Here is a 144,179-nt window from a genome sequence, read left to right as displayed (position 1 = left end):
GTGAAAATTAAAATAACGCTAGATGGCAGCAAGCGCTCCGCGAATAAAATTTAGGAGGTGAAAATTGCCTCTGTATGAACAAAACCCACGTGGATATACGCGATGAAGTGAACGATCAGGGGCGAAAGGGATTTCCCCTCTTCAGAGAGAGCCGAGAGTCGAGGACAAATGATTTGTCACATTACGGCTGAAGGAATTCCCGCCATTTTTACTAGGAGTCAGAGGAGGAATTTTTGGGGTAAAAATAACCGTCTCTTGATGGGGGAAATGAGCTCAATCGGGTTCAGATTAGAAGCTTTCAACCTCTTCGAGAACTTTCAATTACAGTAACATTATGCACCAAAAATTAACTCTTTAATATGAACTTTTCTATTTAAAATTAACTCTTTAATATGAACTTTTCTATTTAAAATTAACTCTTTAATATGAACTTTTCTATTTAAAATTAACTCTTTAATATGAACTTTTCTATTTAAAATTAACTCTTTAATATGAACTTTTCTATTTAAAATTAACTCTTTAATATGAACTTTTCTATTTAAAATTAAACTTTTAAATTTGAGCTTTTCTATTTAAAATTAACTCTTTAATATGAACTTTTCTATTTAAAATTAACTCTTTAATATGAACTTTTCTATTTAAAATTAACTCTTTAATATGAACTTTTCTATTTAAAATTAACTCTTTAATATGAACTTTTCTATTTAAAATTAACTCTTTAATATGAACTTTTCTATTTAAAATTAACTCTTTAATATGAACTTTTCTATTTAAAATTAAACTTTTAAATTTGAGCTTTTCTATTTAAAATTAACTCTTTAATATGAACTTTTCTATTTAAAATTAACTCTTTAATATGAACTTTTCTATTTAAAATTAACTCTTTAATATGAACTTTTCTATTTAAAATTAACTCTTTAATATGAACTTTTCTATTTAAAATTAACTCTTTAATATGAACTTTTCTATTTAAAATTAACTCTTTAATATGAACTTTTCTATTTAAAATTAACTCTTTAATATGAACTTTTCTATTTAAAATTAACTCTTTAATATGAACTTTTCTATTTAAAATTAAACTTTTAAATTTGAGCTTTTCTATTTAAAATTAAACTTTTAAATTTGAGCTTTTCTATTTAAAATTAAACTTTTAAATTTGAGCTTTTCTATTTAAAATTAAACTTTTAAATTTGAGCTTTTCTATTTAAAATTAAACTTTTAAATTTGAGCTTTTCTATTTAAAATTAAACTTTTAAATTTTAACTTTTCTATTTAAAATAAAACTTTTAAATTTGAACTTTTCTATTTAAAATAAAACTTTTAAATTTGAACTTTTCTATTTAAAATAAAACTTTTAAATTTGAACTTTTCTATTTAAAATAAAACTTTTAAATTTGAACTTTTCTATTTAAAATAAAACTTTTAAATTTGAACTTTTCTATTTAAAATAAAACTTTTAAATTTGAACTTTTCTATTTAAAATTAAACTTTTAAATTTGAACTTTTCTATTTAAAATTAAACTTTTAAATTTGAACTTTTCTATTTAAAATTAAACTTTTAAATTTGAACTTTTCTATTTAAAATAAAACTTTTAAATTTGAACTTTTCTATTTAAAATAAAACTTTTAAATTTGAACTTTTCTATTTAAAATAAAACTTTTAAATTTGAACTTTTCTATTTAAAATAAAACTTTTAAATTTGAACTTTTCTATTTAAAATAAAACTTTTAAATTTGAACTTTTCTATTTAAAATAAAACTTTTAAATTTGAACTTTTCTATTTAAAATTAAACTTTTAAATTTGAACTTTTCTATTTAAAATTAAACTTTTAAATTTGAACTTTTCTATTTAAAATTAAACTTTTAAATTTAAACTTTTCTATTTAAAATTAAACTTTTAAATTTGAACTTTTCTATTTAAATTTAAACCTTTTTCTATAATTTGAATATTTAAATTTAAACTTTTTTATATAATGTGAATATTTAAATTTAAACTTTTTATATAATGTGAATATTTAAATTTAAACTTTTTTATATAATGTGAATATTTAAATTTAAACTTTTTCTATAATGTGAATATTTAAATTTAAACTTTTTTCTATAATTTGAATATTTAAATTTAAACTTTTTTCTATAATTTGCATATTTAAATTTAAACTTTTTTCTATAATTTGAATATTTAAATTTAAACTTTTTTCTATAATTTGAATATTTAAATTTAAACTTTTTTCTGTAATTTGAATATTTAAATTTAATCTTTTTTCTATAATTTGCATATTTAAATTTAAAAATTTTTCTATAATTTGAATATTTAAATTTAAAATTTTTTCTATAATTTGAATATTTAAATTTAAACTTATACCAGTAAATATGAGCAGGGTTATGTATCTTTAGCCATTTATACCTTGTCGTTATTCCAAAACAATAGAGTACTATAAATGCATTCCCCCGTGACATTGGCGGTGACCCTAAATCGTGAATATTGCGCCGGATTGGCAACATTTTCTTTTGACGTCAGAACCAGACTTCTTACTGATGCTATCGAGCTTAATTAAAATAGTCGCAATATCCTTATGAACTCGGAAATAATACAGCCTGACATAGTACTAAAATAAGCTAGGTAATTGGAATGATTTTATCGAGCTTAATTAAAATAGACTAGGATATATTTTTTATTGTAAATAATGTTTTTAGAGGTTCCACGTTAAGTTCCTTGGAATAATTGTACGAATTTACAAAAAGAAACGTGAAAGCCAGAAAGTTTAAAATTTTTGCACAACTATGTGACATAAAATCGGTATTTAAAATATTTAAGGTATTTCTAAGGTGTACATGCCAAACCTTTTGTGACGGGGGAAAAACCGTAAATTTGGCTACGAATTTCGCCTTAGTAAATTTTCCAATTTGGTTGAAATTTTCTGGGTTGGTTGCACGAAAGCAGACTGTAGGTGAGACCTCTAGTTATTGGTTAAAATCTGACGAAATCTATAACATTATTTTGTTAGATGAGTTTAATGGTAATTTCTGGGTTGGTTGGTCACTAGAGCTCGGCTAAACTGATAAATTAACCGCCAAAATTTCAATTAATCATAAAAAATTCGATTAACTGTTTATTTATTAATATTATTCACGACTATTATACGATTTAATATGCAACAAATAAGTTTTTATTCGGATAATTTTCGGATATGGATACAAAAGAAATGAACGGACGCCGAGCACTATGTACACTCTATTATTTGTGGTTCAAATCAGACGCCATCTTGAAAAATGGCGTATAACTATTTTATCCGAGGTTGAAATGAGTATTTCTGATGTCCCGTCAATAAAATTTATAATTATTTATATTTTATAGTCATTTGTTATAGTGTAGTCGACAATTATATATCGTTAGTCGCGAGTCCTACGTTAGCTAAAGTTTATTTTTTAAATAATCAGACTGACACTATAGCTGACGTAATTGTTATCCGATTTAATTTAAATGTTTTGGGTTGGTTTATTTGGACGACCTCAACCACTAAATTATATCTACTGTTTTTCTAAAAAATCGGACTCCATCTTGTAAAATGGCGTACACTGAAAGCGATAACTACACCAATTTTGGCTGAGGTTAAAACGGGTATATTTATGTATCATACACTTATGTTTCGTCAATAACACGTAAAACTATTTCTCTTTTATAGTCATTTAGTATAGTGTAGTCTACATTTATATTTCGTTAGTCGTGAGTCCTACTTTAGCTAAAGTTTTGTTTTTAAATAATTAGCCTCATTTAATTATTATCCGATTTAACTGAAATGTATTGGTTTGGTTCATTTTGTTAGTCTCAACGAGTAACTAATATCTACGGTTTTTCTAAAAAATCGGAGGTCATCTTGTAAAATGGCGTACACTGAAAGCGATTACTACACCAATTTTGGCTGAGGTTAAAATGGGTATATTTATGTATCATGCACTTATGGTATGTCTGATGTTTCGTCAATAAAATGTAAAATATTTCTCATTTAAAGTTATTTAGTATAGTGTAGTCTAAAATTTATTTCGTTAGTCGCGAGTCCTACTGTAGCAAAAGTATTTTTTTAAATACTTAGCCGGATTTAATTATTATCCTATTTCTCTGAAATGTATTAGTTTATAAATGTTTAAAACCACGATTAGTTCATATTCTGTATCGAAATTAATTTCTCTTCGGTACACGCTGGTCGAAATTCGTGTACCTTAAAATTTCTTAAACATGGAATTATTTAATTAATCAATATTTTGTGGAATAATTTACCAAAATTCGTAACCTTAATTCCTTCTAAAAATCCGGTATCTCAAATAAATTAAATTACTAAAAAATATAAATATCTTTTCAAACCGGTAATTTGACGTTAATCTAAATCGAGAGTGTTGTAAAAATTCGTTACACCTGTGACGTTTGTGCTGACCCAAAACGTGCTCGTGGATATTGCGCCGGATTGCCGACATTTTATTTGGACGTCATAAGCAGACTTAATTAAAATAGTCGCAATATCCTTAAAGAGTCGGAAATCATTGTTGTCAATGTTTTTTAATTAATTTAACTATCTTTTCAATTAAGAATTTTTTTGCTTTAGAACAAATAATAACCATTTTTAGAACAAATTTAATTTTTAAATTTTAAGTTTAACTAGCTTTTGTTTTTTATTAATCCTGTGAAAATTTACGATTTCGAGCGTCTCATTTGATAAAATTCCCTTAATGACATATTTCACGCGTTATAAATTATTGTGGGCGAAATTGCTCAATTCCAAAACCAAGTAACTCAAATTTTAAATTATGTAAATCACTTATTCAAATGTTTTAAAATAGATTTTCGCAAAACATTTTAAATCTGAGAATAGACTTTAAATATATCTTGTTATGCCTCATTATACAGGTTGTTTTTTTTTTTGCTCGAAAAAGTGATTTTTTTCAAGAACTGTGTTTTCTAGAAAGTTGAAATTTGTACTGTACATTATACGTGCCGGGGGACACTTTCTATTAAAATTGCATATAAATCTATTTTTTTTTCGCGCCAACGCTATTTGTACGTTTTCGGTGACTCTCTACAATTTTCTCATTGACAATTTTCTTATAGCACCTAGCGGTTAAAATTTAAATTTTCAAAAAACGTGAAAATATTTTTCGATTTAGATGCAATTTTGGTAGAAAGTGTCCACCGGCACGTATAATCTACAGTACAAATTTCAATATTCTAGAAAACATAGTTCTTAAAAAAAAATCACTTTTTCGAGAAAATAAAAACACCCTGTATAACCTAAAGTCGATTTAAGTGGTTTTAGAACTAAGCTATATTGAGATTAGTGTTGATTCTCCTCACTATGACAAAGCTTTATAAATTCCCCAATTATAAGATTAACGGTTATTTTTTTGTTTTAGCCAAAACATCATGCCAAATATTCCCGGAAGCATTTTGCATATTCACACGCGCCAAGATAAATCATAAATTTCCGGTTTCAAAGTCATTCGGAACAACTGGATGATTTTTGACTTAATCGTTTAATACATTTAAAAAAATTATCAATCTAAGTATTGCCCGACCTTGAATTTTTTTTGTGTGTTCTTGATACGATAGCTGACGTAATTGTTATCCTGTCTGTCTGTAATGTTTTGGGATGGTTACGTTAGGATTTTTAAGAGGTTAAAGGATAATTTTGTTTATCGACAAAGTACAGCACGCGTAAGCCTACCGCTGGCGCCGCCACTGGTTGGTTGTTTTGACGCCATCTTGGAAAATGGCGGAAACCATAACCTATATTAGTTCCATAATTTTTAACCGATTTGGCCCAAATTTTCAAGGTTTGTTCTAGTAGATGAAATCTATTTTTTTTATCTGACGCCATCTTGGAAAATGGGGGATACCATAACCTATATAAGTTCCGTAATTTTTAACCAATTTGACCCAAATTTTCAAGGTGGGTTCTATAGTAGATCAAATCTATTTTTTTATCTGACGCCATCTTGGAAAATGGGGGATACCATAACCTATATAAGTTCCGTAATTTTTAACCAATTTGACACAAATTTTCAAGGTGGGTTCTAATAGATGAAATCTATTTTTTTTATCCAACGCCATCTTGGAAAATGGCGGATACCATAACCTATATAAGTTCCTTAATTGTTTACCGATTTGGTCCAACTTTCTCGGTAGGTCATAGAAGATTAAATATAATTTATTTTTGTTGATACCAGACGCCAATAATTTGCTTTTTTCGAACTTGGAAGAATGTATAAAGTTGAAAAAAATAGTAAATTTTACAAAGGTATGTTACATACCTTGATTGGGTGCGTCAAAGAGGGATTTGAACCACCAAACACCACTGCTATTGCACTACCAAGGCCATGTTTCAATAAACGATTGAATAAAACATATCTTCGAGGAAATCACCAAAGTTACCATTATTACAACTTAAACAGTAACTTGAAGGTCCTGGCTCTCGGGTATATTACATCTTGGCGATTTTATTGAAAATGTTTTATTGAATCGCCTATTTCGATAGACATCGATTGCAATAAACGAAATCTTAATTTTCAGATCTTATATCACGGATAAAAACCGGATTAAAAATTGGCTTATATAAAAACGGATCTGATTATTTTAATCTGATTTCGATTCAGATGAAAAAAATCTAGATGTTAACAGACAAAATAACAGGTACACGAGCTGCTCCAAGGTCGTTTGAAAAAGTGCCAGTTTCCATACATTTTCCTCCAAATAAGATATTACTTCCTTCAGAATGAACGGGCCTACAAATGTACTAAACATTTCCAAATGTCTTATACCATACATAACATATGTATGACAATTAGCAAAAAATATAAACGAACTGTCGACTTATTGCGCGATCATGGTTAGTTCAACGCAGATTAAAATTAAAAGCTATTTTATTTACGCAGTAAAATATTTTCCCCTCGGAATAAAACACGAAACTAGTCGTCATGTATCAGAAATACAATTTTTAAATTTCATTTTAAAATAAAAACATTATAATCAGTGTTCCTAAAAGGCCACCTTTTTGGAGAAAAGCCCATGGCCAAAAGTGTCAAATTGGCAAATAGTGGCTAATACAGGAAAATTGCATTTCAAAGTTTAAAAAAGTAATTGGAATTAAATTTTCAAGAAGATTATGGTAAAGACAGTTTACACTGAACTTACAATTTTGGAATAAATTATTCCAAAAATATTAACAGACCATTTTAATGTTAATCAGAATCTGACCATTCCTATTCATATATATTTGCCTTAAGTAGCCCAAATCTGAAATTTCTGTGTTAAAATATTTATTTATTATTATTTTATAATTTTCTGTGGTTTAAATATTTATTGGCCACTTTTGTCCAGATTGGACATTGAATTCACTTGTGTACAGGCCAGAATTTTCCACCACTTTCCACACTATTGTCCACCTGTAATTATCCACCTCGGAACACTGATTTTAATGAGTAAATAAATAAATTTTTATGTTACTAATTATACAGAGGAGTCTGTAAGTTTTTTTACTTATAGCAAAAGTGGATACGACCAAGGAACATGTAATTTCTATGTCTGCCCCCTTCATCGGCGGATGAATACTATTTTCACGCCAGAGTTGAAGCCGACTTTCGCAGGTACATACGACCTTATAGGGATTCTGCCGTGATTAAAAATTTGCTTTCTAAAATGAATTGTTATTTCAATAATTCAGATTTATTTATTATGTAAATAATTATTAGTTCAATTTGTATTTAAGAATAAAATTTTGATCTCGTAATGTAATATTGTACCAAGGCTTGACTGAACTGTTTTTTTCAGTTGCGAGTTTTACACTGTGTCGATTGTGGTTTTAATGCAACTGCTAACTAGGCTGCACTACCGTGCAAAGCACAAAAGCATTAACGACCAAATCTTCGATTTACAGATTTTGGTTTTATTTCTCCTTATTTTATACGTTAAATTCAATTTTGAACTAATTTTCGAATTTAAATTTTTTGTTCTTAGAGAAATGACTTGTTGCAAAACGCATTATTTTATGTTTTTGCATTATTTTCAAACCAAAAACGCATTAATGTGTTTATTTTCTTTAAAAGTCAAATCAAAACGCATTTTTTTCGCGTTTTAAGACATGGTTTTAATGATATTTCTGAAATATCGTTTGGCCAGTAAATTGTTTAGTACCAGAATATAATTTGAGTTAAAAAATCCAAGTCTACTATATAAACTTGAAAGAAGTAAGTTGGGGTATCTTAAGGCAAAGAAAATTTGAATTTCGCGGGTTTTCTCCATATTTTGGTTTTGGTCGTTAATGCTTTTTGCTTTGCACGGCAGTGCAGTTTTCTTTCGCGGCATTTTAAATTATCAAATTGGTATCTAAATTAACTAAAACTTAATTAAACTCATGGCAAACAGTTACAACCTAGCAATTTTCGCTGTATTAATTAATAACACCCGGACCGGTTTGAACTACTTTTTTTTAAGAATCACGTGGTTTAGCGATTCGAGTGCTTATTGTATAATAACAATTACGCATTGTCTGCTCACAAGTCACATTGTTGACTTAGCCCAAAATGTCTAACAAAAAAATGTTGATTATACTAACAGCAATAAACATTTTATTTGATTTGAATGTATGCTTAAAGGCTTGGTATTTCTTCCGCCTGTTTTCCTTTAAGTTTTCTTCCCGCCGCTCAAATATCCTGGTGGTAGGGCAACCGCGGAACACGTTGGCCTACCACCTGGCAGAAGAAATACTAGGCCTTTAAAGGCCTAGGTTTTTTTCGGCCTGTACCCCTTTAAATTAACTTACAAGGAGACGACCCGAGGTGGTTCTCACAGATTTTGTTCAAAGTTGGGGGATTATTAGACCTAGATGTAACATGAAACCCGGTAAAGGGAAAAGTTACGCTGGGCTTCCGTTTTGCCATGGCAACCAAAAATGTTTTTGACAACATAAAATGAGAAAAAGTTTATGTAAAATAACATGCGAAAATTACAAATTCTAAGGGTCCCCCCTGTGCAAAACTCCAATAATTCAAAAAGAATTATTTTTAAAAAAATTGTAAATTTTACATTTTTGGATTACTTTGGACAAATAGGGGGGAATAAAAACCATTTTGGGTGAACTCGAGCTAATTTGAATAAAAAGGTCGAGATTTTAGGTATAATACAAAAAATTTGTAAAACTTATGCCGTGATAACTGCCATATATTTTCGCCGATAAATCTTAAAATTTCTACATTACATTATCTGAACGATGTTAACAGATTTTTAGATTTCGATAGAAAAATGACGCCATTTTATAAAATGGCGGATACAAATATAAATCATGGTGCAATAAGTTAGGTAATTTGTATCCGATTAACCTGAGATTTTCTACATTACATTATCTGCCGAATGAATTCGTACTATAGATTTTTAAAGAAATCCGACACCATTTTGGAAAATGGCGGATATCAATAATAATCATCGTGCGATAAGTTCCGTAAATATTCGTCGATTAATCAGAAATTTTCTACGTTTCATTATCTGCCCGAGTTAATTAGACCTATGGGTTTTCCAATAATAATCCGACGCCATTTTGAAAAATGGTGGATATAAATGTAACTTATGATGCGATAACTGCCGAAATTATTTGCCAATTTACGTGACATTTTCTACATTACATTGTCTGATCGAATAAATAAGCCCCTTACACTGTGATAGAAATATGACGCCATTTTAGAAAATGGCAGATATCATAATGCGATAACTGCCGAAATTATTTGTCCAATTACTTGAAATTTTCTACTTTACATTACCTATTAAAGATAATTAATCCTATTAATTTTAATAAAATTCGAGGCCATTTTGAAAAATGGCGGATGTCAAAATGTCTCACGGTTATATAAGTTCCGTAATTATTCGACGATAAATCTGAATTTTTCTGTTTCATTAAATGATCGAATAAATAAGTCCTTTCTATTTTGAAAGAATTCCGGAGCCATTTTGCAAAATGGCGCATGTCTGAGAAGTTTCGTAATTATTCGCCAACTATTCTGAAATTTTCTATTTCTGAGCGAGTAAATTAGTCCTATTTCTTTTGAGATAAATACGCCGTTTTTCAAAATATCAATGTATCTTTTGGTGCGATAAATTCCGTACACTGTAAAAAATAAAGGTATTGTTAAGGTACCTAAAAAGACCCCATGGTATTTAATAGTACCTTGAAAGGTACTCCTTCGTTTTATTATCCGCGCAGGTATTAAGTGATACCGGAAAGGTATTTACAACTATATCGTGGTATTGAATAGTACCTTGAAAGGTACTCTTGCGTTGTTTAATCGGCACAGGTATTAAGAGATACGGGAAAGGTATTTCTTACCATTAAAGGTATTTACGGAAAACGTTTTGGGTTTGAACTCTTGATGTTGTACATTTATGGCATTTAACGAATCCTTTTTGAGTTTTATCGCCTGAGGTGGTACGAAACCCTCAATTTTATAAATATATAAATTGTTTTGGTAACCAAAAGTTTCTTTCACAATAATTAGTCGTAACTCAGTGTTGCACATAATTTTTCTTATCTATCAATTTTGTATATTTACTAAGAGATGGCGACAGTGATACTATCTTATCATTTTTTTGACATCTGTATTTCAGATGGCAGCACCATTTCGCTTTGTTTTCTAGGTGAAAATATTTCGCCTTTTTTTAAATTAAATGCAACAATAGGCGAAACTATAAAGTCTAGGGGGGCTGAAAAGATGGTAGTCACGTGACTTTTGGGGAGAACTGAAGCGCCATCTATCCTAAGAAATACGAACCACTATTCATATTATTTTGCTAATGGCGGTTTAAATTTTGAGTAAGAAAATCTAAATTATCTAATTTAAAGTATTATTATTATTATTTAAACCATCTTAATAGAAAGGTTAAAATTAATTTGCTGTCTGCAGTATCTGAAAGGAATATTTTTTTATTTTCCGTCGCACGGCCAACTATGAACAGGAGTTACCGAATGCATGTTGGCTGTGATATGGTTGTCACGTGATTTCGTTTTCCCATTTTAACAAGTTGGTTATGACCAAATTTACTTTATAGTTTCGCCTATTCGGGGGTCTGAAATAAATATATAATTTTTAATTATTTACTTCATATCATACTGTTTGAAATATATCTCTAGTTATATTTCAAAGCTAATTAATATAATTCATGTTGAAAATATTTTCGTATTCAAAATTCTTTGTTACCACAATGAATTCTTGGTATAATCTAACACCCATTAAGGTACTTTTAAGTACCTTCATAAAATTATAAGTACAAATGGGAACCATTCTTGGTATAAAATAACACCCGTTTAGGTACTATTAAGAACCTTCATAAAATTATAAGTACAAATGGGAACCATTCTTGATATAATATAACACCCGTTTAGGTACTATTAAGAACCTTCACAAAATTATAAGTAGCAATGGGAACCATTCTTGGTATAATCAAATACCCATTTAAGTATGGTACAGTACCTTTAGGAATAAGGAGGTTTTAATAAATACCTTCATCAAGACGTACCTTATAGCACCTCCTTAAAGAGGCATTATTTGATACCTTTAAAGGTTCGTCTGGGGATGCAACATAAAATACCTTAGTCGGTACCAAAATGCACCTCATTTTTTAACAGTGTATTGTTATTTTTTTTTTAAAAAAATATAGGAAACTTCATATATAATGTGTAAATTTTAATACATTTCCACAAAATCAAATAATATTGGGTAAGTTCTTATATATTCTTGACATATTGGCATATAATCTCCGGAGTTATCAATAATTTCTCGAGTTATCAATAATTTCTCGAGTTATCAATAATTTCTCGAGTTATCAATAATTTCTCGAGTTTACAATAATTTCTCGAGTTTCCAATAATTTCTCGAGTTACGAATAATTTCTCGAGTTTCCAATAATTTCCAGAATGACCAATAGTTTTCAGAATTACTAATAATTTCCAGAATTACCAATAATTTCCAGAATAACAAATTATTTCCCAAATTACCAATAATTTCCCAAATTACCAAAAATTTTCTGAATTACAACCATTTTCTGATGTACCAATAATTCTACAATGCCAATTGAACTAATTTAATAATATTTTAATTTATCCAAATTATACCTAAATGATTAATTTAACCATAATTATTTTCGATTAATCCAATGATATAAGAACTTACCCAATATTATTTTATTTTACGGATTTCTTTAAAAATCTATAGTACGAATTCATTCGGGCAGATAATGTAACGTAGAAAATCTCAGGTTAATCGGATACAAATTACCTAACTTATTGCACCATGATTTATATTTGTATCCGCCATTTTATAAAATGGCGTCATTTTTCTATCGAAATCTAAAAATCTGTTAACATCGTTCAGATAATGTAATGTAGAAATTTTAAGATTTATCGGCGAAAATATATGGCAGTTATCACGGCATAAGTTTTACAAATTTTTTGTATTATACCTAAAATCTCGACCTTTTTATTCAAATTAGCTCGAGTTCACCCAAATTTTTTTTTAAATAATTATTTTTGAATTATTGGAGTTTTGCACAGGGGGGACCCTTAGAATTTGTAATTTTCGCATGTTATTTTACATAGACTTTTTCTCATTTTATGTTGTCAAAAACATTTTTGGTTGCCATGGCAAAACGGAAGCCCAGCGTAACTTTTCCCTTTACCGGGTTTCATGTTACATCTAGGTCTAATAATCCCCCAACTTTTAACAAAATCGGTGAGAACCACCTCGGGTCGTCTCCTCGTTAGTGGAGCACAAATACCCTGGTGGTAGGCCAAACGCTGAACATGTTGGCCTAATTTAAAGGGGGACAGGCAGAAGAAAACCTAGGCCTTTAAGAAATATCATGAGAAGCGTAACCCAAGGTACGGAATCAATTCATATCCACTTTTGCTTATAGGCGAATGGCACGTGTAGTTATTTATCTGTTTCGCGAAGACTTGTTTGGAAGTTTGAAAATATCAGTCTGCTATTGAGCAACCTCGGATGTTTAGCAAAGGGAAGGGGTTTTACGCACGCGGAGAAACGGAAATACGTTATAAGCGATCCGGAAACTCTCTAATTCTATTGTAATCGGAAAGTTTGCGAGGTTAACATCAAAGCGGAAGGGAATAAACTTGACTGAATTAATCAGAGGTTTTTTCAGAAATGATACGATGTAGATCAACATTCGACAAACGGGATTTTTGGGTTACTAATAGTCAGTGCCCCACTTTCTATAAAATGTAATCCATTTTATTCATCATCTTAAGGCATTTTCCCTGATGATATAATATCTGATGATATAATATCCGATAATGCCTATAAACTAAATTAAATATTTTAACCAATATCTTATCAATAATGTATTTATTTCTTAGGAAAAATAGCTATGTTGAGACAAATTTTAGCGTCGCTACTAATTCCCGCGGGTATTTTATCGGGCCTGAATACAGTCAAAGGCTTATAGCGGGTATTATTGCGTAAATTAAACTATGCTCTAAACTAACCCGAAAAGACCATTGAGGTCATGCCCTTTGCCATATGCCTTGGCCAAATTTATAATCTGAGAAATTAAGAAATAATGAAAAGGATGTGCCTCTTGCAATGGTGCCGCACTTTCGTTATTAATACTTTTAATACCTTTTAATCCTGTAATTTTTACATTTTTTTTATTTATATTTAAAAAATTAGAGGTTGAACTTGGGTGAGATCACAAAACAAACTTTGATCCCGCCCATCGTCAAAAATGTTTCATTAAAAAATGTCCCAAATTTTAGCCCTTTTTACAGCAATATTTTAACGAAATAGAGTAGAACGTTTTACATAACAACATTAAAACCCGAACAAGTATTTTCCAACATGATTATATTTTTTACAAATTATTAAACATCGTTATTCATGTTTGTGTCTTCTGGCCTAAAAATCCACCTCCCGCCCCAGAATTGTTTTCCCCGCAAAGCAACTTCCCGTTATTTTATACCTGAAAGGTGACTAATACCTTGTGGAATGCGCTTTGGTCAACAAGGTCAAGTGGCGTTTTCCCGCTTGCTGCAATGGTACATATTAATACACACCAGAGGCGTAGCCAGAAATAATTTTTCTAATTTTGTGTGCCCTTCGAACCGAGGGGCTGATCACTCCGCGTAATCGGTGTACAGAGCCGTACCTTTGACTGTACTAATGGGATTACGTGTAATCTTTGAAGTCCCTGCCTTTGGCAAAGGTAATCTAAGCGTAATCCGGCGTACAGACTTTCTAAGAGTGGTTAGCCCCTCGCTTCGAACTATGAAATTTAATTTTAAATTAAATTAACTTTTTATAATAATAAAATGAAGTTGATGAATAGCACATTTGAAATGAATAATTCGCAGTTTTTAAAGTTAAAAATTTTAACCGTTACATTAGAAATCCAGTAATGTTAAGCATTTAAATAGTTTTGGAAATTTTAAATTCATGAATCTAAGCTTATTTTAGTTCGATTCCACAGATTACGCCCATAATTAAGAAATAATTTGTTAACTATTAAAATTTACCATAATGTTTCATTGGCAAGGAGATATAATTACCAAGATTAATTTAAATTAATTAAAATATATCTTCCTTGTGGAGGGGTACAAGATTAATTTAAATTTATTAAAATTTATCTTCCTTATAAAGGGGTCCAGGATTAGTTGAAATTCATTAAAATTTATCTTCCTTATAGAGGAGTCCAATATTAATTTAAATTCATTAAAATGTATCTTCCTTGCGGAAGAGTCCAAGATTCATTTAAATTTATTAAAATTTATCTTCCTTGCGGAAGAGTCCAAGATTAATTCCAATTCATTAAAGTATAATTATCTTGTGGTGATTTCAACTTTGACAATTCGGCCAAGCCGTAGTATTAATTCCACATCAACATATAAATATATTTAATGACCAAATATTTGGGGTATTATATTTTAACCTCAACGATTGCTTAAAATTGAAGGGCCCACATTTATGGGCCCCCGAGGGCCCAAACAGGTATCGCAATCAAGAGAGGTTTTCATATCACATTGCATCAACGTATCGATTATATTTGTTGCCTGAGTGGTTGCTTATAAATCAGGGGCCCACATTTATTATTATTTCTTATGGTAAAATAGGAAAATACTTAACAACAACAACAACTGCTACACCTCGTGTAATTCAATAGTCTCAATCGAAATATATTTCAATGCCCAACTAAAAATAACTTTGCAATTTCTCAGGTCCTTTTCAAAGACTATACCACTCCTCCGGAAATAAGGTTCGGTAATCTTGCAAAGTTAGGAGCAATTTTGTGGTTTTCCAACTTTTCCTACTCTTTTGAGTAAAACAAAAAATTAAAATATAAAAATGATGTAGAGCATCTCAGGCTTCAATTTCGAGGAAAAATATAATTAAATATATCGGTTAATCTTAGAAATTCTCAGGAAAATAAATGCCTTAAAAATAGGCGAATTTTCCTCAATTTATTCATTTTCCTGTTCGAACAACACGAGTTATAGGATCGGTCGTCAAAATTCGAAAGAAAATTAAAGAAACAAAAATTGAAAAAGGCAAACCTAAATTCTACAATTGTAAAATTGCACTCGGGTCATACAACATCGAGCTCCGACGTCAAACTTTAAAATAAAAAAGAAAATTGACCCGGGTCGAAGTGAGTCCGGTTGAACACCGAGAGCCGGATAACAAATACTTAAATAAACCGCTCATTATCAAATGGCAACAACACTACGAAGATGCCGGAGATAAATGCAGCTTTCAACCCCCTCCGCGTTTCATTCCCCGAGTACGAGGTTACCGAAGACGTCTCAAGTACGTAACGGACCTCAACGTTGCGTAACTTATCTCCATTAAGAAATCAGGTACGCCGAGGAAGGAGTTCTTCCACGTGGTTGCGACAATGAAAGAGACGGTAGACCCCTCTCCCTTTCGCTGGGAAACAACAAGTTTTTCCCCCGTCCCCGATTAGGGTATATTCCCTTTAGCACCGATCCTCCGTGACGTAGGCGAAATCGTCGTCGCGTTGGACGAATGAAGAGGGAAATCCTAGTTCCATCTCTCCCCGCGCACCGACAGAAATCGGTAAATTCCGGCTTGAAGTTTTGGAGGGGATTTTAAAACGGAAATTTTGCTTTCGGATTGAGTTTGAATATAAAAGGCGACAGAATGACGCTGCTAACCATTCGAACGATTCACGAGATAAAGAGAAGAACTAGATTATCAAACGCTCTTCTCTATTATTATTATTATTTATTTATTTATTTTATATTTATTAAAGGCGACTCTTTAAGTAGATTTTATGAGAAAAATGGCTTGTTTAATTATGTTGTCTATCGCGCTTGTCACCGTTGTCGGCGTGATTCTAGTCGACAGTCGGGTTGTCAACCCTTTCAAGATACTTAAGAGGGCTTCGAGAGCGACGGTTGAGGACAAGATTGTCAAATGTAACGGCACCGTCGAAGGGTCGGTGCCTCGGCCCTTCGACTGTCGTTCTCCGACCTTTTACACCATGACAATGGCCGAAAACAAGGATAGCGTGATTTACAACAAGGAAGCGTTATTAAAACAATACATCAACAGGACCAGGGAGTCATTGGGGTACGCCGTACGAGCGATCTGCTCCGCCAATTCCATTCTGATGGACAGCGACCACGAGGACTTGAAGGGAGACTGCCCTTTCGTCTGGAAGCTCAATTACAACGCCAACCGTTTGCCTCAGTACTTGATGGAAGCGGAATGTCTGTGCGACAGCCCCAAAAGGATTCGAGCCAACGGCGTCGATGTCGTCGAAAAGTGCCAACCCATCATCCACCACGTGCCAGTTTTGTTCCGAGATAAGTGCAGTTCCGTTAACGTTACCCAGTACCGGCTGGGAATGGAATCGATGGCCGTCGGATGTTCCAAGAGTACGTCCTTAATCATCGCCCACCAAAGCAAAGAGGCCATGGAAATACCAAGACCAACGCGAACTGATTCAACGTAAACGCTGTTTATTCAATTTGACTAATGTCTTCGGATGGTTCCATCTAGGAGCAACAAACGCGGCACCCCACACAAGGAGAACGCAACCCGTCAAAAATCGTGCATTTTCTCGCGTACATTTTCATTGGTTAGACGCTTTAGCGCCTGCTGCCGTCGGAAGTGGTAAAACGTTCAGCGTAAAGGTTCGTCCAATGAAATTTGTACACACCACTGCCTTAGCATGTTTAAAGGCTAGCTACGTTCTCCTTGTGTTAGTGGCTCCTAGGTTCCATACTCCACGAAAATTATATTCCTATTCTGTATTTGTAATTTTAACGTCGAGTGCGAAAACAACGATAATATTGTAAATGCTAAAGGTAATTTATTTATTAAATTAATTTATTTATTGAAATCAGTATTAAGGCGGCATTTCTAGAATTATATTATTGATAAAACAGTGAACATTTAAACGCTAATGGTGACCATTAATATTATATATTAATGGAAATTATTTTTAATTTTATTTTATTTTAAACTTCCGAAACCTGCGAACAGTATCTTATAACTTCTCTCGTGTTATTAGAGAATTTTATTTAACCCAAAAACGCACGTGTAGTTTTTGAAATGGCGCGGTTGAAAACAAACCGGATGCATAGCGTAAAAAATAAGCCGACTTCATTCGGCAGAATTGGATAACGACGTTCAGTATTTTCCGCGCAACAACGCGCTAGACTGCTCGTGACGCGTTGTGGCCCAATCCGGTAGTAAGCTCGTATACATGTGTATCCGCGATTTTATAAATATAGTATTTTTAAGATAAACTGATCAGTTTTTTAAAGCCGACCAAAAAATGTAATTTAGCTTTAAAAAGATGAAGGCGTTTTAACCTGTATATTTTAGTAGTATTTATAATAAAATATTTATTGAATGAAATTCTTGATCGTGTTGATTTGTAGATGGCGATACGTTACTAAGGAGTGGAAATGAAATCCATAAGAGAAAATAACCTATAATAAGCATACGTTATAATAGGTAGTAAGAACCTATAATAATAATAGGCTATAATGGATAGAAATAACCCATAATAAGGTTAAATTATAATATACACAGACTTTGAAGAGTACATTTTTTACAGGGATATAAAATTAAATAAATAGCTATATAATTTTATTATTATATATTTTATGAATATAAATAATAATTTAATATAATATTTAATATAATTATTTCCACCAAATCGTTGATATTTAATAATTCTAAGAGTTTAATTTATAACTGTATTTTCCTGCTTAGCAGACGAAAATCCAATAGTTTTTTAGCATCTCGCTTTGGCCGCTACGTGGCTCTATGTAAACCTAAAAGGCTAAATCATGACATATACCAGAAGTAACATAATAATATTAGTATGACAATAGTTTTTATTTTGTACATTTCCGAGGTTTATTTATAACATATCCAATTAACCTATATCAAAATTTCATGTCATATACCAGAAGTAACATAAAAGTATAAGTATGGCAATAGTTTTTATTTTGTACATTTCCGAGGTTTATTTATAACATATCCAATTAACCTATATCAAAATTTCATGTCATATACCAGAAGTAACATAATAGTATAAGTATGGCAATAGTTTTTATTTTTTACATTTCCGAGGTTTATTTATAACATATCCAATTAACTTATATCAAAATTTCATGTCATATACCAGAAGTAACATAATAGTATAAGTATGGCAATAGTTTTTATTTTGTACATTTCCGAGGTTTATTTATAACATATCCAATTAACTTATATCAAAATTTCATGTCATATACCAGAAGTAACATAATAGTATAAGTATGGCAATAGTTTTTATTTTGTACATTTCCGAGGTTTATTTATAACATATCCAATTAACATATATCAAAATTTCATGTCATATACCAGAAGTAACATAATAGTATAAGTATGGCAATAGTTTTTATTTTGTACATTTCCGAGGTTTATTTATAACATATCCAATTAACCTATATCAAAATTTCATGTCATATACCAGAAGTAACATAATAGTATACGTATGATGATTAACAAAAATTATAATTGAACACAAACACTCTCAAGGACGATAATATAGCTACTCAGTTTGGTCAAAAATGAGGTCGTTTAAAAATGAACATTAAAACGACAGGAAGGGTCATTGTAATTTTAATAATGTTTTAATTTATTTTGTAAGAGTCAGATGCTGTCATCTAGTGAGAGGAATCGAAAGTATTAATATTGGCCACTTTCACAAATAGAAAATTTTCAACATTTATAGCTACTTCTTAGATAACTTTTGGAAAATGCTGTGACAATAGTTTTTTTTATAAAAACACTAGGAATTAATTCATAATTAAATATAAATTAAATTATTAAATTATAAATTTAATTTATACGCGATATGCAAATACTAAAAAATATAAAGTATTTATAAAAATAATATAATTATAAAAATTAAAAAAATAATGAAAATGTCTCGTGATCTTTTCAAGAGATGGCGCTTGAAATAGGGCGGAGTGTCGTCACCGAAGCTATAAGCTACAGTCAGTCCCTTTCGTAGATCGGTTCAATTATAATAAAAAGAAAAGGGATAAATACAATATGATGGATTTTTCATTATCCCCTCACTCTAAATCACAGTGACTAATTATAGAGCGATCTAATTAAAAAGCATTAATTCTAATATCCTCCGATATTAAAGATTATTAATAAAAGCCCCAACTATGGAAGTGGCTGAAAAGTAAACGTATTCTTTTTAGACCGATTTCTCTCGGCCATTAATTTCAACCACATCGACACAATCAAAGCTACGAAAATCCAAAATGGCGACTCCCATTTTCGAAATGTTTCTTCGTCTTTTTAGCCGAGCAAACACCATCAATATAAAAGGAACGGTTTTAGAGTGAATCGATTAGCGCGAGACGCGAGTACCGGGAATACCTGCGCGCCGTTTAATCTTCGGTGTGAGGATAAAATAGGCAACGGATGATTTTTTTTTCTCTTATCATAGAAGAGTTTCGAATTTTTCCTTCGCGAGATGGCGCTGAGACGGTGATGATGATCTTTTAATGGTTTTCTCGTGTACTTTTATAATAAAATTAATCTTTCATCGTACGCTCTCCCCCCCCCCCCTCTGGCCCATCAGCCACTCCAACGAAAAACCAAAATAAAAACAGATTTTGAACACAATATTTTAATTTTTTTTAGGAAACTGGCGTTTTTCCAGGAATAAATAATTCTTTGGTATCGTTAACCGTTTAAAAGAAATTCTAATATGATTTTAAGGCCTATAGTTCCGTTTCCTTTTACAAATATGTAAATACAATTTAACAATGTATTCCTACTTAATTTTTGTAAAATCCTGTTAAGAAAAAATAAAATTTATGATAAAAAATTTAATTTAAAGAAAAATTATGATAAAAAATTATGATAAAAATGTTTCGCATAAAAAAAATTATGATAAAAATGTTTCGCATAAAAAAAATTATGATAAAAATGTCATACAAAGAAAAGTTAAAAAAAATAAACTTTGCAAATTAAATTTTTGTTCCGTGCATGGTTTTAAAATTTGTTAATATTGTAAAAAGAACGGCTACTTCATGGAGTTTTTAAAAACATAATTTATTTAAAATTTGGGAGCTTTCGGACCGCGGCTCTTCGTCAGCCAAGCGTCGAATAATACTATTGTAAATTAGTATTATTCGAATGCTCTCAAATTTTAAATAAATTATGTTTTTAAAAACTCCATGAAGACGCAGTTCTTTTTAAGATATTTATTTTTTTTTGTAAATTCACTCATTCTGTAATTGGTTTCTTTATTTATTCACTAAATTCATTCTCTAATTTGTTTCCTTATTTGTTCACTAATTCATTCCCTAATTTGTTTCCTTAATTATTCACTAAATTCATTCCCTAATTTGTTTCCTTATTTATTCACTAAATTAATTCTTTAATATGTTTCCTTATTTATTCACTAAATTCATTCCCTAATTTGTTTCCTTATTTATTCACTAAATTCATTCCCTAATTTGTTTCCTTATTTATTCACTAAATTCATTCCCTAATTTGTTTCTTTATTTATTCACTAAATTCATTCCCTAATTTGTTTCCTTATTTATTCACTAATTTCATTCCCTAATTTGTTTCCTTATTTATTCACTAAATTCATTCTTTAATTTGTTAATTTATTAATTTATTAATTCCCTCATTCATATGTTTATTTATTTATTATATAGTTAAAAATAATAATACACTCGAAATCCCGGCTCAAACGTTTCTGACCTTGATGAATATCAATTCAATTATTTTTATTAATATTTTCCGTTTTTTTTAACATTGTTTTTTCGGGCTAAGTCACTATTGACTCGTAAATAGTACGCGAAATAGTCAATATACCTAATTTGGGTTTATTAATAATCTTTCCATTAACCAGGTAGCAAAAAAAAATCAAAAATAAATTAATTTTATATATTGATCATGTTTCGTACTTGAGTGGGTTTGTTTCGTCACCAGAGGGCAGTAATTTTCAATTCATTCGAGACCCATCAAACCGGAGGGAAAAAATCACTCCTTAATGGGGAAAATTTACCTCGAGGACAAGTGAAAAACTTTCCTTTTGCTGTAAAAATAAAGATTACCTTTTTTTAGTAAACGTACCCCTTTCGCGGTGGCGTAAATGACGGGCGCCATTGGAACAAAAATCGAGTGTCTTAGGCCGCGTACGAAACCATATAATTCAATGGCGTCTTACTGTATTCCGTGGCTCTCTAGCGGTCCTATTACTTATATGACTACGTAATTTAACGCAATGTGGGTCATTTATCTCACCTAAATCTATTCTTCGAGGCTGAGAAAACACTGCTTCGACTACAATCTTAGTCCCTGGTAACATTTACGTTTCAGTGTAAGTAAAATTCGGTAGTTTAGCTCACCCCCGAAGCTGGCTGCGATTACGGAAAATGAGGGGGCATTTTGGATAGTTTGGTTTCGGTAATTTTCTAGCATTAGTGGATAAAATATTCTTTTTCTTATAAATATTTCTGGTTTTAAAACAATCCGAAAAGGACATATGTGTTTGATTGTATCATAAGTAGCGTAATAACAATAAGTATGACAATTAACGAGATTTACAACCAAACTGATTTTCAAAGTCATTGCGTAATCAAGATGTTTTCTCAGCACAGAGCCCTCTAGTGTCTAAAATACGCGAGACTTCCGCTAAGCCGAAATATCTGGTTTCCGATTGATAGGCGGAATATTAGGCTAAAATGATAAAAATTAAAAAAGTTTTTCTCGGCGCCACGAGCTCATGTTTTTTTTAATCACGCGTGATTCGCAGGCTGGCTCCAAAACAAAGCCAAAGCCCCTCGCGACTCCAGAACGTGCTCTCCGATATTTGGCTTAAATTTTTATCAATTAGTAGTCATCCAAAACGGTAAGTCGCGAATCCAAGTCACAGCTTGAAGAGAGTATCAGTGCCGAAAAAAGGTTCGGTTAGAAAATTAGCATTAAAGCAATAGGAAGTGTCATACTTATTGTTATTAGGTTACTTTTGATGGTATAGATATGTATTTTTTGAAATTTCTTTTAAAATATTTTAAGATAGGTTTGGTTTTTCAGATATTATTATACACAAGGCTGGATTAAGGGGAGCGTCATAATACGGTATATGTTTATTTCTGGCGCTAACACAGGTTCTTGAAATGTTTTTAAATAAAAGGGGGCACTGCCTTCGCGTTTGTATAAGCCGCACGAGTCATCCCAGGCCGATTTTGTTGATTAATTACCAGCGCTGTCTCATGCGCGCAAGTGGCGTATAAAACCAAACGCTGCTTAAGTCCCCCATGGACCAAAATTTAAGGGGACTCACTGGTCCCGATATTTGTACACGGTAGGCGTGGCCTAAATCGGAAGGCTTACTGGGGTGCATCAGCCGCTTTGAAGCGCCCCAAGAATTCTGTTCAACTATCACTACGAGTCGGGGCTTAGGAGACAGTACGAGCGAGAAAGTTAGGTTAGACTTATTTCATTAAATTTTTTAAGTTAAGAAATGAAATGGATTCCAATAAATTTGATTAAAAAACCTCGGCCATACGCGGCTTACTGGTTATTTTTACTTAAAGTGTTGGTTGCACGAAATTTTAGCTATGGTTTATTAATGATTCATTAGAAAGAGCAAACATTTTTTAGCAAGTAGAGAAAATTTCATCAAAATCGGCTAAGCGGTCTTTGAATTACTATAAAAAGAAGTCAAAATGGTGGAAATCGAGTTTTTCGGCGAATTTCCAGACTTCTAAAATTCTTCTCGGCACCCATGACGTCAGAAAACGCGAAGCGTATGATTGGCTAATTGTCTGTAATACATTTCTTTATATCTGGGATTAAAAGCAGGTTGATTTAACACCCAGGAAAAAGTCCTACGCAGTAGTAATTGAAATAGGCATACACAAGGCTACGTAGTAGAAAAACGATACGATACCGAAGGCTCCTCGCGCATAAAAACGTCGTGTCGCGCGCGCGTAAATAAATATTTTTTATTTCGATAATAAGCCCATAGAAATATCATAGGTAACTAGAATGCTGCCGCCTACGGCCGAGCTTGTCGCCAGTTCGTTTTGAACCTTCAGCCAATGAGAGGCCGTAGAGTGATTCCGCCAAGGAGGATAATAATCCTCCTTGGTTCCGCGTAACTATAGCGGGAGCTAGGTGTTGTTATTCTCCCTGGTGACATTAAATTCTTGGCAGAACCACTCTTTGAGCTCTGATTGGCTGAGATCTGGCTATCGCCTGCCACGGCGTTTGGTCCATTTGCCAGTTACACGGCAGCATTCTAGTTACCTATGAGATTTCTATGAATAAGCCTAATATTATGATTAAAAATCACTGGTTTGAAAACTTCTACAAGTAAACAGAGTCCCTCCACTTCAGTTCCTTCTATTTTAGGAATAAAACTACAGCTAGCTTGGATTTGCCCCAAATTGCTCGTACTATATACTTATGGATACTTATCTCCTAAGAGATACATTATAAACTTCTGATCAAACATATTTTATTTTGCATACAGCCAAGGCCATATAAAGGTTTATTTATTTATTTATTTATTTTTTCAGTTAGCCACGGCCAACTTTGATCACGCGCTGTTCGCGCTACAGCGGCCAACACATTCGTCGAAATTCCGCGAGCAAGGATTTTCCCCCTATAAACTGTACTATAACGTGTAGGAGTTCAGCGCCACGCTCGGTTGTTATATTGACTTCAATGTAAAAACTATACTAAAAATAATAATCCGCTAGGGGTGCTGACGTCATACACATCTTTTGCTCATAGGTTAACACAGAAACGTCAACGAATGAGATGGCCGCTGTAACGCGAGAGATCGAAGTTGGCCGTGGTTAGGCTAATACCCTTGGCACCTCCTTAGGCCTAAGTCATCAAGCGACTCTTGAAGCCTTTAATTCAGGTGGCCGGATTACAATGCGTAGGAGGGTGGTGGCAAGCCCTGCATGACACGCGATCGAGCCAACAGTTCCCTACACTAACTATTCCCGTTAACCTCAACAAGTTTTTATGGTTTTGAATTTATCAAGATTTTTATTGCAAAATACTGAATTTCGGTAGGGCTGTGACTCTGTGAGTGGCCTTTTTTGAGGTCGAGTACTCGAACTCGACCTCGACTAAGTTATTGGAGAATACTCGTCGATTACCGAGTACCAAAAAATTGCATATTCGGGTACCCGATTACTCGAATAAGCTGCTCTCTAAACTCGTCGAGTATTTGTTATTTCTATCCTCGTTGCTTCAAAGTTCAAAGAGGGGTTTTTACAAGTTTTTGGGCGGCAATAAACGGTACCTACAAAGTTGTGGATACTGTGGTTCATTTAAATTATTGGAATATTTTTCAGCATTGAAAGATACTTTATACTCCTTAAATTCAATTTCCTAATTTCTCGAATAAAACCAGCTCTTAATCAAGTACTCGATAACTCGACTCGTTAAAATTTTACTCTAGGTTTTTTTTAGTTACTCGACTCGAATAAGAGAAAGTTTCCCCTTAATTAAGTACTCGATTACTCGACTCGACTTCAATATTACTCGACCCGAATACTCGATGAAAAAAAAATTATACTCGATAACCGACTCGATTACCTAAAATCACTAATCGCTCAGCCCTAAATTTCGGATATACTTTGTTGAATACAAACTTCCTGAGAAATAAAGCTAAAAGAAAAATTTCCTTCTTAAGCTTTAAATTTCAAAGAAGCGCCGTTTCATTTCAACTTAATCTCTGGAACGAGCGAATTGCGAAAGAACAAATTAACTTTAATTAGCTCCAAAGTGATTAGGGAATTTCAGCCTTTTTTTGTTATCGGAGAGAATCGAATCGTTGTGGTTCCGGAGCATTTAGAGAAACGGCGAGGGTTCGAATTCGTCTAATTTAAAATTTATAGAAAATGTTCGAGATGCGCGTTACTTGGCAGTTGTAATTAGACGGATTCTAATTACTGGCGATCGGAGTCGGACGAAGACGGGTCAAGGGAGGGCGCCCTCACTGACAACTGACACGGATGGTCATCTCCGGCTAGACAACTACGTCAGTCTAGAGCAAAAGTCAAGCAAATACCAAAACCTCTATTTGAGAAAAACATAGTTTTTATTTAAATTTATAATTAATATATTCTATACTAAACTCAAGATGAAATTACGCAAAATGAAATTATAAATATTTAGAAAGATTTAAGTAATGAAGAAATACCGAGGGGTCGGACATTCACCAAATAAGTGTGCGGGATTTTACGCTGGATTTCAAGATTTCTTGTTGGATTTCGGATTTCTTAACTTTTGTCCCGGATTTCGGGATTTCTCGCTGGATTTCCATTTCGGGACTCCTTGATGGATTTCTGGATTTGTCGTTGAATTTCACGGTTTTACAATTTCTCGATTTCTTGTCGGATTTCGAGATTTACCGTCGGATTTCAGGATAAATTGCCGGATTTGGAGATTTCTCGCCGGATTTCTGGATTTCTCGCCGGATTTCATGATTTCTTGCCGGATTTGGAAATTCCCCGCCGGATTTCTGGATTTCTCGCCAGATTTCAGGATTTCTTGCCGGATTTGGAGATTTCCCGCCGGATTTCCAGATTCCATGTCGGATTTCGAGATTTCCCGTTGGATTTCTGGATTTTTTGCCGGATTTCGAGATTCCCTGTCGGATTTCTGGATTTCTTTCCGGATTTCGAGATTCCCTGTCGGATTTCTGGATTTCTTTCCGAATTTCGAGATTCCCTGTCGGATTTCTGGATTTCTTTCCGGATTTCGAGATTCCCTGTCGGATTTCTGGATTTCTTTCCGGATTTCGAGATTCCCTGTCGGATTTCTGGATTTCTTTCCGGATTTCGAGATTCCCTGTCGGATTTCTGGATTTCTTTCCGAATTTCGAGATTCCCTGTCGGATTTCTGGATTTCTTTCCGGATTTCGAGATTCCCTGTCGGATTTCTGGATTTCTTTCCGGATTTCGAGATTCCCTGTCGGATTTCTGGATTTCTTTCCGGATTTCGAGATTCCCTGTCGGATTTCTGGATTTCTTTCCGGATTTCGAGATTCCCTGTCGGATTTCTGGATTTCTTTCCGGATTTCGAGATTCCCTGTTGGATTTCTGGATTTCTTTCCGGATTTCGAGATTCCCTGTCGGATTTCGAGATTTCCCGCTGGATTTCTGGATTTCTTTCCGAATTTCGAGATTCCCTGTCGGATTTCTGGATTTCTTTCCGGATTTCGAGATTCCCTGTCGGATTTCTGGATTTCTTTCCGGATTTCGAGATTCCCTGTCGGATTTCTGGATTTCTTTCCGGATTTCGAGATTCCCTGTCGGATTTCTGGATTTCTTTCCGGATTTCGAGATTCCCTGTCGGATTTCTGGATTTCTTTCCGGATTTCGAGATTCCCTGTCGGATTTCTGGATTTCTTTCCGGATTTCGAGATTCCCTGTCGGATTTCTGGATTTCTTTCCGGATTTCGAGATTCCCTGTCGGATTTCTGGATTTCTTTCCGGATTTCGAGATTCCCTGTTGGATTTCTGGATTTCTTTCCGGATTTCGAGATTCCCTGTCGGATTTCGAGATTTCCCGCTGGATTTCAGGATTTCTTTCCGGATTTCGATATTTTGAAGAAATCCAGGCTGGATTTCGGATTTCTCGGAAAGTGTACGGGAAACCGGGGATTTCTTTGAATGTCCGACCCCTCGAGAAATACTCGAAGATTCTTAATACGAATCTAATGAAAAAGTCGGGTGTCTCGACTTGCTTTACTTTTGCTCTGAGATAACGTTAGTTCCTCGGATGAGGGGGAGGGAAAGGGGTAGGGCTTCGTTAGGGGATTTCTGGCAATTAAAACTAAGAGCCCGCAGCGTGTCTTATGTCCTCTTTGAAGTACCTTATAAAACAAGGAGGATTAACCCACCCGGCAGCGATAAAAAGAGATCTACTTCATGCCCGTAGCACCCACTTTGTACCCGTTATACATCATGGAGATTCGGACAGTCAAATTGACCGATACACGCTTGACAACTGACCCTTTTTGGGGGCCATATCCCCACCAAATTCCAACTATCCGCTTTCAAAGTTTTCCCCAAAACCCACTTAAACGAAATTATCGTATCATCCTTAAATAAATATATAGATTACAACCAATAGTAACTTTCTTACTTGGTTGACGAAGAATTCAATACTTAAAATAGGCCTTTTTATAAAGTAACATTGGCCTTATCCATTGAATTGGGAATAATACTGCTAGAATTACAATTGCAATTTCGGTTGCCATGGTTACGCGGGACCTGTTCTGATAAGACTGTACCAAATTCATCTTTATAATTAGGTGGTAGCGCCATCTATATTTTGTAAAGTTATATGGCTAAAATTAAATAATTATTAGCTAACTCACCGTAACTTGAGTTAAAAAGGATCGTGTTGACAGAATAAAATTATTTTTAAACAACTTCAAAGGTTTTTTTGTTACGAGTAATCATACATTTCAATTTCGCGTCAGATTCGCAAAAAAATTCAATCGCAATATAGTTGCCCCCACTAGAGACAGATACCGCCACGGTAGAACGATAAAGTTGATGATATCTCCTAATGGAACGAAATTGGTCCCGCGCCAGCCAGATTTAGTTCTACCTCTATTTATTCCCAACTCAATGGCCTTATCATCATGATCATGCTGCACTAAGAAAAGCGCTGGACATGAGAATAAATTCTACGAGGCGCACGGTTTTTAAGCTTAATCTGAGCTTAACTCCTTTTTTTTTATAGAAATGCCTATAAGCTTCGTGCGTAGTTTAAACTTTGATCAGAAGTATCGCCACCTACCGACTAAGTTTTAAATCGAATGTGTGGAAGCTGTCTGCTCATTCAAAATTATCTAGATATAAAAGCTGGACGTTTCAGTTGAAGAACATTCATATTCAAAAGTCATCTGCTATTTTTCACACATTTAGTTGGCAAGTATTAAAGTAGATGGCGCTATCTTTTCTAAGCTCGAAGCCCGTTATAACACAAATTTCGCTATAATTAAAAGAATTACGCTTTTCTTCATGAAAATGGTTGCTCAAATAAGCCTCCCCCCCAAATGAAAACCCCAGCGACAACGCTAAACGGATAGAATCCTTCCACAGAGGTAACACCATTAGAGGTTGATTTATAAATATCAGAACCCTTACGAGATGGCGCCAACTACTATGAAAGAAGAAATTTTAGATTTTCTATAAAACCACACAATATTTATTAATTTTATCGTGTTTTTGTCTAATTCTTCGTGTATGGATTTTTTTTAATAGTTTTACGTCACACATCGCTCTTATGGCTTCACTCTAAACGTTTTTACGATAAAGCAATTTGTGACTCAGTCTATGGTAGCCTAAATAAGTAAATACGTAAATAATAAAATAAATAAATAAGTAAATACATTAATAAGTAATTAAATAAATAAGTAAATACATTAATAAGTAATTAAATAAATAAGTAAATAAATTAATAAGTAATTAAATAAATAAGTAAATAAATAAGTAAATAAGTAAGTAAATAGAAAATAAATTAGTAAGTAAATAAGTAAATAAGTAAGTAAATAGAAAATAAATTAGTATGTAAATAACTTAAAAATAAGTAAGTAAATAGAAAATAAATTAGTAAGTAAATAAGTAAAAAATAAGTAAATAAGTAAGTAAATAGAAAATAAATTAGTATGTAAATAAGTAAATAAGTAAGTAAATAGAAAATAAATTAGTATGTAAATAACTTAAAAATAAGTAAGTAAATAGAAAATAAATTAGTAAGTAAATAAGTAAAAAATAAGTAAATAAGTAAGTAAATAGAAAATAAATTAGTATGTAAATAACTTAAAAATAAGTAAGTAAATAAAAAACTAAATAAATAAATAAATAAATAAATAAATAATTAAGTAAATATGTAAATAAATAAGTAAATAAGTAAATAAATAACAGAATTTGAGTTCTACAAAAAGAACGAAAAAATTATGTTTGAAGAATTCGTACGTAGCGATATGTAAATTAGTAGAGCGCCGAATCGAAATTAATATAATAATGTAAAAAAAATTGTAAAGCGTTTTGAAAGTTTTCAAATAAACGCTAATCCCGCTTGATGGGTTAGTTTAAAAAAATAAGTGAGTAAGTAAGTAAGTAAGTAAGTAAATAAGTAAATAAGTAAGTAAATAAATAAATATATAAATAAATAAATATACCAAAGGGCCACCCATCGCCGTAATAGTGGAGACATCGTAAGGGACGCTTGTTCAAGTTTTGAAAACCAGAACAAGCTAAAATCTACGCGTGAAGTCTATACTGTCGTGTCAGGTTTGATCTCTGCTATAACTATTTTACAGTAGAGTTGATAACGTGGTACGCCTACGGAGAAATTAATTAAATTCTATTGAATTATTAAGGCTGTTCAGATTTGAAGTCACCTCGACGGAGAAGTAAGCGTATAGTTTCGAAGAACTGTCGGACACCCAACACCGGAAGACTCCATTGTGTAAAGATAGGCAGGAAAAAAACATTTTGTCGTTGCGTGAGAAACCGCCATCTGGCGAGAAAACCAAACTAAACACCCACACTTCCCATTCTCGGATTTCCAAGACGGCTTTGACGACCCGCATTGCCCCCGTGACCCCGTCTATAATTTAACCATTGACGTAGCACCCCTACCCACTCCCATCTGACCTCATTACGTCATCATGTTCAATTTTGGGAAATTATATATATATTCACTCGGAATGTCTAAGCGAGAACAGTGTGTCCTTGATGATTATCAATTTATCATAGAGATCGGTGGTACATCTTTACGCACGATGTAGGATACGCCAAATATGCGAGAGCCAATGAATTTGATTTGTTACGTCATACATTCGACGAAGCTTAAGCCCCGCCCATGTCCAAGTGTACACGTATATAATTTCCCGTCGATAACGATACTATTTTAAACTATAGTGGTAAATAATATTATTTATTCTCGCAGGGGATGGCCGCTGTATCATCTTCCATCGTATATAAGAGGTCGATCAATTTATATTTACGGAACGTTATAAATATAAAAATAGGCAACTGCGAAAAATGAAAATATATCTACTTCTGTAAATGTTTGCAAATCCCGTTCGCATTAGAAAATGAAAAATGGTTGGGGAAATACCCCAAGACACTCCGCCAGAAAGCGGACAGATCTAAACCCGGGATGCTGATATTGCGTTTCATTCGTATTATTTTCAGTTTGCTTCACAGCTGGAAAATCCCACTGCCATAAACGGAGGGCTTATGCCTTTGCCGTCCGCGTCTGGTCCGACGATCAATTTCACGAGTAATTTAAAATGAAAACACGAACGAAGAATTTATTATTATTTATGACTAGTTGTTGAAGCAGGGTTCGATTCCTGCTTGTGGTCCTGGGTGTAAACTCGGAACTACTTCTTCCAGGGTTTCCGCGCATAAATGACGTCTTGCAGCCCAACCGAAATTTAAACTAGCCCAAAAAACGCCCACTGTAAAAATGTTTTTTCGATAAAAAGCCCAAATATTTGCCCATTTTATAGAAACATTTTCACAAAATAGAGTGGAAATGTTTATAGAAGCGTGAATTTTCAATCAAATAATTACTATATATAAACAATAACAAAACCAAAACAAGTTTAATATTTGTTTTTAGCAAAATTGTGGTCTAATATTAGAATAGTTCCGCGTAATCTTTACCCCTGAACTTTCGCGATGCCACTATCGCCTCGATTTCATTTTACAGATTTTACGGTATAATTATTCCCAGGACCGCTGGGCAGCCGCTATTTGGTGGAAACCACTAAAACCAGCCCCAAAATCCGCATACCACCCAAGCCTTTCTTTTCTCGCAAAACGATTTTAAAAGGAGGCTAAGGGGCCCAAACTCTGGAAACTCTTACACGGGGGGCGCCAGGGGATGCTCAGCGCCCCCAAATGAGTACTTGAGCATCCCCAATCCGACTGACCCAAAAAAAATCGATTGCTCAATTACCGAAAGATATGATCTAAAATATTTGTATATTAATCAAAAAGGAAAATTACTTTTACTAGAGAGCTAGTATCAGTAAATATTTGAAACCATTTTACTAAAGTTTTTGAAAATTGCTTTCGCGCGTCAAACTGCACCAGAAAAACTTTTCAATTGTAGAAATATTGAACCAGCTTATCAAAAATGTTTTGACGGATATTTTAGGGCTACAACCGGATTAGTATATTTACTAATTCCATAGGTGGGAAGATAAAAATGACTCAAGGTATTGGCACCCCCAAAAAAATTTGAGCGCCCCCGAGTTTTGGCGGCTGTGTACGGGCCTGCTCTTACTCCTTCTGTGTTGTATTTGTAAGATCTCTCATCATTGGATACAGGGGTTTTTCCCCAAGTTCTTGTGTTTCCCCTTTCATAAAATTCTTGTTGATGTTAACGGTAATAGTTAGTGTGGAGAGTTGTTGGCTCGCGTGGCATGAAGGGCTTGCCACCACCTTCCTACGCAGTGTAACAAGGCCACCTGAATTAAAGGCAATAAAAGTAGCTTGATGACTTAGGTCTAAGGTGGTGCCTTGGGTATTAGCCTTAGCCTAGCTGATTATTATTATTATGTGGTTTTTTTCGCCTGTCCCAGGACAAAAAGTGTAAACTTTTTACCCTAAAACGTTTTATTCGCCTGTTCTCGGGGTAAGATTTACCCTGTCCCGAATTTTGTTCGCTTGTTCCGGAGTATTAGGGTTACACTTTTTACTCCTCCTCGAAAGGAGGTGTAGAGTGGAGTAATCTAATTTTGTCGTCTGCTTAAATTTCGTTTCACGAAAACATAACGGGTTTTGAACATCTTCCGAGGGGTCGGACATTTACCAAAATCCCGTACACTTTGTCTAAAATCGCAAAATCTTTTAACTCTCTCTATGGTAAATTAACATTGAAATCCCAAAATCACTTCAAAAAGTAATGATAAAATCACCAAAATCTCTACGAAATCCCGAAATCCCGTACAAAATAATGGCAAGTGTCCGACCCCTCGACATCTTCCCATGTGGCAAGCTTTTAATAACGAATATCCAATTGTTAAATGCTATTTAATGACTTTAAAAGTTGCTTGATGACTTAGACCTAAGGTGGTGTCTTGGGTATTAGCCTAGCTGATTATTATTATTATTAAATAAATAAGAAAAATGAATCCTATATTGATGATCTCACCACCAGTCGCCATCTCAAAAACAAAACAAATATATAACCTTTAACCTCTAACTACTCCCTTCTTACTCCAACTCGTTTTTTTCGTCAAGATAGAATTGGAGTAAAATGACGTCATAGGGCTACACTTTTGAACCTGCTCAAAAAACCCAGAACAGGCGAAAAAAAACCACCTATTATTATTCCTACGACCAACTGTTCCGGTCATACAGGTTGTAATTTTCAAATATCTGAAGGTAGTCAGTGAATCAGATCAGGTTAATCTCTAACGTTCCACTCATTTAGCGATGTGATTTAAATTATCAGAGTTAAATGTAAAGCAAAAACGTCACCGGTGTGCGCTTCAACCACGTTTGAAGACGTCACTTTAGCCGCGTTCACACTTACCCCTTAAGTCTGTTTGTTTAGATAACTAGTTTTCGAAACCAGCGTGAGAAATCGCTTCGTGTTAGTTCGGGAAGCAACTTGTCCAAGTCCGCACGCTTAGAATCGCTTTCAAAACGACAAGGCGGGAAAGTCATATTGCTCGTATTTTCCAAAATAATGCCATAATGGGAATAAAATTCTAAATAATGTCAAATAATATTACTGAATGTATAGTAAACACGATTAACTATTTGTTTTGGGATACATTTTAGTATTTTCAAAATTCTAGTCATAATTTGAAATGGCGTTAAGCCTTGGCTATAAGCGAACCGGGCTGAATAGATTTCGCACGTGTGAACCAAGAATTATCGTCGGCGGTCAAAACTGGCATACAAACCGACTTAAACTGGGTTTTAGGCTCTAGTGTGAACGTGGCTTTTGAGGGAATCAATGAAATAGCGAACCGATTTGATATATTGGCGCGTGAAAGGGTTTAGGGGGCGACGTTCAAAATAAACATAGTCATTATCCCTGAAGAATAACTTACTACGACTGTAAATTTTCATCTCCGACTTTATTTTACGTTCGTTTACTTTTGGAAGAGCTATTTTGGAATCACACCACATCGGACTGAGTCACTGAAACCACTTGGTGAGGCGGCTAATACATGACTGGACTTCTATTATCCTATAAGTTATTATAGGACGACGTTTTTACCACTTTCTCGGAAAACATTTTGGCCAACTACAGCCAATGCCTATTTTAAAAGGTAGGTAAAAATTATATGAAAGGCCAATAAGAAACTGCTATTTCGTTACACGTCGTCTGACTATACCGAAAACACAAAATTGCGCAAGACCGGAAATTTGTCTCCGCATAAATTCTATATTTTCCTTTTACCAACCAATTTTCTTCCAATATTTTCCTTTTACCGCCCAATTTTCTTCCTATATTTTCCTTTTACCGCCCAATTTTCTTCCAATATTTTCCTTTACCCCCCAATTTTCTTCCAATATTTTCCTTTACCCCCCAATTTTCTTCCAATATTTTCCTTTACCCCCCAATTTTCTTCCAATATTTTCCTTTAACCCCCAATTTTCTTCCAATATTTTCCTTTACCCCCAATTTTCTTCCAATATTTTCCTTTACCCCCCAATTTTCTTCCAATATTTTCCTTTAACCCCCAATTTTCTTCCAATATTTTCCTTTAACCCCCAATTTTCTTCCTATATTTTCCTTTTAACCCCCCAATTTTCTTCCAATATATTCCTTTAACCCCCAATCTCATAATAATATTTTAATTTTAATTTTTTTTTGCAGTTGTTAAAATGAGATCTAGTGAAAATTAAAATTTTGTCGTGAAACAATTAGGTGAAAGTCGGTAAAGTCTACGCCGTTCATTTCAAAAAAGTATTGCGGATAAATTAACCGTTCGGGAAATACCCCATCCTCCTAAAGACGTCATTAGATTGCCATATTTTATTTTGTAAACTTACAACATTAATAGTTGAATAAACAAGCTGTAGTTTGGCTTGCGTTGGCTTGACGGTACAACTTGTTCCTGGAATTCGATCCCGAGTGTTTGATTCGTCAGAGGTTCGAACCTTATAAAGCGTAACGAAATTTATTGGTCTGGCCGCGTCCGTGTATCGCTGATGAAATCGCTATAAAACGGTCGTAGGTGCGCTAATGTTTGCGGCCAACTCTTCCGACCAGCCGCCCTTACAATATTGTACGAAATCATAGTAGCCTGGTACCGGTATGGCTGACAGTTACCGGACAGTCAGGCGCGAAGGGACAAGTAGGTACGGACAATACCTTGACCACCTAGGAATATAAACCAGTTTAGCGTATCACCCTAGGCTTCTTTAACACTACCAGCTAATAGCCGAGTTAAATAATGATGGAAAAGGAGGTTCGATCCAAGACGCGGAAGCAATTCGTCCAAAGGCGAGGGCAATCTCGTATCGGTAACGAGTATTCCGCCTTTGGCCGAATTGGCTCGTGGAGCTGGAATTCGGTTTGAGCGAGGGGGTTTTTCCAATAAAGGTTGAAAATCGAGTAGATGGTGAACCCGGCGATATCGCCACGACCAAAAAAGTGTCCGCTTCGAGCGAAAGTGTCACCGCGGGCGCGGCCTTATTTTGGGGTGGAAATGGCGAACAAAATGGAATGAAGGCGGCCGGGACAGCCCGTCTCGAGTAGATGGTCAACAAAGAGCGTGCGCTAGTTACTGGCTGGCCGCTCTTTTAAGCAAAAAAGCGCTCTTAACTAGATTGACGTTATCTGCTCTCGGTTGACATTCCGAGCTAGCTCATCTTCTGTTCTCTCGATTCTTCGCGACGCGGGAATGTCATCCTCTCAATAATGAAATACAGTCATCACGCCCGACCAGACCCTGATGACTTTATTAATAAGCAAAAAACCGATAGACGCTCGTAGTTTAATATCAAACGGTTGCGGTGCTAATAATATTCCAATATGAAAGTTATAAGGTGGGGCGGACGGGAGCTCCAGGTTGACTCTAGGTCGTTTCGTTTCGAACGTCAGCGCGATCATTGAAAAAGGAGAAAAATTGATCGAACTCTATAGCTTAGCTTCTTTTAAATTCAAACTGCGTAGACATTTCCTACCGAGGGGTCGGACACTTGCCATTATTTTGTACGGGATTTCGGGATTTCGTAGAGATTTTGGCGATTTTATCATTACTTTTTGAAGTGATTTTGGGATTTCAATGTTAATTTACCATACAAACTACATTTCAAATACAATGTTTCCGTTTTTTTGTATGTATATCACATTTGAAAATTCAAAATCACATTTTTGCCCTCTAGGCTACAAACGCCGCTATTTAAAAGTTCTTTAAACACCACTTTTTCATTATTCTGGTATAAATTCAATTCGGTTAAGCAGACCAATAACAGTTTCTTATTAAAATATGACTTCCACAGTTTTAGGGGATTTGGATCTCTTAAATTCATTAAGTTTTGGTAATTAAAATATATAGACAGTTTTGCAATACTAATAAAAATGGCGGTTATTTTAAAAAAGGGGATTTTTTTCTTCCGTGTAAAACCAATAAAAATTATCATTTAATTTAAATGACGGATTAAAATTATGTAAAAATAAGACTAAAGCTTCTAAAAATTTCCGAGTTATTACACAATTTAGAAATATATGTTTAAGGTCGCCTCTGTGACGATCACAAAGGGGACACGCTGAACTGACACCAAAAAGTTTTTCTGCCAAGATTGGGGTAGTAACGTTACGAGTAACAATTTTCCATAAAACGTTATTTTCTTTAGCAAAGAAACCGGAATACCACACGTTATTTATTTTTATATTTACGTTTTCACTAATGGTAAAAAAATTAAGTATTTGATTTTCCAAATTTTCTGAACGCGGCATTAAGTACTCTTTAAAATAATATTTATCTACATCTGCTAATGGTTTAATGTTATTGTTAATCACTATTTCCAGGCTGTTATGAAGGTTTACAGTTTCGTTTTGTTCACGTTTTAAATTTTCGAGATCAAACTGTTCTTTACAAATTTTGGTTATTTGGTGGAATTGTTTGTTTAGCGCACGTTCCGTTTGAGCTCTTAAACCCTTGTTTATGAAAGGGTTCTTAAATCTCATTTCATCTCTATCGAAAATGTCGCTTAAATATCGATAACCGGGTGTCTTCCATTTCGGATGATAAAAATTTAAAATAATAAAAGGATTATAAAGTATCGGTAGGTTTAAAACTTCGCTTAACATCGTTGGTTTTTTTAGACGTATTGGGCATGTGCGCCAAAAATCGAATATATCTACATAATATTTCGGTAGGAAATCATAATTTATGTCAATTGCTTGTAGACCTAACACTTCGTAGCCAAATTTATAAACATTTGTTTTTTTCAGATAGTAGATGACGAAATCATTTTCTAGAGGGTGACATCTATCGTTGATCAAGTTTTGCAGTTTTGAAAAAGCAAAATTTTTCCACCGGGATTCCAGTGTTTGAAGGCCATGACCCCCGTAGATAGTTTTTTGTTTTATGTCCACCATATTGATCCAGTGTTTTTCATTGTACCAGATTATTTCGATACATTTACGAAACAACGTCTCGGACAAATCCTTTGGTAATTTTATAATTGGAAGAACGTAGTAAAGTTTGCTGAGAAGAATATTGCATAATTGCGTTCGAGTTTTGAAAGAAAAACTCTCCGCCATTGAAGCGACATTATCCACTTCGCTTGAAATATCGTGTCCTAAATTTGTTACACGGTCATTTACTATTTCTTGTTTGGTTATGAACGTTACGCCCAGGATTTTGATATTCTCGTTACTCCAGGCACCCAGCCAAAGGCCATTGCTTTTTTCAATATTAAATTTCGCGTCGCTAACTTCGCTTTATTTCTGACATTCAAAACCTCTGTTTGTTGTAATAAACGAGCTTAAGTCGTCAGCGAAAGACATTACAGTTAGTGGATGGCGGAGAAATGGCAAACAAATTGAGTGTTCCGTAGGTGACACAATTGATGCGAAAAGCTTTAACACTAAGGTGGGAGAGCAATTAGTTATAAGATCCGCGCAAAGTCAATCGCCGACTGAAAAACGAGAGACTAGTTACTCGATGATCAAGAAATCCAAATGATAAACACCGCAATTTTAAAGCAACACAAAGCATTTATTTTCAATACCGAAAACCAAAACTACCTAACAAAACGCGCAAAATAAAGGTAGCTAAGAAATTTTTAAACCGCCGCTTCTTCCACTTTTAAAATATAACTGCCTCACAGAGTTGCCAGAATAATATTTTAGATCTCGCACAAACCAACTTTAAAACAAGCCCAAATTCCCGCACAAGACAAAATCGGATTAACCCCAAAAGAGCCCAAATTCCCGCCCAAGAAAAATTACCAATTTCTGCTATAGAACGGGAATTGGTGCGTTATTTGAAAATAATTTTGGAAAATTATTGAAAACATCACACTTTGCAAAGCTGGGTACAGCTTATATTTTCTAGGAACGTTGATTCCCGTTATGAAGGATGGGGTTGAAAGGGGGAAAACCGGTACCCCGTTACTTCGCCTCGAATTTTGGGAACCAGCCCAAAAAACCGCCTCCCGCCCAAAGGTTTTTTCCCCGCAACAGCCTCCGCAAAGCAGCCCAATTTGGGCGGAAAACCGCCCATCTGGCCACTCTGATCGCCGACTGAAAAACGAGAGACTAGTTACTTGATGATCAAGAAATCCAAATGATAAACACCGCAATTTTAAAGCAACACAAAGCATTTATTTTCAATACCGAAAACCAAAACTACCTAACAAAACGCGCAAAATAAAGGTAGCTAAGAAATTTTTAAACCGCCGCTTCTTCCACTTTTAAAATATAACTGCCTCAACAAAAGTCATAAGCGCGAGGCTAATTTTTACCACAAAACGGAATTTTGGGCAGCGAGGCTACTCCGCGCTCCCATTGGTCAAGATCCATAGAAATGTTTCCCAACATTCCGAAACCGTGACGTCGAAAAAGGATTGGGACCCCAACAATAGCTTGACGCGATGGAAAATCCGAGGTCTTCTGAAAGGGTTTTCCAACGTGAAAATACAGTGAACAAAATTTCAAAATTACACCAATGAAATGAAACTTGAAAAATATAAAACAAAAATACAATTACAAGAATGAAATACAAATGACAAAAATTTACACAATGACAATTATATACACTTAAACGTAATGCAATTAAACAATGGGTTAATTAATTTTTATATACAAGAAATGGGGCATGAATTTAATTTTTAACAACAATAGTGGTTCGATTGAGAGATTAAACAAGAAGCTCGAAAGCGGGTCACCCTGACGGATGCCCTTTTTCACTTTGAATTTGGCGGATAAAATGTTGTTTATTTTCACGCACGCTTCGGCATTCTTATAAACGTGTAGGACAAAATTATTAATTTTTGAGACAAAGCCTATATATTTTAGAATATCAAAAAGGTAGGTGTGTTTCACTCGATCGAAGGCGTTGGCTTGATCTAGTGAGATGAAAGCAGCACCCTCACTTGAATTGAAGCTGTGATGTTCAGATTTGATGAAATATTTCTTCCAGGTATCGCCGATGTTTGGTCAGGGTGTATAATTTTATTTATTTTTTGACGTATTCTATTTGCTAAAACTTTAGATAAGATCTTAAAATCCACATTTAAAAGGGATATTGGTCTCCAGTTTTTTAATAGTTTCGGATCGCCATTTTTAAAAATAAGTACGATAATAGCAATTGTAAATGAGCTTGGTATGTCAGACGAGTTCAAGAGTGATATAAATATATTAAAAATAACTGGACCAATAAACGGCCAGAAATAAGTATAAAACTCGTTAGTAAGTCCATCTTTACCTGGAGACTTATTAATTTACTTATTTATTTATTTATTTACTTATTTACTTACCTAGGTATTTACTTATTTACCTATTTATTTACTTACTTATTTATTTGTATTTACTAATTTACCTATTTATTTACTTATTTACCTGGTAATTTACTTACTTATGTATTTACCTATTTACCTATTAATTTACTTATTTATTTATTTATTTTTTTACTTATTTATTTACTTACTTACCTAGTTATTTACTTATTTACCTATTTATTTACTTACTTATTTATTTGTATTTAATAATTTACCTATTTATTTACTTATTTACCTGGTAATTTACTTACTTATTTATTTACTTATTTACCTATTAATTTACTTACTTATTTATTTATTTTTTACTTATTTATTTACTTACTTACCCAGTTATTTACTTATTTACCTAGTTCTTTACTTACTTATTTATTTATTTTTTACTTACTTACCTAGTTTTTTTAATTATTTACCTATTTACCTATTTATTTACTTATTTACCTAGTTATTAACTTATTTTTTTTGTTTTTTTTTTGTTTAAGCCTCTTATTTATTTATTTATTTACCTATTAATTTACGTATTTATTTATTTATTTATTTATTTACTTATTTAATTACTTACTTATTTACTTACTTACTTATTCACCTATTTACCTATTTATTTACTTACTTACTTATTTATTTGTATTTACTAATTTACCTATTTATTTACTTATTTACCTAGTAATTTACTTACTTATTTATTTATTTATTTACTTATTTACCTATTAATTTACTTATTTATTTAACTATTTATTTACCTATTTACCTATGTATTTACTTATTTACCTAGTTATTAACTTATTTATTTATTTATTTATTTATTTATTTTACTTATTTATTTATTTACTTATTTACCTATTAATTTACTTATTTACTTATTTAATTACTTATTTAGTTACTTTGTTGTTTACTTATTTATTTATTTACTTATTTACCTATTAATTTACTTATTTATTTATTTACTAATTTACCTATTAATTTACTTATTTATTTATTTACTTATTTAGTTACTTTGTTGTTTACTTATTTATTTTTAGCAATACCGTAAGAAACATAATAACCAGAGTGTCTCGTCTTTTATTTATTATCGAAGGCTCATTGGTTCGAGTAACCCGTAAGTTTTATAATTTCTTTAATTTGTTTAGACTTTAGTTTTTCGCCCCCCCTTCTTTTATTTCATTATGGGCCGTTCTACTTTTTCCCGTGTTTTTTCATTCTATACACAATCTATTTAACTCTAATTTTTAGACCGAACCTTTTCCTTTAGGTCCGACTTGGACATAAAACCGATATGAGTAAAATATTATTTATATAGTTAATTAATTATATTTAATTTTATTTTGTGTTCGCTATCTAAGGGGCCGTTCAACAATTAAGGTTTTTATTCGCAAATTTTAATTTCGCAATTCAGAATATTTTTCCGCATTTTATTTTTCCGTAAAATTAACAATTCTAATTTACAATTAACATATAGTTATAAAAATAAATTATCTCATTTATAATAAGTTTTTATAGCTTAAACCATAAATGAATTGACTTAATTTTGAACATTGTTACTGTCACTTACTGATAGTTACGAATGGAAATGAGCCCGAAAAAATCTATTACGTAATTTACAACCGACCGTAGCTAGATAAAAATATGACTTTCAAGATCTATAGAAAAATAAGAAAAATAGTTCATTTGAAACTAACCTACTGGCTGATTGAGAACACTCAAGTTATAGGGCAATGCGGTTGATTTTAGCCCAGTCAGCGAGTATATCGCGAAATTAGGTAATTGAGCTCCAATAAATGAAAGGTCTTACTTATACGGAATCAGGAATAGAACGGCACGTTCCATTCTTTTCCTTTTTCGGAAAAGTAAACGAACCCAAATCATCGGAAAGTTACAGCGTTTTAGAACTCGGCCATTGTAGCAGCGCCACGCAGTTGTCGAGGTGTCAATTATACAAACTAGTAATTTTTTTAATACCAAATAGCTATCCGTAAGACGTAACTCTATTGTAATTATGTCGTATCAGAAGTAAATGAACCGAAGTTATCGAAATAGCGCTCAGAATCACAAAATAATATTTCGATTTAACATAAACTCCGTTTAAAGGGAATATAACCTCAGGTATTTGGTGTGGAACACCAACGTTTGCAGCTCTGGCCACTTTTGCCTTTGGCTTTAGAAATATTTGGCGCCACTGTACAGGCAAATTGGAAAAATTGAAGGGATCTTCCATAAAGATTGCTTTGCAGGTTATATTCCCTTTAAGGGTCCTGTTTGTGAATATCATTTCAGAAAACTTGTAAATTTTTTGATTTCATATTAACAGAAGTAAATGAACTGAAATTATACACTCTTTTTAGAAACGTTTACTGGGCGCCGCCATTATCGTACAGACAACTAACGAGCAAGCCCTCTACCGCAGAAATTTCATCCCCTCAAAACCGGTTTTTCATCACCCTCCCCGTAGACTGTAAGGTAATGGTGGTCGATTGGGAAGGCGCGTTTAAGAGTCTATAGAAATAGCGCTCAGAATCATATAGGTCTACATTACGCCCGACTTTGAACAAAATCGGCAATAAATCACATCGGGTACTCTCCTTGTTAGTCATATAGACTAAGACAGGAATCCATACCTCTATTAAGGAATGCTTATCCTGCCGTATCGCGTATGGTAAGATCACTCTGACGGCTTTGGCCCCGCCTACGAGGGACAAAATCCCCTCTGCACGCGCTCCCCTCTCACGTTGTTGTTTGTTAAGTTCACATAGTAACTTAAAAAAAAACCGTCAGCCACATCGAGACGAAAATCTGCAGCGATAAGCATTCCAAGTAGAGTTATGGATTCCTGACTATAGCGCACTAAGGATATACCGCAGAGAGCCCAAAATTCAAACTAACGGTTCTGAACGCTATCTAGCCGCCGAAATCGACAAAACCGAATGCCACGGCACAAGTGACCTTTATATTTCGCCGGGTAGTCGTCTGCGAACTAGCGTATTAGATCTTAAAGGGGAACGACCAAGATTTTCCAAATATCGCCTTATTTGCGTATCAAAAGATCAACAAGACGTTCAATATACTTACACGTACCTTATTTTGTCTTGAAAAAATAGTTTTTGGCCTAAAAAGTTGAAATGCAAAATAACGCCAAGTATTTGTGTTTGAATTTTCGCCGCCATCTGAAGATGTCTCGCCAGCAGCACCTTAGTGAGTGATTTGCGGACTATCCTAACTTTTGAAATCGCGCAATTTAGGCTTAAGTCTGTTATAACTGGAACGCGCCACGCGTGCCAAAAAAAAAACAAAATAAAACCAAATCTTCCGCGTCTTCAGCAGCGCGCGCTTTTATATTGTTTTTCAATTTTAATCAAGCAAGGAGTGTCTCACCGATTTCTCACCAGGTGTCGCGGCGAACGCGCGCTTTTCAATTTCCCGAAATATCTTAACTTTATTAAAAATTAACCGCTTAATATTTTTTGATGCGGTTTTCGCCATAATTTTTAGTTTTTAACGGGCTATAGGGCTATCTAACTGGTTAAAGCTTGACCGTTCCCCATTAAGATGGATGTTTATTTCGTATATTTTTGTTATTAATTTCGAGTTGTACCTATGAAATATTAGGCATTAATCCATCAAAGGATGTTAAAGAAATTGGTTATGACGATTTATCGTCAGGTAAGCTATTCAATTATATCGAAATATGGATATCAACTAGCAAATATGTTAAGCCTTGGATTATTCTAATTTTAACCAAATTCATAATATTATAGATGTTGTGATAAATTTATGGCTTTATGCCTTTAGCGCATGATGCTTAAACTCTTATGTTAAACTATTTTAAATGGTAAGTTAAAAGGAGCCACCTATGGACTGCATTGTAAAGGATTATATAATTAGCGAATAAGTAGAAAAGTCCATTATGAAAAGGGATAATAAAGCTAAACCCTACAAATTTGAAGAAATTTAAAAACTTACTAATAGCTCGTACCGATAGGTCTTCGAGCAAACAAAAACGCGAAACTCGGACCAAATAGATCTTCCAGTGAAAAACTAAATTAAATTAAATAAAATAGCCAGAAATTCCAACGGTAGACCGGTTTCGTCCAATTTGGGACTCGTCAGTACCGTGCGGGAAAGCTGCCTTCGACTATAACACCGAATAGAGAAACTAAACCTAAATATGAAAAATTTTAAAATTAAATTATTTAATTTAATTTAGTTTTTCACTCGAAGATCTATTTGGTCCGAGTTTCACGTCCTTTTGTTCGCTCGAAGATCTATCGGTACGAGCTATTAGTAGGTTTTTAAATTTCTTCAAATTTGTAGGGCTTAGCTTTATTATCCCTTTTCTTAATGGACTTTTCTACTTATTCGCTAATTATATAATCCTTTATTTTAAATGGTGCTGTTGATAATTTTAATTGGAGGAAATTCGCTTCGATAAACATTCAAAATCAGATCTCAATGAACTCTCAGATCTCTCATCAAAAAGAAAAGCTATGAAAATCTCACCAAAGGTACAAAAACCCAATTAATTTATAAATAGTGGTACCTGAAGAAGCATCCAAAAGTAAAGTTTATCAAGTACGGAAAAGCTATTAAAACCAAAGTCAAATTTAAGGATTAGCTTTGAATTCACTTAATGATTTGAAAGTTCCCTCTAAATTGACACTCTACACTGAAAAAAATTTTGCATTTAATTTTTTTCTCCATTAGATTTAATTAATCAGAGACCTATAACCTAACGGATCGAAAATTTTCAAAAGCGCTCCACATCCGATTATATTATAGCGCTATCATTATTCGAAAGATGGCGGTTCAACTCGAATTCTATTTCCGTTTGCCGCGTTAAAAGGGGGTAAAAACGGGGCTGACGTTTACAAGTTCGGAAACTACCTCTGCGGTATATCCTAAGTGCGCTTTTAATTAATCCAAGCTAGCAGCGAGTGCTGGAGTCGCCAGAGGAATTTCGTAGTTTCTAGTGCGTTTGCTACGATTATACCAATAAAGCTCGGTCTCAAAATAAACATTTTATATTTTAATTTTTTGTTCATTTTTTTTTATAAAATTCTGAAGATATGAAAACAATTAAAAACATGACGTCAAGTGCGTACCCTAATTTGTTCCTACAAACCAGTATAGCCCTTTCAGAGCTACCACATTTTTCCATATTCAATTTGCCAGGTTTTTCCTGATATGTTTTCGGACAAAATTGAGCTATTTTTAACCAGTGTTGGGCATTTTCGTCAAAGAGCCGCTCACCTCACTCACAACTCGCACTCACTGGCCTAATATCCGCTCACGCTCACGCATTTTTGAGAGTTAAAATAAACGCTTCTCTCTATTCGATCTTTTTTGAGAGGTAAAATAAGAGCTCCTCCCTTTTCGCTATTTTTTGAGCGCTGAAATTGGCGTTCCTCTAACATTTTGCAGCTCAATTTCGCTCATAATAACAAAAGCGGTCACAATAATAATCAGCTATGCTTAGTCCCAAGTCATCGAGCGACTTTTACAGCTATTAATTCAGGTGGCCGGGTTACAATTCGTAGGATGGTGGGGGCCTGCATGCCACGAGAGCCAACCCGACACTTACTATTACCGTTAACCTCGACAAGCTTTTAGTTTAGTGACTTGTCCATATGCAACCCAAATTACTTTCCCCGACTGTTCTACTAGTTCTTAAATAACGCCTGACTTTTACAGGTTTTTTCAGGTAAGGTGGCAACCCTGATTTCGGAAAATTTTCTGCGGAAAAATTCCCGCTCGGAAAATGTTCCGGAAAATGACCGAGGCCTTTTTTCCGGATAATTTTCCGTTATTTTCCGAAAAAAATTAAAAAACAATTCATTCCACGATTAGTCTAACATATTGTTTGCAAATTTAAATAAAATGGCATTTTCGAATCTGAAAGTAAAAACCAAACCTCGAGACTAGTTTAAACTGATTAACAATGTAACACTATTAATGTTTTGTAGTATGTTTACTTATATTAGACATTTTATATCGATAAAAAGTTAAAAACATATAAACCCTTAAAAAGTAATTTATGTTCCAATTTTTTATTTTTCCGATTTGTGAAAAATTTTTTGGAAATTTTTCCGCATTTTATTTTTCCGGAAAATTAACAACACTAGTTTTACCTATAAACCCTGGTTTTACCTTTATTTTTGACTAGCCCTTGGCTTCTAGAGAATCCAATAAAATATCGGATATGAAAATTAAATGTGAATCTAATTTGAGATAAATTGAAACGTCAACCGACTATCCCAGAGTCGTTCTATTTATTTGTCGAGCGCCAGGAAGTAGACGTGAAAGCACTAATACAATCGTGTAGTTCGTAAGCAGCCGCCGTATTCTAAACAATCCCCATAACGACTTTGAAAGAGTACAGGGTACATTGTAACGCGCGCAACATTTTTCGACAATCTACGATTCAATTTCGGTGTCGGTGCAAAATTCGATTTCTTGTTAAGGATCTTCGCGGATTGAAAAAAAAAGTTCTAAGAGCTTTCGTTTTTGATTGTTGATCTTCAAAAGAATATGATATGAAGAACAAAACTTTTCGGATGAGTATAAAATAGAATAAGACCAATACTTTAGAGCGTGGCGCTCCAATATTTTGACACGGCTCAAAACTAAACTGCTACGAATGGCTAATATTCTTTTTACCCGGAAGCTGGGTACGTGTCTGGTAAAGTGATTTATCCGTGTTATGAGAACGCGAACGGCTGCCTGATATTCAGATAGCTCGAAAACCATCAGGAAAAATATCTATTTTGGTTTTTTACGATATTCACCACAGACTATACAGATAATAAATTGATTTTTCTACGGATTTCCCTTATTAGAATTGATCGAGAAAAAAGTTCTATTACGACAAATATCTAAAAACATTTTATACAACTAACAATTACAACTTGCGCTGAGTGGAATTTGTGGAGAATTCGTTTGCTAACTATTCTCCGTCTTATGACAGAATAGTCATGAAAAATTCGTCCAAATTGGCGTCATCACATTTGTCATTTTTTTTCTTTTTCGTTTACTTAAAAATTAAGTGACTAAACAAAGAGATAAATAAATCTGAAGTGACTAAACAAAGATAAATAAAAATGAAGTGACTAAACAGAAAGATAAATAAAAATGAAGTGACTAAACAAAGAGATAAATAAATCTGAAGTGACTAAACAAAGAGATAAATAAAAATGAAGTGACTTAACAAAGAGATAAATAAAAATGAAGTGACTTAACAAAGAGATAAATAAAAATGAAGTGACTAAACAAAGAGATAAATAAATCTGAAGTGACTAAACAAAGATAAATAAAAATGAAGTGACTAAACAGAAAGATAAATAAAAATGAAGTGACTAAACAAAGAGATAAATAAATCTGAAGTGACTAAACAAAGAAATAAATAAAAATGAAGTGACTTAACAAAGAGATAAATAAAAATGAAGTGACTTAACAAAGAGATAAATAAAAATGAAGTGACTAAACAAAGAGATAAATAAATCTGAAGTGACTAAACAAAGATAAATAAAAATGAAGTGACTAAACAGAAAGATAAATAAAAATGAAGTGACTAAACAAAGAGATAAATAAATCTGAAGTGACTAAACAAAGAGATAAATAAAAATGAAGTGACTTAACAAAGAGATAAATAAAAATGAAGTGACTTAACAAAGAGATAAATAAAAATGAAGTGACTTAACAAAGAGATAAATAAAAATGAAGTGACTAAACAAAGAGATAAATAAAAATGAAGTGACTTAACAAAGAGATAAATAAAAATGAAGTGACTTGACAAAGAAATAAATAAATGTGAAGTGACTTAACAAAGAGATAAATAAAAATGAAGTGACTTGACAAAGAAATAAATAAATCTGAAGTGACTAAACAATGATATAAATAAAAATGAAGTGACTTAACTAAGATATAAATAAAAATAAAGTGACTAAACAAAGATATAAATAAAAAGGAAGTGACTAAACAAAGAAATAAATAAAAATGAGGTGACTAAACAAAGAAATAAATAAAAGTGATGACTAAAAAATAGATAAATAAAAGTGATGATTAAAAATTGATAAATAAATATGATGTCACTAAACAAAGATATAAGTAAAACTAACGAATCTAAACAAAGAGATAAGTAAAACTAACGAATCTAAACAAAGAGATAAGTAAAACTAACGAATCTAAACAAAGAGATAAGTAAAACTAACGAATCTAAACAAAGAGATAAGTAAAACTAACGAATCTAAACAAAGAGATAAGTAAAACTAACGAATCTAAACAAAGAGATAAGTAAAACTAACGAATCTAAACAAAGAGATAAGTAAAACTAACGAATCTAAACAAAGAGATAAGTAAAACTAACGAATCTAAACAAAGAGATAAGTAAAACTAACGAATCTAAACAAAGAGATAAGTAAAACTAACGAATCTAAACAAAGAGATAAGTAAAACTAACGAATCTAAACAAAGAGATAAGTAAAACTAACGAATCTAAACAAAGATATAAGTAAAACTAACGAATCTAAACAAAGAGATAAGTAAAACTAACGAATCTAAACAAAGAGATAAGTAAAACTAACGAATCTAAACAAAGAGATAAGTAAAACTAACGAATCTAAACAAAGATATAAATAAAAATTAAATGACTAAACAAAGAGATAAATAAAAATTAAATGACTAAACAAAGATATAAATAAAAATTAAATGACTAAACAAAGAGATAAATAAAAATTAAATGACTAAACAAAAATATGAATATAAATGATGGTGATGTCAATATCAACAATTTGGGGGAAATTTCACGAATTGGTTGGTCCGAGTGTAAGAAATTCAAATTTATCCAGCTTAAAGGGCTTTATTCCGGGGTCTTCGTGCATAGCCTGACATTCTACCAAAGATGATTTCATCAGTTCTCTTTTAACAATCAATATCCATGGATTCCTTAGTCAAGGAAATAGTCGCTATTAGATGTGACCTTTTTAAAACGGTCTAACTAGAATTTTATTACCTGTTGCGATGCGCGTTTTTTTACGCGTCTCATAATGGTAATAAGAATTCCCCTCGCAGTTACCATAATCAAGTCCGCTATATAGTTAAGCCCCGTTCGCATTCCGTTATGGCCCATTTTCCGTTACTATGGCAGCACGCGGAAAAATTCATAAAACTGTAAAACAAAGATAAGCGTGGTTCGCATTCCGTTTTTATCCGTTTTCCGTACAGCACTGCGGAAGGCACGACGGAAAAGTTAATATAACTCGATAACGGAGATAAACTTCGTTTGCATTCAGTTTAATACCGTTTTCCGTTTTTGGAATAGCACTGCGGAAGGCAGGGTGGAAAAGTTAGTAAAGCGGAAAAACTTAAATAAGACTGGGTTACATTCCGTTTTTGTACGTTTTCGGTTTTTCAGACAGCATTGCGGAAAGTACGGCGGAAAAGTTAGTAAAACGTGAAAACTGAGATAAGCCTGGTTCGCATTTAGTTTTATCCGCTTTTCGTTTAATCTTTCAGCAATGCGGAATTCGGGGCGGAAAAATTAATAAAAACGGAGATGTGCCTAGCTCGCATTCCGTTTTTGCCAGGTTTCCATTTCTTTGACAGAAATGCGGAAGGCAGGGCGGAAAATTAATAAAGCTAGAAATTTGATATAAATCTGGTTTCAAGTCCGTTTTTACAAGGTTTCCATATAGCGCTGCGGAAAAATTAATAAATCTTTAAAATGGATATAAGCCCGTTCGCATTCTGTTTTTTCCGTTTTCCATTTTGAAGACCATAGGCGGAAAAATTAATAATTATTTAAAACGGATATAAGCCCGTTCGCAATCGGTTTTTTTAGTTTTCCGTTTTGAAGACCGGGCGGAAAAATTAAAAAATATTTAAAACGGATATAAGCCCCATCGCATTACGTTTTTTCCGTTTTCCGTTTTGAAGACAGGGCGGAAAAATTAACAAATATTTAAATCGGGTATAGGCCCGTTCACAATCAGTTATTTCCATTTTCCGTTTTGAAGACCAGGCGGAAAAATTAATAAATATTTAAATCGGGTATAGGCCCTTTCGCAATCCGTTTTTCCGTTTTCCGTTTTTCCGTTTTGAAGACTGGGCGGAAAAATTAATAAATATTTAAATCGGGTATAGGCCCTTTCGCAATCCGTTTTTCCGTTTTGAAGACCGGGCGGAAAAATTAACAAATATTTAAATCGGGTATAGGCCCGTTCACAATCAGTTATTTCCGTTTTCCGTTTTCCGTTTTGAAGACCGGGCGGAAAAATTAACAAATATTTAAATCGGGTATAGGCCCGTTCACAATCAGTTATTTCCATTTTCCGTTTTGAAGACCGGGTGGAAAAATTAATAAATATTTAAATCGGGTATAGGCCCTTTCGCAATCCGTTTTTCCGTTTTGAAGACCGGGCGGAAAAATTAACAAATATTTAAATCGGGTATAGGCCCGTTCACAATCAGTTATTTCCGTTTTCCGTTTTCCGTTTTGAAGGCCGGGCGGGAAAATTAATAAATATTTAAATCGGGTATAGGCCCTTTCGCAATCCGTTTTTCCGTTTTGAAGACCGGGCGGAAAAATTTACAAATATTTAAATCGGGTATAGGCCCGTTCACAATCAGTTATTTCCGTTTTCCGTTTTCCGTTTTGAAGGCCGGGCGGAAAAATTAATAAATATTTAAATCGGGTATAGGCCCTTTCGCAATCCGTTTTTCCGTTTTCCGTTTTTCCGTTTTGAAGACTGGGCGGAAAAATTAATAAATATTTAAATCGGGTATAGGCCCTTTCGCAATCCGTTTTTCCGTTTTCCGTTTTTCCGTTTTGAAGACCGGGCGGAAAAATGAACAAATATTTAAATCGGGTATAGGCCCGTTCACAATCAGTTATTTCCGTTTTCCGTTTTGAAGACAGGACGGAAAAATTAATAAATATTTAAATCTAGGAGCAACAAACACAACACCCCACACAAGGAGAACGCAACCCGTCAAAAGTCGTGGATTTTCTTGTATACGTTTTTCATTGGCTAGACGCTTTAGCGCCTGCTGCCGTCGGAAAGGGAAAATTCGGAAATTGTCTTCCCCCCGCCCGTAAAACGTTCAGCGTAAAGGCTCGTGACGCTTGTCCAATGAAATTCGTACACAAAACTTCGTTAGCGTGTTTAAAGGCTAGCTGCGTTCTCCTTGTGTTTGTTGCTCCTAGATTTAAATCGGGTATAGGTCCGTTCGCAATCAGTTTTTTCCGTTTTCCGTTTTGACGACAGGACCGAAAAATTTATAAAACTGAAAAACTGCAGGGATAAGATTGATTCGAAGACTGTTATTTTCCGTTTTCCGTTTCTCTGAAAGCACTGCGCGCTACGGCATAATTGTGGCAGCGCGAACTCGCCTTTCGACTTCATCTCGCGTTCAACGTAGCGAGAAACACGGTTGTTAACTCCCGAAGATCCCCGCCGCGCGCCAAGAAGTCCAAGATCAATCCGCCGTTCGCCTTAGCGGAGTCGCGCGATGGAACGTGGCGGACTTTACCCCATCCCCGCCGTTGGGTGCGCCATCAGCCGCAGACCTGGATCTCGAATCGAGCCTAAACGACGAGAAAATTGGGGACAATTTGGTTTGGGCAAATGAAGGGCCCCCTTTTAGTGGCGTATTTTGGTAGTCTGTCCTTTTACTGGGAGGGACGGGAAATTCCCGTAACTGACTTTCCTTATAGACGCCTGAAGAGACTTTGCTCTAACAAATCTGACCGAGGCTTAAGAGTTACTCGCAAAAAAGAAGAAGGCAAATACGCTGAAATTGAATTATAGCGATGTTCCATTAGCTACTCCAGTCGCCAAAGGGGAAAAAATCGAGACGAGTGAAATGTTGATAGGACCTTAGTGACTCGCTTCAATCGCCTCGCTTCAGGCTTACGCCGGAATGCTCAACGAAACGTTGCGAGGATTCGACTAAATACATTAGCACTCTACACAGGAAAAAACCTGTAGGTTTTAAACACGAAAATAAACACTTTTAAGATTTTACATACAAAAAATAAAGACCTTTAAAATTTTACACACAAAAATAAACACGTTTAAAGTTTTACACACCAAAATAAACACGTGTAAGATTTTACACACAAAAATAAACACTTTTAGGATTTCACATACTAAAAAATAAACACGTTTAAGGTTTTAAACACAAAAATAAACACGTGTAAGATTTTACACACAAAAATAAACACTTTTAAGATTTCACATACTAAAAAATAAACACGTTTAAGATTTTACACACAAAAATAAACACGTTTAAGGTTTAACTCACAAAAATAAACACGTGTAAGACTTTACACACAAAAATAAACACGTGTAAGATTTTACACACAAAAATAAACACGTGTAAGATTTTACACACAAAAATAAACACGTTTAAGGTTTTACACACAAAAATAAACACGTTTAAGGTTTTACTCACAAAAATAAACACGTGTAATATTTTACACACAAAATAAACACGTGTAAGATTTTACACACAAAAATAAACACGTGTAAGATTTTACACACAAAAATAAACACGTGTAAGATTTTACACACAAAAATAAACACGTGTAAGATTTTACACACAAAATAAACACATTTAAGGTTTTACACACAAAAATAAACACGTTTAAGATTTTACACACAAAAATAAACACGTTTAAGATTTTACACACAAAAATAAACATGTTTAAGATTTTACACACAAAAATAAACCTGTTTAAGATTTTACACACAAAAATAAACACTTTTAAGATTTCACATACTAAAAAATAAACATGTTTCTGATTTTACACACAAAAATAAACACTCTTAAGATTTCACATACTAAAAAATAAACACGTGTAAGACTTTACACACAAAAATAAACACGTTTAAGATTTTACACACAAAAATAAACACGTGTAAGATTTTACACACAAAAATAAACACGTGTAAGATTTTACACACAAAAATAAACACGTGTAAGATTTTACACACAAAATAAACACGTTTAAGGTTTTACTCACAAAAATAAACACGTGTAATATTTTACACACAAAAATAAACACGTGTAAGATTTTACACACAAAAATAAACACGTGTAAGATTTTACACACAAAAATAAACACGTGTAAGATTTTACACACAAAATAAACACATTTAAGGTTTTACACACAAAAATAAACACGTTTAAGATTTTACACACAAAAATAAACACGTTTAAGATTTTACACACAAAAATAAACATGTTTAAGATTTTACACACAAAAATAAACCTGTTTAAGATTTTACACACAAAAATAAACACTTTTAAGATTTCACATACTAAAAAATAAACATGTTTCTGATTTTACACACCAAAATAAACACTCTTAAGATTTCACATACTAAAAAATAAACACGTGTAAGACTTTACACACAAAAATAAACACGTGTAAGATTTTACACACAAAAATAAACACGTGTAAGATTTTACACACAAAAATAAACATGTTGAAGATTTTACACACACAAATAAACACGTTTAAGATTTTACGCACAAAATAAACATGTTGAAGATTTTACACACAAAAAAATACGTTTAAGATTCAGGTGTATAGTTTCCAAATCCCCATATTAGCCAGTCTAATAAGCAATTTAAAGCCACAGACAAACCCGGTTTCGTAACGAGTTTCTCTAAATTTCATTGGTCAAAACTGGCAATAAAACCGACTGACACTCGATTTGAAGGTCTGGTGTGACCGTAGGTTAAGAGACTCAACTTTTTGTCTTTGAAATGTTTCATTTGCCACTAAAGCCCTTCGCATAGCCGTCTGCATATTCCATGTTTACTTGTTTATCACCGGTTCATAATTTCAGGACATTTTCGTATACTCTGAAAGTTCATTTACCATTACCATTAACATTCTGCTAATATATCTTTTCAGTGTAATACATGTGGATATTGAATAATAAGGTACTCTTAATTTTAAATAGGGTTTGAAAATTTAACTCTAGTCGCTATAGCAAACTATCGCTACGCCCTCTTTGGTTCGCCATTGAAACCTAGATATAGGTAGCGGCTAAAGCAGACGTTATTAGTTTTTCCTCATCATTATTCGTAAATGGGACTTCATAAATATTGATACTCGCATTTTAATATAATTTTTGCACCGTTGGCTTATATTTTGTTAAGTTGTTTTAAGGAAAAACATTTCTTATGACTTTTTAATTTGTTTGTAGCAGACGCTAGAACATAGGCGCAACCTCAGAGAAGCAAGTGCCATCTAGATTCGTTTTGGTCGCGAATATGTGTTTAAAAGTTTCACCATAAGTCTATAATATTGTTAAGTTTTACTGATCGTTAGTAACGGAATGACGTCATCACAAGAAGAAAATGTCCCCCTAGCGAGGCGCTGTCAAAGGCAAAATGGTGACGAAGCCCGTAATGCACTCTGTCTTGTGAATATCTCTCAGTAAAACATTTGCATGCGAAGAATTGGAAGTGTCACACTTATGTAACAATATTACATACCCTCCTACGCAATTTATCCTGAATTAATGGCTTTAAAAGTCGCTTGATGACTTAGGCCTAAACTATTAGCCTAGCTGATTATTATTAATTATTATTATTTATTATTATACACTTATAGATTCACGCGTGGTGGCAAATCGAGTTTATCTGTAAAACGTTTGGTACGTAAGCACATAAATTTATAAGTTAAAGGCCTATCGCATAAATGCGTTTATTAATTAAACGCTTGGCGCATAAACATGTTTATCAATTAAAGCAAAAATGCATTTAATTCTACTGCGTTGCGACGATAATTTTAGCGCTGCTCTAAGCCTAAATAAGGACGACTGGCGTTTTCCGACGTGATTGAAGCAGACGTGGGGGACGTATCTCTCCCCCCCCCCGTCTCGTGGAAAATGCCTTAACTCCCTTACTTTAAATAAACACATTCTTGATAACACCATAGCTGCACTTTGAAATTTTGTAGAGATTATAGAAATTGGTGTACATAAATAACTTCATTGGTGTATATGAATAAGTTCATGGGTGTATATGAATAAGTTCATGGTTGTATATGAATAACTTGATGGGTGTATATGAATAAGTTCATGGGTGTATATGAATAAGTTCATGGTTGTATATTGCAACGCTAATTTCTAGAGGACGATTAAACGTGACTATTGGTTTCCCTAGCGTTAGCAAAGTAGAAGGAATCTCGTGAAAAACAACCTTAACGTTAAGTAACCGGGTTCAAGAATGTCTAGGGGTATGATATAGGTAAATATACAACGAGAGTATGGGTGTCCAAACGGTTTTATATATTATAAACCAAAATAATAATAACAATACAAATAACAATAAAATACTTAAACACTTAATAATAATAACAATAAGCATGCAAAAACACGAAATTCGCGGGGGGGGGGATACGCGGGCTCTCTCTCTTTATAACAATAGTTTGAAGCCTGTGGCTTTCGCTCACCGATTGATGAAACGGTCTGGTGCCGTTCAACGTCGCTCGTTTGGGTCTCCTTAACCCTTTGGCTCTGTCCTCTCTTTAACTCGGCCCACTCTCTGGCTCGATCCGAACTCTGGCTCGATCCGAATTGTGGCTCTGTACGAACTCTGGCTCTGTCCGATCTCGGGCTCTGTCCGACCTCTGGCTCGATCCGAACTCTGGCTCTGTCCGACCTCTGGCTCTGTCCGATCTCTGGCTCTGTCCGATCTCCGGCTCTGTCCGGTCTCTGGCTCTGTCCGGTCTCTGGCTCTGTCCGGTCTCTGGCTCTGTCCGGTCTCTGGCTCTGTCCGGTCTCTGGCTCTGTCCGGTCTCCGGCTCTGTCCGATCTCCGGCTCTGTCCGATCTCCGGCTCTGTCCGATCTCCGGCTCTGTCCGCTCTCCGGCTCTGTCCGCTCTCCGGCTCTGTCCGATCTCCGGCTCTGTCCGCTCTCCGGCTCTGTCCGCTCTCCGGCTCTGTCCGCTCTCCGGCTCTGTCCGCTCTCCGGCTCTTCCGTCACTCAGGACCCTGAGGACTTACTCAGGCCTCTGAGGACTCACTCCATCTCTCTGTCTCTGTCTGACATAAAATCTCTCTAACTCCCTGGTTTTGTTCAGCACCATTTCAGTAGGCGTGGTTTAATTACGGAAACTGACATTTGGTGGCATCTTATTGGAGAGGTTAAAAGGTTAAGGGTAGCTTGGAGTAGGCGGCTTGGCTTGAAGATTATTGGCTGTAGAAGGTTCGTGTATAAAAGTAGAAAGATGAAATCATCTGGTGTCTTTCCCAGGAAGAAGGTCGCACGACGGTACCACATGTCGCCACGTGTCTTTCGGGAAGGGTACACGTGGTTGTAGTTTTTATTTTTAAAGGTGGCCGTTTGAAATAACGCTTCTTTCAATAGTTTACTATTGACGTCCGAACGCCGTACAATAGAGAGCGCGCATCTTTAAGTCATTTACGATACGACGCCGAGTATTCAACAATAGAGAGAGAGAGAGAGAGAGAGAGAGGGGTTATAGCGCACAATGGATGAGTCAAGATGTGCGCGCTTTCCCAGCACCGAACGCTGGTTAGGGGAGAGCCACATGTAGAGGGGAGACGATGCAATACACGGACAACAATAATACATTTTACGAGAAAATACTAATGATACCCTTTTACGACTTGGACACCCGTAAGAAATTGAAAAATATAAAAGGGACTTAAAAACTAAATGTCATAAGTTTTAAATAACACTAATCTAAATAGGAAATATTTTAAATGCAATAAGTTTTAAATAACACTAATCTTTAAATAACACTTTTAAAAATGAGCGTTACAATATGAATAAGTTTATGGTTGTATATGAATAAGTTCATGGTTGTATATGAATAAGTTCATGGTTGTATATGAATAAGTTCATGGTTGTATATGAATAAGTTCATGGTTGTATATGAATAAGTTCATGGTTGTATATGAATGAGTTCATGGTTGTATATGAATAAGTTCATGGTTGTATATGAATAAGTTCATGGTTGTATATGAATAAGTTCATGGTTGTATATGATTAAGTTCATTGGTGTATATTAATAAGTTCATTGGTGTAGTGGTTGACAATTTCACCTCGCAGCAAGAGGAGCCGGGTTCGATTCCAGCTTATGGCACTGGGTGAAAAGTCGGAACCACTCCATCGGCGTTGAGTGTGCAAGTTATCTCCCCACTGGTTAAAGGGGTTTTCCCCCGAGTTCTTCGGTTTCCCCTTTCCATTAAAACTTGTTTAGGTTAAGGGTAATAGCTAGTGTATGGAGCTATTGGTTCGCGTGGCATGAAGGGCTAGCCACCACCCTCCTACGCGTTGTAACCCGGGCCTAAAGTAACGCTTTAGGTATTATTATAGCTTCATGAATAAATTATTGGGTGTATATCATTAAATTAATACTAAAATACTTAAGGCTATAATGGCTAAAGATATTCTATAGCAAAAACTAGCCATACTAAAAGCACTGTACATATTGAAGAATAATTTTTTTTATTATTTAAAAATTAAAAGCCACTGTATGTACAATAAAATTTAAGTTTTAATAAAACTTAAATTTTATTGTACATACAGTGGTTTTTAATTTTTAAATAATTCTTCAATATTTATATGTACAAGTGCCGTCAACTTTAAAGCACTGTACAGTTGTTCTTAAAATTGATTGTATGGGGTACCTTGAGTTTTTTCAATTAATTACATTAATATAATGTTATCACCAGACAGAATAGAATATTATGCGCAATTTTAAATTATGGATTGTGACATTATGATTTATAGCGAATATGAAGGAACCAAAACCGACACAACGAAATAAATCTTGGAGAAGAGAAGGGGTTCCTGGAGGGGAAAATATGAAAACCATAGCTCGGGACGTTTTTTTTGGTCGGAATCTCGTTAAACGCTGCTACCATTGAGGGGAATTTGGAACTATATTATTATTCTTTTTTGAAAATTGCAAACATAATGTTTTTTTAAAGTTGATGCAGTAATGGAGTTTCGGTTAATACTAGAAATCGATTTTTGGGCGAGTTCTAACTTAGCATTTCTCTTTCCGGGTTTAGGTACTGGATAAAAAGTTATATTCTTGTGAATCTTGAATCACTTCTACAATCTATATAACAACAGTACTTTCCCATAATAATGAATTAATTGTAAAAGTATTAATTTTTAAACTAACGCGTAAAAGACCATTGGGCATTCCTAAGCCTTGTGTGATCTAAAAACGTCTTCCAAATGTGCAGACGACTAATTCGAATTTTTTAATAAATTTATCCACCGCTAGATGCTACTAAAGTCCTAGGTCCGACCAAAAATTACCGCCCTCTGCCTTCCCCTTGTCCCGCGCTCGGGTACCTATCGCCTATGCTCTTGGTATTATATTTTCCCCTCCAGGAACCCCTTCTCTTCTCCAAGTCTAAATAAGCTAATTTGTACGCGGAGATATATCCGGGTGTGAAATTCACAATTGCATCACGGCTAAAAATGGTATTGAACATGTGAAACAAATCCTTCAGTTTTCTCCGAAGCGGTTTTAATTAAGCCATATTCCGTCTCGACTATAAAAGCGGCCATGACTCCGTTTTATCTCTCCCGCTGATACTCCTCCACTTCCGGATATCCGGATCTCCTCTCCCATCACTCCGGGGAGGAAGGATTTAGAGGCAAACACCACCATAAACTTTCCCAATAATCGGCCATCTTAACGCTGCCCAAATTACCGAGCCAGCTGTTATAAGCAAATTTATTTCGTCCACGCCAATACAGATATGTAAGTTCAGCGGAGTACTAGACAGTACTAAAAGGGGAGGCGACTAGCTGTCAAAATGAGTGACGGGATCAATACGCGATTGTATGTTGATGACACGCCCCCATTCGATTACCCGTTTCAATAAGAACGTTTGTTCCAAAACAAACACGTTATTGCGCGATTATTGTTACTGGCAACTTAACTCTATTGTCCCAAAAATTTAACGACACGTTTATTTTGTATTCTGACAAATATTTAAATGATCATATTAGTCACTGAAAGCGCCCCTAGGTGTCGCTCCGAATAAGGGCGTGGTTGAAAATGGAAAATTTGAACAATTATATTATTTTTTTAAAATAATTGCTTGTTACATTTTAGTGGTAAATATAGTATTAAAATAATATTTTGGTTACAATTACTGACATTCGTTACTGATAATTTTAAACATATGACAATTGGCAAGCATATGGGAAGGCGGAAATTTAATAATATTGAAATTTTACAGCCTAAAACAAGAATATATATATTTAAAATGACTATAATAATAATAATAATAATCAGCTATAGGCTAATACCCAAGGCAATACATTAGGCCCAAGTCATCGAGCGACTTATAATGTTGAGACTATCCGTGGTCTAATTTACCATGAATGTTAAGAACCACCTATAAACTGCATTACAAAAAGTGATAAAATACTTGAATAATTAGAATAGTCCATCATGTATTGAAGGGACAAAAAAGCTTAACACTAAAGAAATTTGAAGAAATTAAAAAATTTACAAATAACTCGTACCAATAGATTTTCGAGTAAACATAAAGACGCGAATCTCGGACCAAATAGATCTTCGAGTAAAAAACTAAATAAAGCTAATTAAAAATTAAAATAGCCAGAATTTTTTTAATATAGAGATGCACAATATGTCTACACCCGAAATATCAGTCGGCCAATATATTGACTATTCGTGACCGATATTAACAAAGTTATCTATCATAACCGTATGAGCAAAAAGGATCAAATCATCATACCATTTTATTCTAATTTTTCATGAAAAAAAGTTTTCAAGCGCATATCCGAATATGTTTCTTTTCATTTTACGTGATACAAATTTTCTATCACAAATCGAATATCGTTGTTTTTCATTTGTTTATACTCGTAACCCCCCTGTCTAAAAAAAGTCTGGCGTACGTGGCGTAGCCAATCAAATAAAATATTATCATCAGCTAGTTAATCGAGAATTTTCTTATTTTTAAATGTTTTTCTGAAATAATTTTTCTAATACCGGTATCGGCTTCACGTAAGCTGATATTGGCCGATACCGATATTAGAAAAATAGGGCGATATATCGGTGCATCCCTAGATTTAATGGCTTCAAATTTGTTTAGGGCTTAGGCAATAAAAATAAATACATTTTTGCTAATACCAATTCCATAGTTTATTGGTTTTCTTAACTTAAAGTATTTCGATATAACTCTTGGTGCTAAAATTCAATAAATGTCTTGACCCATATGGGAGAGGTATAACCGAGGTCATAACCATATGAAATGGCATAAAATCCTAACGGAGGAAATTGAATCCGTAGATTTTGGTAAGAGTCAAACGTAAGGCGAAATCTCCGCCCGTCACAGGTGCGAAATCAAACAATATATTGTTGTAAACGGTGTCACCTGACGCTTCAACGCGAAGCCGCGAAACAGATACAACGACTTTATCGACGCTATCAGATTAGGCTCGCCTCGAATAAATTTTCTTAAGCCTTGGCTCCGTATTTATCGCTAGAGAGAAAGGCGAGCCAAAGATAAAAACCTACTTGGCGAGTAAAAATCGAGACTAGGGGCTGCAACAACAATTGTCGCTGAACGACTCGAGGAGAGCTTAACGGCCACTAATCCGCCTCCCGCCAGGGGGCGCCGCTCGCTTCTTGCCGCCCGGATGCCGTCTGCGCGGTGATAATGAAAACTTTTTAACACCTTCTTTCGAGCGAGATCGGCATATCCGGCCAACTTCGAACGGGTCACGGTGAAGCGCGTGAAAAATTGGCCGTCTCCGACTACAACCCACGTGGTCCAACTGCGTCCTATTCTCATCCAAATAGTTTATTGGGTCCTCCAGGGAGAATGCTTAATCATTCGGACGCTCTGGCCAAAGTTTCGTTTCATCCCTAATAATTCAGAGTTGACTTAATCTGATAAGAATGTTTCTAATTTCACTTCTAATTTTGGGCTTCCTTCGAAAATTACGAATTAGAAAATGAAAGTTTCTCTTTTCAGCCTAAATGTGGACTTCTGCCAAAACGTCGGAGTATCGCGTGAAGAACACTTCTACAGGCGTTTTTAGGTCAAATATAGGTCAGATTTGTTCAGCGCTCTTTTTGGAAATTTATTACAGCGTTTATTAACAATTACGCTTACACAAACTTATCATTGTTATTAAAATATAATAGCATAAGTAACATAATAAACATAAGTATGACACCCAATGCAAATTGTTTTATGATAGTCGGTTTCGCCAATGACAACGTAAACCATTAGGTACCGATGGACTGACAACTCTCCGCGAACTGCTTCTAGTATTTGGAGGATGAACGGAAAATCACCGACAATCCGCTGGCAGCCTTTTCGACGGACCAGCCAAGGCCTATTGAAGATTGAAATGCTTTCAAAAGTGTAAATAACGCTTACTTTTGGAAAATAATGATGAATTATTGAATCGGAAGATAAAAATAACTATTATAAAAACTGGCTAAATTTCAGAAGTTAGTTATTTTCGAAGTCCAAACCTAAACGCGTGTACGTTCGTATTTCTCGCCATCAAACTAACCAACTATTTTGCCAACGGAAAGAGTAGGAAGGGGCGAGTGTCCTGTTCGGAAACTCCCTATTTCGCCATCACTCCACGACAGACTATCATTAACCGATTTCGTTCTGTGCCATACTTTTGTTTATTACGTTACTTATGTTAATAGTAATTAAGTTTAAGTGAAATAATAAAACTAATAATAATCAGTTAGGTTAATACCCTAGTCCAGCGGGTCCCAAATTTATTTTGCTATGGAACCCTAAATTATCTACCTAATTCTGGTGGAACCCCAACTAATTTTTTTACTTATCTTAAAAGACTCTTGACACAAACAAAGATGGCCGCGCTGCGAATTCTCGGAACCCCTGTGATCCTTCCACGGAACCCTAGGGTTCCGTGGAACACCTTTTGGGAACCGCTGCCCTAGTCACCACCATAGACCCAAATTAGCTAGCGACTTATATTGCCTTTAATACAGATTCGAAAAATAAATTATTATGTTTTTAAAATTATAGTATTTCTTCATATCCCCAAAAAAATTATAGTTTGATGATCGTACTAAATAACCCAACAATTATTAAAATCGCTGTTTTTAATTATTAATATACTGCTCATTTAATTTTTTAACTTCCAAATTAAATATAATATAATAATAATATAATAATAAAGTAATAATATAATAATAATAATAATATTATTATAATAATAATATAATAATAATAATAATATAGTAATAATAATATAATAATATAGTAATAATATAATAATAATATAATAATAATAATAATAATAATAAAATAATAATATAATAATAATATAATAATAATATAATAATAATATAATAATAATAATATAATAATAATATAATAAGTAAATCTGGCCACCTGAATTAATGGCTTTAAAAGTAGCTTGATGACTTAGGACTAAGGTGGTGCCTTGGGTATTAGCCTAGCTGATTATTATTATTATTATTATGTATTATTATTATTAAATTCAAACCGTATCAAAGAAATCAAATTTAAAATATTAAATTTTACAGTAAATATAATTTCCTTAAAACATTTAACACATTTTTATCCGAGTTCATTTTATGAATAATATTTGAAAATCGCATTTTATCAACTTAAATTGATTTAGAACTAATTAACATTCTGATCAAAAAAAATAATAGCACGACACGACAGCCAAAAAAGTAATAGAATATAGGTGATGTCGAAAAACCATCACTCATATCTGAAGAGCGGTTATTATTGTATTTCGCTGGCAGCGGCACCAACAAATTAATAAAAAGATGTCCAATGAAGAGGCGAAAAATAACCCTCTAGTAGATAAAGTTACAACGAAAAAAAGGCGGACGAAGATATACCTTATAACGTAACCTATAGAAATCGCGCGTGGGGGGCTGGAAAGCGGATACCCTCGTGCAAAAACGACTAGTATATACTCTTCAATCAAGTCCGCGGGCATAAAAATGAGCCCATCCCTCCCGCGGACGCAACGCCGTAGATTGGAAAGCGCCTCCGCTTCCCCCGATTGGTCGATCGGAAACCACGTGACCTAAGACGTCGTTCAGCCCGCGAGTATAAAACGACAGTCAAAACTGCCCTCAACTCTCGACAAACGTTCACAGCGACCCCGCAGCGGCTCTCGACAAAGTTTTGCCTCCCCCTGCCAAGGTACAACGCCACAAAAGTTACCAGTTTTTGCTCTCCGAGTCATCGCCGTATTCGGAGTCAAAAACCACTTGACTAATCCTAGTTTAAGTAATTTCTCGTTTAAATAACGAACAATCAGAGAGAGAGAGAGAGAGAAAGTAGCGTAGCTAAGTAAATCGAAACGTTCCACTTCTGCTCCGCGCCACGATGTCTATGTCCTCGGCGATAATAGTACTGCTGTCGGCTCTTGTGACGGCCCAGCTGACCGCCGCATTGGTAAGTGAGAAAACATTACTTTTCCATTTGATTTTACTCCATTCTCCTTCTTGTTTTAATGGAAAAATATTTACATAAGAAAGAGAACAGCGTTTGATTTTTCTCGTACAAACCTACCCTATTTCTAATGGCTTGTTCCAGCATTAATTTTGGTGTTAATTGACCATCAATGCTAATTTTGAGGGGTTTAAGCGCGCTTTTTAAAGGTCACACTACTTTGGTCGATATAGTCAATTTGAGTCGACAGATGTAGAGTGTATGTATTATAGTATAATATTATTAGGACGGCTGTAATGTTAGGGTACGTTCTGTTTATTATTGCGAAAAATACAAATAGAGTTTGATCATTATCCAGCGTTGGGAAATCGTTAATGGATTCTTAGTTTTGCATGAAAATGACAGAAATGACGAATGCTTTACGCAAAGGTTCGATCTATACCCGAGTTAATAAGCGTTTGAACTAACGCTTGATTGAAACCTATTTGTTCACGACTATATTTTTGAAGTATAAATAGTTTATTGTAGAAAATGAATCGTAAAATACTACCATTGTTCTTAAACTTAAAAGTAAACTAGATTATCTTTTCTCTAGAGCTTAAACTCTGTAATTATACTTTAAAATAAACTTTGAAACGTTCCAACCAAGTTCATAGAAATTAACAGGTTTTAAATTTGATTTTAGAAAAAGAAAAAGTGTCCTTCGAAATCTTATTCTTAATCTCTGTAATTTTTCAAAAAAACTTCCAACCAAGTTCACAAAAATGAGCGGGATTTAAATTTGATTTTAGACAAAGAACATTGCAACTAGTACGTGACATAATTTACCTCGAGAGGTGCGAATACAAGTAGTGGAAACGTGGAAAAGCGCTAGACACAATCGTAGCTAACTGTCGTGGCCTACCTTTCCCCATTGTTTGACCAGTAATTACCAATTGCCACGGTTTGTTTGCCAAAAGGGGTTGCTTTTCGCACCCGCGTCAACCCTTATCTAGAAAGGTAAGTCAACTAGTCTTGGGACGGCGGTATTAAAGGCGCCAAGAGTACTTTACAGACTGAACCAATTCCCCCGCCTTGTAACAAAGTATCCGGTTAGCGATATCCGTTAGATAGCGATAGAGCTTCCAAACCAGGTTACCAATCTAGTTTTTCTACCGAGATTTCTTTTTTAGACAATAATCCTTAATACCTAAAAACTAACGACTCCGATAACCGTTGTATTTCCCAACGGACGCAACCTACAGCTTTCATTTGTCAACAAAAATAACTCTAACAAAAGGAGTTACGACAGGTCGAGGAATCGGACACTACAAATGACCAAAGAGAAATTGAAAAGAAAACGGAACTGGAAATGAAGACTTATTTTTGGGGTCGTGATTGCGACATTTTTGCGTCGGATATATGCGTCACAATGACATACAGGGTTCAATAAACCAAAGTTTTTTTTTCTTATATATATTTTAGTATAAATAGGTAACACTTGTCTACTAAATGGAGACTAAAAAATGAAAAGAATATTAGCGATAAAGCGGCTTAGCCTTTCTTTACAAAAAGCTGCGCTTGCTGAACTTGTTTTAATGTAGCTCATTCGTCACGAAATACGTAGAAGTTCCATTCGGGTTTACTTAAAAACAGGGTACCTAATCTAATTTTATCTTAGGTCCAATAGGACAAACGTTTTAAACTATTTTAAACTTTTTTAAGAAATGTTTCTTGGGGGAAAATACAGAAAATAAATAATTAATCCAGAGATGTATTACTATCGTATTTATTTGGAGGAAAAAGGTCCTGTTTTATAGCGATAATTTTTTAATATTTATTCAGACTGCTATTTTGAAACGATAAAATTCAAGATTTCAATCTTTCATATTGTGGGATGTGATGGATGGGTAACCAATCATTTGGAATGTATGGTTTTCCTTTTGAGGTGGGGTAGACTTCGTGACGCAGTATCTAAATTAACTACTCATAACATCGATAAATAGAAATCATAAGTGTATAATATTATTACATAAGTGTGACACTTCCTATTCTACACATGCAAAAGTTTTACTGAGAGCTATTCGCGAGACAGACTGCATTACGGGCTTCGTCGCCGTTTTGCGTCCGCTCGCTAACACGTCACACGTAGCCTTTGACAGCGCCTCGCTATGGGGAAATTTTCTTCTTGTGTTGACGTCACTCCGTTACTAGCTCTCAGTAAAATTTTCCAAAAAGTGACAAACTTATGGAACAATATTATAGACTTATGATAGTATTTTATATATTTATATTAAAAAAAACACCTTTTTCAGTTAATACGGCAGGTTATAATGGAATACTGAATATAAATAGGGGGTTAGATACTTCCACTGAAAGGGTTTATTATAAACTTTTGGATTTGGATATACTTATTCAACTTAATTTTAAACTTTCTTTAGTTTAATTAACCCTCTTATATTATTCAACTTAGCCTCCGTGTTTTCTGGGAGACAACAATCATGACGTAGAGAAAAGCTAATAAAATCTATGGTTTACCCTCTAATATAATGTCACCTTATCTTAAATAGTTTAATCATAGGTATATTAATAAATAAGTGCAAAGATAGTCTTACAGCAAATGGCGGCTGAATAGTACGATAGATGTCGTTATTGGAGCTCATTTAACCTATGGTATTATGTTCGGTTTTTTGATATTTACAAAGTTTACGAAAGGGGACTCCAAGTCGTAGTCTTTTCGATTGAACAGAAATATGGGCTAATTTTCACTTTACGCCAAAGTTGGCCTATTTCAAGGTTAGGTTAGGTTATATTGGGTTGGGTTAGGATAAAGTACATATTACCCAATACTATAAAGTAAAATTAAGCCGAAATAAGATAAGTTACGAAAAGGTACACACCTACGCAACAGAGATTAAGAGTATATATTAAGAATTTGATTAAATTAAATTATTTCGCGCTTCGGCTACGGTAGGGGCGATACCTTACGGGGTCATTTCGTGTAAAAGCGTACCTGCTTTAAAACGAATTTTAAACAAATATTTTATTAGTTTTTAGTTTGGTTTAAAAACAGTTTAAATCAATGATAAATAAATTTACTCCGACTACACCAAAGATTTAAAAACGGCGCGCGACGCAACCTATGTGTCACGTGTTAAAGGCCGACCACATAAATCTTCGGTTTACTCTGTCTTTCACTGGACGTAGGCTGACTGCAGTAAGCCTACTTCCAGTGAAAACAGAGTAAACCGAAGATCTATGTAGTCGGCCTTTAATTAGAAAGCACCACGGAGTATTTGTCGATCGCCGTAAACGAATGAAAGTGAGAGAGCCCCCTAGTGTTGTTCGGCGCCATCTTGCGGGTAATCGGAGTAAATATCTTCCTCCTTAATAGGCCTTATTCTATAAAATAAGCTACGCTTGCCGAACTTGTTTTTATGTAGCAAATGCATCACGAAATACGTAGAATTTCAGTTCAGATTATGCTTAAAAACAGGGTGCCTCGTCGAATCTACTCTTATTTCCAGGGCTTTTCATAGTAAAACGTCATCAATACGTCACCTTTAAACGATGAAAACACTGTCTTTTTAAACACTGCTTTACAAAAATCTATAAATAACAAAACGTGTTACATTCAAAACAAAATTAACGTTTAATTAATATCAGCACAGAAGCACTTCTTTTTATTTCATCAATAATAAAATGCATTTTGTCGATGCAAGAATGTATTTATTTATACTCAGGGAGAATGAATATGTCGCGTTTCTCCAATTCCACCGTTGGGGCCCCCGGTATGCTCCTCCCCTTTAATAAAATCAAATAATACTGCAATCTCATTGGTTCTTAAAAATGACGTTTTGCGACGCGATTAACGGTGCTGCGAAGACGCAAAAAATAAGACCGCCCCCTCCCCCCCTTAGCGTGAGGGGGTTAGGGCCTCAACGTGTCCGTCGATAGTCTCGACAACTTCTTCCATGGTCTCGACATATTCATTCTCCCTGAGTATAAATAAATACATTCTTGGTCGAAAGGAGGCCACTGAGAAAACGTATTATCTCGAGAAAGTACTAATTTTTCGACTATGTATACATGGAAGTTGAGACCCGTACAAGTGAGGGTGGTACCGATGGCCATTTTATCAGATTTTTATCTTTTTATAGTCGCACATTATCGTAATTTTGATGGTTAAGATTAGGCCTACGTTTACGTTTCGCCGGAGTTCAAAAATGTTTTAACTCCAATTTGACCAGTATCGTAGTTTCTCTTTTTCCTTTAGATTTATCTATCAAAAGTATATTGTAAAAGTATCCATCAAGGCTTTATCAACGTATAAATTTATGTACCTTATACTGGGGTAATACGTAAGTTGTAGAAAAGGATTATCAAATTATTTAAAGACAAAAAATACTTTAATTAAACAATTGTTTCAATTTTATTTATGAAGTAATAAAGCTAAATAATAATAATTAAATACTCTATATTAATGATTATTACAATTTAACATTTAAAGATTTACCGCTTAAATTCGACTAAAATATTAATTTATAATCAGCTATGCTAATAGCCAAGGCAGCGCCTTGGGCCCAAGTTATCGAACGACATATAAAGCTATTAATTCAGGTGGCCGGGTTACAACGCGTAGGAGGTTGGTGGCAAGCCCATCATGCAACGCGAGTCAACAGCTCCCTACACTAACTTTTGCCGTTAACCTCAACACGTTTTAAATGAAGGAGAAACCAAAGGGCTTGGGAAAAAACCCTTTTAACTAGTGGGGTATCGAAAAATTTAAATTCATGTGTTTTAGTATACATTTAAGACTTACTGGACTTGGTCACACGTACACAAATTATGTAAATAAAACAGGAAACTGAAATCTAAAAATTAATCACAGGCAGGTTCCAGTAGATGTGATTTTCCCACCACAATATAATCTAGGCAAAATGTTAAAATTACCGAGGGGTCGGACATTTACCAAAATCTACTTTGTCTAAAATCGCAAAATCTTTCAACTCTCTCTATGGTAAATTAACATTGAAATCCCAAAATCACTTCAAAAAGTAATGATAAAATCGCCAAAATCTCTACGAAATCCCGAAATCCCGTACAAAATAATGGCAAGTGTCCGACCCCTCGAAAATTACACTGCGTAATATTTCTATTTTCCAAAACGTATTTCTTAAAATCAGTGATTATCAGTACACCCTCGTATGATTAACTCATGATTAAATCCGTTTAAAATCAAATCTGTAGATTCGGCTGTATGAATATTAAAATTGATGAAATCATGATTAAATATTAAATATTCATAAAATAGAGAGGGTACATTATTAAAATTAATAACAAATGTTATTAATTTTAATAATGTACCCTCTCTATTTTCTGAATATTATTAATGTTTTTAACTTCATTTACTGACAATGTTGTCAGTAAATGAAGTTAAAAACATTAATAAAAGAGGTATATTATTTACTTTTATCCTACCATTAAGGGGTGTATCATATTCATTTCACCTACCCTCCAAGAAGTATATGATATACTTTTCAATCAACGTAAATTATACCATTATTCCGTTTGAATAAACAGGCTGATATGTTTATCTCTCTCTGGGCGTAGCGTTCTCTGGCCAGAGAATTTCAATTGATTCATTACGATAATGCGTTCGAATTAACCGTAGAATCTACTCTATTTTCTAGGCATGATTTCAACAGTGAGGTGGATGTTAGTCGAGTTAAAATAATACAAATTAGTCCCGTTGTTAATTAAATTGGAGCTCTTGGTGACTGAGTAAAAAAATAAGCCTAAACGAAATGTGTCTCAGTGTAGTTTATTCGGATCAACGCGTTTCTCATTAGCCAAAAACCGTTCCGTCGAATTAATCACACTAACGAAATAAAGCTTGCTTAGGAATGCGTGAATTCGTCGCGAAAGTGACGAATAAAAAATAGACGAGCTCTTCCCCCTCCAAACAAAACACAGGTAATGGTATACATCTATGACGGTGGTATACCACACAGAGTTCGCAGTTTTTACCCGTCTTCGCGCCTTCTCTGGAAATGTCTATTAAAGGTGACGAAGAGTGTTTTAGCCTTAGGCTCATTTCGCTATAAGGAGCGAGAATTTCTAGCTCACTCAGCCCGAGGTTCCAAGTTTGCTTTTCATCCGATGCTATGCCTCTTTTTCAATCGCTTTTTCGCCAATTCGACGCCTTTCGACGACTCTCTCGAATTCACCATTGACAAAAGCCGCATTCACACATACCCGCAACGTTGGTATCCCGTCGTGTGAACAGTTAGTTACCTTTGCGCGTCCCAGCGTTTCGGATCACTTCGGCTGAACCGCTTCGTTTACTATTTTGGCAGCGATTCGTGACGTCATCGAGTCAATGGTGAATTTTTTGGCACCTAATACAATTTTTATGCCTTTTTTGAAGAAAATGTCTCGCAACTTTTTGTCTATTTGTTTAAAAAAAACATCGAATTTCTTCTGGGTGCATTCATTTTTAATTAGAATGTTTTGAAACGTAACTCAAATGCTTGGGTAGATGAACTCCTAATTATATTTCTATACTACGTGTAGTATCTACAGAAAGTATTGGTATTAGAGAATAGTTTAGCTGGTATTTAGTTAAAGAAATTAGATAAGTCTACGACATTAAGTTAACGGAATTTTATTAACAGCTCTCCAGTTCGGAGTTGGGATAAAAACTGCCTTTTTATTCTCCTCTCGCGCGCTCTCTTTTCTGTCACGAGCCGCAAGTTAATTTTGAAATGAGATCAATATAATAATATAAAACTAGAGAATGTTACTTCCTCCTTTTTAAAAATAAGGAAAACGAAAAATAATAATATAAAACTAGATAATGTTACACTACGCGTGTCGCATGCCCACTCACTGGAAATCAAACGTGTGAACAAAAAGATTTCCAAACGCTAAGAACCGCAGCGAGATCAAAACGAGGCAAAACGTTTCCGAGGGTACGTGTGAACGTGGCTAGAGACCGGCGAAAGGTCGTTTTGCCAAGGCAAATTATTTCATATCCTGGGATTATTTAATATACGCGGATTAAGCAGCGTTTAGAGAGAAGCGGCATTCAATCAAATCGGGTTTAAAGGCATTGTTTAGTCGTTATTTGGGTATACTGGAATTGCGATATTAAAATAGCCGCTTTGATTTTGAGTAGGATATTATACCTTTCATTTGGCTTCGGCGTGGGTTGAGTACGGTCATCCGTATTGTTGCCCACGCTTTCAATTGTCGTCAGTGACATCTCCCGGACAAAACTTCAAGCTCTTTTAGCTAACCAGTTTTTGGTTCACGGAACTACACGATGATTTCTATAAACGGGAGTTTATGAAAGCTCCAGCGACTTCAATTCGAGATTAAAAGAGAACCTTGCAGTTCTGTTCTTAAAACCTTAAAAATGATTTTTATTAATTAAGTTGATTTATTTTTGGTGAGAGCATGGACCAAGAATCTAAGGCTTTAAAAAGCACGCGTGAATAAGGGGAATATAAAAATCACGGGTAATTTTAGTTCAATGTGAACAAACTTGGCGTCGTTAAGGTCGATTTCCGGAGTAGAGAAGCTAGTGCGTTCACGTTCAGGTTTAAGGTTTAAGGTTTTATTATTTGCCGTCTGAAAGACACCTTTTTGTAACAGGGCGACTCACGAAGAGCTCAGCGAATACATCTTATAAAAATCTTTAAGACTTGGCCATATCTCAAACATTGTAACCAACTAATATATTTCATCAAATAAAATTTGAGTTTGAATTTTTATACCAATATACATTATTCAATTTTTAATAGGTTCTTTAAAAGTTTAAGTAATGGTAATCAACCATTGTGTTAAGTAAAAATAACCAGTAAGCCACTGAGGTTTTTTTAATCAAATTAACTGGAATCCATTTCATTTCTAAACTTAAAAATTTAATGAACTAAGCGTAATCTAACTTTCTCGCACGTATTGTCGCATAAGCCCCGACTAAGTGATAGTTGAACAGAATTATTGAGGCACTTCAAAGTGGCTGGTGTACCTTAGTAAGCCTTCCGATTTAGGTCACGCCTACAGTGTCCAAATATCGGCAACAGATGGGATGGCGAAGTGGTTAGCACTTTCGCCTCGCAGCAAGAGGAGACGGGTTCGATCCCAGCTTGTGGCACTGTGAGGAAACTCCGAACCACTCCTTCCGCGTTGAGTTTGCTAGTTCTCTCCCCACTGGTTAAAGGGGTTTTTCCCCTAGTTCTTCGGTTTCCCCTTTCCATAAAAACTTGTAGAGGTTAATGGTAATAGTGAGCGTAGGGAGCTGTTGGTTCGCGTGGCATGCAGGGCTTGCCACCACCCTATTACGTGGTGTAACCCGGCCACCTGAATTAATGGCTTTAAAAGACGCTTGATGACTTAGGCCTTGAGTATTAGCCTAGCTGATTATTATTATTATTATTCTTAGTCCATGGTCAGTATCTCTCAGGGATGACACTGGTTTTTCTCGTTTCCGGTTGGACGTCGCACTGCTCATCGGCTGCAGTGGTCGCTTTTTCCAATGAGTGATGTTTTGCCTAGCTTTATTTTACAATATAGCTCTAATTGAGATATCCGTAGTTACTTTATTAATATATCTTTCATCATTATAATTAATCATCATTAGAAAGTTCATTAGTTAGTTATTTAACAGACGACACTACGCTAAGAAGGCTAACTTGCAAACAAATCGTGCAGTCACGCTGATAATGATTTATTTTCCTAGCAACCGGATTCTATTGCGATGACTGTTACTCCATATTCTAGTAGTAGTTGCTTGAAATATGTATCCCGCTGAATTTACAAGAGGTGGTTCTGTTAAATATACATATTTATAGCAACTTTCGGAAACTTTTACATTGGCATAATATGATTTTTTTATATAAATACAGGGCGTTCCAAAAGGTTATGCAAAAATTATAAGGAGTTGTAGGGCGTGAGTTGAGAAGTATACCGGTTTTTTCCTATTTTCCTACGATGAGTGAAAAGAGCGCCAGAGAGCTTCAAAGTGTGGCCTACTAGCCCCTGGAAGTAGGCTGCAACAAGCGTAAATCCAAATAGCAGGGAAATGCGAACATTAAGGTTTGGGTTCGTGTGACAGGTAAAAAAGGACTTGGTAAACAAATCGAGGTAAACAGTATTTAAAGTCCCTGCTGCTTGGTTTTGCGCTTGTTGTAGCCTACTTCCAGGGGTTAGTAAGCCACACTTTGAAGCTCCCAGTGAACAATGCGATAAGCTTACGAAAATATAAAATTCATTTTAAAGGTTTAGATGGATAGGTTTATCAGCGTGGCAAAACGTACGATAATTATCGTAAACGTCGATAATTGTGAGCTAATTTTTGGGATGTATGATATTTTCAATGGCGTACTAGAGTACACATTTTTCGATAATTCCGCTGGCGCGTAAGATAATGTAAGATAATTTTTTAATTTTCTAAAAACCATTTAAGACTGCGACTTTTAAACATAAGTTTTTAAACGGTCAAATATGTTATTAAAAATTTTTATTTCACGGGTTTAACGTCAGTATTCCACACCAAATTCATATTTATCGCCAGTTTTTAGGCGTTCGATAATTTTTTCTGAGACCGATAATTTTTGGACACTGGTACGATAATTTGAGTTTCAGGAACTGGCAACGCGGCTGCCCTTTACAGAGTTATCTTATAAACTTCTAATACAACACGTTCTTGCCCAACAGAATTCACAGCATTTTCGGTATCCACAATCTTTACTTAAATGGGAACTGCCAAGCTTTTCGAAATATCGCCTTATTTGCATATCAAAAGATCAACAAGACGATCAATATACTTACACGTACCTTATTTTGTCTTGAAAAAATAGTTTTTGACCTAAACAGTTGAAACGCAAAATAACGCCAAGTATTTGGGTTTGAATTTTCGCCGCCATATTAAGGTGTATCGCCAGCAGCACCTTAGTGAGCGATTTGCGAACTATCCTAACTTTTGAAATCGGGCAATTTAGGCTTAAGTCTCGTATAACTGGAACGCGCCGCCCGTGCAAAACAAATCTTTCGCGTCTTCAGCAGCGCGCGCTTTTGCGTTGTTTTTCTGTCTCACCGATTAATCACCAGGTGTCGCAGCGGACGCGCGCTTTTCAATTTCCCGAAATTTCTTTATTTTATTAAAAATTAACCACTTAATATTTTTTTACGCGGATTTCACCATAACTTTTAGTTTTTAACGGGCTATATGGCTGTCTAACTGGTTAAAGCTTGACCGTTCCCCTTTAATGAATACAGTCCTTGAATAGCGCGGGGTCACTTACAAGGAGACTACCCGAGGTGATAATCACCGATTTTGTTGAAACTAGGTGGATATGTAGACCTTATGGTAACATGAAATTTCACCAAGGGAAAAAATGCAATGGGCATTAGTACGTATATTTTCTCATTGAAAATAACAATTGATCAATTTTTACATATTTTGATCAAATTGACCAAAATTCATCAAAATATCATAAAATTCATTTCATTTGTCAATTTTGATCTATTTTTTTTTTGGTTTTGAAATTTGAAATTTTTAGAAGTGCTCAGATTCCCATGTTATTTTCAATGAGAAAATATACATACTGTGTTTTCAAAAACATTTTCGGTTGCCATGGCAAAACTAATGCCCATTGCAACTTTTCCCTTGGCGAAATTTCATGTTACCATAAGGTCTACATAAACACCTAGTTTCAACAAAATCGGTGATTATCACCTCGGGTACTCTCCTTGTTAGTGGCACTTTGTTTTGAAAGAGCTGAAATAGTTCTCAATGGGGCGTATCCCGGGGCAAACTGACAACATCCGTATCTTGACCGACTCCGATTTCATTTAACAAACGGTAAACTTGATTAATGTATACTAACACGCGAGGATTCATTTAACGAAACCCTGGGACACGGGCTATTTGCTCAGGCTGCCTGGTCCGAATCCCTACGAGGACATGACTGTCCTGCTCCGTTTAAGGAAACTTTAAATAACCGGTGTCCTGTAGGTTGTTAAATGGTTGTTAGGGTAACCCTTTAATCGTTTCATCGAGAAACAAAAATCAAAGAGACGCGATTTAAATTATTAATATACAAAGGAAATAGGAAGAGAAAGTCTTGAGCTGACGGCTTATTCTAGATTAAAGGGAGTATGAACTATATAAAGAAAAATCGCCAATTAAGACGCTTTACGACTTTTTTATAACGTAACTAGCGTCAATCCCTCTGGTGTACGAAATGTAAAATTCATTGATCCACCTGGAATATGGAAGTTCATATCTCCTTCAAGCTGTTTCAAATTAGCTAGGAACTACATTATTCAAACGGTATGTTCCCATTTAACCCAATTTGACCTTCTCCCAAAGTGATCAGTTCTCCCAAAAACATGGTGTCCCATTTGTCCCAATTCCATTTCTCCGAACCGGAGTTCATTTTACCCAAAAATATGTATTCCCATTTTTCAATAACACTTATAATAACTGTTTAAAGGGAAAATATTAATTTTTCTCAAAACAAAAGAGTCATAAAGACGTTCGTGTTTTTTTCCCTGGTATAAAAAATAAATTTTTGATTTTAGAAATGGAAAAATATTACAGAAACATTGTAATATGTAATTTTGAAAACAATTACAAGTATATTTTCTTAAAGAAGAGAACTACTTTTTACTGCGGCCGAATACACGTTTTGATATCATATCCCTGTGAATAGGAAGCGAGATTTGAAAATCCAGTTTGATCTTCGCGATAGCCGATCCGATACTTTCTCCTTCCTTACTCTAATATATCTGAATTAGTCTAAGGATAAACTATGGATTAACGGTTAAACACGGTTTAAAGTATAATGGTACGACTGTTTACAACATAGACAATATTCTAATTACTTGGCTTCTTGTAATCTCCCAATTTAAACGCTCGACTAAGTCGTCGTGATTTATAACGATGTCGACCGCTTTCGTAAAATAAAACATACAGTTCAAGACCATTTCGCGCTTGCCTTATTAATTAACCCGAAAAGGGGAACTAATGCCTTAATTAAAATCACGCGAAGACGGTAAACAGCGCGGACTGAAACCAGAACCGCGGCCTTTGACTGAACAGTTCGGTGACTCTATCGTCTCCGTAGACAACGCTATGAAAAGCCAAAGTTTTACGATCGTAATACTGGCTTTATCTCTGATCCAAGGCTACCGAGTTTTCTGCTTCAAATAATATGACGAAGAAGAAAAAAAAATTATAATTAGTGTCACTTTTACGACGTTTACCTAGGTCTTTGTATAATTTCTTGGGGCCGCCAATATTTGCGATTCTTTTGTTTGACTAAAAGATATTACGAATAAGTTTTACGACCATCACCGATAAGGGATATCACCTCCATCTTGCACCTGATATTAACCACCTCTTTACTATTTTTTCTTTAGAAACACGAACGTCTTTATGACCCTTTTGTTTTGAGAAAAATTAATATTTTCTCTTTAAACAGTTATTAGAAGTGTTATTGAGAATTAATAATAATCAGCTATAGCTAATACCCAAGGCACCACCTTAGGCCTAAGTCATCAAGCGACTTTTGAAGCCATTAATTCAGGTGGCCGGGTTACAATGCGTAGGAGGGTGGTGACAAGCCCACGTGTTCGAGCCAACAGCTCCCTACACTAACTATTACCGTTAACCCTAATGAAGATAACATTGTTATCTTTGGGTTGGATGTACACTATAAATGGGCTCAGAGCCATTTATCGGTGAAATTGGTTTTATTTTCACGTGGAGTCGTGTTGTAAAATAAGTTTATCAGTCACGTTCAGCTAAGAGGGAAGTTAGGGCCTGGTGCAGAGACGTTTTGCGATTCCTGTTAATTTTAACAGGTTCGCAATTTAGCGATTCAGATTTGGCGAGCTGTTTATTTGGCGATCCTCGCAATCGAAATCGCGGTGCAGAGACGTTTTAGCGATTCCTGTTAATCGGCGACGCTGTTATTTTTACGAATTTTTTTACCCAAGTCACGGACCAATAGGAGAGCTCGATTTTTGACGCAAAAAGGTATCACGTGGTTATGGTTGGCTTGCATTTTGACGATGAAATGATGGCTCTTCTAATTAATAATTTTCTTACTGTAATTATATTATTAGGTTTTATAATTTTTATAGTTAAATCCGTTATTTTAATAAAATATATTTATATAATATAGCCACGAAGGGAAAGCAAATCAGTTTCTGAAGAATGAGAGGTTATCCAAAATTTTTTTAAGCTATAAAACAGTGCATGAAAATTGGTTCCTTCTGATTATATAATTTTCTTACTCTTATTATTTATTAGATTGGTTGCATTTACTACACAGTTTAATGGTTTTGTCATTTTAAAAATATATTTTTATAATGTGGTTGGTACACCAATAAAATAGCGAATGAAAATAAGATTCATTACTATTATAACTTTATAAGCCAACATTTTCCGAAAATGATTCTCTGTTAGAAAATGAGCCGTATCATTTGGTTTTTAGGAAAATATTTATTTCAAAACTTAGCTGATAGGAATTAAAATAAATCTAGTTATAACATACATCAATAAATAAAAAACAGCAATTTCATGAGTGTACAAAAATTGGTAATTGTCTAAAGCAATTTCTAGCGAAATATCCTATATTGGTCACACGTACACAATGGTCCTGCTCTTAGATATAAGTTGTTATTCTACTTAATTACCTGGCATTTACATAGCCTAGTCCAGGTATAAATTGTAACAAATGATATAAGCGTGTAGAATTAACTGACAAACGCTTTTAAGGTAATAACGAGGGGTCGGACATTTACCAAAATCCCGTACGCTTTGTCTAAAATCGCAAAATCTTTCAACTCTCTCTATGGTAAATTAACATTGAAATCCCAAAATCACTTCAAAAAGTAATGATAAAATCGCCAAAATCTCTACAAAATCCTGTACAAAATAATGGCAAGTGTCCGACCCCTCGGGTAATACATCAAATTGGCTCGGTAAGCTCTTGATGCATGACCAATAAACTTGAAATTCCAATGCATCATTTATCGCAACTCCTAGTCTACCTGAGGAAAGGTTTCTTCTCGGTAGATGAATTGGTATAAACGCTGGTTGATAGTTAAAGATCTTTGATACACTGAACAAATTCACCAAGTCATTACTGACTCATTAGTTAAAACCCACTGCATACACTACCAGCAAATAAGGATCTATAAATAAACCAAGGCTTAGAATACACCCAAAGTAGTAATATATAAAATTCCCTATTATAATTTATTCTTACCTGTAAAATTGCTTAGAGTGGCTGCCTTATGTTTCGTAAATCATGATTGTGGTTATTCCTTGGCTCTGACAATAATTTGACAAAAACATTTTTCGGAAAGCGATAATGAGCTAGAAACTCAAATTTTAATAATTTAAAAGATTCTGACCTACCGTGTTGTATTATTTATCTTATTAAAGTAGGTAAATAGCGTTTACTTCTGAATTTATTTCCCGAGCTCTTTGCGTACCACAATCCGCCATTGTTTTAGCGAGCTTTGGGGCGGCTAGCGATTGCCGTAGACCACTCGCCAAATAAACAGAACGTATTCCTGTTTATTTTGCGATCGCGATGTCTCTGCACACCGATTTGGCGCGAAGCTCGCAATTTTCCGAAACCACGCCCCCTTTCTGTTAATTTGGCGATGAATCGCAATTTGGCGATTCTTAAAAACGTCTCTGCACCGGGCCCTAGTTGACGTCTTCACAGACGCTTCACGCGCAAAAGAAACAGTGCCCCATGAATGGCGCAGCGTTAAAATAGTCTTAAGCTTGGTTTCCACTAGGCCACGAAACGGCGTGTTAGTCAACTTTGGACGTACAAACGTTTTGACGCGCGTAAGGAAAATTACATTATGACGCGCCCTAGTGGAAAACAAGCTTTACAATAAGATTCCTTAAGCTTAATTGCTGACAAAACTGACCTGACCATGCCTGAGATTAGAATTGGGACTTAGATAACTAGTTATATTATAAATTTAAAACCGTATAAAGTAAAATTAGAGGTCTTTATCACGAAATTTTAACTTTAAACGAAAAATATAAATTTAAGTTAGCGAATTACGTTAATGGTATACCGCTTTGGCCAAAGTGACTATATTATTATATAAGCCCGCCATAAATTATTTTCACTGGCACCATCATAAAGATATAACACCACGCTCCGTTAGAAGTGAAAATAGCTGAGTGGAAATTTGGTCAAAGGTACTTAAAGAGCATTTAACTCAATTTAGGGAACCACTTTGGGAGGCGACAACGAGCTTATATACGCTTCCTTATAAAACGACATTTTCCACGCTAAGGCGACCGTAAGTTTTCTTCGAGATATACTTTTTATAGAGCAAGTGGGAAGCTTTTCTTAGACAATGAAGAGTGGTTCCGCGTAAGGCGGGAAAGGGGGTAAAGTATCCGTTCAGTGGCGCTCTATAATCTAGTCCACTTTCGCAAATGACTGTAAAGGGGTGGAGGCGAACCATAACCGATTTACGAATATCAACGCGGCCCATTTCGCTTTTATGCAAGAGTGGCTGCGCACCCACGTAGCTAACATCGACGTTGCCACGCGCGGGCTGGGAGACCCCCATTTCCATAAGTATAAATCCTTGTACAATTTTCTCGAAGGGCCTCGTAGAGCCACCTGAAACCCTTCCAGCTCGCTTCTGTGATCGTAGTTCACAGGCCCAAAATGAGTCGAGTAAAAGGGGCTCTTTTACTTCCTTCGTTGGAGATTTCATTCACGGACACTCTGGGAAAGGGGCGTCAGCTCTGCTCGTAAATAAGGCTTTTCCAATACAATCCGTCGAGATTGCCGATAATAACGGATAAAAAACGGCGTCCGGGTAAACGCGCGGTTTCGCTAGAAAGAACCAACGTTGGTTTATGGATTAACTTAATCTAAAGTCAATAAGGCCGGAAGGAAGTCTAATTCCCGCGAGTGCGCTTACCCGCTCGACAGAGAGAGAGAAAGTGTGTCAATTCTAGCAGACGACAGTTACAATGAGTCGGGTTCTCACTCGGACCACTTATATCCCACTGGACTCGTAATGTTATTATACTCTTCCATGCATAGATAATTTCTAATGATTTGGGTACATTTGTTTGAATTTCATTCGTCCGAACGGTGGTACAAATGTCCGAATGATCATTTGTCCGAATGCCGGAAAACAGGATCGTATGTCCGAAAATGTATTTAATTTGCCCGAAAAATTTATCACAACTTTTGTAATCGCTTGTCCGTTTTTTCGAACATTAGGAATCGGTTGTTTTTTTTAAATATTGTTAATATAAGAAAATAGTAACATTAACGTGAACCTAACCTAACCTAAAATATCCACAACATTCAACGCAATTCCCACTTACTATATCGGCCAAAGGAAAAATGGACATAATAGGATAAAATGATTAGACATTATAATGCTTATATCCGTTTATTATTGAAATATTTTACATTTCATTTTATTTTGAAATACTAATTTAGCGACAGAATTCGGACAAGTGATGCTACCGATTCGGACGAATGAAACAAACAAGTTGTCCAATTCGAACAATTGAAAAATTTGTTATTTAGGCGGTTCGGACGAATGAAATTCGAACATTTGTTCCACCGTTCGGACGATTGAAATTCGAACAAATGTACCTACCCCTTTCTAATCGCAGAAACAGTCGATGACTCGACATCCGCTATCACTTTTAATAAACTTTGAATTAGTATTTAGTTAAAATAATAAATATTTTACGAATTTTTCTAAATATATTTAAAAGGTACCCTAAATTTTCACGTTAACGGTCAGGAATCCATACCTGTATACTCGGAATGCTTATCGCGGCAGATTTTGGTCTTGATGTGGTTGACGGTATTTTGGACGTTACTATGTCAACTTAATGTATTGGTTGCGCGAAATTTTTTGCTTTGGATAATTAATGATTCATTAGAAAGAGAAAACATTTTATAGAAAGTACAAAAAATTTCATAAAAGTTGGTTAAGCGGTCTTTGAATTATTATCAAAAGTAGTCAAAATGGTGGAAATCGAGTTTTTCGGCGAATTTACAGACTTCTAAAATTATTTTCGGCACCCGTGACGTCAGAAAATGCGAAGTGTATCATTGGCTAATTGTCTGTAATACATTTCCTTACATTTTCGTGGCTAACGGTTTTTTTTGACAACAACAACGTGAGAGGGGAGCGCGCGCAGAGGGAATTTTTTCTCTCGTAGGTGGGGCCAAAGCCGTCAGAGTGATCTTACCATCCGCGATACGGCAGGATAAGCATTCCTAGTAGAGTTATGGATTCCTGTGGTCAATTAAATGACACCACCAAAATGTAATAAGATGATTGGGTGTAATTAGTCTGAGGTTAGTATTTCATCCTTTTTTAAAGTTATATTTGATTTTTTTATGTTGAACAGCTTAGGTCATGCTCGGGTTCAAGTAAAACAAAATTACTGGGGATCAGCTAATCCGCTTGTGGTATTTCTTGATTGTTGAGTTTCAAGGTTACTCAGTTAGCTGATAGATCTTCTATTGGCTAGATTATCGAGACATTTCGTGTTTTGGAGTTTCCTAGAACAGCGAAGTAAAACTAAAACTAAATCTGTAAAACTATTTGGTATTTTATCAATTAACTTGCCCTATTTTATCGTTTAATGATATCATAAATAGTTATTTCTAATGCATATATGGGTCACGCATTACAACGCAATTAAACCCACGCCTTAGCAGTCGATCAGGAAGGGTTAGTGTTTATCGCGATGGCTCATGGCTGGGACCCGATTAATCCTATCTGGAATCATTTGCCGGATTAAATCCTTAATACAGAATTTGATCTTCCGCCTTGATAATCAGATAACCACCTCTACCCGCATTCGATCGAGTCAAACTTTAACCTTTCGAATAAACGAACGCTGATTTAGAGGAAACATTCAACAAATTTGGTTGTACATGTATAAGAGGTATGTAATGGTTATCCACCATTTTCCAAGATGGCGTCTTATTTCAGCCCAAAGTAGAACACGAAATATTCCAAGGCCTATTTTAGTCGGTAGTTCTGCCGTATTCATGTGGTTGTAAAATAGTGTATTACCCAAATATTCTCAGCCTGGAAGTAAATTTTGGGCAATGGTAAAATTGGTTTTGACAACAGCTTTTTTGCCAAAGTGTCATAATTACCAATCTTATCCTAATCTTGGGTAGTTCTACAAAATTCTTCAAATACACAGAAAAAAGTGTGTTTAGGTTTTGAACACATTTAAATGTTCTATACGTAAACACGATTAGAATTTGAACGCTTGAAAATGTTACGAAGACTAAAATGTGTTCTATTGTGAACACATTGCCATTCTCCTAGTGTTCTTCTCTTCGAAATAGATGAAAATTGATATCCTAAACACAAAACCTGAACACTTGTTCTGTGAACATGTTAATTCAAGGACATGATCTATGAATTCGTGTTCAATAGCGATAGAATCTACATTCGGCTTTACCACGATTTCTGGCCTCTTATCAGAATTCGCGGCAAAAATTCGCATAGTAAAGTTTGGTAAGTTTTTGTTTATTTACTGACTTGTTTTAGAAACTATTGTACTAGTAATTTACAAATACAGAATAAATTCTAAAATTATTTCTATTTCCCGCCAAGTGTTAGTGACTACTTTTTTAAAGTGTAGAAAACCCCTGATTTTATAATTTAAGCTATATTAACTGGAAAGTAAAATAGTTTTTAACAGTTAACTAGGTTTAAGACCATCCAAGAGCTTCGTTTTGTAACTAGTCTTTTAATATTCGTAAATATTCAATTTATAGGGTTTTTACAACATAAGGGTCCGGAGATTTTCAATATGTTCACAAGCTGAACATTTCCAGTAACTCATATACAAAACCTGAACACATTACATTTAGAACACTTTTTAACCCTGAACACATGGCATAATAAACACGTTCAAAACCCGAACATATTTCCACTTGAACACGTTCAAAACCTAACCATATTTCTAATTGAACACGTTGTCGTTTTTGAACATGAGCAGAAAAGTGATGCATGATGGTGTTCATGTATTGTGTTCAATATCTGAACACATTTTTTTCTGTGTAGGCACTGAGCTAATCCACCGAGTCAAGAGCGTTTTTTATTATTAATTAAAAGTTGACTCTAACCACCATTCGACGTGTGAAGGGTGGTTTTACAACTTCTTAGTATCTTTTAGATTAAATATCATATTCTTTGCCAATATTTATTGCTCGTAACGTTTTAAAATAAAATAGCAAGAGATAGAGTAATTAAAAGACCAGTGTTAGATTAATTTTCAATAGGTTTCTACATTATTTGTTGTTTCATTTAGATACCTTTATTTCATTTTGTTTATCCTCATTAGACAATGTAATCCTTCAGAAATAAATTATCTTCGTTGCTTGGCAACCAAATTACCCTCCATAACCATTACAAACTGTTTATTGGAACTGAAAATTGGAACTTTTTTCATTTTTAGGTTTTCGTAATAAAAGTAATGGTATTGCGCGTCATTTGGTATAAACACATTAATAGAAGCATTCGACACTTTGTTTAGCCAATTTGCCACTCATTTTACCAATGTATTGGTCGCGAAAAAATAAAAGAATAATTTCTTAGCCAACAAATTATTACACTCTGATTGCGACTCGCTATGCTCCGATTAGAAAATGGGGCTTCAATTTTCAGACACTAATTTGCATAATATCTTCCGAAAGAGGGCGTTGGAGAAATCGTGGACGTTATTTCTCATTACCGCCAAAAGAGGCTTCATTTTTTCAGAGCAAAGGAAGGAGGGAATTTCCTCCTCAAATGTACGACTGACTTTCGAGGGTCACACCCCTGAAAATGTAAATAACGCAGCGCGTCCCAATTCTCCGTTTTTCCGCGAACTAATTGAGAGTAAAGAAATAATTTGGTGATAGAAACCTGGAAATGAACCCTGATTAGTCCCGACTAGAAAATTCCACTAATGACCTCTTTAAATAACCTTTATTTTTGAACTTCCGGGACCATATATTTTAAGAATTAACTAAAGAGTATAAGCGTGGTCATAGACTACATAAGCTATCGCTACATAGACGCATTCACATATTGCCTACAGGGAAATATGTAAAAAGGGGGAGAAATCCACCCGAGGTACCTTCCTATTTAGTCATGTTTGAGGTAAAGTTTATGAAAAACAAACTTTTTTAAAAAGTTTTTAATTAATAACTAAATTATAGTAGTTTAAATTCTTATTAAAAATATACAATTTTTGTAATTTAAATTAACAATTAATTTTAACAGTAGTTATAACACTCTCCGCCATAGATGGCACTATAATACAATTTTAAACTATCCAATCAGGGAAGATAATTTTGTATTTTAAATCTCGACAAAACCGTTCTCCACTTAAAACACAAAACTTTCAACCAATCGTTGAAAATCAAAATTATGACGTCATGTTGCTATCAGAGCGCCATCTTCTAACAAATAACGCCCATCACCACGTTACCTCGGATGAATTTTACCCCTTTAAAGTCGTCTTTGCCCGTTAAAAATTGTAAATCGATCTATAGACTGGCGGCTCTGTGTCGTAGAAAGCTTAAACATTTAACACCTAGCGCCACGTAGTATTCGCGGCAGGAACTAAACATGTTGCACTTTTCTGCCATCTATCTTTGGCTTATAGAACTTGAAATGGGCGATTAGAGCTATAGCTGATATAGTCTTTGAGTCTTTGAGACCATCCTACCGGCCCCGGGAGCGAATTTTTTAACAAAAAGTTCCTTCCGCGACTACTTGATGGCGCTGATGCTTGGTCAATATTTTCTCTACAGAACACACCAGTCTATGTAGCGATAGCTTATATAGTCTTTGATCGTGGTCTATTTTTCCTTTTGGCACAAGAGGGGGGTTGGAAAAATGTCACGTATAAATAAAACATTCTTGAATTAAAATCATAAAAGTCGCTAGATAACCTGGGCCTAGAGTGGTGCCATGGGTGCTAGCCTACCTGATTATTTATTTATTTATTCAAGAGAATAACAATTGGAAAATAGGAAGTTGAATGCTCCTCAGTAAAAACGGGAAAGTCTCTCGCGTGACTGATCGATTAGTTTATTAAAGAAGTTCTTGGTTCAAAGCCTAACATAACCGTATTAGTTTAAATCATAGAATTTTTAACAGTACTAATTAAGGATATTAAGTTAATAGTATAAGTTTATATCCTAAGAAATTTTTATAATATTTAACCGTGTAAGTTCAAATCCTAGAATATTTAGTAAATAATGGAGTTTCAAATTCTGTGCAAATTAGAAGAAATAGGAATTCAAATTCTATGCAATTTAGTTAATAATGGAGGTTAAAATTCTATGAAATTTAGTAAGAAATAAAAGGTTAAATTTTATGAAATTTAGTACGAATTAGAAGTTCAAATTACAAGGAAATTTAGGTCATTCATTGAAAGAACAGTTCTTTTTTGGGTTAAGTACTCCAAAAATGAGATCCATACTTTTTATTACAACCCTCATAGCAACAACAGCAAACATTTTTAAAACGCTGTTAAAATCGAGCACATTCGAGAGCAAGCCATTAAACGAACCGAAATAGCTTCTTAACGATTCAGAAGAGCTGAAAGCAGCAACGATTTACCATAAAACACGCCGTGTCAAGCGTAAAAATCGTTCAAATTAATACTGTAGAGTGTAGCTTTCGCGTGACGTCATCGTATTTATAGCGGAATACTAATGACATCCAACGACTGTAAGTAAGTTACGCAGTGACGTTTTAAGCGAAACCTTATTTATATAAGTAACGCTTTACGCAACAACAAAGCTGACGTACTAGTTTTAAATGTAAAATGTGGAAAATAACGCGATACGATAATTTAAGAAAGTCTACAATTGACGTCGGTCAAAATAACACGTGACGTCACTAGCAAACGGGCAATAAGCTCGCGACGATAAACATCATATTCCACTCACGACCGCTCGTAATTATCACGTCCAAGCTACGATAAAATACATCGCGTTCTTTAATTCATTTGTTTCCACGCAATTCCAGGAATTATTACGCTCTTCGTGCCGCCTAGGAGCAACAAACACAACACCCCACGCAAGGAGAACGCAACCCGTTAAAAGTCGTGCATTTTCTTGAGTACAGTTTTCATTGGTTAGACGCTTTAGCGCCTGCTGCCGTCGGAAGGGGAAAATTCGGAAATTGTATTCCCCCCCGCCCGTAATACGTGCAGCGTAAAGGCTCGTCCAATGAAATTTGTACACAACTCTGCGTTAGCAAGTTTAAAGGCTAGTTGCGTTCTCCTTGTGTTTGTTGCTCCTAGGTGCAACTGAGAGGAGCCTATTCAGTCTTGGGTAATAAAAGGTTATTGTTAATAAGGAAAATAATAAAATGTTATGTTTGTGCTTAACATCAATACATGTATAAATACATTATCCGATAATATAAAAATAGACTGACTACATCTCTCTTTACAATGAACTACTATAGAAATTATGTTCATTTTAATAGCAAATATTATTGGCAAATAAAACCTTCTCTTTTTGTGCAAATATAATATTTACTGTACAGGGTGTAGGGGTGACCTTTTACCATCAGTTCATACTCGACTATGATATTAATAATAGCAAGAACGTATATATGTATAAGAACGTTGAACAAAAGGCATCGCTTGGGCCATGATGCAATCGGTTTCAGAATAACTGCGCCCTAAAATCCGCGTGCAGCGCGCGCTTGAACTAGCAACGGTTTTAACATTTAGCGCGCGCCACACGCGATTTTTGAGGCAGAGTTATTCTGTAACCGATTGCATCATGGCCCAAGCGATGCCTTTTGTTCAACGTTCTTATACATATATACGTTCTTGGTGATAATAATAATAATAATCAGCTAGGCTAATACCCTAGGCGCAACATTGTCATTCTCCCGTAGTTTAAATAAACACATTCTTAATAAAACCATAGCTGCGCTTTGAAATTTTGGAGAGATTACAGAAAAGTGAGTTATAATAACAAGCCACGTACAGCAAATGTTCCAAAAATAGCAGTTCGTTTTTAAACGGGATAGAATGCGAGGATCAGATGGCGCGGCTTTTGTAGCCAGCTTTTCAATCTATAAACGATTCAATCTTTCCCGTAATACGTGCGTGAAAAATCCTTCTGAATTGAAATTGAAAAATGGCCGTCTGCTCGCGGCTGATAGACGGATATTCTGGCCAAAGCAACAGACCAATAGCATCATTTTCAGATTCCCTTTTGTTGGTTTATTTTAATACTATCGTGTTCCAAATATATTTATTTATTATAATACAGGAAATTATGATGGTAATAAGATCTATACCATAGGATCTATACTATAGGATCTATACCATAGGATCTATACCATAGGATCTATACCATAGGATCTATACCATAGGATCTATACCATAGGATCTATACCATAGGATCTATACCATAGGATCTATACCATAGGATCTATACCATAGGATCTATACCATAGGATCTATACCATAAGCAATACCCAAGGATCAAGTCATCTAGGAACCTTTATTGCCTGTAATTCAGGTGGCCTGGTTTCATATAATATGACACTGATGGATTTTGATTAACGCTTGTCTATAACGGAGTGATTTCGTACCCAGACGTTTCGGAAGAGGAAACTCGTCACATCCCACTCTTTTCATTGACTAATTACTGACCGGTTATTTTGATGGTGATAAATACGAGATGAGACACGTTTAGGCCTTAGATTTGAAAATAGCGGACTTCAGAAGCGAATAGGATGTTAATAATAGTTAACTTTTAGTTACTATTTCATAGTTTATCAGTATTTGGCCAAACTATACGTAATATTTACTTTTGTAAACATTTCATTTTTCACGAAGCTTTGGTTGATTCGTTAAAAAGGCTGGTGTCAGAGACTTCTCGGGCGTCATTACCCGATTAAAACCATAAGTCTATAATATTGTTCCATAAGTTTGTCACTTTGGGGAATATTTTACTGAGAGCTATAGTAACGGAGTGAAGTCATCACAAGAGGAAAAACTCCCCCTAGCGAGGGGCTGTCAAAGGCTACGTGTGACGCGTTAGCCAACGGACGCAAAACGGTCTGTTTTGTTAATAGCTCTCAGTAAAAACTTTTGCATATGTCACACTTATGTCAAAATATTATACACTTAGGTTAAGACTAACTGAAAGAAGTCATTCATTAGAATACGGTATGATTTATGCGGTCATTGTTGAAACAAACTTTCATTAATTATAGTAAATTAACATTACATTCGCATAGAAAACGTCATCAAATTCATTAGTTATAATCAGACGTTTAGAAGTATCTATTCCATAAGACATAGGCTAGGATAGGAAGTCATTATGACGTTGGTCACGCGCCGCCATTGAGTTGGGAATATTAATCTAGAGATCCAATCAAATCTGCTCCCCGCGAAACAAGTTTTTGAAAATTACGAATGTGCCATCTCCTCTAAAATGACGAGAAAACGTTATCATATGACCCGTGGCGCCATCCATTATTTTTGAAAAAAAATCTCTTTGCCGGATAACGCGTCTTATTTGAACGAACCATTGAGAGATAGACGGCGCCACGGGTAGAATGATAAAGTTTTCTCGTCATTTGGGAGCAGACGGCAGTATACTTATTTTTAAAAAACTTGTTTCGCGAAATACTGAAATCCGACGTTTTGATTGGACCTCTAGATTAATATTCCCAACTCAATGCGCGCCGCTCAAAAATTGTATCAAAGGGCAAGGTTTTGAAACTTCATTATAGCTTTCAGTGCCAAGGCCTAGTGCGAAAATTAGTTTCTAAAATTTTAATACACATCATTTTGATTGAATGAAAATAAGTAAGAATATTAATAAAAAATTCCTTTATTTATGATTATCAATTGATTTTGTAGTAGTAGAGGTATTTTTCTAAGAATCACTAGTCATTTTCTTCGCCCATTAAATCCCGAAAATCTGTCTCCTAATTGCCTCAAGTGATGACGTAAAACGCAGAAAGGCACCGCCCATTTTAGCCCCAGATGGTACAAAGGGTAATGATATAGTTAGGTATTCATGGTTAAAATGAATACATTCATGGTATTATTTAATAAATCATTTTCCTGATGTAATTGTTTTAGAAACTTTCCATGTTTCAAGCGATTAACATCAGCAGTATAGGAAAAAATATTTATCCCCTATGATATATTAGTGTTGTTAATTTTCCGGAAAAATAAAATGCGGAAAATTTTCCGCAAATCGGAAAAATAAAAAATTGAAACATAAACTACTTTTTAAGGGTTTTTATTGTTTTTAACTTTTATCGATATAAAATGTCTGATATCAGTAAACATACTACAAAACATTAATAGTGTTTCATTGTTTATCAGTTTAAACTAGTCTAGAGGTTTAGTTTTACTTTTAGAATCGAAAAAATGAGGCGAAAATGCCGCTTTATTTAAATTTTGCAAACAATATATTAGACTAATCATGGAATGAAACCTTTTTTATTTTTTTCGCAAAAATAAGGAAAATTTTCCGACTTACAACACTATTATATACTTCTGGTTTTATGAATTTTTTTTTAAGATAAAACAATTTGCATTTTCCAAAAAATATAACATTTCGTTGTCTTTATTCGATTCAATCTTATTTGTGGCTAGTATTCAATAAATTATAGAAACCTCCTTCAAATATAAAAAACCCGATAAATTGAAACAAATTCGTATAGACCAGATTGACATTGTTAATAAATCGGCCTTAAACCCTACATTCTAATAGAAGTAAATTCGAAAAATAACCCACGATCGAGTTTTTACATAAATGTCAATAAAAAGACTCCCGAAATAAATTGGATCATTCGAGTCAACTTTGAGAAATGGTTTTTTTCACCAGTGAAGAAAATAAAAAATATTCAACTCTTTGTATATATTTCCAAAGCGCTGTTTGATAGTTTGACAATGACTTTTTATCGCTTTTTGAATACCTAGAAAATGGACCGCATTTATGGCGGATAATACGTCTCTGAGACCAAAATCGCAAGTTTATTTTTCAGGTTTATGGTGATATTGTTTCCATTATTTTTCTTCGGTAGACGAGTCAAACTTTGGGGAGGTGTATATATTTGAGATCCGTTATGTTACGCTGAATATAAAGTCTATTTCTCTTGCCGAGTGCCTTGTCGTGTCCAAAAATACAATTTCGCGAAGGGGATAAAAATAACACGTAGTGATGGAATACATTTTTGGAATGTGGGAATATTTTGAGGTAGTTTCGTACGTTTTCCAAGCACTCTACCACCAACTTGATCCGTTTACGATGAAACTACAGCCTATTGTGTTAGCGATAAAAATAAACTTTTGTCTAAGTAAAATTTCAATTTATTGGAAGTTGTTTTTTTTTCTAGTAATTTTAAGTATTTCAATCTATATTTTTGTAGCGGGGGTGTAGTAGCCTGGGCGGTGTAGTAAATATTTATTTACCAATTTATTCGGCCCTTCAACCTTTTAGTCGATTGAAAGTTTTAAACGTAATAAAATTTTCAATGAATCTGAAATTAACGATTAATACCTTACAAGCAAAGTGTGCGTTTTTGATAATTTCATGATCTTCGATATACGTTTTGAAACAATATTGCACTTCTATCATGTTATACTTTAAAATTTCTAAGCATACAACAATTTTTGTGTTAATTATCACTTATAATTCATCTACAAATTTTCAAAGACAAAAAAATTCAGTCTTTATTATTTTTGGTTTTCTTCTTTGTTTTGAAAAGTAACACTGTAAGCGTTATTTTACAAGTCAATAGATGGCGGTGAGATTATTGAAAAGCGTTTATTAAGTTCACGTCGGTGGCCAACCAATGATTTTCAAAATACCAGCAACTTCCAACGTTCGACATATAGTTTAAGCCACGCCCAGGGCCAGATTAACCAATAGGCCAAATAGGCCTGGGCCTAAAGCACCAAGCCTACAAGGGGAACCAAGAGGGTTCGATAAAAATAAAAGTACAAAACTTTCATCATTTGCTTTTCACAAAATATTTTCCGGAGTAATTTTAGTAAATGCGTCCACCCCTATGAACCAAAAACCTTTGATTGTCACATTCTCGGACGGACTGCCGTCTAGCCCCTGACGACATACTAAATCTGGCAGCAAAATGAATTTTCCTTCCATTTCTCAATTATAAATTGAGGAAGCGCCTAGCTCGCTATGGAAAGGGGGCACCAAAATTAACTTGGGCCTAGGGCCCCATAAAGTCTTAATCCGGCCCTGCCCACGCCCGTTTCTCAGACGCGGACAATTGATCCTTAAACATTCCAAACATATAATATTTAGTTTTGTGATAGTTTTTAATTTGAAGATTCACCCTATTATTATAACTAAAAAAGCCACTTTATTTAAAATTTGGGTATTCGGTGGTAGCTCGTAGCTAATCCCTACTTAAAACATCCGCCATGACACAAATCAACGTCACAATGCAACACCCACGAGCACCTTTAGACGAACAGATTGAATGGATCACCACTGAACTATAACCTTTCAAATAATACTACAAACCAAACGGCCATTAAAAATCAAATTTAAAATACAAACCGAATAATAAATTGCCCTCCTAGTGTAAATATAAGTCCCCTATTTTTAAATACCTCCCGCGGGTGAACCGATGAGGATAAATTTACATAATATTTCACAGACTGCCTTTTCTTACTTAAGCCTTTGTAAGGCAATTTCCAGCGCAGATATTCAGTTCAATTCAACCCATCCCACTTTGAAAGAAAAACAAAATCGAGATAGTGAGAAAAAATATCTTCTAGAAGTAGCGAGATATCACCAAAGTGTGTTGAAAAGCCGGAGACACCCTGGGGTATGTTTTTCACCCTGGATAAACAAAAAAGTATCGGAGGACCGGAAGAAAAGGTAGATAAAATAACGTTCTTTTGCCGCGAGTTCTTTCCAAGCGAGTCACGTGCCGCAGAGAGTCTGTTTCTCCAAATTCCGAATAGCAGTCCGTTTTTATTTAAAAAGATCGATGTCACGTCTATTTCTCGTTATTTTTATTCCGATAAAGTCCTACTTTAGAAGGAAAAAATGTAGTTTACCTTTGCTAGAGTCATAAAGAAAAGTAGATGGTTTTCGTAAAAAGGTTTCGTCGGGAGAGCATTTTATATTCATATAAATATCTATTTACGTCACTGATAAAGTCTGTATCAGCCTTTTTTTGTTTTATTTTGCTGGCTCAAGGATTAATTTACATAGAAATCAGTCGTTCAATTATAAAATAGTTACGCTTTATACGCAAATCTAGCCGTTAAAGGTTGTTTTGTGAAAGGGAGAAGCTATCTGAAATTCGGCCTGAATTTTTCAGACGATTCTGTGAACCTTTAAGCATAGACCACCTCCCCCAAGAAGGAGTGAAAAGAGGTGTTTCAAAAGTTATGTTTTTTTCTTTACAGCAAACAGAAAATAGCCGCGTGAAAATTCTTTATTTTCCGAAATAAAAAAGTCGTGCACCTAGGAGCAACAAACACAAGGAGAACGCAGCTAACCTCTATACACGCTAACGCAGTGTTGTGTACAAATTTCATTGGACGAACCTTTACGCTGAACGTTTTATGGGCGGGGGGACGGCAATTTCTGAATTTTCCCCTTCCGACGGAATCAGGTGCTTAAGCGTCTAACCAATGAAAACTGTAAGCAAGAAAATGCACGATTTTTGGGGGGTTACGTTCTCCTTGTGTGGGGTTCTGTGTTGGTTGCTAATAGCGTGCACGAGCCAGTTTCTAGATTTTTTAATGCTGCGCGTGCTCGTCTTTGTACCTTCAAAACTGCCTCTACTTGCCGTGAGATGGCGCGCTCTTTACAAATCCGCATCACATTCGAGACATCAAAAAATATAAATTATTATACCAGCGATACGTGTCCCTCCTGGGGTAGGTGGTCTGTGCTTTGAGTAAGCTTCTCGCGTTGACCACTACGCGGCTGTATGTAAACTGAAAAAAACTAATTGGGAAATCGTTATTAATCAAAAATGAAATGAAATAGATGACGTATGCAAAAGGATGTACGGATTCTACCCCAATTAGACCATTCCTTCCTAACTAATGAGTGACAGTCGACAACGTTACGCCATTCACTGCTTAATTCCTAAACTATTAATTAGCAAACATCTCTGGATTCTAGAATCGGTCGTCTGCTAAATGGTGATTCAGCAACGAAGAGATGACGGTAATAGATGGAACCTTCTACGCTAAATGAAACTATTCGCTTGTTCTGGTGACTACACCGTGAACTATACATCAAGTTCAGAATATTGGAGCTACACTTTCTTATCCTCCTCAAATGGAGGTGCAAACAGAGTAAATTGGTCCAGAATTTATGACGTAAAATGGACACAGGCAGTCATTTTGTTTAAACATATTTACCCCACCTCGAACTCCAGTGGTGTAGGAACGGGGGGGGGGTAAAATGTACCCCCCTTGAAATTGGAAAGGGGCGCAAAAGGATGCTGATGAGGGGGAGCCAAATTTAGCATCCAAGCTGTACCCCCCTTAATCCAAAACGCTCCTACGCGCCTGTCAAACTCTTTACCACCACAAAATCGGAGTAAAATGACATCATAGCGTTACTCTTCTTACCCTACTCCGAAATCCCAGAACAAACGAAAAGTATAAACTTAGTGTACTCTAGGAGCAACAAACACAACACCCCACACAAGGAGAACGCAACCCGTCAAAAGTCGTGCATTTTCTCGCGTACAGTTTTCATTGGCTAGACGCTTTAGCGCCTGCTGCCGTCGGAAGGGGAAAATTCCGAAATTATCTTCCCCCTTTCCGTAAAACGCTCAGCGTAAAGGTTCGTCCAATGAAATTTGTATACAACACTGCCTTAGCGTGTTTAAAGGCTAGCTGCGTTCTCCTTGTGTTTGTTGCTCCTAGGTGTAATTATGCAATTCCGTCTGCATAATGAACATCTAAGGTAATGGGATTGTCCTATGCAACGAATTAAATCAAATACAAACTTTGTATTTGTATAAAAGACGTTCCATTTCCGGTTTGACGTCATAGTGGAAAGCCCCAAATATGAACCCGTTGACCTTAGCAGTTATATATAAACCGGAACATTGCGTGCCATTATTTGCAGTCTGATTATTTTTCGAACGAAAAAAGATGGAAATGTAACATAAGGTATACGTCGTGTGTATCAAAACGTCCTGGGAATACGGAGAAAGAGACGTTTGGCGTAAATGGGTCGTGACATAAACCGGGACAAGAAGGATTTGTAGTCGAGGCTCTTCAGTCACCTCGCCTGGGCGGGCTGTGGTCGTTCGAGAAGAGTCAAGAGCGATTTTCGGGCCAAAGATTAATTTTCCTTTTGACCGAGAATGGAATCGATTACTTTTTCAAGACCATAAAGCTTGTTTCGTAGAAAGGACGTTTTTATATAATCTGATATCGAATATATTATTTAGCCAGGTCGTACCCGTACTAAATAGACGCTTAAATAAAACCTATTCACTGATTTGCCTAGAAGTAATAATAATACCATGAATCTATTTAACCCATGAATATTCAACTGGAATACCCTAGGTCACCTCTGGCGACGCGTGGGGCGGAGCCAATTTATAGTGACGGAGTCGAAGTAGAACTCAGCTGTGTCAGCTGTTATTTATAAGCAGTCGAAGCGTTAGTTCCTAAAATGACGCGTTATGGTTATGTTTCCTTTTTGCAGTACTTATCATTAATCTATTTAAATAAATAGATCTATTTCATATTATTATTAGAATAGATTTTATTAGAATAAAATGATAACAGAGCATTTATTATTTAATAATAATATGGCAAAAATTGACTCAGGTTTTCTTCCAAAGTTTCACCGAGGCTTAGCTTTTCAGAGATAGTTTGTATGTTTAAATTGTTATAAATCTCACAGACACTCGATAGCGTAAGATTGCTTTCAAAATATCGGAGTAACATTCCTTTTTAATTTATATTTTTATACTAGAAAGAATTATAACTGTAAAGCTTATTTTGAACAAAATAACGTGAACCGTACCTGAGAAGTCATTTCGCGGCTATTCTGCTCTCCGAGCTCTCGTAAACTATCTGGCGCTGAAATGACATCATTTCCGAATTCGTTCTTATTGGCTTAAAGAGTAAATCACTCGTATGGCGCGAAAATAGGCTCCGCCCCACGTTCCCTCAGAGTATACCGTGGCTAATGATAGAGTTGGATATTCATGGGTTAAATAGATTCATGATAATACTTGTAAATGAGTGATATTTTAAAGAACGCGCTGCTTAATATTTCAATATGGAATGGCGCGTCGTTATCAGCGTTACCTTTACAAATAAAAGTAGCATAAACCAGTTTTGGAAATAAGGCGGTGGCGTCGGTCAAAGACCAGTTTATTTTGGGCTAAGACCAGTAAATTAAATAGAATCTGGGGGGTTCACTGGTCATAATGGCCTGTTTATTTTTAATTAAAAGTATAATTCTATACCGAAAAGAGAAAATGATAAAAGCGTTGCGCTCTCAGTTTCTCCCAGCCAATGAAATTGCGGATTTTTACTCCTAAATTGAGCGTATTTCGTGGCATCTGGCAGTAATGCAATTTGACGTTCTTCCGCTACAATCAGTCAGATTCGTCGAACTAAATTAAGAATATGTTTAAGAAAATAAGCATAGAAGACATTGCAATTTCGTTATGACTTTTAGAAACAAAAAGAAGGTCAAAAAGGAGTAAAACTGTTTTTAACAAGAAGATGATGAAATAATTTTTTAAAGTTCCCGAAGAAATGTGATAAATATCAAAGCTCTTTGGTTTGTGATAAATAAAACTCATTATAGTTCCTAATCGCTATTAACAATTCGCTTTCAAAGGTAAAATAAAGGGGGGGAGAGGTGGAGCAGAAAAGGGTGGTCATGACCAGTTAATTTATTTTTAAGAAGGGGGTATAGTGGTCACATTGACCAGTACTTTTAAAAAGCGTATTTCCAACACTGGCATAAACTCGTTACTATTTGATTCAGTGACTCGCGCATGCGCGTAGGGGAAGAATGAAAAAGAGAGCGGGATTTATTGAAGCACCTATTAAGTGATTTTAAATCGTTTGGAAATATTTGAACATTAATAGAAATAGTAAAATAGAAAGGTCTAGATCAAAAATGGCTCTACATCAATGAAGAAGATTTTAACTCGGACTACGTTGAAGATAAGAGCGCGCGACGCACGTTTGGTGTCACGCGTCAATTGAAGCGTTCACCGAAATGTCATTAAAACGAAGGTAGGATCAAGAATGTACTTATTTATACTCAGGGAAAATGAATATGTCGAGATTATTTTTAGCGTTTCTCCAATTCCACCCGTTGGGGCCCCCGGTATGCTCCTCCGCTTTAATAAAATCAAATAATACTGCAATCTCATTGGTTCTTAGAAATTACGATTTTCGACGCGATTAACGCTGCTGCGAGGACGCAAAAAATAAGACCGCCTCCTTTTTTCCTCCTCCCCCCCCCCCCCTAGCGGGGTTAGGGCCTCAACGTGTCCGTCGATAGTCTCGACATATTCATTCTCCCTGAGTATAAATAAATACATTCTTGGTAGGATGGAGTTAAATTACGCGAAAAGGTAGAAAAGTCCATAATAAAAAGGGGGCAAAAAAGCTAAACACTGACAAATTTATAGTAATGATAAAACTTAGGAAATACTTGGAGCCAGTAGGTCTTCGAGTCAAAAACGAAATAAAATTGAGTTAAAATAGGCATAATTTCCAGCGGTAGACCGGTTTCGCCCTATTTGTAGCTCGTCAGAACCGCGCAAGGAATCTGGCTCGCGAATAAACCGAAAACAAAAGCTAAGCCTAAACATTAAAAAAATTCAAAAGGCGTTGCGTAGCAATGGAAAGTCACATAGGGTATATTGATGGAGAATTAAATGTACGATAAGCTAAAGCATAAGTCTATATTATTGTTCCATAAGTTTGTCACTTTCGGGAATATTTTACTGAGAAAATCTCCCCCTCGCGAGTAGCTGTCAAAGGCTACGTGTGATGCGCTAGCGAGCGGACGCAAAACGGCGACGAAGCCCGTAATGCAGTCTGTCTTGTGAATAGCTCTCACAAGGAGACTACCCGAGGTGGTTATCTCCGATTTGGTTCAAACTAGGGTGGTAAGTAGACCTTCGTGTAACTTGAAAATCCCTAAAAGGGTGGACAGGAATGGGCTTTCGTTTTGCCATCGCAACCAAAAATGTTTTTCACAACTTAAAAACTGATTACTCGTATTTACCCAATATATGTATATTTACTCTAATATACCAAAATTGACGAATATTGGTCCAAATGTACCAGATTTAGCCATGATCTGAATTATGTATCTAATTGATGAACCTTTTTTATGAACCTAAAAATATTGTTAGGGGGGGACCGTTAAAATCTTCGATTTTCCCACGTTAATTTTCATAGAGAAAATCAGTTTTTAAGTTGTGAAAAACATTTTTGGTTGCCATGGCAAAACGAAAGCCCATTCGTGTCCACCCTTATAGAGATTTTCAAGTTACATGAAGGTCTACTTACCACCCGAGTTTGAACCAAATCGGAGATAACCACCTCGGGTAGTCTCCTTGTCAGTAAAACTTTTGCACGTGAAGAATAGGAAGTGTCACACTTGTGTGTATCAGATTTGTAGCCCGGTGTACCGCAAACAGAGTGCACACCATTGGAGGTCCTCATCATAATGCCCTTCAATATTATACACTTATGGTCAAAGTGAATAAAAACCACCTATGGATCGACTTTGTGCGCACTCTCTGTGGTATGACTTTCCATCGAGTGCAGTTAAATTCCTAAACCAGCCAGTCTTTTGGCACTTCCCACCAGGAGGCACCATTTCTACTTTGGCACTTCATTCCTGCTTTCTCTCAAGTCCAAAGTTTTAGTTCGCAAATAACATTCATTTCAAAAAACAGTTTCCATTTGACACATTTATCAAAATATGAAAGCGATCGTAGTTATATACAATTTGGTGTATACCCAATTCAGGAGGTCCATAAACCATTTCCTCAATCGCGTGGCTTTAATTGAGACTGGACACCCGGATAATATCCGGGACCCATAAACACCAGCGGCTTCCATTTCCGCTATAAAGTTTGTTCCAACTTATCGGCAATATAACTCCCAATTTTGCTCAAATATAATATAATCGGGGGGTGCGAGTATTACCCCAGGGAACCCCCATAAATCAAAACTAGAGAGAGACCGATCGAAAATCTCCGGAGCTAAAGTCCCTCAAAAATCATATTTTAAAATAAGCCCAATAGACTTTCTAGTGCGGTAGTTAACTCCGGCAATAAATATTTATGAGTCTGAGAAAGAGAGAGAAGGAACTCAGTAGGTACGTGCTTGTTTGTCTAAGAAAGATGTTGGGTAAACAAGCATCCAAATGGCTGCAAGCCCTCTCGCTCCGATTTCGGGTGGGTAAGAATGGATTGGGTGCGGACAAAGCGCGTGCTAAATGGATAGATTTTCGAAAACCCGCAGGATCGACTTCCCGCAAATCCTATTATCCCCCGGCTCCTTCGAATATCAAAGTCGATTTGAAATTCACTCGTTATCCGGGTTGAAGTCTGCCTTGGAAGGAGGAAGCTACTTCCCAATATATATAGAAGGATTTGCAGATACCTTTTTCGCGCTTTCTAGAAAATTGGAATGCGAGCTTGAATAAACAAGACGTTTCCGTCATCCCAATTATACGGATTAAAATAAAGAGTGCTTAGCGGCGAAACTGAGAATGTCTTAAGCACCTGGAAATTACGTTAGTTTTAATTTATAATAGTGGAAACAAGAAGGTCGCTGTTAAAGTTTCCTACGCAGCGTTAGGAAAACGATTGGTTCACACGTTCAAGTTCAATCGGGTTTTAACGAAAATTGAACATGCGCGATATGGTCAAAAAATTATGAGTTTGACTGTACGCTCGTCTAATTAAATGTGTTGCATTTTTTAATAAAATGGACCTATAAAGTAAAGATTATTGCTTTTAGACAAAAACTGTAAAAATTGTATCTAGTGCAAAAAATGCACCATTGTTGTTTTGCATAAAGATAATTTAATCTGTAGTATTTTTGTAGCCCAGTGATAGAGTTCCAATATTGGCCGCTCTCTCATTTTCGGCGCTGCTTAGTGGTTTGTAGCGGATATAATCCGTAAATTGTTGGTGTTTTCCATAAAGTTAATTGCCTGATTCAAAAATTGGTAAAAGTTTCAGACGCGAAAATTAGTTAATTGCCTGATTCAAATATTGGTAAAAGTTTCAGACGCGAATATTAGTTAATTGCCTGATTCAAAAATTGGTAAAAATTTCAGACGCGAAAATTTTCTTAAAGTTTCAGACTTGAAAATTAGTTAATTGCCTGACGCTAAAGTTGGTAAAAGTTTTAATAATAATCACCTAGGTTAATGCCCACCTTAGGCCCAAGCCATCGAGCGGCTTTTAATGCTTTTAAACAGGTGACCAGGTTACAAAAAATGGGTAAAAGTTTCAGTCGGGAAAATGGGTAAAAGTTTCAGACGGGAAAATTGGTAAAAGTTTCAGACGGGAAAATTGGTAAGAGTTTCAGACGGGAAAATTGGTAAGAGTTTCAGACGGGAAAATTGGTAAGAGTTTCAGACGGGAAAATTGGTAAGAGTTTCAGGCGGGAAAATTGGTAAGAGTTTCAGGCGGGAAAATTGGTAAGAGTTTCAGACGGGAAAATTGGTAAGAGTTTCAGACGGGAAAATTGGTAAGAGTTTCAGACGCGAAAATTGGTAAACGTTTAAATGGGGAAATTGGTAAAAGTTTCAGACGGGAAAATTGGTATACTTATCAGACGGTAAAATTGCTAAAGTTATCATAACGTTACTGACGTTGATCCATGGATCTACGTAAGCCAGCAATCATTTTGGAAAACATTGTATTTCCGTGTTAGGTTTAGAAAATGAAAGAGGATTTAAAACATCATTATTTCATAAGTTCCAACACGTACTTACGTCTCTTCGGGTATAAAGGCTAAAAAAGACGTTTGTGGGACGACGCGAAAGACATATCACAGTAAATCGCCCTTGTAAAAATGCGTCGTCAGTCGGAACTAATGACCGCACTTGTTAAGAGGCGGTTGGGTGGGTGGATGCTACAAAGTTCAACAACTAATAGACATATTGGCCCATACTCTCGCTAGAGTCATTTTCGGATATTGGACTATTCGTTATCCAAGGAGGACCTCAGACCTGAAGCGAACTTTATATTTCGAAAGTTCATTTTTCGAAAGAAAATTCTTGGCGTCAGCCATTTGTTATACCCATCTAAGAATGATTTTTTTTATTCTTTACGGCGACAGCCTGTTTTTAAAGGGTTGGATTTTATGGATTTTGGCGGCGAAAGTATAGACCGTTTAACCTTCACCATCTTACAGAAACGCTTTCGGAAATAGAATTTCAATATATCAAGTGGTTATCAGAATTGAATTTAATAAAAACGCGGGTTCCACATTTCTTAGAATCTCACGTAAGCTATTTTTACTTTTCCTAAAGACTTACAATATTAGTAGAATATAACTTTATATTGATATACCCCTAAAAATGGTGAGAAAATTCGAGTCTATCGGAACATGTTTCATTCCGATGGCATCGTAAAAAATATATCTCTATTGAAAGCGTGGAATATAACAGTATAGTCAGTATAGATAGGAATTATCACAAAAGTACGATACATTTTCTACATAACGCGTCGAATGATTTGACCTGGTACGACCTAAGACGTCCAAAGCAAGTCGGAAGTGCCTGAAGTATAACGCCTAGCGAAAATAAGAAAGGCTATAGAAACCAATATACGGTCCCAAGTATTGCTCTTTGTGTGACAACAGCGCGTAAAAACGACGGAGTCAATTATTTGCGGACTAAAAGCGCCGTAGAAGACACATTCCACAAGAAGCAAAACGAATATCCGAAAACTTATCCTTTTCTTTTCTCCGCGACTCTGTCCTTTTCGATTTGTTGGCATTAAGAATAACGGGATGGTTGTGTTCGGAAAGGCACAAACAAACAAGCTTTTATTCTTGTCCTCTTAATAACCGCCAGACAATATTTCTTTCGTTCCTCTGGACTCGCTTAAGGCTGCGAAGGGACTTAAATGTCTAAGTGCACTCCCAAATCGGAAGCGTAATATATCCATCTCCTTATATTGCCAATATTATATGTTATAAAATACGCTGTTTTCCTAAAATACGTTTTAGAACTTAATTTCTTTTTCTCAGATATACTCACAAGGAGAGTACCCGAGGGGTTTATTGCCGATTTTTTTCAAAGTCAGGCGTAATTTAGACCTATATGAGATATGAAATTTCCCAAAAGGAGACGTTGCACTACACATTCGATTTGCCATGGCAAACGAAAATGTTTTTGACCACTTAAAAAAAAAATAAAATTTTTGCCTTATTTTACCCAAAAAGTGTTACAAATTTACCCCAAAAATGTTCAAATTTACCCAAACTTAATGAAGTTTACCTAAATGTGGTTCAAATTACCCATTTCGTGATTTTAAATTTTTTTTAAAAAATTCGTAGCCTGAAGTACCCTGTGAAACCGAGAAAATCCCATGCTTTTTTAAGTGGTCAAAAACATTTTCGCTTGCCATGACAAATCTAATAGGTATAGTGCAACGTCTCTTTTTGGTAAATTTCATATCTCATATAAACTCTTTTTTTTTTTGGAATTTTGCTGGGTGCGTTCATCTTGAGTTTACCCACCTTAATCCCCATTATCCATATCCTGGGACCAAAGACCCGAGCCTAGACCCCCTACCGGTGGTTCCAGGTAATGGCCGACTAGCGGGCGGCCAAAAAGAGGGGTCGAAAAGACCGCGAAAAAGAGTGTATAGGTCTACATTGAGCCCGACTTGGAACAAAATCGGCAATAAACACCTCAAGTTCTCTCCTTGTCAGTACAGGAAGTGTATCGTATCCATCTTCGTTGGGGTAAATATTTTAAAGTAATTTTTTGGGCTTGCCACAACCATAGATATAAGAAATATATATAAAGGTCTAGATAAATTTCGGGGCGTCTAAGCCTAACATAAAATACGGAATTGACACCTAGCAGACACCGAGGAAGGCACGTGACCAAGAGCGCGAGCTTTTTTAGCATTTTAGTACTAAGTGCTTGACCTTTCCGCAGGCCGTAGTCTTTAGACACCATCTGTTGGTGACTTTTAGTATAATTTTTAAGCAGGAGACAATGGCTCTCGCGACGATAGTACGAGCTTTCTTACCGATAGATAGCGCCTTATACGGATAGCCTGCAGAAATTACGCGTTTCTGCTAGCTGTCACCTCCGTATTCACTCCCTTTGAAATATTTTATCTAGACCTTTATATACGTTTACTATATCTATGGCCACAACCCTCCTACGCATTGTAACCCGGCCACCTGAATAAAGGCACACGAGCTTGCTAGATGTCTTCGGCATCCCGTGAAGGTCTGTGCCAAGCAGGAATGTTAATATATATTATTTTTGGCTAATATTAGACCATTTCATTTACGACTTTTTAGGCTTTTATTTTTGTTTTATACGGTTGTAATAGTGGTGTAATATAATTAGACACTTAATTCCTAATCTACAAATCTTTTGGTCTTGAGATGCAATTTTGGTCAGTCCCCGATGGGTGATTATGTAGTAATACAATTAGCTAAATTGTTATTGCCTTGGTTGAAAGATAGCTTCGAAATTGTTCGGTCGCTACAAAAGACTGAGAAGAATTAATTACGCGTAGTCTGCTATAACATTTTTCTTTCCCAATGACCCAACAGAATATTAACGCGCCTGGTAGTTCATTTATCCCTGAACACGGCTGTATTGCGGTTGGAGCACTTCTACAGGCGTCATTAGATAAAAAAAATAGCCCAAAATATTACTGAATATATTTTTAAGGGAGTTGATATAATGTTATAGCAAAAATTGGTAAAGATTCTCTGTCAAATTTCACGGGTAATATCACAATAAAAAACTTTAAAAAATTAAACTTTCTTCTAAAAATTACAAGTGTTATAAAACACCCTTCAATGGCTAAAGTTATGAGCCGTAAAATGTAATATCGTAGTAACCTAATCTATCAGTATACGCGGTCAAAAATGAACAAAATACCTTTCAACAAAATTAATGGAGCCTTTTCATGCCCGCGGTTGACTATGTCTCGGGTTCAGAATGACGTTTTTATAACGGCGCCAAAAAAAATGATAAATTGTCTCTAGGTTAAGCGCGTCAATAGAGACATAATATAAAGCTTGGACCATATTATGTTGGTCTTGAATTAATCTTAACGCTAATATCGTATTATGATAAACGATATACCTTATTTAAAGAGCGGAATCTGATATTCCACGCGGAGAAATTCCACCCAGGAAAATAAAAAAATGTTGTTTTAATCTTCAGCAGGTTGAAGCTACCGGACCAAATGTCCGTCAATTGGATCGACTAATGGCCGGAGAAATCTTAAGGTCAGTCCCGGCTGAAGTTCAAGCGGCGAATGGGAAGTTCGTGACGGGTGGTGACGTCATCAGGAATATGATTAAAAGCCGAGCTTTGGACCGACTCGGCGGCGGTGAGGTGCTGAGGTCCCTGGACCCTTTGAGCGGAGGAGAGGTGCTGAGGTCGTTGGACAGGATAGGGGGAGGCGAAGTACTCAGGTCTCTGGACAGACTCAGCGGCGGAGAGGTGTTGAGGTCCCTTGACAGACTCAGTGGTGGAGAGGTGCTCAGGTCTCTGGACAGACTCAGCGGTGGAGAGGTGCTGAGGTGAGTTCCGTATTTAACGGAATAAATTTTATACCATCCACTTTTCTGGTCGCCTCGGAGGAGTGGGTAGCCTGCTATGGGGTGGCGGGTCTCCGTATGAGGCGCAGTAGTCCTGTTTCCCGGCCTTTTGGGGCAACGCCGGGTGTCCGGTGCCAGTTGTGCCGGGTTACGTGGACCGCTGTGTGCTCGTCGTTCCCCTTTAGGAGCTCTTTATGAAGGGTATGGCACTCTACCTACGTAGGTAGGGTGTCGGCTGGAGTTGCTATAGCATCCGCAACTTCTGCTGGGTTGAGCGGCTTGCGTCGAAGGTGAGACCGTCAGTGGTAGGGTTCTCTCGCTGCCTTGGCTGTTTTGTCACCTGTCCGGACTGTGGACACTGGCGTAGGGCATTATGATGAGGACCTCCGGTGGTGTGCACTCTTTTTGTCGTACACCGGGCTACAAATCTGACACACATCCGCTTTTCCACGTTAGACACTATTTTAAAAAATCGAGTATTTTTCTTTTTGTCTATAATAACAGAGCTCTGCCCTCTGGATTTCGCGGGGTCCCACCGAAACGCAGCTTGGACTCGCTGACCGGAATGTCATTCGGGAAAAGCAAGCGACTGGACAGTCTGAGCGGGACTGCATTCGGACACCAAAAAAGAAACTTCGACGAAATCGACAACGTTGGATTCAACGGATTCACTAAACGAAATTTCGACGAAATTGACCGATCTGGTTTCAACGGATTATACAAGAGGAACTTCGACGAAATCGACCATTCCGGATTCAACGGATTCGCCAAGAAAAACTTCGACGAAATTGACCATTCCGGATTCAACGGATTCGCCAAGAAAAACTTCGACGAAATCGACCATTCCGGTTTCAACGGATTCGCTAAAAAGAACTTTGACGAAATTGACCATTCCGGATTCAACGGATTCGTGAAAAGGGAAGCTACGGCTGAGAAGAAACCGACCTCTTGAATATGTAAATTAGTTTCCAAATTATGGTCATATTATTATTTTTAATATAAAACTAATCACATTTTTATCTCCACAGAATCCCGCATGAATTCAATGTTTAAAACAACACTTGAAATTTTGTTGGAGTTAGTTTTCTAAAATTATAATCAGTTTATCGTGTATAATTATTAATTTAATTATATTTTCTGTGAATAAAAATAGTTACCTAAAAAAATAAAAAGTGTAATTAATTATTTCGCACCATTTATATAAATTATATTTAAGTGATTGTTAATCCTTTAAAATAAATATTATATTAAATAATATTATAATAGATGAAATAAACCAAAGAAAAATATGTATTAATTAACGAAAAACGGGTTCCAAAATTAATAAATTGTGGCAAAGCATTTAAAATGAGAAATAAATGTATACATTTCCTATATATCAACCGCTAAAGAAATGTTTTGTTTGTAAAATTACAGGTTTATGATGAAAAAATATATATAAAGATAGTTTGATATAAAAAATAAATAAACCAATTTTCTTTAATTTTTTTTTTTGGTATTTTGACAGTTTTGGGAATTATATTTTGGTTTATATAAATTCAAATGTTAGGCTTAGAGTCTGACGTTTTACATTTTACAGTTTTGGATTTCCAGAAGTATTTCGATCTGTGATGAACTAACGCTGGCCCTCCTGGTTATTCGCGGGCCCACGTCGTATTATGTGATGGCCCAATGTTTGATGTGCAGAAATGTACGATGGTTTTAATTTTATACTTATTCCTTTTAGTATGGTCCAAAATTATATTTCGTTAATCACGAGTTCTACTGTAGCTCCCAAGTATTATTTTAAAATAATTCGCCAAACTATAGGTATGGGATCCACTCTAAATTCCCCTAACAAACCGGATAACGACTGAAAATATGCATATCACCAAAAGTGACATAATTACCAAAAGTGTGTCAATCGGACCTATTTCTAAATGAATTTTACGAGCGAAATACAAGTTGGGAGGGGAGAAGGGAAAGTGTGCCTTCGGTAGGGAAGGAAGTTAAAAACAACAAATTACGCCTCGTAGTGAGGAACGGAGGAACTAAGTAGCACTGGTGTATTTTTTGATTTTTCGTCGTTCTGTGGAGATGCTATCGCCATCTACCTACGATATAATACCATAGACTAAAAAAAGATCCAGAGAGGCGACAATAAATAGTCTTTTACGTGGTCGATCTCGAGTCGAGCATTCATTAAACCTTTAGCATACGAAAGTACAGGGATTGTCACACTTTTGGTAATTATGTCACTTTTGATATCACCACGTCTAAACTGTCTTAAAGGGGAATTGTCACCAAAACCAAAATTTACGAGGTTTTTTAACAGAATGATAGAAAATATATTAATGATTATGTCCCTGAAAGTTTATGGTTATTGGAAAAGTATTTAAAAGGTTACGCTACTTTTTCCGCAACCTACATCAAACGGCTCCAAAATTTCAGAAATCGCGGTTGAACCTACGTGCAGCGCCAAAAGAATGAAGCGGCAACAATTTGAGAAAGGGCGGCGTGTAACACGATAAACTACAATCTACGAGTATAACTCGGTTGAAAAGCCAAGGATAATGTCGTAGCAGACGACAGTTCCAACCGAAAAACGATAAAACCGGGGAAAATAATATTTCGTTCACGAGATGGCGCTGCAGGTAGGTTCAACCAAGCGTTTCTGAGATTCTCGAATCAGGGGGGATAAAACCCGAAATTTGGTTGCTAATAATATATCAAATACTGGAAATATTAACATGAAATTTTTTGTATAACCATTTTCGGACGTCCTCTATCCATTTAAATAGTTTTTAACCAATTTTAGGGTGGTGACAATTCCCCTTTAATGAAGTATTTCATAATATCATTGAAATGATAAGAATTAAGAGGCAAGGGAGCGCGCGCAGAGGGGATTTTTCTCTCGTAGGCGTGGTCAAAACCGTCAGAGTGATCTTACCATACGCGATACGCCAGGATAAGCATTCAAAGTAGAGGTATCGATTCCTGCCACTGGTTAAAGGGGTTTTCCCCTTCCATAAAAACTTGTAGAGAATAACGGTAATAGTGAGTGTAGGGAGCTGCTGGCTGGCGTGGCATGAAGGGCTTGCCACCACCCTCCTACGCATTGTAACCCGGCCACCTGTTTAAAGGCATTAAAAGTCGTTAGATGGCTTGGTCCTAAGGCGGTGTTTGGGTTATTAGCTTAGCTGAATACTTATTAATTCAAGAGAATAACAATAGGAGTATAGGAAATACAGTAAAACATACACACTGATATTTCACAGCTAAATTTTATTGCGATATTTTTTAATACAATAGGTGGATATTTTATCTTCAAAGGCATAACACTGAAATCGGTCTTATATTTGACAGTGATATAAAATCGAAGGCTTAATGACAACTCCAAAAAAAAACACAAAATACTTCGCTAGATTTTACCAAGTATTTATTTATTTACAATTAGGGCGACTCAAGATAGTGACAAATAAATAGAAAAAAAAATAAAATTATAAGATTAACATACAAGTATATCATTCAAGTCTACTTTAAATGACATAATAACTACGCAGAACTAAAATTAAAAAAAATCCCTTTAGTCCAATATTAAGGGTAGTTAAGCTCTGGACTAAGTACGGAGAGGAACTGAACTTCGATTACCAATAAGCCAATGCGCCCAAACTTTGGTGGTGTACAACAAGTCAACAAGCAAATAATGGAAGGCACCGATATTAATCTACGTTGAAATAAGCCGATCTACCCTTTTTTTCTTTTTTGGTATATAGAGAGTAATAAATCACCATTTTGCGCCCCCCCCCCCTGTCCCCTCTTCATCTTCTTAGCTTATTAATCCGCCAGGGGGAAGGCACATTTGGGCTCCCAATCTCCACAGCATACAATTTTTTTATATATATAAATATTCTTAATAAGCAGTCCAAGGTTTAGTGCCCTAAACCTGTAATTTAGTTTACTTTTTACATCAATTATCGGGAAAATGGTTTATTTCTTTAAATAACGGGGAAATTACTCATAAGTGGTTTTTTTTAAGTCTAGTTCGTAAAGATAGGGACTTTTAATACGAATTTCGATATTATCTGGGTTGAAATTAAAGGGAGTATAACCCTAGCAGGGTCGGAAAGCTTCCATAAATACTCACTCGTAACGCGAGAATAATAAAAAAAATTCAATTATCCATCCTGTTGCAAAGTGTATCGAAGGAACGGTTTTAAATATAAACGCAAACGGGAATCCATACTTTTACTTGGAATGTTTATCGCGGCAGATTTGCGTCTCGATGTGGCTGACGGTTTTTTGGACGTCACTATGTTAACTTAACAAGCAACAACGTGAGAGGGGAGCGGGCGCAAAGGGGATTTTTTATATCGTAGGCGGGGCCCAAGCCGTCAGAGTGATCTTACCATACGCGATACGCCAGGATAAACATTGCAAGTAGAGGTATGGAGCAATATTTTCAACTACATTCTAGACTGTCGCGTCACGAGGGAGTATTAACGAAAGCTTGACTTTGGATTAATAATATAAGCTTTTATTATTAGTCCAAGTCTTGACCTTCCCTTCAATGGTTATACTCCCTTTAACAGTATCTAATACAACCAGGAAAAGCCACAGAAAATATAGAACAGGAGTAACTAGATCTTTAAAAGTACCTCAAGGTTCCAAAGCTAATGGTTTGCGCGGGGTACTTCCGGTTAGACAATATTTCAATAGACAATGCTCAAGTCACAACATGGCCAGAAGGCTAAAGAAAATATAGAAGAGGAGTAACTAAATTTTTAAAAGTGCATGACTGGAAGTTAATAGGACTAAAGTACCTCGAGACAAAGTTTCTATTCCTCTTTGATATTTCTGTGGAAAAACCGCCGATGGTCAAAATAATAAAACAAAAATGCTTAAATATCTGACGCCATTCTTGGGTCCTAAAGCGCTATAATAGAAAATCTTAACTTTTAACCTAGGCTTCCTTAGGTTTATCATTGAAACTGAAACATATGTTACCCTAAATCAAACAGTTCATATATATATATATGTGTGTGTGTGTGTGTGTGGTAGGTGAAGAGTTTCTTATTAATCGATTGTTTTTAAAATCATTTAATAATCCGAACTATTTGCAAGAACAAAATTGGAGTAAAATAACTCTAGTTATCCTACCTCAAAAAATCCACATTAATTAAATAGGCTAAAAGCTAGTTTTACGAAAACATTTCGTAATGGCGAGCATCAACCTGAAAAAGCGAGTTTGAACTTAATAATAATAATAAGCTAGGCTAATACCCAAGGCACCACCTCAGGCCTAAGTCATCAAGCGACTTTTAAAGCCATTAATTCAGGTGGCCGGGTTACAACGCGTAGCCAACAGCTCCCTACACTTACTGAATTAAAAGGCTTCAAAAGTCGCTTGATGACTTAGGCCTAGGGTGGTGCCTTGGGTATTAGCCTAGCTGATTATTATTATTATTATTACTATTACCGTTAACCCCTACAAGTTTTTATGAAAGGGGAAACCAAAGAGCTCGGGGGAAAACCCCTTTAACCAGTGGGGAGAGAACTTGCCAACTCAATTCAATTGGCCGGGTTACAATTTTTCTCAAAGTTTTGAAAATTGAGATGTAATTTTCTCGGTTTATTTTATATTTCATTTATCAATTTTCATTCCTATAATTTCCGTACTTGTAATTTTTACATCGAATTTGAACATTTCTAAATTATGTTTTCTAGAAGCCGTCCAATTTAGGTATTTTTAAAGACCACACGGACATTTGAATTGTACTAGTTTCTCGAGCGATCTTCCGAAATAGGGAAGGAAATATCCCAGAATATGATTGGCCGGATCTGCTATGACGAGGAACGAAAAAGAAGGGGCTACTAAATTTTTACCCAGATTCTTGAAACGTCGGTGTGGCCCTTTAAGCTAACGATGGACATCAGTTGCCATTTTATCGAATAGCTTTTCTATATCGCGTGCAGTTTAAAATTTCAAAGCAATTATTATAAGTAAAAAAAGAGTAACATAGGACAGAGTATAATCGACGTTAAGAGCGAAGTAATCGTAATCCATTAAAACATTTCCTTTTAGGAGAAACTGGTGTCTTTAGCCTTGGCCCGCGCTGCTTACAGTTGTATCCGAGGAAGTAAAAATCGCGTATTCATCTCACAAGGGTTCACAATCTTTCTCTCTAGTTTGCTATTTCACATTGAAAACATGCTTTTAGCCTTAGTAGAAAATGGAAGCGCGTTGTAGAGCCCGCAGTGAGACCAGCCGAGCCCGACACGGCGGACTCCCGACCAGCCAAACAAATAAAAGAAACAAGACCAACTAGACCCAGTTACCGCCATTGCTAGATCCGGGATACGTCTAGAGGTCGGCGTTTGAATAAGAAATTATACGATTGTTTATATTTATCCATAACCGAGAATTATTCAGAAATATTCGAAAAAAATGATTAATTTTGCATGTTAAATCGTTGTTTATTCGTATAATTTATTTGTATAAAACAAATAATACTAATTTTAATGATTAATTGAAATTTTTGCGGTTAATTTATTTGTTTCGCCGACCTCTAGATACGTCCAAACCGAAAATATCAACCACAGACCACTTATATACAACGGGACTAGTGCTATCGATAACGGATAATATGTGGGCAGCACCCTTTTCATTTCGTGATTCCCGGAAGAATAAATACGCCCCTGCGTATTTAAACGTCGAGTGATGCGACATCTGTTGTCAGTTTCTATAAGCTTTGTTGGTGCTTCGTAAATTAGTATTTAGTTAAAATATTGAATATTTTACAAATTATTACGAATTAGAGCTGTGAAGGCTCTTATTTAATTATTATTTAGTTAAAATATTAAGTATTTAACGAATTACTGTTAATATTTATTTTTAAAAATAATCTTAAAAGTTTACTTTAATCGACCAATGATGGCGCCACTCAATTCTATTCACAGTCGTGTGACGTTACAAGTCCTGTTTCGATATAAATAGTCTGAAAAGGCACTTTAAAAATTTACTTTAATCGACAAATGATGGCGCCACGAAAAGGTAACTGCTATCGTAAGTAAGGAATATTTTATGTGTAACGTTATGAGTCCCGTTTCGACATAAATAGTCTGAGTAGAGGTCCGGGACGGTTAATCATTATCCATGTTTAAATTGATTTTTTTCGGGGAAAAAATGAAAAAAAAGAAATTTGCCGGTTAATATTTCGGAAAATGATTAAAAAAACATGTATTATTCGTAAAATTTGAGCTTTTAATCGAAAAAAACGTCGTTTTTCCGATTAATTTTACAAATTTATAAAAAAATTATTCGGATAATACAGAAATATAAATTACTTGATCAAAACGTTTTACGAATAATTTTGAGAGCTTTATCTATTGAATAAAAGTTAACCATCCCCGACCTCTAAGTCTGAGGTAGAAATATGGTGTACTTTACGAGTTATTACGAATAGTTATACTAAAAAAAAGGTACCTTAAAAATTTACATTAATAGACAAATGATGGCGCCACCAAAATGTAAGTGATACACATTTTGTGTGATATAAATAGTCTGATGTTAAAATATGACGTATATAACGAATTATTATTATTAAACACAATCACCCGGACATAACTAGTCTACCGAAGATGGCTATACGATCCTTTAAGTATCTCGGTGTTTGGATTGACGAGAAGTTAGCATTCATGGAACACATCAAATAAGGTGAAAACTCGGCCCTACCTCATAGGTCCTCTACAACGGTTTCTTAGCTGTTTGACTTTAAATATAGTGTAGAAAACCTTAATTCTTCCAATACTAACGTTTGAAACTATTTTATAATTTTCTGAAAATTCGAAAAATTTTATCATTCCCATCAAAGGAGGTGCTGGAAGCGTTGGAATGGTTGCCGCTGGAAAAAGTGCATTCATTAACTTTGTTACAATTCATGTTTAAGGTTCATAATTCGAAGCAGCCAATGTACATTATGGACTTACTTTCAAAGACAAACGAGGTGTATAATCTCAACACTCGTAGTAGTCAAAATAACTTTTATCGAATCGCGCAAAATTCTAAGAAAACTTTAAATAGAAAGAGTGTGAAAGAAAATGGAATAACTTTATGGCAAACTATCCCGAATAAGATTAAAAATTGTCCTACTTTACACAGTTTTAACGAAAGTGTTTTAAAATATTGGTATTCTAGTGATGTCTGAATTTGTGTTAGGTGTTTAAATTAAAATCGGAGACCCTTTTGTAAAGCAATCTTATGTGCTGAAAAGGTTATCTCAATAAAAAAAGCTTTTTATTATTATTATTGTTATTATTATTAGCAATTATATTTAATAGGTACCTTAAAAGTTTACATTTCTCGACAAATAATGGCGCCACCAAATATTACCCAGTGAGGAATATTTAAGAGTGGCATTCAAAGTCCCGTTTGGATATAAGTGATTTGAGTTTTAAGCAGTCGGAATAAGGGCGAACGGACATACAGACGCGATTAGATTGGGACCTCGAGGGGAAAGCGACCTCAAGGGATTTTCTAAGTAAAAGGAGCCGAAATAGTGAAAACGTAAGTAAGCACGCGAGATCGGAGTGTAAAAAGGGGGAATTGAAGAGTGGCGCTCGGGGCAAAAATAAAGGCAGAGTTGTGGGAGGCTGTGGAGTGGAGGAAATAAGAAAGTGTCTGTTTGGATAGTACCAAGGCTGAGATAAGTCGATGATTTCGCGTTTTTCCTTCCGAGAGAAATCTTATCTTAAGACTGTGGATTTAAATCGTTCTAAAGAATGAAATAGGCTGAGAAATGTTAGAAGAGCTTATCTAATTTACAAACTAAGCCTATTTTTAAAAATCAAAAGATCTGATTTTCAATAGTATTAAAGCGCTATAATAGAAATTCTTAACTTTTAAACTACGCTTCATTAAGTTTATCATTAAAACTGAAACATATTTTACCCTAAATCAAACAATAGACCATTCTATAAAATACTACTTATGTGGTTATTTACTTTTGTGTATAGAAAGGCCGAAGGTTTGACCCGATTTTTTACGAACCAGGGAGACTCAAAAAAGGATTATCTGGCAAACCTGCCAACTCGGATTAAAAACGTGTTAGACGTTTTTAATCCAAGCTGCCAACATAGTTGTCTGGATAAATAGTGGATTTTTGATCAAAATCCTACTCATTTAACGGTTATAATTTTATATAAACCATTATAAATAGTTAATGAACTATATGACTGTCATTGATTTTGTAAATAGTTCAGTTATGGACTTACTATATTTTGAAATACACTATCTTCGCGTAGGCTAGCTTGGCTATATTTTGAAAATCGACTTTATGGGTGACGCTTCAGAAAATACCAATCAAAGAATAAGTTTGCAAGTCCTACTGAAGTAGCGCTATCTTGTGTTTGGCCGGTATAAATAGTGACTTGCAGGTCCTGGCTGCCGGAAATATTACTTCTTGGCGATTTCCTTGGAGGAGGATTTATTGAAGCGTCTATTACGATTAGATAAAAACTGAAAAATTAGGGGGATTGTTTATTTCGAAATTTTAGCATATTTCAATTTATTGTTAACGTGACTTCCAATAGTTCTTTTTATAAACTAACGTGGCCTTCTTGTTGAAATGTTGCTCTTACGTCACAGTCTCTTACTTTGACAAGCCTACTAGCACGCGCTACAGTCGCGAGGAATATAGCTTTTTCTAGAGCGCGTGCAAATCGCTCGTGCGAAGAATACACAAATAAAGCTGGGTCTTGTGACGTAAGAGCAACATTTTAACAAGTTGGGCAAGACCACTTTTTATTTTATAAAATCAACTAGGGGGATTGAAAGAAAAATGGACCTTTGGTAAAATGAAGTTATTAGTGAAGATCGTTTTTTAGGGATCTTTTTGGGAAACAATTTTTAAGGAAAATTCGAAGAAACATTTCGGCAAATGACTCGGAAAAATTTTCATATAGTTGCCAAAATCAAGGCTTCTTCGCCTTCCGAATTCAACTCCTTCGTAACGCCCTTGAAGGCTTACCTTAAAACTGGTGTTATACACGTGATATTACCTTTAAAGTCGAATTTTATTTCTAAGGGAAAGATTCAATGATATTTTATTTTGTCTTAGCAAAAAAATGTTTTTGATAAGTTAAAACTTACTTTTTATTCAACTTCTTAATTTTAAAACTTATGAAATAAACTATATTTTTTAATTTGATTTGGTAATATGGCCGATATTTAAGGAAATACGAAATTCCATTTTTATTTCACAATTCTACCATCAGGTTTGTAAATTTTTTGTTTTCATATTATCAGAAGTAAATGAACCGCAGTTATTGAAATAGCACTCAGAATTGGAGGGCGCGTTTTCCTTATGAAAATGATGAGAAAATCGAGTCAAATAAAAGCTAATTTCCATCCCCGTCTTTTGACGTAATAAATTGCACTTCGGAATTGTTGGTATAGCTATTTATATGCATAAAAAATGGTTTCATAAAAACCAAAACGTTTTTTTTCGGCCTAAAACCGCGCAAAACTTCAAATTCGAAGAAAAACGCCTCCAACACGGGGAGTATAGCAGTCTGATAACTTCGGCTCATTTACTTCTGATATTATGCAATTAATTTAGTGGGGAATATTTTTTACAAAAGAGTTAACCGATAAAATACACCATATAACCAAGAATACATATACTTAGTGTTCGGCAGTCGATTAATTTTTATCCATGAATAAAATAAGCTCGGCTATATTTAAATAATATTTATTTAAATAACCAATAGTTGAATAAAAATTGTAAAATGTTTAAATAATCGAAAGTAAATAAACCTATTATTTAAATAAAATAAACAATTATTTAAATAAATACCACTTTTATTCAAATAAATGCTTGGCTGCGTAAAAAAACATAATTAAATAAGTTAAAATGATATTCTTTTTACCAACGTTTTTTAAATAAATCGGAAAATTTGTGGATAATGAATAAACAATTCCGAACACTAAATATACTTATTTCAACCTCTGGATAATAACTTAACCCAATTCTTCTCATGCTCTGGCTGTAAAATCTTGCCCCTAAAAAGTAACATAACCGCAGCATCCACCTATTCTTCTCTGCCCGGCCACCTGAATTAAAGGCATTAAAAGTCGCTAGCGAACTTGGGTATTACTCTGGATGATTATTCTCACGTGTATCTTTGGCGCGTCATAGATAAACCTAGATTCCATGATAGCGTATGGGTTCATTTTCGTGGAAGGGTGAGTTAAACGTAGCTGCAGTAAAGCATTAAATATCGACACACTTGAATAAGCCATAAGCTAAACAACCCATAAATTGATGGAAGTAAGTCATAAAAAAAGGAAGAGCCGTATGCGGCTATTAAACGGAATCGCTCATAAAAGAAGACTCTATATCTCCATCCCCAAGATTATTTTCTACTTGTCCTTCGATCTTAATACCACTGGAGGTATGGTCAGATATTTTGATCGAAAGTTCGAAATTGCATAAGAATCAAATTATTATGATAATGTTTATTGTACATTTCTTAACCATAATTTTCTATTCCATCATTTATTTGTTTTCTATTTTTTTTCATAAATTTAACATAGGGGCAGCTGGCAGGGGCGTAGACAAGGGGAGGATTTACGTGTCCAATCCCCCCCCCTTTGAGCGTATCTTGGGCTGTGCTAAAATTGAACCCCCTCTCAGATATTTTATATAGTTTGAACCCCTCCCTTGAAGGATTTCTGGCTACGTTAATCTCGACAATATATTAAAATCTTATAATTAAAAATAACTATTTTAAACCAGGAAATTTCGACCTTGAAAATGGTGATCTTGACCATCAAAATTGCAATATCGACCTTTAAAATGTTTATCTCGACATCATATTAAAATCTTATACTTAAAAATAAATTTATTAAACCAGGAACTTTCGACCTTGAAAATGGTGATCTTGACCTCTTGACCATCAAAATAAATTGCAATCTCGACCTATAAAATGTTTATCTCGACATTATATTTAAAAAAAATTAATTAAAAATAACTATTTTAAACCAGGAAATTTCGACCTTGAAAATGGTGATCTTGACCATCAAAATTGCAATCTCGACCTTTAAAATGTTTATCTCGACATTATATTCAAATCTTAAACTTAAAAATAAATTTATTAAACCAGGAACATTCGACCTTGAAAATGGTGATCTTGACCTTCAAAATTGCAATCTCGACCTCTAAAATGTTTATCTCGACATTATATTTAAAAAAAAATAATTAAAAATAACTATTTTAAACCAGGAAATTTACTATTTTAAACCAGGAAATTTCGACCTTGAAAATGGTAATCTTTACCTTCAAAATTGCAATCTCGATCTTTAAAATGTTTATCTCGACATTATATTTAAAAAAATTAATTAAAAATAACTATTTTAAACCAGGAAATTTCGACCTTGAAAATGGTGATCTTGACCATCAAAATTGCAATCTCGACATTCAAAATGTTTATCTCGACATCATATTAAAATCTTATACTTAAAAATAAATTTATTAAACCAGGAACATTCGACCTTGAAAATGGTGATCTTGACCTTCAAAATTGCAATCTCGACCTCTAAAATGTTTATCTCGACATTATATTTAAAAAAAATAATTAAAAATAACTATTTTAAACCAGGAAATTTCAACCTTGAAAATGGTGATCTTGACCTTGAAAATGGTGATCTTGACCTTGAAAATGGTGATCTTGACCTTGAAAATGGTGAGCTCAACAATATATTTAAATCTTATAATATTAAATCTTTTAAATTGGAAATTTGGACCGTTAAATACGTCACCATATTTTTTGCCTTATTTGAAATAGGCCTTACTACGCTTGCTCAACTGGTTTTTCTGTAGCTCATTCGTTCAATTCGGTTTATGCTTAAAAACAGGGTTCCTAGCCGAATTTATTCTTTTGTCCAGGGCTTTTCGTAGTAAAACGTCATCGATACGTCACCAGTGACGCAGCATTAACATCAGAACAAGAGTGCCAATGTTTCTATATACAAAGGCCTATTTTTTATTGTATTTTATACTTGTTTGATTTTAATGTTTTTTTATTAAACCGAAAATGCATTTATTTAACCTTTGCTCCAAAATTAACCCGCTTCTTGTTAAATAAAATAAAATCAATCCAACGGTATTGAAGAGAAATTCGATAATGACGCCCACATATCATCTCAACATAGTAATTATCCTTACATTATAAATAAATATTTACGTAATGTTACTGTTCTATCAACCCACTCTTTGTGCTTTTAGTTCAAATAAATAAATAAATTTGAAAAATGAGGGCGTGGCTTAGTTCCAAAACTAAATACATCGATTTAGAAGTATTTCCCTTTTATTGGAATTCATAACCAAAAATATTTGAAATAGTGCTTATATGGTTCCAACTCGGTTTCAACCATAATCGGGTTTTTCTTAAATTTTATTGAAATACCTGTTTTGGAATCAAGACAATAAATTAACGACATTTTAGCTAAAGGGAAAACCTGACAATACAAAAAACTACCCTTATGTAAGACTGTTAGGTCACTTTTGGTTTACAATAATAATCGACATCGTTGAATTTCAAAAGTAAATAAAGCAACCCAATGGTCAAAATATTGCACTCCAAAACCCTTCTTTTTCTACGAAATAGTTTTCCAAGAATCTATTAATTTCAACTTTGGAAGAAGGACTGTCATGGGTGAATAAATCATCCCCCACAAAAGATGTAGGGAACCTATCAGATAGCGGGCTGATTTGGTTTTTTTATTGGGAGGAGCTGACTCTTGGAGCGTGAAGGTGTTTTTTGAACAACGCTAAAAATCGTCTTAAATAAATATAATATTGTTCCAACTAAAAAAATGAAAATTAAATTAAGAAATATAATAATAATAATATAACCAGCTAGGTTAATACCCAAGGCACCACCTTAGGCCTAATGATCAAGCGACTTTTTAAAGCCATTAATTTAGGTGGCCGGGTTAATAATAATAATTAGCTAGGCTAATACCCTACATGTAGGCACTGCATTAGGCTTAAGTCAATCAAGCCGCTTTTTAAAGCCATTCATTCGGTTGGCCGGGTTACAATGCGTAGGAGGGTGGTGGTAAGCCCTTCATGCCACGCGAACCAACAGCTCCCTACACTCACTATTACCGTTAACCTCTACAACTTTTTATGGACAAATAATTTAAAAACCAATATGCAAAAATAGTCCAAAGTTTTATTTTATTCAAAAGCTACAAATGACCCGTTAAATGCATTATGTTTCTATTTAGTAGGATCTTGAGAAGATGCTCTTGTTCTTGTAAATGGCTGGGATGGGTTGAGTGTATCCGCTCTTGCCGGTGATCTGGGCCTGGGGCACTCGGAACACGTATTGTCGAGTGCTAACGATGGGAGTGATGCCTCTCAGGGTGTGTCCCAGACGGTAGATGATCGGCTTGTGCTGGATGACGGGCCGAGGCACGTAGAAGATGTGTTGGGGAATGCGGAAGAGCACTTCCTTCTGACGGATGATGGGCTTAGGGGCCACGACGACGGGCGACGGCAGGTTCAGCGACACATCCTGGTTGACCACGCTGTTTCCCGGCAATTCGATGTGAGCGTGAGGGATATCCACGACTTCCGGGGCACCCTTGGGCAAGTCGATGATTGGCGAGTTCAAGTTGACTGACGGAATGGCGTAGTCTATGATTTCTTTGTCCACCTGACCTCGGATTTCACCAACGAAACCAGGCTGGGCGATTTCGACGGGCAAAGGTTCTTGAATGGAGACGGAATTTTGTTCAAGAGGAGTGCCTGAGGTTCTGGCGAAGATGGTCTCGGCGGTCAAAGGTACAGTCTCGTCGGTCAAAGGTACAATCTCGTCGGTCAAAGGCGCGGTCTCGTCGGTCAAAGGTGCGGTCTCGTCCGTCAAAGGTGCTGTCTCGTCCGTCAAAGGTGCAGTCTCGTCGGTCAAAGGTGCAGTCTCGTCGGTCAAAGGTGCAGTCTCGTCAGTCAAAGGTGCAGTCTCGTCGGTCAAAGGTGCAGTCTCTTCGGTCAAAGGTGCAGTCTCGTCGGTCAAAGGTGCAGTCTCGTCGGTCAAAGGTGCAGTCTCGTCGGTCAAAGGTGCAGTCTCGTCGGTCAAAGGTACAGTCTCGTCGGTCAAAGGTACAGTCTCGTCGGTCAAAGGTACAGTCTCGTCGAAGGCTTCCATATCTTCTATCGGGAGTGTTGCCTGCTCGGCATCCGTGGCTGGGTCGTGGTAGTCGATAGGTTGGCCAAGACACTACCAGAGAAAGAAAGTAATGTTAAAGGAAGTAGAAACCAAATCAGCTAACTTGCGCTACGATTTATTTTGAAGTAACTAGCTATAACTACAGTTAAACTTGGTTGATCCAGAATAAAAATAGAACTTAACACATCCTTTAAGAAGAGTGGAAAAAGTAACAGTTATTTAGTTTCTTGAAAATACCGTTAAGATATCGAGATAGAAAAAGAGAAAATAATTACCATGGCGACCAATGTGAGCAGAGCGAAAACCTTGTACATCTTTGATGAAGATTTTGGAGACTTCTTGGAGAAATGTAGATGCTCTTGCGAGAGAATGCTGGGAGAATCTGTGCCGTCTCATTCGGAGCGGACCCATTATATACCCCTTTCCGAAGTATGCTCGTCATTCTTTCACCATTTAAGAGACATCGCCACGGGGCAATCCTAGGTATTGTCCCTTTGACCAGTGAGCCAGTGACGCCGCTCTACCTTTCAAAACCTCCTTTCCCCGCCGCAACTGGACTTTCAAAAAACCCAAAGTTTCTTTCGCGGTTTCATCAGCGGGGGTATTCCATTTCGCGTCCTTCGAGAAAACCAACCGTTCAACACGTCAAACGCGTATAATAGACAGCACAAAGGTACGTCTAAGCTCCTATACAAGTTGCCCCCATACGTTTAAAGGGTGGTTTAACCTCTTTATAAAATAATTTCTCAACGTGTAGGTAGAAAATGGATGAAGATCATTTCACGTATGAGTGTACCGTAGTGTATATTACCAGATTTCATTCATTTCTAATTTTAATTTATGATATTTTATTTTATTTTATTTCATTTTTTTTATTGTATTTTTTTTCAGTTTAAGCTTACTCACTTTGGAGTAAGCGTTTATTTAAAAAAAAAACCTTTTTAAAATTTACAAAGCATGAAATAAAAACAATTAACAAAAAGCAACAAACAACTTTTTCCTAACTCTAAAGTTTACAGTTTAAGAAGGTGACGCCATTTTCCACTTTAACTAAACCACTGGATATAAAATCTTGGTAGAGCGATATGTTATATTTTTTGAAACATTCCTTTTCCATTTCTGAGAATTTCAATAAACGCGATACAAAGTGATTTTCAATAAGGCTTAAACAGTCATCTGTACAATTATTCATTTTTTGTGATAACTAAAATAAATAGAAAGCTTACATATACCGAAAATTATTTTAGTAATGCTAGTAAATTTTTTGTTTTTATTTTTTTTTATTTATTTTTTTATTTTATTTTTATTTTTTTATTTTAATTTAATTTATGTTGATAAATTAGGTTTAATCTAGGCGCGTTTTGCGTACACATTAGCTGAAAACTATTCGTGAGTTCTGAACCGTTCAACCAGTCCCCATGCGCACTATTCGGCAAAAAAAATTCTAGAACTACCCAAATGCAAACTATTCGCAGACAAGAACCTCTTGTTGAACCGTTCGGAACCGTTCTAAATGGTACCTGCTCAAGAGCAAGTACTGGTCGGAACTCAAGGTTGAAATCTCTAAAATTCGTCTGCACATCGGGCTGCATACGTCAAATCGTACGAATCACAACTATTCGTCCAACAGTTCTGAACTATCCAGAACTTTTGCGTGACGTCACAGCTTAGTCCTAAGCCGTTCTCTTAACGGTTCAGAACTCACGAATAGTTTTCAGCTATTATTTTAGGTTTATTACACATAGTGTTTTACCAAACCATACAATTTGTCAACGTATATGCCAAATTTACAGATTTCCCTTGAACGTTTAAATTAAAATATTTAGTATAAACGTTGGACTACACGATTTTGAGCAGGGACGTCCATTCTACGTCACTCCACACATAGTCAATAGTAATTTAGCGAGCTATTTAGACTAACTTACACTTTTAGAAGATAATTATAGACTTATGGTACATAGTGTTCGGAATTGTTTATTCATTATCCACAAATTTTCCGATTTATTTAAAAAACGTTGGTAAAAAGAATATCACTTTAACTTATTTAATTATGTTTTTTACGCAACCAAGCATTTATTTGAATAAAAGTGGTATTTATTTAAATAATTGTTTGTTTTATTTAAATAATAGGCTTATTAACTTTCCATTATTTAAACATTTTACAATTTTTATTCAACTATTGGTTATTTAAATAAATATTATTTAAATATAGCCGAGATTATTTTATTAATGGATAAAAATTAATCGACTGCCGAGCACTAATGGTACAGTTGAAAAATTCTTTATCATTCCCAGTAGGAATAGCAGTTCTTCTCGAGCAGTTAACAGCGTACAGAACCATCGCCAGTTATATTAATAATTAATTGCCTTTAAATTAATTGTCATACTTCCACTGAAATCAGTAGCCATAGTATTTCAATAATATCTCTAATAGCATAAGTAACATAACACAATAAAATAAAACTGAATATTTTTCATAGTTTTGGAACAGGAAACTCGACGTTACACACTATTATTATTATTTCGTAGAAGGAAACGTTATTTTAACTTTTAAAAGCGTTTTAGTTTTCACTAGGCCTAAGCTGTTTCTTAAAAAATCTGTGGAAGGAAATTTATGGGGAATCCTAGTTGTCAATCCTTAGCCTGTTTTGATTTATGTGGTCATTGGTGAAATAGAATATCATTTAAAAATATGAAACGGTCACATGTTTTATTTTACGTACGCTAATAGATAGTACCATAAGTCTATAATATTGTAGCACAAGTTTGTCACTTTCGGGAATATTTTACTGAGAGCTAGTAACGGAGTGACGTCATCACCAGAAGAAAATCTCCCCCTGGCGAGGCACTGTCAAAGGCTACGTGTGACGCGGGAGCCAGCTAGAGTTCTTAAATTACGGTAATTTAGGAAATCAGTAAATTACGCGGTAATTTACCGTGTTGCGGTAAATTACCGTAATTTGATTTTTTTTTAAAATAGGTTTTTTTTACAATTAAAACAAGGAATAAAAAGAAGAAACCGTTTGTTACTCAAAATATTTCTGAATAACTAGGGCTACTTTCTTTTTTTTACCCATTTTTACCAAATAAAACTTTATTTACTTATTTAAATGATATTAAATTATAGAAAGAATACTATATTATTTCGCTAGACTACTTCGAAGTAACGCTAAACCAACACAGATGATCGGAATAACCAAGTGAAAATAAAACTAACATTTTTCTTAAACAGGGCTAGACATAAGTATTCTTCCTATAGTCTTAGTCGATAATTCAAAATAACGGTCAAAAACGCCGCCGATAAGTTTAGTAAAATATTTTCGGCGGCGTAATCGTCAGCCATTTTCGGTATGGAGATACAGGCCGGAAGGCAGGCAAGGCTGCCAGATTTCGATAGACCGAAAACGGCCAACTCTCTCAAATGTTTTTGTTTTCAACACGAAAATTTTGCGGCGTAGCTATCGACTAAGACTATTAAACGTATCAAACTATTCTAACACGGCCTTCGACTCCTTGGAAATTCGCAACCAAAACGAATCTAGGTGGCGCAGCGGTGCCTAGCTCTTCGAGTTAGTGCGTTACGCCTATGACCTAGTGCTTGCTGGAGTTAAATTACATTATTAAACGATGCAAAAATAAACTTAAACGCGAATAACGTTAGGTTTTGAGTTTTGTAATCTTGTGCGACGTATTTTAGGTACATTTTAGCCCGAAAGATCAAAGAAAATTGAGAAAGTGAAACACGAGTACGATGGTAAATTACCATGGTAATTTAGCACAGTAAATTACCCTGGTAATTACCATTTTCGTAATTTACCTGAGAAAATTGTAAATTACCGCATAAATTACCAGGGTAAATTACCGATTCGTATCTCTAGAGCCAGCGGACGCCAAACGCCGACGAAGCCCGTATTTCTGTCTTGCGAATAGCTCTTACAACATTAGTAAAACGTTTGAATGTGAAGAATATTAAGTGTCACACTTATGTAACAATATTATACACTTATGCTAGCACAAAATATACAAAAATACGATCAGTATTTCTCTGAAAATGAAAGCTTTTAACAAATACAAAATGAACTTAGTAAAAATATTAGTATATTTTGAAATAATTTACCAAAACAAAATAATCTTTAAAATTATAGTTCCGATATTAAAATTCCGATCTTCTAAAGTTAGGAATACAAATTCTTTATCGTGTGATTTTAAAGGAAAGTTTGAGGGAAAGTTTGTCATTTTGCCCGGAGACTTCTCAAGATTCGTTAGCTGGAAAACCCCTCCAGGGATAGAAAAACACCAACGTCGAGTTAAAATAAAACTAGAATACGAAAATCCCCTATTTTGCATAATTCCAAATCTGAGTAAAGAGAGTTTGCTACAAGGTTAGGATTCAAGTTCATTTTCGTCACGTTTTACAGTACAAGCCGAGCTTCGGCGGAAGAATACATTACGTTATCTATCAAACAGCAAACAAATAGTGCTATGGAATCAGCGTAACTCAAAGACAGTATAAGCAGAAGTATATAATATTTTATTTTACGAGAGAAGTGTCAACCGACCTTGCAAAATTTAATTTATATGAAGACCTTTTTCCTGTTTTGGGCTTAAAATAGTTTGCGTTTCAGACCACGTGTAACGAAATAGCAGATTCTTATTGGTCTTTAATTTAAATTAAACTTTTGCTTGGTGGGTCTGCATTTTTGCCCACCTTTCAATATAACCGTATCCATCTAGACAGGGTCACTTACTATTTATTACTTATTTATAAATCATATTTTCATTCTGTAATAGTTTTAGATACTTACTGTATTTTGTATTTCGAGTAGAGTTGTGGGTAATAGTTAGTGTAGGGAGCTGTTGGTTCGCGTGGCATGAAGGGCTTATTTTTATTAAATATAATATTTTCCGTGAAAATTAAATGCGGAAAGGTTTACGGTACATTTTCCAGAAAAGTTTCCGAAAATCGGAAAAATAAAATTTTTTAATATTTATTTCTTTTGAAGGGTTTTATTCTAGCCTAGTCTAGAGGGTTAGTTTTACTTCTGGTTTCGACAAAATGAGGCGAAAATGCCACGAATATTAAATTTGCGAACAATATTAGGCTAATCATGAAATTAAAACCTTTTTTTTTTCTTTTTTTCTTAAAAATACGGAAAATGTTCCCAAAAAAAAGCCTCGGTAATTTTTCGGAAAATGTTCTGACTTTCAACTCGAGCCTGCGAATAAAATTAGCGGTATATCAAGATGGATACTTCTCTCTTAGATATATATTGTTTACTTCTGGTATAACATATTTTCCTTCGCAACAGGATTATTGCAGAATGAATATATTTATAAAATCAAGGAATTCGGTTTTCAACGAAGTTTGACGGGTCGAATATTTTGATAAGTTTTCTTTTGTACGAAAACAAAAACAGAAGCGCATTTTGATCATTAAAGAGATAAATTAAATTGGGATTTGTTAGAGAGCGTGTTACAGTATAGCTTTGAAATCCAATTGATTAATTACCGGAACAATTAGATTCGGTGTATTCATCATCGAGCGGATAAATGGGTTGAAGGTTTCAAATTGATGCCATCACTTCCCAATGATTGAATAGTCGGCTTATCCTTCTGGCTTATTTTGGCCAGAGAATATTCAGCTATCACACTGATTGCTTCGTGCAGCGTTGCCAGTTCCTTAAACTCAAATTATCGCACCAGAGCCAAACAATTATCGATCTCAGAAATAAATTACCCTATGCCTGAAATCTGGCTGTAGATTTAAATTTTTTGTTAAATACTGACGTTAAACTTGCAAAATACAAATTTTTAATAAAACTTAAAGTTCGACCGATTGAAAGTTGAAATTTTAACTGTATTTCAGCCAATTAAAAAACTTATCGTGCATTATCGTAGTGTGAGTTGAATTATCGAAAAATGCGTACTATAAACGGTGTTTGAAAAGGTTATGCAAAATTTGTAAGGAGTTGTAGGGGGTATTCCTATTTTTTTCCCCATTTTCCTACGATGAGTTTAAAGAGCGCCAGAGAGCTTCAAAGTGTGGTCTACTAGTCCCTGGAACAAATCGAGGTAACCAGCGCAAAAAAGTAAACTTAAACAGTATTAAAAGTCCCTCCTGAAAATATCGTACGTCTTAAAAATTGTCTCGAAATTATCGACGTGTACGATAATTATCGTACGGCTGGCAACGCTGTTCGTAATTGCCTCCGCTTTTCCCAGAGTAATCTTTTCCCCCTTTCTGCCTGTAAGGGGGGAAAGATAACATAGTTGCTGTCTCATATTCTCTGTTCACCCAAATGCTTAGATATGACTGATTAGGTAAAGTGTGTTCGTATTTTAAAGGTTTTTGAATATATATTAAATAGGTTTAAGACTTTGGAATTTAATAAATAGGTTAGTTCGATCGCGTAGACTATTAGAAATGTTTCGAAAGAGGCTATGCGAATATAATGGGAAGGAATTGACCTTGACCTTTAACAAAAGTAAAAAAAAACACTTCGAGAAGGAGACAACAGGAACAGTGACGTCACATTTTTAAATAATTATGCGGCACAATTCTATTGGCCAAATCATGGACTAAGAATCTACGGGGACTCACTGTTCCAGATATTTTGACACGGTATAGGCGTGGATTAAATCGGAATTTTACTGAGGTACACCAGCTGCTTTGAAGTACATCAAGAATTCGGTTCAACTACGCTAATCTAAGTCGGGGCTTAGGCGACAGTAGAGGTCGGGGATGGTTAACTTTTATTCAATAGATAAAGCTCTCAAAATTATTCGTAAAACGTTTTGATCAAGTAATTTATATTTCTGTATTATCCGATTAATTTTTTGGTAAATTTGTAAAATTAATCGAAAAAACGACGTTTTTTTCGATAAAAAGCTAAAATTTTACGAATAATACATATTTTTTACTAATTTTCCGAAATATTAACCGGTAAATTTCTTTGTTTACATTTTTTTCCCAAAAAAATCAATTTAATCATGGATAATGATTAACCGTTACCGACCTCTAGGCGACAGTACGTGCGAGAAAGTTAGGTTAAATTTTTTAAGTTAAGAAATGAAATGGATTCCAGTGAATTTGATTAAGAAACCTCAGCCAAATGCGGCTTACTGGTTAAATATCAATACTTGAACTATTAAAGAACCAATTTCAAAAATAAAAGGTCTAAAACTTACTAAGCCTCGTCTTTTAACCGACAACAACGGCGCCATTTTGTCAAAATTGAACGTGAATGCTCCAGCTTCTATACGAAACAGTGAGTCTCCTTATAGACTGGTTCACTTTTCTCTAAAGTTGTCATTTTAACAAGTCTAGCGGCATTTCGGGTAACATTTGGCCAAATGAGTTTTTTTACTAATTCGGACCTACTGAACACGGATTTCGATGTTGGCACTCCCAATTTTGGACCGGAAGCTCAGAATTGAAGATGGCGGACGTTTTCTTACAAGTACGATATTTTCACTCCCGAGGCCGTTTTTTTTCCGTTTTCAAGGTTGTTTTTGTCGTAAAATGCAAAAATAATTGTTATAGACTGTTAAAGCAATTATTTGACCATTTTATATTATAATTTTCCATAAAATAAATAGATAATCATGGAAAAAGTTACATAATATTGTGTACTGGGCTACTTATTTCGGCGATAAGAGCCTGCGAGGGTCTGGCAACTCTGCTCTGCACTGTTTTGGTTAATAAGCCTTTGCTTAAGGGACTCGTAGCTAGGCCAAGAATCTTATATAAAATAAAATGGCCGCCGTAAGTCGGTAGTTCTTTCAATTATATTATTACATTTCACTAACGTCGTAAGTATGTAATGAAGCTGCGCAACTGAGTATTATTGTTAAATTGTTCATCCGCATTGGAAATATAGAAACAGCATAGCAGTTCAAATAATGGGAATGCAGAAAATTGCAAAAGAACTGACAGAAGTAAAGAAACGGTAGCGGACCTCCATCATTTTAGAAAATTGTAAAATACATAAAAGTCACTCACCCCGATAATTACATCGCGTTGCGGAAATCATGAGTTGCTTGTTTTTAGTGCTATAACTGTTCTTAAATACCTTTTTAAGTGTTTCTGAAAGTGGTAAGTGTTTATAACCAGCGGTTTTGATCGTCTGTATACAGGGTGTTTTTTTTACTCGAGAAAGTGATTTTTTTCAAAAACTGTTTTCTAGAAAGTTGTTGAATTTGTACATTGTACGTGCCGGGGGACACTTTTTACCAAAATGACGAAGAAGGTATTACACTATTTGAAAAAACAAAGAGACATTTTAATTATCTACTTATCCGAATTAGTAAAAAAAACTCATTGGGCCAAATGTTACCCAAAATGCCGCTAGAATCCTATTTTGACGAAAGGTGAACCAGTCTATTACTTTCTTGGTCCATGGCCAAATATAATATACATTATCTTCCGCTTTCGTTTGTTTACGCCATTTCGGAGGTAGTATAGTTAGTGGTTTAGAAGAAATACCAAGTGATGACAGAATATCAACTACTACTACTTATCCGAATTAGTAAAAAAAACTCATTTGGCCAAATGTTACCCAAAATGCTGCTAGAATCCTATTTTGACGAAAGGTGAACCAGTCTATTAGTTTCTTGGTCCATGGCCAAATATAATATACATTATCTTCCGCTTTCGTTTGTTTACGCCATTTCGGAGGTAGTATAGTTAGTGGTTTAGAAGAAATACCAAGTGATGACAGAATATCAACTACTACTACTTATCCGAATTAGTAAAAAAAACTCATTTGGCCAAATGTTACCCAAAATGCTGCTAGAATCCTATTTTGACGAAAGGTGAACCAGTCTATTAGTTTCTTGGTCCATGGCCAAATATAATATACATTATCTTCCGCTTTCGTTTGTTTACGCCATTTCGGAGGTAGTATAGTTAGTGGTTTAGAAGAAATACCAAGTGATGACAGAATATCAACTGCGATAAAAAATACATGCTGACCAAGTTGATAAAAACTATTAAAACAGTGAAATTTATGGCTAATAAATCTAGCCTTGGACCTGATTTTCAAACCTCTCCTCCAACCCCGCGAAATTGGGGGCGTGGTTGTCTACTCCAAAATAGTCAACGAATCAAAACAATTTCTTAACGTCCACCAAAGGTTTTCTGACGTTTGCTTAGACTAAAGAATTAATTTCGCAAGAATGGACTGAATTCGGGAATAATTGTCTTTGTTGGCCTTGAAAAAGTAGGTCGTCCTTTCGTCTGCTGGTCTGTGGAATTATATGAATTCGGATTAAATTGTTTATCGCTCACGCCCGGGATAATAAAAAATGCCATTTATGGACGCACTATTTTATAGTCGTTTTTCGGTCTGTTCAAATTTAAAATAGGACATGACTGCCGTAACCTTGTGCTTATAAACGTTTTGTCTCTTTAAAAAAGGCGTCTCTATGTTAGAAGGGGTGGAAATGGGGGATGACACGGAATTTAGATCAAGATCGAAAGATTGTAGGGACATCTATCGGTAACCTTTATATAAAATCAGCGTTGCCAGACGTACGATTATTATTTTATATTGCTTATATTTTGATAAGTTTATTTAAGAAAAAACGTTCGTATGAGTTTTTAATTTGTCGGTAGCAGAAGCTGCAGATGCTAGATCATAGGCGCTACCTAGGAGAAACTAGTGTCGTTACGCCACGTTTCGGTAGCGAATAAACTTTGATAACGCAACTACGTTGCCATCTAGGAACAAGTGCATAAATAATAACTAATTTTGTAAACTAATTACGATAAAAATTTAAATTAACCCAAAACCGAATATAATAGATTTTCGCGTTCATTTAAAAATCGCTTGATCTTCTTTGCACAAAGGCGAGCCGAAAGGATTTTCATTATTGAAAGTGTTTTAAAGCAAAGAGCATCTGCGAAGAGGTTGGACGTTACGCTCCATTAAAAGGTTGAGAATCAATCTTCGGCAAGAGAAAAAGAGAGGCTAAGGGAGTCAAATCAATTCATTTATCTTCCAAACAAGATCCTGGAAAAGAAAGTTTGAGAGTAAGCTGCAGAGTTTTATCAATCGCTAGTGCCAGCACTTTACAGAGTGCGACAATGCGTTAGCACTTTGATCACTGTTCACGGTGACTAAGCGAAAACGAGGCTGTATAAACCAAGCCTAAGATCATTGAACGAGTTTAAACAATCTCTTCACACTCTCATCGAGAAACCCGTCTGATATTATTAGTGCTTAAAACTGCTATTCGTAGTGTTCCAAACGATTCTCAGCTAACAGTTATCTGAACCGAATAAATAATTGTGATAGTTTAAACCCGAAACTAATCTGAAATCATTGTAACCCGAGAGCATAAGGCAGACTAGGCAAATTCCCTAAGGCCTACGAAAATTTCAGGAGACATTAGAGCCTACGATTCCATATAATAGGGCCTACGAAGGTCCGAAAAGCCGGTAAATGATAGATTTTTGCCTAAGGCCTGCGGAAAGGTTAAAACAGCCCTGGATACTACGCCGCAAAATATTTATTTACTTCTATCAAATTATTTTCGGGAAAACGAGAGTTGGGCTTTGGGTAAATTTCAAACAAAATAATCTGAATCGGGCAACACTGCTATGTTTTTGGCTAGCTGAAATGACGGTCGTTTGCACCGCCAAAATAATTTATCTCCACCACTCTCCCCCTATTCGGCTTTCCGTTGCTATGCAACTCGTTTTGAAATTTTTAATATTTAGGCTTAGTTTCTCTATTCGGTGTTATAGTCGCGAGCCAGATTTCCCGCACGGTACTGACGAGTCCCAAATAAGACGAAACCGGTCTACCTTTGTAATTTCTGGCTATTTTATTTTATTTAATTTAATTTAATTATTCACTCGAAGATCTATTTGGTCCGAGTTTCGCGTATTTGTTTGCTCGAAGACCTATCGATACGAGCTATTAGTAAGATTTTTAATTTCTTCAAATTTGTTTAGGGTTTAGCTTTATTATCCCTTTTCATTATGGACTTATCTACTTATTCGCCAATTTTATCATCCAAAATAATTTATTAAACTGATCGTCGGCTTTTTCTACCTATATATTGAAATATCGAATAAGAATATTTCTAAATTAATATTATATTTATATTTATTATATATCTACTAAACAGATCTAATTTTATAGATATTTTAAAAGAAAAATATTTCTGGAAAGTTTAATTCTAAATAGTTCTCAAGCAAATACCTATTCGATTCTATGATAATATTTGAGCGTAAATTCAAGTATCTGATAATATTTGAGCGTAAATTCAAGTATCTGATAATATTTCAGCGTAAATTCAAGTATCTGATAGTATTTCAGTGTAAATTCAAGTATCTGATAATATTTGAGCGTAAATTCAAGTATCTAATAATGTTTGAACGTAAATGCATATAATATCTGAGCGTTAATGCGAGTAACCTTTAATAATATCTGAGCGTTAATGTAAGTAACCTTTAATAATATCTGAGCGTTAATGCAAATATCCTTTAATAATATCTGAGCGCCAATAATGTAAATGTTGATGATCTCTAATAATATCTTAGCCTAAATGCAGATAATCTGATTATATATGAGCGTAAATGCAGATAATCTGATTATATATGAGCGTAAATGCGGTTATAATATCTGATAATATCTGAACATAAATACAGATAATATCTGATAACACATATAAGCGTAAATGCGGGTAATCTCTGATAATATCTGAGCGTAAATGCAGGTTATCTCTGATAATATCTGGGCGTTAATTAAGATAATCTGATAATATCTTATAGTAAATTTAGATAATCTGATAATAAATAGTAAATTTAGATAATCTGATAATATCTTATAGTAAATTTAGATAATCTGATAATATCTTATAGTACATTTAGATAATCTAATACATTTAGATAATCTGATAAAATCAGAGCATAAATGCAAATATTCTGATAATCTCTGAGCGTAAACGCAGGTAATATCTGATATATGAACATAATTACAGATGATGTCTGATAACACCTGACCGTAAATTCGGATCATCTCTGAGCTTAAATGTGGGTAATCTCTGATAATATATGGGCGTAAATTAAGATAATCTGATAATATCTGAGCGTAAATGCAGATAATCGGATAATATCTGAGCGTAAATGCAGATAATCGGATAATATAGGAGCGTAAATGCAGATAATCGGATAATATATGAGCGTAGGTGCAGATAATCTGATAATATCTGAGCGTAAATGCAGAAAATCGGATAATATCTGAGCGTAAATGCAGATAATCTGATAATATATGAGCGTAGATGCAGATAATCTGATATATCACAATTATTTCCTAGGTTTAAATAACGGAACTTTCAACCGAGAATCGGTTGGAAGCAAAAGTACTAGCAAAGGGAGCTACTACTGTTCCATAGCCTCCTTTATTTAGAAATAAAGGAGGCTATGACTGTTCCTACAATTGCACCAGAGACAGTAGGCAAGATCGACAAGAATGGCAATTGCCCTGCAGCGATACGCACCACCGCGCCAACAACAAAAAAATAATTATCGCAATAAAGGATTGCAATGCAGTGTTTTTTCAAATTTAATTGGAAACACAAACACAAAGATTATTCCCAGAAAGATAAACAATGTCATATTTCAGGCGGATAGATTTACAAAAGTTATGATAAGATTGTCCCCCATTCCCGAGAGATATTAGAGAAGGCGAATTTTGCTACCACAGATTGGAAAACCCTATTTTGTTAACCCTAAAAAAACCGCGTCCCATACCAAAGCGACCCAATCTTTTAATTAACTCTTCCAATCCCAAATTCCCAGGGAGGCTAAATTTTATAGTTTGTCAAAGTGGAAAGAACAAGCTGGCGCGTTCCTTAATATTATTTTACGTCGTTATTATTTAATATAAATATGCCATAGAAATTCTTATCAGGAGCTCTTTTATGAAATGGCTAAAAGATATTATTATCGTTACTACGGCGGATTAAAATTACTGATAGTAGAAAAAATAAATAAACGAAAAGACATACAATGTTAAGAGACCGATAAGTCATTCTTTATCACGTTGATGGAAAAAAGTGACGAAAAAAAAAAGGTTCTCCACCTCCACGGACTACTACTGCCATCTTTCGGTTAATTTGTGAGTTACTAGAGAGAGAGCGACAGACCTTTTAGCCCGGGGGGAATATGAGCTTGGAAGAAATGAAAAAGAGGCCAAAAGAAAATCTTAATTTTCTCCCGTTAACCACTAATGAATAATTTCACACCAAGGGGAATTAAGATATACGAACGCGAGGTTTTATGGCTATTTTTATATCACTAGGGGCCATAGAATACAGATTGGGGATGGCTAGACTGGTCAATAATAAACTTGGCCAATAAAGATTATGTCAATTTTTCCCTACTGCTTTTATGGGAGCTTTTAGGCCTTGGCGAGTGATTCCTGCCTTGGACTAATTAAAGGCAAGGACGTTTCGGATTCCCTAATAATTACAAACGCTTATTGCCATCCCTCTACCGGCGAGAAAATGCGCAAATATATCGGCGCATATGCCAATGTATCACATGGATCCGTATCGTCTCGGTTTTTTTAAAGATGGCCGTTCCTCAATCCTTTCATAAATGCGCACATACAGACACATGATACAGCGACGCGTTTTCCACCGGTAGATGTATTGATATTGTCCTTAAAGGCCGGTTTTTCATCAGCCGTTCAGTCCCATCCGAAGGGGGATGAAATGCGGGAGGGTCGAAACAAAAATGGGGCTATGAAAGTTTTCGAGGGTCGTGCGGGTCCGAACGAAGAGATAATCCTTTTCTTAGTTCGCTGGACCGAACAAAGGGCAACTCTTCACTCGTTTAATTTTTTAAACTAGCTAGAATGCGTCCGAAAATACAGTATTGATATCTACATTTGACCTACTGTTTATAAAAACATCGTTGAAATAAGAGGCAATTTTTTGCATATTCTGTGTTATGAATAAAGATATTATAGAGATTATCAAAAAACCACAAATTTCAAATAAATTCTTCATTTCCTATAAATTATTGGAATTTATTCGGATAGTTTTCGAAAAGCTATAGTTTTGCGTAGTATATATAAATATATTTATTTTTATAGATATTTATATGTGTTTATATTTTATTTATTTATATTTATTTATATATAAAATAATACGGGTCACCTTTCGCTTTTATTTGATTTTAGATCCAAATAAAGTAAATTATATAATTGTAAATATTCCCGTTCGTACTTTGTAAGCTGCATTTCTATTTGACGAGTAATGGTGAAAAAGGTTCATAACATGCTTAGATACTTTCTATATATTTTCGCAAAAAAACGCCACAAAATGCAACTACAAACGGTATTGTTACATCGCAAATAGAAAATTACCTGTAGTATATTTATTGATGCTAAATTTTGTCAAGTTAATAAATCTAACATACGGGTAATTTGATTGTAAATTCCCCCATTACCTAGTTTTTTTAATGGAATATTTACAAAATAACTTTATTATTATAAATTAAAACCACTATATGTATAATACGACCGGTTTTCTTTTACAGGCGGTGGTTTAAATTTATAATAATAAATTAATTTACGTATAGGTATTTTCTATTTATTTTCGGAACGCGGTTTTAGACTGACGCAAAAGGCTCCTAAGAATAAGTAGGTATTATTTGGTGGTATATCTTAGATTGCTCTCGTTTATTGTCCTCCGTCTAATAATGTAATTTTTATGTGCCTCACTACAAAACAATCAAAGTATTGTAACTTACATCAAGCAAATTGATACAGATAGGAATAAAAATGAAAGTTTTATTGCGTTACGTACAAACTATACCTACTTGTGCCCCAAATTAGTTATTAATTTTAATTTTGTTCTTCTTCACTGTGTATGGTTTCATCTTGGTTCTCTGAAGTTGCGCATTCTGGTGGCGAAGATTTCAGCAGCCGCCAAATTGATTTCACAAAACTAAAATTATATTCAACATTAGTTTTAGGAATTGCGAGAAATTTGATAGAAAACGCTCAAATTTGCAGTGAGCTTACTTACCTGTACGTTTTGGGGACGTAATTTTTCTTTCCTTTGGTCCTGCGTTCATTCTCGGCGGTTTCAGTAGAGTAGCGTGACGTGAAAGCGCGACACACGTGCTCGTTCCAATCTAAAACTGCGAGCGATTGCCGGAGCTCGTAGGAAAACGACTTGTAGTGAATACGTTTGTCCAAATACACTGTTAAAAATTGCTGTTAAAATTTACAGGAATTTACCTGGCAGAAAATTACCAGGAAAATTCCTGTAAAATTACAGGTATTTTTTCCTGTAAACGTAGCAAGTAAAAACCTGTTCTAGACACGAGAAATATAAAGTACCATTAACAGTAAACTTTCAGTTGCTGTTGTTCCAACATGAAATTTCCCATTACGGTAATTTAACAATAGAACTTTATTATCCTGTTGTCGCCAAAATTATGCTGCGGCTATAGGCCTACCCAAAATTAATTCCAAATATTAATTACTACATGATAATTGTACATGAATGGCAATTTTAAATTTAAATAGATAAAACTAAATTATTGATGAACTTTTTATTTGAAAAACATGATACAGCAGTTGAATCAAATCAGGTTATGTGAGCAAAATTTTTAAAACATCAAAAAGTGCATAAACCTCACCAAGATTCTTTTTACTAAAAATACTTATACAATTTATAAAATTTAAAGTTCAAATTTTCAAATCAATTAATAAAATAAAATCTGTCAACGTTCGTTAACACTTGTATTTCGGTGAAATTAAATTATAAACCTGAATTTTCTGCTATTTAATACTTAAAGGGTTAGGTTTTCTTCTTCCTGTCACCCTTTAAATTTACTTTCCAGCCACACAAATATCCTGTTGGTAGGCCAACTGCAGAAAACGGGGGCCTACCACCAGGGTATTTGTGCGGCAGGGAAGCAAATTTAAAGGGTAACAGGCAGGAAAAAAAAGATAGACCTTTAATTTAATTTAATTTAACAATTGATGTTTTTTGAAATTATCAGCTTCAGCTTTCTTGTCTGATTGCCATTGAAGGAGATACTCGAGATGAAACTTTAGTCAAATCCTGGAATCAAGCTGTTTCCATTTCTCAATCTTGATTTTAATAAATTCAGCCAAAATATTTTTCAATTTGAATTAAACTCTTCATCGGTGTTCAATGTCTTCTATGAGTGTACTGCAGCTAAACAATATAATAATTTTAATAACTGGAAATTCTTCATACAAAATCACAATTATTGAACCTAAAACATATGCACATTAAGCATAGTCATTAAGATTTTAGGCAGGTTCTTTCAGCGGTAGTGATTAAAATACAATTGCAATTATTTTTAATAAAAAAGTTTAAATAGATAACCAAATTTCAAACTCAATTTTAAAAAGGGAGCTAAATGGATTTTGTTTCACCTAGCTTACTCAATGGGTGACCACAGACTAAGAAAGATAATTTTTGAAGATATTTAAAGGCAACTTCTCTTACATTTCACCCAGAATCACATTTATGAATAAATAAATAAATTAGATAGATTTTAACGCCGTGAATCCGAAAATATATATGTTATACCACTTTAAATTAGTATTTAATTACTAAAATTTACTTTAAATTATTTGTGAAATGATCTCTTCCCCGCAAACTCACCCATATTCTACGTCGTATTTGGTCGCTATGTTCCCTCTGTTTTAACTCTAAATAATATCAGCCATAGATAATACCCGCGAATGACGTCAGCAATATGAGACGCGGAGCTTGCGGGGAAGTTGACTCTTCCATTTGAAAACTAAAATTTAATAGTTAATAATTATTTTTTAACTAAAATCGTTATTACCACTAAACTTATCATGGTATTTTTATATATTTAATATAAAAATATTGTATATGAAAACAAATCTGTCACTATCTCTTTAATCTAATATCAAAAGTGACATCATTGCCAAACAGGGGCGGATCTTGGATTAATAATATGTTACTGGATATAGCACTACGATTTTTAGGCGTCTCTCAAAGTTCGCCGGTAACACCCAGCGCCATCTAGCGCCAAAACATTGTAACTCCTTGTTTTGGTGATACAAATTTTACCACGCGGACGTGGTTTACGTTGTGGTTCGGTAACATATTATTAATCCAAGGGCGGATTAACCCTTTCGGCGCCATTAGGCACAGAAAAATTTGGCGCCCCTTGGCATTGGTCAGCTAAGGAAGGGCGTATCGGTTTTTAATAAATAAATAAATAAATAAACATATTTTAATTTCCCCAAACCTTTTCGGTGTTATTTTGAGTAGGGGCAAGCCAAGTACATGAACCGTGGGGCTTTATCTGACTTTTGGCGCCCCTAGAAAAATGGCGCCCTAGGCACGTGCCTACTTTGCCAAAAGTGTGTCAATCGGACCTATTTCTGAATGCATGTTACGAGCGAAATACAAGTTGGGAGGGGAGAAGGGAAAGTATGCCTTGGGGAGGGAAGGAAGTTAAAACCAACAAATAACGCTCGTAGTGAGGAACGGAGGAACTAAGTAGCACTTGTTAAAGTTACTTTTTTTTTATTTTTCGTCGTTTTGGGGAGATGCTATGGTGGGGTGGGGGAGTGGTTAGCACTTTCACCTCGCAGCAAGAGGAGCCGATTTCGAGCCCAGCTTGTGGCACTGGGTGACAATAAACAATCTTTTATGTGGTCGATCTCGAGTCGAGCATTCATTGAACCTTTAGCATTCGAAAGTAAGGGGATCGTCACACTTTTCGTAATTATGTCACTTTTGCTAATATCTAGATGTTACGAATTAGCCCATAGTCTAGTAACTACAAGAAAACAAACAGAGGTGGGGTGGCGGAGTGGTTAGCACTTTCGCCTCGCAGCAAGAGGAGCCGGGTTCGATCCCAGCTTGTGGCACTGGGTGAAAACTCGGAACAACTCCTTCCGCGTTGAGTTTGCAAGTTCTCTCCCCACTGGTTTAAGGGGTTTTCCCCCGAGCTCTTCGGTTTCCCCTCCCATAAAAACTTGTTGAGGTTAACGGTAATAGTTAGTGTAGGGAGCTGTTGGCTCGATCTCGTGGCATGCAGGGCTTGCCACCACCCTCCTACGCATTGTAACCCGGCCACCTGAATTAATGGCTTCAAAAGTCGCTTGATGACTTAGGCCTAAGGTGGTGCCTTGGGTATTAGCCTAGCTGATGATGATTTATTATTATGAACAACAACGTGGTTTAATAACGGACGCCCTCTTACAACGTACTCGCTTGCAGTGCAGCGTTGCCAGGTACCAAATTATAGTAAACAAGTACGGCCAATTTTGATTACTCGCTAAAGTGGGTAGCACTTGATCATAGTTGGCCGTGGAACTTGAAAGTGGGTTATTATTATAGTATCAAACAGTCAGCAACTTCTAAGTTTCACGGCCTATGTCGTTACTACAACACCCACCAGTCTATGTATTGGGTTAGTCTATGTACAACACCCTTGATTAGTCGGCCGTATTGGCGAATCTAAGAAGAGCTAGGTACCATGGTTTTCTTCCTCCATGAAGGTACAAACCAAATAGTATAATATTTCCATTTTTAGCCTACTAGGAGTAATATAACAAACTGGAAATGGGGTTCTTAAGCTAACAGAAAGAAACTTTCTAAAATTTCTTTAATTATCGCACAAATATCCTAAATATAGTAAAATTATCGCAAAAAGCGTATTATACAGTACCAAAAGTAAATGAACCGAAGTTATCAGACTTCTATACTCCCCATGTTGGAGGCGTTTTCCTTATGAAGTTACATTTTGACCTCGAATTTGAAATTTTGCGCGCTGCTTAGCCGAAAAAAGTTTTGGTTTTTATGAAACTATTTTTGATACATAGAAATAGCTATACCCACAATTCCCAAGTGCAATTTATAGCGTAAAAAGACAGGGATGGAAATTAGCTTTTATTTGACTAGATTTTCATAAGGAAAACGCCCGCCGATTCTGAGCGCTATTTCGATAACTTCGGTTCATTTACTTCTGATAGATTGAAATTATAGTACTGATAAAATCGAAAGGTAACATTATCGAAATGTACTATAATTATAGTACGGCTGGTAATGCTGTTTCAGTGTAGAGGTTTATTAGGTGTCTGACGCCACCTAGAGTCGGTAGGCCAAACTACAAAAATTTATATTTTACCATATCACTACAGTAGAGGATTTTGAATAAGAGTTGGGGCACTTCCAGCCCCCAGGGCCTTGCTTAGGTCTTCAGCGACAATGATTTTAATTCATTTACTATTTTTAATTTACAGGAAAATAGAATGTCTCATGACTCTAAACTCTTTAATAATTTTCGGGTAGAGTAGGGCACATTAAGGAAATAGATTACAGCTAGACGAAACTTCGGTGCGGGAGTATTATTCCAGATAACAATGGTCCTCCCTCATGATAAGAACGGACTACAAAACTATTGGCAACCGAAAACTAACGCTACGCCCTCTTTGGTTCGCCATTGAAAGCTAGATAGATAGCGGCTAAAGCAGATGCTATTAGTTTTTCCTCGTCGTTATTCGTAAATTTGACTTTATAAATAATGATACTCGCATTTTACTATACTTTTGCATCGTTTGCTTATATTTTGATCAATTTATTTAAAAAAAAACGTTTTTATGATATTTTAATTTGTTTGTAGCAGACGCTTGATCATAGGCGCTACCTCCGAGAAACTAGCGCCGTTACGCCACCTAGACTCGTTTCGGTCATAAATACTATAGTTCGCAGTGTCAAATAATATAATGCAAAAACAGTTTGCAAGTCTAGTCCGCGATAGCACAAACTACATATTTGTCTTTGACGCGGGATTTTATGGAAAGATCTATTCAGTGTCCATTAAAAATATTAATTTGAATTTTGCTAGTTTCCAGAGCGAGCTTCGGAAATATGTCCAGATTTTTCAAACGCTGGTGTGACACCAACTGGTGTCTTTACCGGGGAGTCGGGGTCCGGCTCTTGTAACCCGTCACGGGCGCGGGCGGTGGCCAGGGCCGGATTAACCAATAGGCCGAATAGGCCTGGGCCTAGGGCACCAAGCCTACAAGGGGCACCAAGAGGGTTCGAAAAAAAGAAAAGTACAAAACTTTCATCATTTGCTTTTCACAAAATATTTTCCGGAGTAATTTTAGTAAATGCGTCCACCCCTATGAACCAAAAACGTTTGATTGTCACATTCTCGGACGGACTGCCGTCTAGCCCCTGACGACATACTAAATCTGGCAGAAAAATGAATTTTCCTTCCATTTCTCAATTATAAATTGAGGAAAGGGGGCACCAAAATTAACTTGGGCCTAGGGCCCCATAAAGTCTTAATCCGGCCCTGGCGGTGGCGCACTGGGAGATGTTAGCTCCGTCCAAATGGTCCTATCTCCACCTCCGACTTCGGTTAGGTGTGGGCTGGTAACTGGGCTTCGGCCCAGGCTAACGGAGAGGGGCCGGGCAAACTGGCCGTCTCGGCGGATTGAGTTGCCTGCTGTGGGGCTGCGGGCCTCCGTATGAGGGCGTGGCGGACCCTTCTCCCGGCCTTTTGGGTTGTTCCCCTTTAGGAGCTCTCTCCGAAGGGCTCGGCTCCGTAGGTGGGGTGTCGGCTGGCGTTGCCAGAGCATCCGCTATTTATCCCACTGCTGTGTGCGAAGTGGCGGGCTGGTCGTCCCATTGTTGCACCTTCTATACCTTTAGTAAAATTTGGTATAAATTTGAAAAAAAAAATTAATTTGGTCCAAATTTTTAAACGTCGCTCTATTTGGTCATTTTCGATATTCAATCCGACAGATGGTTTCCAAAAACCGACGTATTTGGTATTCGCCAAATACCTAAAAAATACTAATCGCACGAGGGGCTGATCACTCCCCGTAATCGGTGTACAGGCCTGTAGCTTTGACTGCACTAAAATGAAAGTGAGTACAGATTTAGCACTACCAAAGGCTGTACTCATTTTCATATTTATGTAATCGATGTACAGATTATTTGAGGAGAGTTCGCGGGAGTTCGAGGAGAGTTCTTGAGAGTTCTTGACCGTTCGCGGGAGTTCGAGGAGAGTTCGCGGGAGTTCTGCGGGAGTCCGAGGAGAGTTCTTGAGATTTCTTGAGAGTTCTCGGGAGTTCGAGGAGAGTTCTTGAGAGTTCTCGGGAGTCCGAGGAGAGTTCTTGAGAGTTCTCGGGAGTTCGAGGAGAGTTCTTGACCGTTCGCGGGAGTTCGAGGAGAGTTCTTGAGAGTTCTCGGGAGTTCGAGGAGAGTTCTTGACCGTTCGCGGGAGTTCGAGGAGAGTTCTTGAGAGTTCTCGGGAGTTCGAGGAGAGTTCTTGACCGTTCGCGGGAGTTCGAGGAGAGTTCTTGGGAGTTCTCGGGAGTTCGAGGAGAGTTCTTGAGAGTTCTCGGGATTTCGAGGAGAGTTCTTGAGAGTTCTCGGGAGTTCGAGGAGAGTTCTTGACCGTTCGCGGGAGTTCGAGGAGAGTTCGCGGGAGTTCTGCGGGAGTCCGAGGAGAGTTCTTGAGATTTCTTGAGAGTTCTCGGGAGTTCTTGAGAGTTCTGCGGGAGTTGTTGAGAGTTCGGCGGGAGTTTGTGGAGAGTTCGCGGGAGTTCTGCGGGAGTTGTTGAGAGTTCGGCGGGAGTTTGTGGAGAGTTCGCGGGAGTTCGAGGAGAGTTCGCGGGAGTTCTTGAGGGCGGGAGTTTGAGGAGAGTTCGCGGGAGTTAGAGGAGAGTTCTTGAGAGTTCTTGAGCGTTAGCGGGAGTTCTTGAGAGTTCGGTGGAAGTTTGAGGAGGGTTCGCGGGAGTTCGAGGAGAGTTCGCGGGAGTTCTTGAGGGCGGGAGTTTGAGGAGAGTTCGCGGGAGTTAGAGGAGAGTTCTTGAGAGTTCTTGAGCGTTAGCGGGAGTTCTTGAGAGTTCGGTGGAAGTTTGAGGAGGGTTCGCGGGAGTTCGAGGAGAGTTCGCGGGAGTTCTTGAGGGCGGGAGTTTGAGGAGAGTTCGCGGGAGTTAGAGGAGAGTTCTTGAGAGTTCTTGAGCGTTAGCGGGAGTTCTTGAGAGTTCGGTGGAAGTTTGAGGAGGGTTCGCGGGAGTTCGAGGAGAGTTCGCGGGAGTTCTGCGGGAGTCCGAGGAGAGTTCTTGAGATTTCTTGAGAGTTCTCGGGAGTTCTTGAGAGTTCTGCGGGAGTTGTTGAGAGTTCGGCGGGAGTTTGTGGAGAGTTCGCGGGAGTTCTGCGGGAGTTGTTGAGAGTTCGGCGGGAGTTTGTGGAGAGTTCGCGGGAGTTCGAGGAGAGTTCGCGGGAGTTCTTGAGGGCGGGAGTTTGAGGAGAGTTCGCGGGAGTTAGAGGAGAGTTCTTGAGAGTTCTTGAGCGTTAGCGGGAGTTCTTGAGAGTTCGGTGGAAGTTTGAGGAGGGTTCGCGGGAGTTCGAGGAGAGTTCGCGGGAGTTCTTGAGGGCGGGAGTTTGAGGAGAGTTCGCGGGAGTTAGAGGAGAGTTCTTGAGAGTTCTTGAGCGTTAGCGGGAGTTCTTGAGAGTTCGGTGGAAGTTTGAGGAGGGTTCGCGGGAGTTCGAGGAGAGTTCGCGGGAGTTCTTGAGGGCGGGAGTTTGAGGAGAGTTCGCGGGAGTTAGAGGAGAGTTCTTGAGAGTTCTTGAGCGTTAGCGGGAGTTCTTGAGAGTTCGGTGGAAGTTTGAGGAGGGTTCGCGGGAGTTCGAGGAGAGTTCGCGGGAGTTCTTGAGGGCGGGAGTTTGAGGAGAGTTCGCGGGAGTTAGAGGAGAGTTCTTGAGAGTTCTTGAGCGTTAGCGGGAGTTCTTGAGAGTTCGGTGGAAGTTTGAGGAGGGTTCGCGGGAGTTCGAGGAGAGTTCGCGGGAGTTCTTGAGGGCGGGAGTTTGAGGAGAGTTCGCGGGAGTTAGAGGAGAGTTCTTGAGAGTTCTTGAGCGTTAGCGGGAGTTCTTGAGAGTTCGGTGGAAGTTTGAGGAGGGTTCGCGGGAGTTCGAGGAGAGTTCGCGGGAGTTCTTGAGGGCGGGAGTTTGAGGAGAGTTCGCGGGAGTTAGAGGAGAGTTCTTGAGAGTTCTTGAGCGTTAGCGGGAGTTGTTGAGAGTTCGGCGGGAGTTTGTGGAGAGTTCGCGGGAGTTCGAGGAGAGTTCGCGGGAGTTCTTGAGGGCGGGAGTTTGAGGAGAGTTCGCGGGAGTTAGAGGAGAGTTCTTGAGAGTTCTTGAGCGTTAGCGGGAGTTCTTGAGAGTTCGGTGGAAGTTTGAGGAGGGTTCGCGGGAGTTCGAGGAGAGTTCTTGAGAGTTATCGGGAGTTCTCTAGAGTTTCAATAGCAAATGTACACCGGAGTTCTTGAGTCCGAAGCTCAGAAATTCCTCTCGTATACCATTTCGTAGAAGTCCCCGGATGTCATAAACTTCGATGTATGCTCTGGCTCCAATCGCGAACAAAAGGTCATGAGGAATTCCGTGAAGGGCCTGATCCGGAGACCAGTCCAGATACCTCGAGCGGTCCATGTCGCGAAGGAAATTCGTGGCTTTTTCAATGGCGGGTGCGTGGAGCCTGTTTGACGAAACGGTGTTTCTCGATGTCGTTAACGATGTATTCCTGGCCAAAAAGTCTTCTTGGCCAGGAATACATCGTCAACGACATCGAAGAAGACCGATTCGCACTGTCTTGAGCAGTAATGGCGTGTCTGGTATTCTTTTGGTTCGTGGTTCTCCCACTAGCGCACAACGGCGTTGCAGACGACCTACAATAAACGACCATTGGTACCCGAATGGCAGAAGATCTTTTTAGCGATTCAACACTCGTCCAACCTCTTTTTTCTCAACGTTCAGATCGAATGACAGAAGGCGGCGACCCGGATTTGCAATTGGATTAGACCCAACACCATTTACACCTGGACTACAATGCCAACGTTATAACTCCGATTTCAGAGTGTCCGCTACAAAACACCACCAAGTGGAGAAAATCCGCGAAAGTAATCCACAAACATGCAGCAACCCCCTTTTTTTATCCCCCTTCTTTAGGAGGCGAACGGTTCGCGCTCTCTTCCGCTGTTTTTCTCTTGACGCCGTAAATAATGGGCGAAAATTGGTCGCGACTCGCGGGGCGACCGAGTAAAATGTCGGGAGAGGAGCGCGAAGTGAACGCGTTTTTTCAGTCCGAATTCCCTTGTGGGCGAGAGTTGCCTCTAAATAACGATGGTGGCGTTGGGGTAGCGGCGACACTAGCCTAACAACAGCGCCTACCTTCATTGCAGTCCAGGTGTAAATGGTCTTAGGATTAGACGGAATTAATGGGTCCAAGTGTTTTGTCTCTCGTTGCAGTTTCCAATATTTTTTTATTATTTTCAATAGATTTTATAAACGTATTTTCAATCTAATTTAGTGAGCTTTCATTATAAATTTATTCATACCTTTTTTGGTTTCCCTTATTTGATAGGATTCTTTTTTTTTTCAATATTTTCACAAGAAACGTCTTAAAAATTTATTAATTAAAGGAAAACGCTCAGAAAAAAAGTGTTTGTCGGCAAAAGAGGACAAGATTTCAAAAGAAAGTTGAGTCAATTTTAAAGAGGAAAGACTTTCAGTTTTACGTTAAAAACCAATATATTTTTTTTTCAATCAGGTTTACAACATTAAAATACAAAAGTTATTAGCAAAACATTTTTCATTATATTTTTTTCTTTTTCAGTGATGTAAACAAACAGACTAGCGCAATAACGTAAATTTTTTTGACAGTGGTAACGCTATCGCCATCTGGTGCTAGTGTGGTACTATAATAACCCGGCCACCTGAATTAAAGGCTTCAAAAGTCGCTTGATGACTTAGGCCTAAGGTGGTGCCTTTGGTATTAGTCTAGCTGATTATTATTATCATTTTATTATTATTATAATAATTTTGAACATTATTTTTCTAGCTGCTACTATTAATTAAAGTTTCTTTATATTAAAAATGACATTAGAGAATTATCTAAAGAAATAATCATTAAAATTTCTAGCTTAAAATGGTGTCACACCATGTGTCAGAATTTATAGCCCGGTGCACCGGTAAGATCGAAACCACACCCCCGGAGGCCTATCATCAGAATGCCCTACGCCAGCGTCCACAGCCCGGACAGGCAGTGGTGTCACCTGGATTTTTAATTTGGGGGCGCTTAAGCCGATAACCCAACTGGGGTTCCCAATACCCAAAAAGGTAATATTTTTATCGGCTTAGAAAAAGAACTGCGTATTAAAGGTATCAAAGAAAACATTTTCTTGCATAATTTATTAATATAGGAACCGTTTTATTTGTCTAATCGAAACAATGAGATCAATAATATTTCACTTTTAGAAATCTACTAACAGTTTTAACAAGTACTATAATATTCAACAAAATTTTACTAGGAGCTTTCCTGGAATTTTAAGAGGCGCTATTAAGAAATTTTAGGGGGCGCATCAGAAATGTTTCAGGTGGCTCAAGCGCTGCCTAAAACAGCCTGGCGACGCCACTGCGGACAGGTGACAAAACCAGCATGGGTGGCAGAACCCCACTACTGATGGTCGCACCGATGACGCAAGCCACTCAACCCAGAAGGTGCAAATCAAATAATGACGAATACTTTGCAGAACTGATAGCTATGGTCTCACCATCGATTACAAAGCCTACTAGATGGCTATGTATTGAAATCGTTCTCTTCGGTCTATGGGCTAAATTGTCTTGGCGCGATTTTATCTCTTCTATTTACTCCTGCAGAGAAATACTTTCTTAAACGCCACACTTGGTGGCGCTAAAGTGGCGAAAATTATAAAGTTTGATGACGTATACTTTACCCCCTCTATTACACTCTTTTTTCACTTCGATCTAACACACTTTTGGTTTTTAAGTAACTTTTGATTTCAGTGGAATTAAATAATACTGAACGTTTCTACGCTGTGAGAAATCTTCGTTTTGGCCGGGAGTAGTGGCTCACTCCTGTAATCCCAGGCGTCCGGGAGGCAGAGTTTGTGGATGGCCGTGTGAGGACGACCACTAATCCCCCAACGGGTGGTTATCATACTTCCGCCACGGGTGTCCCAACCCTA

General features: G+C 35.6%; 2 protein-coding genes across 3 annotated transcripts; one reads left to right on the top strand and one right to left on the bottom strand.

The window, feature by feature from the left end:
* Positions 1-62,716: 62,716 nt before the first annotated feature.
* LOC149923464 (uncharacterized) lies at positions 62,717-104,236 on the top strand. Of its 2 annotated transcripts, none has more exons than XM_090160978.1 (4): positions 62,717-63,047; positions 102,539-102,897; positions 103,420-103,871; positions 103,944-104,236. In XM_090160978.1, the coding sequence occupies exons 1-3, from the start codon at positions 62,979-62,981 to the stop codon at positions 103,865-103,867; spliced, it is 876 nt and encodes a 291-aa protein (XP_090017104.1). In that variant the 5' UTR covers positions 62,717-62,978; the 3' UTR covers positions 103,868-103,871; positions 103,944-104,236. The 2 variants fall into 2 exon arrangements, with proteins under 2 accessions (XP_090017104.1, XP_090017103.1); XM_090160977.1 differs by having other exon boundaries at positions 62,718-63,047; positions 102,536-102,897; positions 103,944-104,232.
* A 12,901-nt stretch (positions 104,237-117,137) lies between these two features.
* On the bottom strand, positions 117,138-118,767 carry LOC149923463 (uncharacterized). Its single transcript, XM_090161170.1, has 3 exons — positions 118,404-118,767; positions 118,087-118,179; positions 117,138-117,837 (listed from the first exon to the last, which is right to left on the bottom strand). Exons 1-3 carry the CDS (start codon positions 118,440-118,442, stop codon positions 117,184-117,186), a joined length of 786 nt encoding a protein of 261 aa, XP_090017296.1. The 5' UTR covers positions 118,443-118,767; the 3' UTR covers positions 117,138-117,183.
* Between the last annotated feature and the right edge of the window lie 25,412 nt (positions 118,768-144,179).

This window comes from Leiobunum rupestre, chromosome 10 (assembly GCF_980474605.1).
Source record: "Leiobunum rupestre chromosome 10, qqLeiRupe1.1.hap1, whole genome shotgun sequence".
Classification (NCBI taxonomy): Eukaryota; Metazoa; Arthropoda; class Arachnida; order Opiliones; family Sclerosomatidae; genus Leiobunum; species Leiobunum rupestre.
This window is presented reverse-complemented; position numbering and strand designations above follow the sequence as displayed.

Excerpts from the sequence above, each read along its gene's own strand:
- LOC149923464 (XM_090160977.1), top strand. The coding sequence starts at position 62,979 with ATGTCTATGTCCTCGGCGATAATAGTACTGCTGTCGGCTCTTGTGACG. Across the intron at positions 63,048-102,535 it reads CCCAGCTGACCGCCGCATTG|CAGGTTGAAGCTACCGGACC; the intron begins GTAAGTGAGAAA and ends TTTAATCTTCAG. Across the intron at positions 102,898-103,419 it reads AGCGGTGGAGAGGTGCTGAG|AGCTCTGCCCTCTGGATTTC; the intron begins GTGAGTTCCGTA and ends CTATAATAACAG.
- LOC149923463 (XM_090161170.1), bottom strand. The coding sequence starts at position 118,442 with ATGTACAAGGTTTTCGCTCTGCTCACATTGGTCGCCATG. Across the intron at positions 118,180-118,403 it reads TGCTCACATTGGTCGCCATG|TGTCTTGGCCAACCTATCGA; the intron begins GTAATTATTTTC and ends TTTCTCTGGTAG. Across the intron at positions 117,838-118,086 it reads TGGAAGCCTTCGACGAGACT|ACAGCACCTTTGACGGACGA; the intron begins GTACCTTTGACC and ends TTGACGGACGAG.